The 108,896-nt window shown below is 32.5% G+C and overlaps 2 protein-coding genes across 2 annotated transcripts; both read left to right on the top strand.

Annotated features, from left to right (window-relative positions):
- Positions 1-22,720: 22,720 nt before the first annotated feature.
- On the top strand, positions 22,721-57,794 carry LOC114344824 (2-Hydroxyacid oxidase 1). Its single transcript, XM_050649846.1, has 7 exons — positions 22,721-22,935; positions 36,510-36,661; positions 44,816-44,936; positions 50,112-50,246; positions 52,314-52,548; positions 52,616-52,844; positions 57,524-57,794. The coding sequence occupies exons 1-7, from the start codon at positions 22,790-22,792 to the stop codon at positions 57,589-57,591; spliced, it is 1,086 nt and encodes a 361-aa protein (XP_050505803.1). The 5' UTR covers positions 22,721-22,789; the 3' UTR covers positions 57,592-57,794.
- A 9,102-nt stretch (positions 57,795-66,896) lies between these two features.
- Positions 66,897-95,498, top strand: LOC114344833 (2-Hydroxyacid oxidase 1-like). The gene is made up of 7 exons (XM_028295669.2): positions 66,897-67,062; positions 72,322-72,473; positions 76,174-76,294; positions 81,113-81,247; positions 93,138-93,372; positions 93,428-93,656; positions 95,357-95,498. The coding sequence occupies exons 1-7, from the start codon at positions 66,914-66,916 to the stop codon at positions 95,422-95,424; spliced, it is 1,089 nt and encodes a 362-aa protein (XP_028151470.1). The 5' UTR covers positions 66,897-66,913; the 3' UTR covers positions 95,425-95,498.
- Positions 95,499-108,896: the final 13,398 nt, after the last annotated feature.

Raw genomic sequence — 108,896 nt, 5'->3', positions numbered from 1 at the left:
TGCCAATTCTCGAGATAATGAATTTATGCAAACTCAAACGTCCTCACTTATACTACAGTGTCGCGCCCGCTTGATTAGCAATTAAAAAAACAAAGGGGTTTTCGATATTTTATTGCAAAAACTCCTCGGGATTTCATTAATCAATGTTTAAAGAATATCTACGTACCTTGGCAACGTTGAAATTTTTAGATAAATGTCCGATTTAGGGTTAAAAATGACCGATTTCGCAATTTTCAAATTTTCAATCGCTTATATAACAAAAACAATTAACTTAAGAGAAAAATCACTAAAGACGTTTTCTGTTTGGAATGATTCAAGAAACCTAAAAAAAAATTGTTCGATGCAAAAAGAATAATTTTAGGAAAAACCCCTAATCTTTCCCCTCACCTGGCAAAGTCTTATGCTTTTCAGAATCGCCTGTCATTGTACACATTTCTTCTAAATGACTTACTCAAACACATACTTAAAATTAAACCTTACAGGAGAAAGTTTATTTTACCCCCTAAATTTGCACTTTTGCCAGCCACATTGTTTGATTTGCTTGTCTAGATAATGTTTAGAAGAAATGCGTTCAATGTGCTTCCCCGTTTAGGATTTTGTCCTCTTCAGCACTTTTCGATTCATCTGGTAGATATACGTGCACCGCTGATGCCTGCCAGGTCATGGTTTTTAGCCTTGGTGTGCTATGAATTATCACTAGAAAAATTTCTAGCCTTACAGGACGACCGTTAGTTGAAGGGTTCACTAGCTCTTAGACTAATAGGGGAAGGTGGTACACAATAAAACGCGGTACACAGTAAGACAATCAATTTAAATTCTAAAGTTTACTTGCTTTTACTTCGCCAATCTACTTAAGGAGGAATATTACATCCCAGATGTCGCTACTATTGTTATTTTTGCCATATGGCGTATAGTGTAAATGTGTTTAACTAAAACGTGTTTTCTATAGTATAAAGTTATCTACATTTAAACATTTAAATCAATATTCAGAGGAATATTTTGCTGAAACTATAAGCAATTATTGAGTGATCCCAGCTAAATATTGGCTCATCAGGTGTTGTGAACAAGGTACGTTGTTGTTTAGAACATATCAGTTGTTGTACTTTTTCAAAATGGTAAATTTCAAAATAACGTCCAACAGTACACAGTGAGACAAGCATTACTGGTACACAGTGGGACTGTCTCACTGTGTACCACAAATGAGTACTAACACAATTACCTGAATATAATGATACCGTTTTTGTTGCAGATGCCTAGAAAACATAATGTTCCACGCAAAATTGGCAAGGCTTCTGCCGAACAGATGTCCAATGCTGTCATTGATGGAATATGTTCATTAAGACAAGCCGCACAACAATTTGATGTCAAATTTCAAACCCTTCAGAGATATGTGCAGAAGAACAGAAATAATCCTGAAAATTTACCAATCATTATGCAACCAAATTATTCGGTGAACAAAGTTTTTACAGATGAACAGGAAGATATTCTGTTTAACTACAGTACAATCTGCCACATCCGTACCTGTCATATCCGGACCTCCCCATAACCGGACGGTTCTGCCGTCCGCATCTACCGAGAAAGGCAGTCCTTCTGTTGGACAACACATCCTCTCATCTCGACCCAAAAGAACTAAAATATGGCGAAATAAAATGTCTTTTTTGCCCCCAACATGTGACATCCCTCTGTCAGCCTATGGATCAAGGTACTGATCCAAGATAGTGGAATGTATGAAGGAGAAAACGTTTCAGAGACTATAAAAGAAGTGCTCTTGATATCCGGATTTTTTCATATCCGGATCGGTCTGTCGCCACATTGATCCGGATATGGCAGGTTTTACTGTACATTAAAACCTGCAGTAATATGGCGTACGGTCTAACCATCATAGCTGTAAGACGCATCGCATTTGATGTAGCTAAAGTAAACAAATTGAAGATACCAAAATCATGAACAGAACGTAGAATGGCCGGTATCGACTGGCTTCGTGCATTTATGAAAAAAAAAGAGTTGAGCTTACGACAACCTGAGGCATGTAGCTTGTCACGCTTAACTTCTTTCAATCGACACAACGTTCAGCTGTGTTTTGATAATCTTCAAAACATCCTAAACAAATATCCTATTTTAATTGAGAGTTCACGTATTTGTAATCTTGATGAGTCTAGCACAAAAACTGTCCACGACCCCAAAAAAGTTGTGACTGAAAAAGGGATGAAGCAAGTAAATAGCTGCACTAGTGTGAACATGGTGTGCTCGTTACCACATGTATAATATCCGCCCTTGGCACATACTGTCCACCAGTGATGGTGCTTCCACGTAAATTCTTTAAAGAGGATATGCTAAATGGAGCACCTTGTGGTACATTGGGACTAGCTAACCCTTCAGGTTGGATGACAGCAGAACTTTTTTTACAAGTATTAGAACATTTTATCAAATACAGCAGCAGTTCCAAAGAAAATCCGTCGCTGCTAATATTTGATAACCACGAAAGCCACGTCACAGTGGAAGTAATCATGAAGGCTCGAGAAGCAGGTGTCCATATTTTGACGTTGCCCCCACGTTGTAGTAACAAACTCCAGCCCTTAGATGTGGCTGTCTTTGGGCCTTTCAAGGCATATTATAATGCTGCATGTGAGGCTTGGCTACTGAATCATCCAGGAACGCCTATCACAATATACAATATCGCTGAGTTGATTGGTACAGCACACGATAAAGTTCTCGTACCTCAAAATATTCGGTCAGGCTTTGAAAAAACAGGAATATGTCCCTTCAATCCAAATATTTTTAGAGAAAGCGACTTTTTGGATCGGCAGTGACAGCTCGTCCTATGGAAATTGTAGAAGAGGAGTCCTTCAATATTGTCCTTCCGGGATCATCGGCTGTAAACTCTGTTCCTCTAGACCCAAGTCCTGAAACACCCTCTAGAAATACCAAAGAAAATAAAAATTTCATTTCACCAGAGATATTGCAACGATATCCTAAGGCCAAGGCAAGAAAAGTTAATAGGAAGCCGAGAGAGAAGAAGAAAAGTAGTATCCTCACAAGCACTCCTGAGAAAGATGCGCTAGAGCAAAACGGAACCAGTTAGTTTCTTCGACAATGAAACAGAAAGTTACCCGTGTTGTGAACATTGAGAGTTCTTCGGATGAAAATGAACTAGCTTTTAATTCGGGAGATAGTGATAATAACGATGATTCTTGGATAGGACCAGTGGATGATGAAGCATTTGACTGAAATCGTGACCCTGTAGAGGGTGATTATGTTTTAGTGAAATTCAAAGAAAAGTCCAAAAGTATATTTTACGTGCAAAACCAACAAAATAGTCTTGGATAGGACCAGTGGATGATGAAGCATTTGACTGAAATCGTGACCCTGTAGAGGGTGATTATGTTTTAGTGAAATTCAAAGAAAAGTCCAAAAGTATATTTTACGTGCAAAACCAACAAAATAGGTGCGTCGTGTTCCCACGAGTGGGAACATCATGTGTCTCACTGTGTACTAGTCTCAATGTGTACTGGGGGTGGTACACATTGAGACATGTGCAAGGTTATTTTTAAAGAACTTCAGGCCTTTATGTTTGTGGAAGTGATACACAGAATACCAAAAATCATTATGGCTGAATCTGTCAGTTCTTATCGATGATTAAAAAAATTAAATCGCCAATAATTCATTTTTTATCTCACTGTGTACCACCTTCCTCTACATATATGTAAGTAGTAAAATACAGCACTTGAGAAGGAACTCTGCCGAAACAGCTGAAATTAAAATTAGACGTGGGGTGAGACAGGGATGCGTAATGGTTGCCAGTTCTTTTTAATGCCTACTCCGAAGAGATCCTCTTGAGGGTGAAACAGCTGGAATAAATGTGAACTTCACTGTCATCTTAGCCGAAAATATTGAAGATCTTCAGAGACTGTTGAACATAATAGCGATGTATAGCTAAAAATACGGTCTAAAAATGAACATCAAGGAGACAAAATTTATTAGAATATCTAAAACGCAAAGAAATAACTAGAATCTACTCATAAACGGAACCAATGTCGAACGAGTAGACCAATATCGTCCCTTAGCTTACAACACCGCTCAAGTCGAAAATTAACGGTTTTGACATGTCTATGTTGGATAGGTCTGGTCATTGCGCATCTAACCATTTGTCACACGATTTATATTTCAGTCAATCAGATGCCGTAATTCAAAAAATAGTGACACCGCCCAAGTCGTCAACACCTGTATCATGGTCAACACCGCACAAGTCGCTCTGTGATTTTTACTCTGTGACAAGTTTTACTGCTGAAAAGTCTAGTATCCAAGAAGTTTTTATAGAAGATTAAGAGGTAAGCTATATAATAAAGTAATGTTTATTCATTTACGCGTATTAATATAGAAAGAAATGATGTTCATTTACTTAAGCGGTGTTTACTAACGGTATTTTTTTTAACTTAGGCGGTGTTTCAAAATGTAGTTTTTTTCGTCTCAGTTGGTAAAAATGACTTATGCGGTGTTGTAAGCTAAGGGACGATATGCATATCTTGAAACAATGATCAACTCCGCAAATGATTACTTCCAGGTGATTAAAATTAAAATAGAAAAGGCTAGAGCGAATTTTAACAAAATGATAAAAGTGCTCTGCATAAGAGATTTAGAATTAGAGCTAAGAGTAAGGTTGGCTATAGGTGCTACGTTTTCTCGACTTTGTTTTACGGATTGGAAGCAAGATTGGACCTTGAATGTGGTATCAATGGAAAAACTGGATTCGTTAGAGTTGTGGGTGTATAGAAGAATTCTGAAAATATCATCGACATAACACGTCACAAAGAGGTTCTGAGAAAGATGAATAAAGAAATGCAAGTTTTAAATACAATCAAAATCAGAAAATTGGAATATCTAGGATATATTACACGTGGAGAGCACAGGATACAACTTGCTCCCAATCCATTATGCAGGGAATGATTCAAGGAAAAAGAAGCATAGGGAGACGCAGAATATCGTGGCTGCGCAACCTGAGATAATGGTACGGATGTACATCAAATGAACTTTTCAGAGCAGCCGTCTCCAAATTCCGAAAGCTACGATGGTTGCCACTTAAATAGGAAGACTTAATAGCCCAAACGATAATTTTTATTCAAAATAAATCGCCTTATCAAACCTAGAACCACATAATGCATCATTCATATTATACAATACCTATCTATATATTTTGATCTAATAGTTGCACTTGAAATGTGTTATCTTTTAATAACAATTAAATAACCCTTGATTTGTACGTAAACACTTAAAAAATTAACATATATTGTCACGAAGTTAGGTGTTGAAATAAATACATTACACGTAAAAAATACCTACATAATTTCAAAATATACTTGAGCAGTGCCGGTTTAACACAGTCTGCCGCCCGGTGCTGATACGGAGCCTGCGCCGAAGCTCAAAAATATTTCTTAACTTTATTTCAATTCAACAAAACATATTTTGAATACAAGTTTATTAGAATAAAGAAAACAATTACAACTTTTTTGTTACAAGCTTAAATGAATACTAACAAAATACAAGAAAAAATTAAGGGCGAACTTCAAAAAGTAAAATAAAAAAATGTACCTATAATTCAAACATGTAACATGAGGTAGGTAATCAAATACCTTTACTACTGAAAAGTTTCTTTTCTTGCTTTTACTGAAGCGAACTTTTTGATGATATCACTTATATTTAATTTATTTAGCAGGTCCTCGTTAGGCCCGGCGCAAATTGAACCTAAGCGAGACACAACCTGCACCGGCTAAAATGGATAAAACTGCTAAGGAGTTCAAATTTTCTTGGGAAATTGCATTTCTTAAGTAGGTCTTTACCCTTTTTAGTATCGAATTAGAGCGTTCGCCACTTGCATTTGCGACTATTATGGAGAAACAAATACGCAGGCAAATATTAACGTTTGGAAATGAAGATATTAATTTATTTTCCTATAAATCCTGTACCAATTCTAAAGGAGTGTCTATTTTTAATTGGAGAAGAGATGGTAACAAATGCTTTAAATGAACACATCCTTGGGGAAAATACTCGTCCAAATCCTCCTTATATTTTTGCTGTAATTCGGTTGCCGATATGAAAATATCTCCATCTCCCGTAGTTCTTAGTTTACAAAAATTCAAATGCTCTTGAACAAGATTTATAACTATCAGACCGGCGAATAATCTCCGACTTAAGATTGTCTATTATAAAAACGAATGTGTTCGAATTTTTTCTTTTTCGCTTAAACTTGCCTCCGAATTATTTCTCTTAATTGCATTTTTTTTATTATTTCATTCATAGGAGATTCTGACCAATAGAAAGCTACAGACATGCAAATTGATAATCAAATTGATAATCTCCTGTCGTTAAGCATATTACGTCAGGTGCCCTTCGTTGCTACGAAAAAATACATTAAGTGACATTAATGACAAATGTTTTAAAAATTATAAAAGTGATGACTTTCAACCGTCAAATACATATTTATAACAACTGTGTGTTTAATTTCACTAATTGGTACTTACATATATAAATTACAATAAAATTTTGGTTTTGAACAGTTTTATTCATGAAATAATCGCAACAAATTGCACTCGAACTCTAAAATTAATATAGAATTTTTGCCCTCGTGACACTTTGACATAATTTCACGAGCCGAAGGCTCGTGAAATTAAAACTGCCAAAGTGACACTCGGGAAAAATTCAATAATTTTAGAGCTCTTGTGCAATTACTACTGATTATTTCATTCATAGGAGATTCTGACCAATAGAAAGCTACAGAAATCTGAATTAAATCGATAATTTTTGATAATCTCCCGTCGTTAAGTATATTACGTCAGATGCCCTTCGTTGCTACGAAAAAATACATTCAGTGACATTAATGACAATTAATGTTTTAAAAATTATAAAAGTGATGACTTTCAATCGTCAAATATTTATAAAAACTGTGTGTTTAATGGTACTTACATAAATAAATTACAATAAAATTTTGGTTTTGAACAGTTTTATTCATGAAATAATCGCAACAAATTGCACTCGACCTCTGAAATTAATATAGAATTTTTGCTCTCGTGACACTTTGACATAATTAAAACTGTCAAAGTGTCACTCGGGAAAAATTCAATAATTTCAGAGCTCTTGTGCAATTACTACTGATAATCCTCATCTCAGCATAATTTTCGTTCCATGTTAACAACATCCCTAAGGCCTCGTAGTGATCAAAACGATTAGGTAAGAAATCAAAGTAAATCTGCTAAAGATAATAACTAGAGTCTGGATTATACGCAAAATGCATGTGCATATTACATGCAGCATAATTCTGGGTTTCTTTATAAATTCAATATGCTATTCATATTTACATACTTGATTAAGAGCATATTGCGGCATATTTTGATGTTTTTGAAATATCACATTAATAAAATAGTTCCCTATACACATTTAAATAAAGGTTCTTGGAATTACTTATCAGAAGAATAGGACCAACAGGTAGCTAAGTACAGTAAATTCGTTTTGAAATACTCTTTACCAGTTAGCAAAGCAACAAAGCACAATTTGTGAATACTGTGCGTATAAAATAAAAATAATTTTAAAAATATGCCGAAATAGCGAAACAAAAATCAAGTCTTTTATGGAGCTGGATTGGTGATAACATTGGAATGAAGATTATCGACAATGAAAGTGCTTTCTGTAATTCACATATTTTTTTCTTCGCGAGAAATATGTTACAATGACGTTATGAAAGATATTAAAAGTAGGAATAAGAGATGAATACCTGTAGATATCTATCGACGAGGCTACTGACGCAATGGGTTGGCAAATCTCGAATTTAATTTAATCGGAGTTTTAAACTGTTTAGCCGATGACTGTAAGTGCCATATTTCTTGCAAATAATTATATTGGTATAAAAAATGTTATATAAAATTTTGAGTCTTCTTGTTGTATTGCTGTTCAGAAATTAAAAAAAAAAATAGTAATAATTCTGTTCAGAACAAACTGACCTATATAAAATCAAATTTTGACATTTGAAAACCGCTTCGCGCGTACCGCCCCGGAATCTTCAATCGTCCGGTGCTACAGCCCCGAAAAGACCCCTGGTTAAACCGGCGCTGCACTTGAGAGCAAAATAATTGACTCACTTGCTAGATTGTACAAGTCTCGAATTTCCTAAATCTGTTGTCCGATTCGAGTGATTTTTGTAGTTATACTTCTTTACGCGCGATATGAGGGTGAATTTTTATATGTTAAAACCTACGATCCGGGCGCATGCGCATTATAACTTTGTTCTGATTGGATGTTCAAATGACATGTCAAAAATTATCCAATACGGCAGCTGTAGCACAGCTGTAGTTCGGACGTTTGACGGTTTGGTTATGTATGGTTGTTGCGTTTTAAAATTTGTGGGAAGAGAAACAACAAAAAAAGAATAGTTAATAGTTATAGAGCCTTTTTAAATAGTTTTTATATTATATTTTTGAAGTTATACTTCTTTAGGCGCGATGTCATTGAGGGTGAAATTTTAGTAATCTGCGAGCAAGCGCACACAGGCAGTATGGAGTTCGTTACTAAATGTTTTAATTTATGTATTTATCAGTCCAGAAAAGGTGTGGAAAGAATATATTAGTGTTTTTAAATATATTTTTCTACAAACGTGTTAAAAATGCAATTTATAGCACTCCATAGGAGCGTTAAAAATGCTACTTTAAAGCACAGGTGCTTTAAAAATTTTAAGACACTGCAGTTAAAAGTGAATTGTCAAATTGTGAAACGTCAAAATATTTATACAGTAAAACCTGCCATATCCGGATCAATGTGGCGACAGACCGATCCGGATATGAAAAAATCCGGATATCAAGACCGCTTCTGAGACCACTTCTTTTATAGTCTCTGAAGCGTTTTCTCCTTCGTACATTCCAGTAATCAACGCCGTCAATAACTACTTTCGTCGATAGACACGTTTTATAGATTCTATAATACATTAATTAGCCATCTTTTAGTTCTTTTAGGTCGGGATGAGAGGGTGTTTTGTCCAACAGCAGGACTGCCTTTCTCGGTAGATCCGGACGGCAGAACCGTCCGGATATGGGGAGGTCCGGATATGACAGGTCCAGATATGGCAGGTTCTACTGTATTTCATTTATTAACATTAATTGATATTAATAACACCTATTTACGAATGTTTCTTCTAAAATTTAGGGATATATTAATTTTATAATACATTTAAGTATGTACTAATTTTCTTTACAATTTTTACTTACCTATTTGTTTTTATTTATACCTAATATCGCCCTTGTCAATCAAGTGTCTGCATAGTCTAGCGGTATGTGTATCTAGTTACGGACCTGATAGTACTTGGTTCAATTCCCCCATAAGGAAAATTTTTTTGTTTATTATTAATGGTTATTTTCATCTTAGACTATTATTATATGAACTTAAAAATGATTAAAAATAATTAAAAATAATTAAAATAATTAATCGGGATGTTGCCCAACTATTTACCGAGTTGCAAATTTATAATAATTACTTATTTCAATCATTTCAAAATGCACTTTTGAAATGAATTTTTCTTATGCACAAATGCAATTTCAGATTTCTTATTCATTACAATAGTTCACAAAATTTCCTGACATTCTCACGAATCCAACGCACCAAACTGTATTAAAATCGGTCTTACTGCGCCAAAAATCGACAGTAATGCCTTTTTTTGTGCTTCAATGTCTCGACTAATTCGGCCAGAGATCGAGAGGTCATGAGTTCGAATCCAGTGCAATCCTATACTTTTTTTTTTATTTTTTTGAAAGCGGTAAGCACAAAATTAGTTTGGTGTTTAAAAAAAATTAAAACAAACTGTTTAAAGTATACCTATTTAATTTTAAGAAATCATATAATAGAAGTATAACTTCTTACGTGCGTACAAAGTACACACACATTCTTTTTTTTAGTATAGTACAGCCTTATTATTTAAGAAAATCGATGTAATATTATTGTTGTTAGACAGGTAAAGGTCATTTTATACCGGGTGTAACAATCATACGGTGTTTTTTTCTTACAGTTCGGAACACCCTGTGTAATATTCTAGCATATATAAAATATTTAAATTATAACTCAATTGTAGCCCTAGGCTTTCTTAATATCATGTTTTTGATTCATTCGCTTTTCTTCGATAATACAAGAGATATGTACTTTTAAATTACAAATGAGGTATACTATTTGGTCTTGATCAATATCATTCCAAATCTCGAGAGCTACTATTTCTACCTCTTGTAAGGTTCTAGGAGGTGGCAAACGCTGTCGTAGTCTTCTGCTAATTATGTCCCACAGATTTTCGATCAGGTTAAGATCTGGACTATGCGAAGGCCAATGCAAAGTCCGAAGATTTACCTGTTGTAAATATTCGGTTACAGTTCGTGAACGTGGTCTGGCATTATCGTGCATTAGCAAAAAATTGTTACCAACATAAGGAGTTGATAGCATGGTAGCTAAGTCCTTCGCTATGTAAGATCACTGCTTGAAAACACTCATCGCGGGTCAAATTCCGTGTAGCGCGTTCCATTTCCACCAAATAACAAAAAAAACTACGGACTTAATTGAAACTTTTTTGAACACTTAATTGAACACTTTTTGAATGTCAACTATTTTACATCCATTAAATTGTTAATTTATCATAACCTACTTTAGACTTCTTTATTAAACTAATCAGAAAATGAGGATTTATTGATGAAAAACATCGCTAGTTGTTAACGTACCCAACTTTTTTATTATCCAAGATAAGCAAATGAATCAAAAAAGAAAAAAAAAGTTAATAAAGCCTAAGGGTACAATTGAATTTTAATTTAAATATTTTTGTATGCTAGAATATTCCACAGGGCGTTCCGAACTTAAAAAAATGTATAGCAACAATAATATTACATCGATTTTCTTAAATAATAAGGCTATAATATGCTAAAAAAATCACACAAATCGAACAACAGGTTTAGGAAATTCGAGACTGCTCATAACGTGTAGGGGAGAGTTGGACAAAACGGGATACCATTCTTGTTTACTTTTACTACGGAAAATATGTTAAAGAAATTATCATAATATTATTATTTATAGGCATAACATTAATTGCAGCACACAAAACACATATCTTCAGCTATTTTTAATAACTGGAAAATAGCAAAAAAAAATATTTATTAAAGTCGTACACATCCCGTTTTATCCAACCACGGTTGGATAAAACGGGATAGGTTTATAATATTTAATTTTTTGTATAAAATTATCTTAAACTTAATTTATGTCTAAATTAAGTAGACATTAAACTGTATAGTAAAATTTACTCGTGAAAAAATAATATCTTCAGTAGTCAAAAATTTAAAAATAGGCATTTTTTATGTTTTATGACAAAATGGGAAATAAGACCTTTTATTTTTGGACTAGGTACGTGTATATCAGAACAAAAGTCACATAAAAATATGTTGTTCTTCTCTGCGGTATGAGAAAACGCTTCATATCTCTATTTAAAAAATTAATAGGCCAACAAATAAATAGGTAGATAAAACGGGACATAAGAAACTGTATCCCATTTTATCCAACTTCTAACGGTCGGTTTCACAAGGTAAAGTTAACTTGTGGTTAAGAGATAACCAGAAGTTACGTCAAAATATGAGTTTTAGTTTCAGGTCAACGGCAAAGTATGGTTAACTCACAGAATTTTTAACCAGAGGTTGGAGTGGGTTACCTTTATGGGTATACCCAGAAGGGTAACAATTATGAAACTGAAACGCATATTTTGGGGTAATTTTGAGGTTATCTCTTAACCACAAGTTAACTTTACCTTGTGAAACCGGCCGTAAGTGTCCCGTTTTGTCAAACTCAGACATTTTTCAAAACAAAAATGGCTGCTGCCTAAATGTGAAAGTAAAATTAGGTAAGTAGGCAGTATAATGTAGAAAACAACGCACTTAAAAGTACAAAGTATTAAAAAAATAGAGTCAAACAATTCTAAACACAACAACTTTTCATCAAATAGTGGCATCGAGGTAAAACGAACTGAGAATGTTAAAATGACGAATGATAACAAGTTTCCGTCGTTGTCCGATTGATAGCACCACTAGTTGAGTCTCTAGGCAAGGTATCCCGTTTTATCCGACTATCCCGTTTTATCCAACTCTCCCCTACAATTCAGCAAGTGAGTCTATTATTTTGCTCTCAAGTGTTTTTAATCACGTACTGAATTAAAACTTAAGGAATGACTGCACGATTGATAAAAATGTACTTGACTGGTGAATGCATTTTTGTTTTCTCAAAATTTCTATACGTAACAGAAACCTGAACATTTCGCTCACAAGAACGCCAAAAAATTGATGCCTTTGAGATGCGGTGTTGGAGAAGAATGCTGCACATACCTGCTTTTCCATTCTTAACCAACTTGACATTAAAAAAAGGCAGTCCACAACATGTCTGCAGCGAATTCTACAATTCTGTGGTCATATGATTCGCAATGGTGACGATAATTTAGAGATATTGTTTCTGGAAACGTTCCAGGGAAAAGACCAAGAGGACGGTCACCAACCAGATGGTCCGTCAACCCAAATTTAGAATTCAGCGGGCCACTCATTCTACAACACTCCTTATGGAATGTAATTATATCTATGGTAGAAACTCATCACATCAACATATTTTTATTCATGTGAAATGTAGTATAAATTTATACATTATGCTCATACTCATGAGAACGTAGTTTATGCTCCCGCTTTTAATTGAAAATGGGTTTTTTTGGTTGATTTTTAAAATTTTGTTGGTGTATTTTTTGAAGAAGATAGATTTTTTGTTTTTTCAGTATTTGTTATTATTTGAATATATGACTATATGAAAATATGACCATTTTCAAAATGCGGGATCCCGCAAATACCGAGATCCCGCAGGATTGAAAATTCGTAGTCCCGCAAATACCGAGATTGAACTCAGGCTGCGGGATTGGAAGCCATAATCCATTCACAATGAGTATAAAATTATACAAATGAGTACTTTCAGAGTACAGAATATGAAAAGAGTACAGTTAACGAAAAAAGTGTACAAAACTCAGTAAATGAGTACAGTTGGCCACCTTACTTAAAGATTAATACATTCAATGTTGTAATTGACAGGCTTTATTCAGAATTGAATGAAAGGTCCAAAGTTTATTTCAGTCTTAATGAAGAATTTGGATTTTTAAACAACTTATCGTCAATTTTCAATGAAGAAATCAGGGAAAAGGCTTCTATTTTGGCTAAAAAGTATCGAATAGACATAGATGGTAACTTTGGTAAAGAAAGAGAACCTCATGATAACAAGGCTAGCGCGCCTCCGAGGAATATACTTTTGGAGTATCTGAAACTAATTCGTGAAAAACAGTTAACAACATTATTTCCAAATATGGACACGGCTTTGCGAATTCTACCATGCATGATGACATCTAATGCATCTGGAGAAAGATCATTCAGCGTATTGAAAAGGATAAAAAACTACTTAAGGAACTCGACTTCTGACGAAGATTCTAGATTGTCTAGTTTATCTAGTTTTGTTTCAAATGCTGAGCTTTTTCAAGCCTTAGACTTTAACGATTTGATTAAAGATTTTGCAGCCAAAAAAGCTAGAAAAGTGAGTGTTTAGAGATTAGACGTGAGATTTATTATGGGTCTGGAGTCTGGAGTAGAATGAGTGTCAATGTTAATCACTAATCCTTTACAATAATAGTAAAATATTATTGTAATTTTGTAATAACAAAACAAAAAAAAAATACAAAAAAAGAATGCAATTATTTTAAATATTAACATTAATATTTTTATTTGTAAAATGTATACACTATGTGTTCTTGATAACCATTAAGTATAATATAGGTATAGTAATGATTAACATAGTATGTACATTAGCTGTAATGAGTAGGTAGAATAAGAAGTAACAAATTTTGGCGGGTAGGGGTGTCCTAATGCGGCCAAAATTATAGTAGTAATTACATTGTTGTCAAATCTTCCGTTTTTCTGTAAATCTAATGAACTTTCTTATTTTCAATGGAACACCCTGTATATTTTTTACGTTTTAAAGTTTTTAAGAAATACTGATTATTTCTTATGTTATATTCCCTATACCTAAATGCCATAATTTCGAAGTTATTGCTACATTTATTAAAAAAAATTAACAATTTATCAAAATCAATTTTTTCGACCCAAGTAGACATTATTTTAGGTTCTTTGGATCATTGGGAACAAAAATGGTCTTTTGTAATTTTCCTCAAAAGTTAATCGTTTCCAAGTTATAAACAATTTAAAACTGAAAAAAATCGAAAAATTACGATTTTCAAGGCTCAAAAACACAAGTAAAAAATCATTTTTAAAATTACGAAGTACCTAAATTCAAGCTCATACGAAGTACCTAAATTTTTGGCATATTTTATTCTAAAACATTGTTTTTTTAATTGTTAATAAAGCTCATATGAGAGGACGGGCTATCGCTCATCATTAACAACTAAAAAATAATGTTTTAGAATGAAATAAGACCAAATCACTTACCGGCATCTGATAAAATAAGGTTTGAACTTGGATTTAGACAATTCATAGTTTCAAAAATAATACTTTTTACTTATGTTTTTGAACCCAGAAAATCGTCATTTTTCGATTTTTTTTTCAGTTTTAAATTGTTTATAACTCGGAAAGGATTAACTTTTGAGGAAAATTACAAAAGACCTTTTTTGTGTCCAATATATCAAAGAACCGAAAATAATATCTACCCGGTTTAAAAAATAAATATTTTATAATTTGTTAATTTTTTTTTTAAATAAATGTAGCAATAACTTTGAAATTGTGGCATTTAGGTATAGGAACATAACATAAAAAATAATCAGTATTTCTTAAGCATTTCAAAACGCAAAAAATATACAGGGTGTTCTATTTGAAATAAGAAAGTTCATTAGATTTCCAGAAAAACGGAAGATTTGACAACAATGTAATTACCACTCACTATAATATCGGCCCCATTAGGACACCCCTACCCACCAAAATTTAAAAAAAAAACCACTATAATCGGCCCCCAAAATTTACCCCACCCCAACCCACCAACATTTATAAAAATCGTTCGAGCGGTTTCCGAGAAATCACCGTGTTTCCATACTTTCTCGCTATCCTGAATAATTACCATGTTTCACTAAGTGACCATTTTTTAAAGTAATTTACTTTTGATTGAGCCTGGCTGAATGACTATACTCCAAGCAAAAAAAATCGCTAATCCAAATTTATCCAAATTAACAACATGATATTGACGTTTTCCAGTATAAGAGAATAATGTAAGAATTGAATGATATCGAAGTTTATTTGTTGAATTCTTATTTTTATATTCCAGTACCGTAGGCTATTACTATTACAGTTCATATTATTTTGCTTGTTCTTTTACTTATAATTAGACTTAGGCAAATATGCAAATAAAAAGTATGAAATATGCGCATAAATATGCAGTATTTTATGCAAAAATATGCAGTATTTAATGCAAAATATGCATATTTATCTAGAAAATATGCATCTAATAAAAAATATTTACAATAATACAATATTATAAATACTTAACATATACAATTATTTTAACATATAAATATTATTTTGAATTGTGGTAACAATAGATTATCAAATGATGTTCAAAATTTTCTAATACAAACTTATGGCTCCTATCTGAATACATATATTTGTAAATAGAAAAACTTCTTTCGACATCAACTGATGTAACTGGGGCATTTTTCAAATTTATTATAATAGATGGTTCTAAATTAAGTGCTTCGGAAAATGTCCCAGCTAGTACTTGAACCACTTCAGAAAGAACCTAGTTATCACTATTTTTTCCATGGTCACTTTAAATTTTTGAAAAATTTCCTTTCCAATAGTACCTTTAACGTTTTGACACAATGAATCAAATTCTTTTATTAAAACTGTACTCTCTAACAATGATAATTTTTAAAGAGGATTGTAATTGAGTTATAGTTTTCTGGACAAAACTATAATTTGATTTTATGAATGACAGTTGCTGTTGGGGGATGTTATTTTGGAAGGCTTGCTTAGCTTCCAATAAAGATTGGCAACTATCATCCGTTAAAAGGTTAATTTTTTTTTAATCAACAAAATGATCAGCATAGAAATTAGCTGCTTCTAACCATGTTCCCAACGTGTTAAAATGGGTTGCGGTGGCAGTGGAACAGCAGGAAGCATATCTCTGTAACATTTTATTCTTACAGGTGATTTCAGGAATACATTTTTGACGCTCGCTATTAAACTGTTAACTAGTGGAGATTTTTTTCTTGCTTCCTCCGCAACTCTGTTTATTCCATGTGCCATGCGCTAAACAAGTGACATGTATTAAGTTTGGATAAAATATTTTTAAATTTTGTCCTGCTTTCACCATATTATATGGTGCGGCATCAGATAAAATAAGCAATAATTTATCATTAGGCACAGCAGCAGGAAGAAAAAAGTTTGCTAATGCTTCTTGTAAAAACCGTGATATTGTTAGATTGGTTTTTGGTTGGTTTTTTCCACTTGCTTACAGGAAATTAAATACGATTTTGGAAGTGTTTCATCGCTAAGTACACGAATCAATAAGTGCACAATGTATCTTCCTGACGAGTCAGTGGTCTCGTCCACACATAAAATATGTAAAAGTAATTATTACCTATTTCGGCTTTTATGTTGTGGATAACTGAGTATAACAAATTGACATTATTTCTCTTTATAGTTCGTTCACTGGGAATGTTTTGTTTGCAATATTTTTTTAAAAAAGAACTAAAGTTTTTATTAGATAAATTTGAAAGCGGTATATTAGAAGATACTAATGCACGACACAAGTCTTCGTTAAAAGTTTCTTGTTCGGTTTGTTTTTTGGAACTTGACTGAAAGCATTTGGACACTGAAGGTTGATATTTTTCACCGGATGTGGTTTTTACTTTTTTAGCTAAATGTTTCGCGGTTCTGACATGCTGATCTATTTGAATTTTTTTTTTCAGATGAAATCTAAAAAAGAATATAAATATTCTATAGCTGTACCTATTTTTAAAATCTAAGATTGTATAAATAAACTAAAAATGAACCGTTTTTGAATAACAATTAAAATATTTAAATTAAATCAAATAAAAATCGGTGCAGTAATCTTGAAAATGTCAAGAAATGACTGTGCAAGAAGGAAGAACCCCCAAATATTTACAAGAGGCTCTTGGTCTTTTCTGTTTACATTTAAAGAAAAAATACTGTGAGCATAATTTAAAAGCACTTAATTAATTAATTAAGTCCAATATATGATATGTTTTTGTTTTTAGCAAAATTAAAGCAAACTATGCTATTGTCAGAAAAAAAATGTTGGCGACCTTTCAGTAGACTATTGAATGATTTGAATTTTAAATAGGTATCCTATTTTTTATCGTAAGGAGTTTAAAAAATGCTTGAAAAAAGAAAAAATACATCGATTTATTGCAAACTAGCCTTGTGTCGGTACATTTCTTACACATAATCTCCAATTTTAAAATCTTTGTTTGTACCACCGTGTAAGTTTTTAAAATAAAATAAAAAATAATACGGATGTACTTACGGTTTTGCCACAACATGAGCAATAAACTTTATCCATATCCATAGATAGCTCATTGTAAGGTTTTATCCAAAAGTTGAAACGTTGCTTATTTTTGGCATTTTCAAAGCACAATAATTATTCACAATTAGAAATACACGTTGTTTACGCCTCCAATTTTACAACAATAGTGAAACCAAAAACCAAGTGAAACTGACCGTCAAAATAAAAATTTTTACCTAGAGACATAAACTGGCAAACACAAACTCTTAATTCCATGACAAAACGTGACAAAACTATAAGCCGCTGTCTTTTATTAGTTACTATACCAAGAATTTGAATACCAAGTGATTATAAAACAAAATTAAATATTAGTTCAGAGAAATAAGGAAAAAAAATATCGTGTTGGTGACACATCCCCCTCCAGGCTGAAACCAAATTTTTCGAGTAATATGGTCATCTATAATAATAACCTATATGTTTCCTGCAGCCGATTTTGATGATATACATAGTTATAAACAAATGAAGATCAAAAAACGGTAAATTTTCGCTTTTTTCGTCTCTTACTAAAAAATTGGGCATTTTAAACAAATTTGAGAATAATAAACTCATAAACCGTATAAAAAACTTCAATATGGCGTTCGCTGAATATGTCTATCCTTATTGGTTACTTAGAAAATTGCCAAATAAATCATAAATTTTGAGTTTTTATAAATATTCATAACATATGTAAAAATTAACTTAGAACCTTCTTATTACATGGAATGCTGAGACTTATGGTGCTTAAATTATACCCTAAATTCCAAAGCAATTGGTCAAATAATTTAAAAGTTATTTAATTTGTTTTTCCAAAATTAATTTTTTTTGCAACACTGTAAGTCAGAAAATGATGAAGTTACAGTAATATTTTGGATAGTTTATGAAAGAAGAAAATTTACAGTATTAATTTAATTTAAAAAAAATGACAAAAAATAATTATAGATATTGCAAAATAATTTTGCAAAAACATGTGAATTAAAAAAATGGGGGGGCTAACTTTGTCCCTAAATGTCCTAGAACAGTTGTTTTTCTTTCTAAATGTGTATAAAAATTCAGTCTTTCTAAATATGAAAAAATAATTTTTCTACGGGTAACAGTTAAAAAGTTATTCTAATTGTTTATAAGTAAGCAAAAAATGGACATGTTTTTGCAAAATAATTTTACACTGTTTAAAATTATTTTTTGTCATTTATTTTTAATTAAGGTAATAGTATAAATGTTCTTCTTTCATAAACTGTCCGAAGTATTATTGTAACCTCATAATTTTCTGACTTATAGTGTTGCAAAAAAAATGAATTTGGGAAAAATAAATTAAATAAATTTTATACTATTTGACCAATTGCTTTGAAATTTAAAATATAATTTTAGTACAAGAAGTCTCGGCATTCCGTGTAATAAGAAGTTTCTAAGTTAATTTTTACCTAAGTTACGAATATTTATAAAAACTCAATATTTATTATTTATTTTGCAATTTTCTAAGCAACCAATAAGGTTGGACATATTCAGCGAATGCCATATTGAAGTTTTTTATACGATTTATGAGTTTCTTACTCTCAAATTTGTTTAAAGTGCTTAACTTTTTGGTAATAGACGAAAAAAGCGATAATTTACCGTTTTTCGATCTTCATTTGTTTATAACTATGTATATCATCAAAATCGGCTGCAGGAAACATATAGGTTAATAATATAGATGTCCATACTACTCAAAAAATTTGGTTTCGGCCTGGAGGGGGATGTGTCACGAGAAAAACCTTATTTCTCTGGACTATATTGGCATTTTCATGCTATCTGTAAGTTTGAGTATAAAAATATATAGTTAACACCAAATTTTCAAATTACATGCACTTTATGCTCATTTTTATAAAAATATGCAAAATTTGACATTTTTGCATTTTTTATGCATTATATGCAAAATATGCAATTTGCATATTTGCCTAAGTCTACTTATAATATCTTTTCAACTGGGCTTTTTTTAGTTTTTTGTTGTCACCTGTACTTTTCACCCAGATTGAAACACATGGTATTAGTTTTAAGAAACTGCAGTACTAATTTATAATAATAGTTATTATAAGTTAGTATTGCAGTTATTATTATATTATAAATAATGTTAGCAATATTAATAATTTTACAAACAACTGCTGTTTGCTAACTTTTTAAATTATGTATTTTCTTTAAATATAGAAATTGTTGTTAGAGCTGTTTTGGGGTTTTAGCTAAATTTGTAAACCAAGAATATTTAATTAGCGAATACAACATTCCAACCTACATATTTATGTACCGTATTCAAATAGAACATTAGTGTCAATTCTATTCATTTATGTTATGCTTTTTATATTCTACCAAATTTAAAGAGTAAAATTAAAATAAACCTTATGTATTAATATAAAATGTGCTTTATGCTTTAACTATATAATCGTGAAGTTAGGGAGGTTATAATCAAGTATTACGTAACGCGATTTTTGAAGATTTTTGACCCCTCCCTCCCCCCTATGTAACGCACCGTAATGGGGCGTTCAAGTATTACGTAACGCAATTTTTGAAGATTTTTGACCCCCTCCCCCCAACCTGCGTTACGTAATACTTGAACGGCTCCTTATCGGGGGCCGCTCGGGGTAATTTGGCATAGGGCCGCAAGTACCCTAAATCCGGCACTGTAGGTACCTACCTCAAAACAACCCAAAATGAACTCCTTCAGTGCATGTTAGATGTTTATCGCGAGGAAATAAGGAAATAAATGAAAAATTATCTTTGTGTTGCAGTGATTACCGATGAAACGACAGACGTCTCCGATATTTGTGTAAAGGGCGATAATAGCCCAGTAAATGAACGGGATATTCGGCGATACCGTGAAATTTTCAGGGGCAACTCCGAATTGCATGAAAATTTGGATTTAGGTTCTACTTACCCTCCACTTTAAAGTTGAAATTGTGCCGTTGGTTGCTTTTACTTGGGGGGTGACAGTCACCCCTTCTCGGGGGTGGAAAAACATGCGTTCAAGATAAGACCGGAAATGGATAAATTGACTGATTTTAAGCAACTTTTGTTCTATAGAGTTTTTTACGTAAGTCAATACTTTTCGAGTTATTTCCCATTGAAAATGTTGATTTTTCGACAAAAAAACTACGTTTTCAGACGGTTTTTCGCAAATAACTCAAAAAGTAAATATTTTATCGAAAAAAATACCCTTAGCAAAAGTGTAGCTTATAAAAAACTCAAAAAAATGATGTATCAGTAAAGTCTATCAATCAAATAAAAACAAAGTTGTAGCTCATGAAAAATACTTTCTTATTCGTCTAATTCCAAATCAAATATTTCAAGGTGAAATTACCGAAAAATTAGGCACTTTTCGGGAAAAACCTCATTTAAACTTTTTTAAAGTGTTTATAAAAAGCTTTGTTTTAATTGTTAACAAAAGTTTTAACATTAAAAATAAGCGAGTTACGCTCAAAATAAAGTTGGCCCTCTTTTTTTTTGTAAGGAATCATGAAAATCTCGCCGTGTTTAGCTACCCAAATAAAATTAATCGCTACCGCTTTACAAACAATTTACTTACCTATCTACTTTTTATACGATCTGTCAGTCTGACCGGTTTAAAGTGTTTATTTTTGAAAGGGTTGTAATTGGGAAAGCTTGAATACGTCACTAATCACGAGTGTATGCAAATTTTGAACAGCCATATCTTAACCAATTTTTCTCCTGCGGAGAAATAAAATAAACTAGCATATTTATAATAGCAAAACCTACATTTTTTTACTCTTTAAGATTTTTCTTATCACTAATACTTTTTAAGTTATTTTGAAAAAATGAAATTTTTCAAAAATTTTTAGAAAAATATTTTTTTTTATAAAACCAAATGTTTTAAAAAATAATAACTTCAAACCAATCAAACTTACAGATCATATAAACAATTCACATACAATTAAAATAGATGGTAAATCCAAACGACTAATTTCATTTAGGGTGCTAAATAAAGGGAGGTTTTCACGATTTTTTTTACCAAAAAAAAGGGGCCAAATTTTTTATCAGTGTAACTCGTTTATTTTTGATGCTGTAAACTTTTGTAGAAAACAAATAATAATCTTTTTTCGATACTTTAAAAATGTTAATAAGGTTTTCCCGTAAAACACTTCTTTCTTCGGTGATTTCGCGTTGAATTATTCGATTTGGAATTAGACGAATAAGAACGTATTTTTCAGGAGCTACAACTTTGCTTCTACTTAATTTGTAGACTTTACAAATACACCATTTTTTTCGTTTTTTTATAGGCTACACTTTTACTAAAAATAATTTTTTCGGTAAAATATTTACTTTTTGAGTTATTTGGGAAAAACAGTCTGAAAACGTAGTTTTTTTGTCGAAAAATCAATATTTTAAATCGCGAATAACTCGAAAAGTATTGACTTACGTAAAAAACTTTATAGAACAAAAGATACTTAAAATAAGTCAATTTATCCATTTCCGGACTTATTTTAAACGGGGGTTTTTACCCCCCGAGAAGAGGTAAATGTCACCCCCGAGTAAAACCAACCAAAGGCACAAATTCAACTTTGAAGTGGAGGGTAAGTAGAACCTAAATCCAAATTTTCATGCAATTCGGAGTTGCCCCTGGAAATTACACTCCAAAACGGTCATTTATTGGGCTATAAGTTGAGAGATTTTGGAGATTTTACTTGCTGGACGGGCATGATGTCAAATCAATCACTGAATGCACTTTAAATGTTTAAATTTCTTGACACCACAAAAATGGTATATACCTATATAATTTAAAGTATCCGTACCTATATTTTTAAATTTCTATTTTATACCTTTTTTGACAATATCGTGAACGCGTCACTAAAAATTTAGACAGCTGCCCGAATTCTGGCCCTACCTACTTAAAGTGATACGAGCCGCCACTGTTCTCAGTATAATTTTAATCTGATTGGACAGAATTAAACACGTGACCAAATATCTTACTATACGATTGGAAGTTAAAATCATTAAAAAATAATCAGTTTAATTTTTATTTCTGTAGCTTTCTATTGGTCAGAATCTCCTATGAATGAAATAATCTCTAAAACAGTAATTATCACAAAAATCTAATAAAATAAACATTTCTTCAGATAAGATTCCTATCAAATCCTAGAAATAATTATTAATATTGCACTTTTTGATAGTTTGGTTGATGATTTAGTGTCAGTTTACATAATATGTAATATATATCATAAAAATGTCTAAATCTGCAACTAAGCTTGCCTGTGTTAACGATTATGAAGATTACGCCAGGAAGCATTTATCAACTATGTATTTTGATTACTTTTATGATGGAGCAGGCCAAGGGAAGACTTTGGAATGGAACAAAACAGGTTTTAACATGTAAGAAATTTAATCAGAATAATATTTTCATTTTAATAATAAATTAAAATACAGTAAAGCCTCGATATAACGGACTAATTGGGGGGACGGATTGTCCGTTATATAAAAATAGGTTTAAAATAAATAAAAAAACTTCTTTTTTGAAAATATGTACACTGTATTTAAATATAAATAAAAAACACCAACAAAATTCTATTGAAATTATCTTCAGAAATTAGTCTTGAAGTGACGTTGTTTGATATCGACACGCTTGCTTTTGGTAATCCTGCTTTGAAAAAGGAATCAAATTTTGTTTGCACTTTTGAAGTTTGCTGTTTCTTTATAATCAACTCTCTAAAATTACGAAATTGCGTATAATACAGAACTTCGTTGTCTGAATAATCAATAAATGTTATTAGATCGTTAAGATGCGATCTTACTTCTGAGAACTTCATTTTTTGCAGTGCTGTTTTACCTTCTTTGCTATCTTCACTTCCATCTTCATGTTTTAGGTTCATAACTTCATCTGCTATTTCACTTTCAGTCGTGATATTATACCCAGGGACACCTTCATCTACTTCTAGCCATTGTAAAATAAAACATCTCAGCTACCTACTTCTTCTCCGGCATTATTAGTATGTATTGTCTTACAGAAATCAGCAATTTCCAACCCTTCTAATCTTATGTCTGCATCTTGGCCAACAGACAACTTTTTTTACTAGATATTCGTTTGGTTTCCAAAATTATTCCCTGATCCATGGGTTGAATATGCGATGTTGTATTTTTGGCAAAAACATACAACTAAAGTTTCTAGGTAGGTGTAGCATTTGGGGTTCACGGGGACCCCGTTGGTATTCAATGTATCTTGGTATGTGACAGGTTAAGCATGTGTCATTTATCAACAGGACGTTTTTAATTTTTTTACATTTGACCGGATTTTTCGTCCGTTATATAGAGGTCCGTTATATCGAGGTTTTACTGTACATCCCTATATATACCTACATAAGCGTTCCTCTTCTACTATTAAGTGCTGAAGGAGGTACTTCTAGCCTTTGATGAATTTTCTTCATTCTTTCCTGTTCTTCCACGTTGTTCAATCTTGTTCTTGAAGTAATAATGACGAATTGCAGCATAAAAATGGAAGAAACCATATTAAAAAATGAACATCAATGTATTGCTTTCGCCGATGATCTAATAGTCCAGAAAGCCACTGCGCATCCGCTAGGAAATATATTCCGATTCCGATTTTTTGCACAATCTTACTCAAAGAGGACCCCTTTTAACAAATTTGCATGTTGCCAGATCCAAAAGTGGGTCAAAATTTTTTTAAACGTTTTTTTTTTGTTTTTTTCCTAAAATTATTTTCTTTTGCATCGAACAAAGTTTTTTTAGGTTTTTTGGATCATTTCAAACAGAAAAGGTCTTTAGTGACTTTTCTCTAAAGTTGATAGTTTTTGACATAATATAAGCGATTAAAAATTTAAAAATTGCGAAATCAGCCATTTTTAACCCTCAGAAACTATGTGAAAATCTGAAAATTTCGATGTTGCCAAGGTAAGAGGATATTCTTTGAACATAGATTGATGAAATCCCGAAGAGTTTTTTGCAATACAGTATCGAAAACCCCTTTGTTCTTTAATTGCCAATCAAGCGGGCGCTTGATTGGCAACCGTTGCATGTATATGTAACATGCGTAAATATATGTGCGGAAAAATATTTCGATTCAATTTTTTTCACCATCTTGCTTGAAAATATCCCCTCTTAACAAATTTGTATGTTGCCAGGATCAAAAAGTAAAAAAATTTATTAAACGTTTGTTTTTTTTTCCTAAAACTAATTTTTTTGCATCGGACAAATTTTTTTAGGTTTTTTGGATCATTCTAAATAGAATAGACCTTAAGTGACTTTTCTGTAAATGTGATAGTTTTCGAGATATAAGAATATGAATTAAGTGAACCTTCTTGAAATTGTTATAGCTGAATACAACTGAATAAAGTTTTTTGTGAAATTATACAGAGTGAGTTTTATGTATGTAGAGACTTAATTATCTCAAAAACGGCTAGGACGATTTTTACAGATTTTGGTAGGTAGGGGTTTTCTAATGCGACCGATATTATAGTGCTAATTACATTGTTGTCATATTTTCCGTTTTTCTTGAAATCTAATGAACTGTCTTATTTCAAATAGATCACCCTGTATATTTTTTGCGTTTTGTAGTCCTTAATGAATACTGATTATTTTTCATGTTATATTGTCTATACCTAAATGCCATAATTTCGGAGTTATTGCTTCATTTATTTTCAAAATAAAATTTAAATAAATTATAAAAATCAATTTTTTTGGCCCGTGTAAACACTATTTTAGATTGTTTGGATCATTGGGAACAAAAAAGATCTTTTGTAACTTTTCTCTAAAATTAATCGTTTCCGAGTTATAAACAATTTAAAATTGAAAAAAATCAAATAATGACGATTTTTAAGGTTCAAGAACCAGGGCTGCTTTATCCATTACGCAATATAGGCAGCTGCCTAGGGCGGCAAATTGTGAGAGGGCGGCACAGGGGCGTCATTTGAAATTTTGATTGGGGGGGCAAGCATTATATAATATACAATACATTATAATATATGATGTAATGATGAAAACTGAAAGCATTTCAGTCATTTTTTGTAAATTTCAGTCATTTTCAGTTTCAGGGGGGGCAACTGCCTCCCCTAACCCTACCAAATGACGCCCCTGGGGCGGCAAAAATACTGTACAAAAAGTATTTGTATTTAAAAATTAAAATCGAATAACAAATATGTAATATTAATCATTCATTCATCAATGAAATAGAAGTGGGCATTCGTTTCTAAATAAAAGAAATTGAATTCATATCAAAAATAAAACAAATAGAGCATTCTGTTATCTTAAACCTAACACTATTCATCCAAAAAGAACGGAAGTCATAAATTTAGTGATTATTGGGCCGCCAGAAGCTCGGCAAAGACGGTGAATTGACTGAACACAGCAATATTGCACATATAGCAGAAACTAAAGATTACAGTAGGAAATCGAGTTAGAGTTGGGCTTTTCAAACTGTATTATTACAAGTAGATAACATTCGTGTCGTCGCACTGATATAATACTCCAGCCAGGGAAATAGGCAAGAAATAGACCATGTTCGGGAAAATGAAATATCAAGGTAGCTGACTTCTTTAGTTATTGTTGACTTGACCTATAGGATGAAAACCTACATGTTTCCTGCCTAGAGTTCGTGTTTTTTAGTTATTAACAATTTAATGCAATCAACGCGATTTTTTCCATTTTTTGCACTCAATTAAAAAGCTAAATAGTTGACATAAAATTACAAAATTTATTTTTTTAGAACATTGAAAAACCTTCAAAACGACGATTTTTGAAAGTCAAAAAGTTAATTTGTTGCGTAGTAAATTGCAAAATAACTGAAAATCGTTATTTATTAATAACTTTTACTAAAACTAACTTAGAACTGTAGTGTTTCATTTTACTCAAAGTTGGGTATTGGGGTACATAACAAACTCCCAAAATTTGAGACCGATCCATTAATTAGTTTGAAAGTTAGGTATTATATTTGTTTATCCCAGATACCTTTGTTTTGCAATAACAAATGACAGAAAATAATGAAGATAGGACAATTCTGCGTATGCCAAATGAAAGTAGAAAAGTGATACTATCAAAATGTATTAAGAAAAGATAAAAAATTATCTAATATAATAAAAAATATTAGTTTATAAACATTTACAATAACTTTAAAAATTTTGTCCGTAGAAAACATCTTCTTACATAGGTATTCGGAAAGATGATATTTTACTCGAATTTTTAAAAATGTAGTTCAAATGATGAATGGTCATAGTAAGTGAAGGGGGAGCTTCTGCGTTGATTGCACTAAATTGTTAATAATTAAAAAACGAACGCGAACTCTAGGCAGGAAACATGTAGGTTCTCATCCTATAGGTCAACAATTAAAACAGTTGTCAGCTACCTGGCGCGAGCCGAAAAATGCACGAGTTCAAAAACTAAAAAAGCAACTTAAAACTACTACTTACTATTTTCTATATCTTGGAATCTGCTCAATGGATTTTGATATTTCTTCTTTTAATTTGTATGTACTTTTGTGTACATTACAAATATGCAATTTGTCTAGACATTTATTAATTAATAAACAGTCTAATTTTTGAAGATATTCTTCTTTAGCGACGAATCTATTGAGGGTAAAACTTGATTTACCACGCGCATGCGCACACCGACAGTATGGTATTAGTGGTTATACGGGCTCTGATTGGGTGTTGAAATTTTGAAATGATCTGTCAATAATTGTTCAATAGGGCTTTTCATCGATTGTCATTTGTTTCGAGCTTCTGTCAAATGTCGTATAATCCGTGTATAATATTAATATACACGGATTATACAACATTATGACAGAAGCTCGAAACAAATGACTGTGAATGAAAAGCCCTATATGGAGATTATGGTAAACAAAAATATTGTATAATATTAGTTTTTATTGATGTGTAGACAGAAATAAAATAAAATTTATAATTATAGTGAGTTTTTAAATAGTTTTGAAAAGCCGCAGGTACGTAATTTTAAATGTTTCAGTTGGAAATACCTAATAGTTTCAATACCTATATATTAGGAAAATGTAAACAAAATAATGTACTTACCTATTAGTAGGCAATGCTTTAATTTACATAATCTGATTACGAACAAACTTTCTAAAAATCTTCATCTCATATATTGTTTTCTTACACTATACTTTGTTGTATTTTATTTCGACAAAAATCAAACTAATGATTTTATTAAATTCATATAAATTTATGGTGTAAACGTTTAGTTTGAGTATATTCCCATATGACGTACACGCGGGTGTGGTCTAGTTTGAAATGCCGCGGCATGCCGTCAGCTTTCGTACAGCTCGGTAGAAGTGAAGTGAGTTCGAGCCCCAAACAAGTTGTTACTTTTTTATTTTTTTTATAGATTTTATGATTGTAAGTACTATATTATTATATAATTTTTGAAGATATTCTTCTTTTTTGAAAGTGGTAGATAAGAAAGTTAGTTTGATTTTTAAATAAAATAAGTACAAATAACCTTTTAAGTATATTTACTTCGTTTAAATTACCTATAATAGAAGAATATCTTCTTTTGTGCGTACAAAGTACACACACATTCTTTTTTTTAAACAATTTTTGAAAAAATAATCTTTTCTCAAAAATCCATTTTTTGTAATGATACAAAGATCACTATTAATCATAGAAAAAGTTAAGGTATATTTTAATGAATAAATTATGTTCAATAATTTATTATTTAATAAAAATAATTTATTTATTAAAATATACTTTAACTTTTTCTATAATCATTAATGATATGATTAAAAAAATAGATATTTGGAAAAAAATAATTTTTTTAAGGAATGTTTAAACAAAATAGACCCTTTATTAATTAATACATTTATAATAAAATTGCATGTAATGTATGTAGAAATTACCTACAAATTAAATTGTTAATAATTAAAAAATAAACGGAGGTGAACTCTAGACAGGACACGGGTAGGTTTTCTTCCTATAGGTCTACAATAACTAAAAAAGTAGTCAGCTACCTGAATAACTCAGTTATTATGAAAATGATGTAACAGTGTGAAACAGCTTCAGTGAAATAACAGTTAAAAAATAACGGCTACTGCTATCGCAATACATTCCTTTCTTATACTAGTGCAAATTGCAAATTATATATAATCATAATTTTTCATTATTATGTAAAACGTTATGTGTTTGTTTTCACCGGTCAAAAGTGAATTCATACCAGACTGTGATTTTTGTTCTTCTCACTTGTGTAAAATATTATTTTTTATAAATTCTACGTTCCACTCTCGGCTCGGTAAGTAAGAAATATTCAGATTTTCAGTCGGAAAAATGAAAGAATACCCATGAACGAACATATAAAACACGCTGTATTTTCCTGTCACCGTGTCACAAAGAAAATTGTCCAGTGCAAGTACATGAAACAATAATTATTACATATACTTGCGCTGGCCAATTTTTTGTGTGACACGGTGAACGGAAAATACAGCGTGTTTTATATGTTCGTTCATGGGTATTCTAGTATTTTTCCTACTGTATGTATTATATTTACCTATGTTTATTATAACTACTGGACCAAGAGCTAGCAACGTCGGAAAAAAAAGTATTTTGACAACTAGTGCTTTAATGCATTAGCTTATTCCCTATGCTTCTTCGAACACCGTACCGGCCATCTGGCTACTGATACAGGTTGCGTTCATTACTGCGCAGCACACCTGTACAGGTAAATATTTCGAATTTATAATTATTTTTTCTACAACCGTGTTAAAAATGCAATTTTTAGCATTCCATTGGAGCGTTAAAAATGCTACTTTAAAGCACTAGCAAATACATTAGATGGTATTTGGTATTATTCTACAACCGTGTTAAAAATGCAATTTTTAGCATTCCATTGGAGCGTTAAAAATGCTAATTTAAAGCACTAGCAAATACATTAGATGGTATTATACCGTCTAATGTATTTGGCACTAGTGCTTTAAAATTTTTAAGGCACTGCAGTTGCAGTTAAATGTGAATTCTCAAATTGTTAAACGTCAAAATATTTATATTTCATTTAATAACATTAATATTAATAGTACAATGTTGTTCTGAAGCTATTTTCTTGTGGAATTTTTATAATCAAGTATATTCAAATGGGAAATAAGCCACAATTTTACCTAAAAATGATTTTATTAATGATTAATTTTATTAAAATAATCACATGCTATGATTTTTTGTGGCGGATATTCTTGAGTTGGGATTGATTTCATGTAATCGAATGAACTATCTTTTAGTAAAGTCGTCCCAGGAACGCAACTCATCAATATTGGCAATATCATTTTAAAGTCGTCTACTTTAAAATTTATAATACGTGTCTGAATTGCCGATATAAATGAGTCAGATTAAATAAATTATTAGAAGAATTTTTTACTAAGCAACAACATTTTTGTTTATTTAGTATTATTTTGTATTTTGACAACGACACCCGACTTGGGCGTCGAAACGTTAATAAAATCATTTTTAGGTAAAATTGTGGCTTATTTCCCATTTTAATATACTTGATTAATAGTACAACTTGCGCAATTTGAAAAAGGTGGTTTAAAAGTTTTTTTAAAATGTAATTTAAACTGTATTATTGCATTTTTAACACGTTTGTAGAAAAAACAAGTTTGTGTAACGGTATAATATGTTCGCTAAGAATTTTTAGACATTCCCCTCGAGTGTAGACGACCAGTTCTACCTTTTACGGGTCATAGGTTTTATGGTTTCAGTAATTAACAAAAATATTGTATTTTATAAATTTATAACGTTTGTAGAAAAAAATATTGTATGATATACGTGTTAAAAAGTACATTTTTATGGCACTCATGTGAATTGCAGAATTCGCTTCGCTCATTCTGCAAACTTTCACATGCGTGCCTTAAAATTGTACTTTTAACACTTATATCATAAATAACTATTTGGGCGAAAAACTTTTTTGTCATTACTTTTTAAACATTATTAGAAATATGAATTATAATTGCCAGACATTTCTGTGGTTTAAAAAGTAATGACAAAAAAATTTTCGCCTTAAAATAATTTTAAAATCAATATACAAGTTGTTTGATTAGTGTGATAATGCTCAGTAGATCCGCTATAGTAATAGATAGCAATAAAAATTAGTAACAAAAATTGTAGCCAACTTTGATCTTCATATTACGAAATTAGTTAGAATGTTACAGGGTGTTCGACAACATAGTGGCAGACCAAACTTATGTTTTTTTTTAAGGGAACACCCTATATTTTATTTTATATTCGAAATCCTCGTAACTTATCCATCACAAAAATATAAAGGTTTGTTATGTTATAAATATAGGGCTTTTACAAAGGTACATATAACCAATTTTCTATGAAAATCGTAACAAGTTCAGTTCGCTGTATAAATAAAAATAAGCACTGGTTTATTGGTGCCATATATTTTTTTGTTGGTTGTGAAAATTTTTAAGAATTGTTGATATTGCTAATTTTCTTTATATCGAATACAGCGTGAGTTAAATCGCAAGTACATTCTTTTCCCAGAAATTTTAAATGGAACACCCTATATTTTATATATTCGAGATATTTTCATTTTTTAGCCCAAGATATTAATTAGGATGTTCGAATTAAAATTAATGCAAAAATAATGTACACCTGGTTCCAAAAAAAACTGATACGACTCTTGAAGCGTATTTTGTAGAAAATTGAGCAGTGTATTTTGAAGGATAAATACTTAATATTTACATACTGTCAATGTCACTGCCAAATCTTAAAATTTGTCAGATAGCTTATTCTGTTCCACGGTTATTAGACTTTATTATTAATACTTTCTCCGCAACGGAGAGTATCTTATCAACTGGGTTTTTTTTAAACAATAGATGATAAAATAAAAATATTGACAGTTCAAAAATGTGAACATTATTGCATTGTGTGTGGCCTAAGTTTGGGCTGAAAACTGAAATGTATTACATTTTTACAAAATTTTGGAATATGTTTAATTACGTAGACCAATTTTAACAGTTGTTTTCAATACAGATTTCAATCCTCTACAAATAGTTTCTAATGTCTTTTGATGTCAAATAATTAGGGAAGCTGGAATTTAACAGTTTAGAATTTTACATTGAGTTAATGCAAAATTGTGACGCATGTCAAAATTCTCAATGTATTTTAATTGTATTCATTTTCTTCGAATCCTGAGAAAACTAATAAATATTTTTGAAAAACTTAAACTCAGAATGAAGGACTACATTATTACCGAGGGCTGAAAGTCCCTGAAAACTTCTATAATATTTATTTTAATAAGTTACAGGGCTGAATTGAATATTAATTTGTTTTGTTGTATAATCCACGTTTACAATAATTATGTGATCTATTTGATGTAAAAACTATCATTTAGATAGTTAATATAAAAGTTTAGATAGATTTAAAATAATATAAACATTTAGACCTTAATAATTAGTACAATTTATGAATTAACATAATATGTAATCAGTTGTTTGTTGTTTGTTTATTTTATTATTTGTATGTCATAATAAATATAATGTCAGATCAATCAAATACACTGCTCAACATGATCAAATCTTACTAAGAGTCGTATCAGTTTTTTTAGGAACCGGCTGTACATACTTGCGTTTTGAATCAGCCTGTGTTCGATATGAAGAAAATTAGCAATATCAACCATTTTTATAAATTTTGACAATCAACAAAAAAATATGGCACCAATAAGCCATTGCTGTGGTGCTTATTTTTATTTATACAGGGAGCTGAACTTATTACGATTTTCATAGAACATTGGTATAACTTTGTAAATACCTTGAATAACACAACAAACCTTTATATTTTTGTGATGGGGAAGTTAAGAAGATTTTGAATATAAAATAAAATATAGGGTAATCAAACAAGCTTACATTTTAGAAATATATAAGCTTGTTTGATTTTTTCCGAAATAATGCAAGTTTTCGATCTGCATTGACTCCCCTATGAAATAAATTTAGTTATCCTTATTGTTAAAGTATCACTTATAGTAATATTGTCAAAAAAAATGCATGGCGTTTTTTTATAATAGTAATATGTAACATTACGCTTGATGTAAAATAAAGAATATTTTTAATACATTTCTTATTTAAGGGACCGTTCAAGTATTACGTAACGCAGGTTGGGGGGGGGTCAAAAATCTTAAAAAATTGCGTTACATAGGGGGGTGGAGGGGTCAAAAATCTTCAAAAATCGCGTTACGTAATACTTGCACGATTTTTGAAGGGCGGCTACTAGATAATTGCCTAGGGCGGCAATTGACCTAAACGCGGCCCTGTCAAGAACACAAGTAAAAAATATAATTTTTGAAATTACAAAGTACCTTAATTCAAGACCAACTCTTCTTCTAATAGCTTGTCATAATATTTTTTGCCTCGCTTTATTCTATAATATTGCTTTTTAATTTTTAATGAAGTGCATAATATGGGAAGACGGGAGATCGGGCTTCATTAACAACTAAAAAACAATGTTTTAAAATGAAACAATCTCAAACTACTTATCGATAACTGATAAAATAAGGCTTGAACTTGAATATATTGTTAATTTTTGGTCTTGAACCTTGAAAATCGTCATTATTCGATTTTTTTTAAGTTTTAAATTGATTATAACTCGGAAAAGATTATTTTAGAGAAAAATTATTATAAAATATCTTTTTTGTTCCCAATGATCCAAATAACCTAAAATAGTGTTTACCTAGGCCAAAAAATTGATTTTTATAATTTGTTTAATTTTTTTTTAAATAAGTGTAGCAATAACTCCGAGATTATGGCATTTAGGTATAGGGAATATAACATGAAAAATAATAGATATTTTCAGTAAAACGGAAAATATGACAACAATGTAATTAGCACGATAATATCGGCCGCATTAGCAAACCCCTACCTACCAAAATCAATAAAAATCGTGAAAGCTGTTTTCGAGATAATTGAGTGTTTCCATACATAAAACTCACTCTGTATATATTATATGTTATATACAGGGTGTCCCAGACTAATTTAGCCACGCTATGTCTCTTAAACGAATAGAGATTTTCGAATGGGACAAAAAGTGGTATATTCTACTTGTAATACACTTTAATATGGCGTACAAAAAATCATCCCTTAAATATTCATCCCTTAATTACAACCCCTAACTTTAATTTTTTTAATAGCACCCTGTATATTTTTTATAGTTTTGGATGTGGTCTTTTATCGTCTATTCAACACATTTTTTTTTAAATAAAATCGGTTCGTAAATAACCAAGAAACTATCAGTTTATGTTTGTTAATTGTGTGTCCCAGACTAATTTATCCAGGCTATATTTCTTAAACGAATAGAGATTTTCGAATGGGACAAAAACTGATCTATTTCATTTGTAATACACTTTAATATGGCGCAGAAAAAATTCATTCCCTAAATATTCATCCCTAACTTACAGGGTGCTATTTAAATAAAATAAAGTTAGGGGTTGTAACTAAGGGATGAATATTTAGAGGATAATTTTTTTTCTACGCCATATTAAAGTGTATTACAAATGTAATAGATCAGTTTTTGTCCCATTCGAAAATCTCTATTCGTTTAAGAAATATAGCCTGGATAAATTAGTATGGGACACATAATTAACAAAACTTAACTGATATTTTCTTGGTTATTTACGAACCGATTTTATTTTCAAAAAATGTGTTGAATAGACGATAGAAGACCACATCCAAAACTATAAAGAATATACAGGGTGCTATTAAAAAAATTAAAGTTAGGGGTTGTAACTAAGGGATAAATATTTAGGGGATGATTTTTTCTACTCCATATTAAAGTGAATTACAAGTAGAATAGACCACTGTTTGTCCCATTCGAAAATATTTATTCGTTTAAGAGATATAGCGTGGCTAAATTAGTCTGGGACACCCTGTATATCGTGAAACTAAATATCAACAATTGGACTTTCGTAAAAGTTTGATTTTTAAGAAAATATTTTATAGCCAAGTGATTTATTAGCCTGTATAGCTGTCCAAATGTTAGAAATAAAATTAATTTAATATTTAATAATATATAGAAAATAAGTAGGTGTATACCTACATCTTATAAATGCGTTACACTTTACATAAATATACGGTGTGTCGATTTGAAAAGGTGTTACCCACTATAATTCGGTCCCTATATGTAGAAAATATAAAAATATGCAAAACATGTCAAATTTATTTGTGAATGGGACATTTTGTAGACAAATTTTCACTAGTAATACCACTAGAGGTCAAATTATTTCCGGAAATTTTTTTGAGATTATGAATATTTTGAAAATTTCCCGAGTCGCAGACGAAATTTTCTAAAAATATTCATGATCAAAAAAAAATTTCCAGATATTAATTTGACTTCGCGTGGTATTCGGTAAGAAAATTCCACACCAAATTTGCATTTGAAAATCCAAAGCTGCATGAACAGATTAATAGCGCGCCATAGCTTTGTCAGCAATTATTTAGGCTTTCAAATTCGTAATTTCTACTCATTGTAGTTGCATGGGAATACCATTTCAAGATAGAAAATAGTATATTCTTCAATTTTACATAAGTTTTGAGTAACTACAAGTGATAGAAAATGAATCAAAACTAAATTATGTAAACAAATAAAAACCAGTCTGTCAAAAATGTTCTGTTATTGTAAACGTCAAAAAATTTCCACTATAATTCGCTGTTGGGTACCCCACGAGCAAAAAATTTCCGATAAAATACCTCCGTTGCCATGGTGATCTGTCAAAATAACGTATTTTGATTGGTTCAAAATTACAGGTGTGGAATTTTCACTAGTAATACCACTAGAGGTCAAATTGTTTCCGGAAATTTTTTTGAGATCATGAATATTTTGAAAATTTTCTAAAAATATTCATGATCAAAAAAAAATTTCCGGATATTAATTTGACTTCGCGTGGTATTCGGTAAGAAAATTCCACACCAAATTTGCATTTGAAAATCCAAAGCTGCATGAACAGATTAATAGCGAGCCATAGCTTTGTCAGCAATTATTTAGGCTTTCAAATTCGTAATTTCTACTCATTGTAGTTGCATGGGAATACCATTTCAAGATAGAAAATAGTATATTCTTCAATTTTACATAAGTTTTGAGTAACTACAAGTGATAGAAAATGAATCAAAACTAAATTATGTAAACAAATAAAAACCAGTCTGTCAAAAATGTTCTGTTATTGTAAACGTCAAAAAATTTCCACTATAATTCGCTGTTGGGTACCCCACGAGCAAAAAATTTCCGATAAAATACCTCCGTTGCCATGGTGATCTGTCAAAATAACGTATTTTGATTGGTTCAAAATTACAGGTGTGGAATTTTCAAGTAAATTACATCAACCCTCTAGCGGGGGCGGACACAGCCACCAAAATCTTTAATGTAACGGGGGGTTGACCTCATTTTAAAGGTCATTCAACCACCACCTTTTCAAAAGTACCACATACATTATATTTATTTTCAGTACTTTTGGAAAAATCAAGTGAAACCGTACATAATTAAGCATCGAGTTCACAACTCCAAATTTTTTTTGTAGTATTGAACTCGAAATTCATTTATTTTTTAGAATTTGATTATTTTAAGTATTTTTTGAGTATTTTCGGTAAAATCAAGAAAATCTGTTAATATATTAAGTATCGAGTTCAGAACTCCAAAATTTTTTTGGAGTATTGAGTCCAACATTTTTCCAAAAGTATTGAAAAGAATATATTGTATGTGGTATTTTTAAAAAGGTAGTTGAACTACCCTTTAAAATGGGGTATCACTTAACCCCCTTTCCATTAAAGATTATGGTGGTTGTGTCCGCCCCCGCTAGAGGGTTGATCTAATTTAGTTGAAATTGGCCTACGAAATATTCTCCTCATAAATGAGTTTGACGTGTTTTTGCATATTTTTAGATTTTCTGTATGGACCAAATTATAGAGAGTGACACCTTTTCAAATTGACACACTGTATTATGTATCTCTACATTTTTAGATACCGGATCAGACCGAAATATATGCGACCAGTAATTAACAGAAATTTATCCACAACTATCTTGGGCAAGCCTGTGTCATTTCCCATAGGAATATCTCCTACAGCTTATCATAAATTAGCACATCGAGATGGGGAGCCTGCTACCGCTAAAGGTAAAAGTACCTAGGTACTACTTATTCGTCCTGTTTTCGGAATTAAATATGTTGCATATAAAAGGTGATTCATTTAGGGCCAATTTCTCATATTGAGTTCAACTCCAGTTTAACCTGAACTTCTAGTAAACGTCAGTTTAAAGTCAAAATCGTCTTTCTCAATTCACGTTCAACCGATTGCAGTTTAAACTTGAACGATGCTTGAACGGTGGAATTCGGCCGTTCAAAGATTTCAGAACTCAGTTCAGATGATTCCATGGACTACGCATGCGTTGTATTAACACGAAACGCTGTCATATAATAAATATATCCTATTTTATTATATTAAGCCCAACGATAAATGATAACATTATTTTTGTTTTTATAATATTTATTTATAATTATTAAAATTACTATTTGACTATAAATATTTAAATTTAACTTTATTCAAAAACAGCATAAAAATTGTAGTTCAAAATGGCGACAGTTTTTTACCTTTTGCCATCTATTGGCATTTCTCGAAAGCTGTAGAACGAGCGCTGACATGAACCCACAATGAGAAATGCATTTCAAACAAAACCACAGATCACGGGTGAACCTGGTTCAACTGAACCATAGATTAACGCAGGTATGAGAAATCGACCCTTAGAGGTACTTTTTTTAAAAAGAAAGCAATGAAAAAAAGAATTTTATTTGAAAATTTTTATTGTCATAAAAAAGAACCATTCTTTACAATTACTTCTTAGAGATAATTTTTTCAAATGTTGACCATGACTGCGGTTAAGTTGGTCCATTGTAAAGTTCTAATTCTCGATGAGGCATTCGAGCTTTTCGATTGGTATTTGACCAGTGACTCGTGTAATATTGTTCTCCAATGCTTCAATTGTAGCCGATTTATTCATGTAGACTTTGGACTTTAGGTAGCCTCAAAAGGAAAACGACTAGACATGTGATGTCACAGGATATAGGCGACCAATGCACTGGTTCGAAGCGTGAAATGAATTGCTCACCGAACCGTTTTCGCAGTAAAGCCATGCTTTCACGCGATATATGACATTTGGCGCCATATTTTTGGAGGCAAATGTCATTAAAACTACGAACTTCATTGTCAAAAAAATTCAAATTGAACTGCCAAGTTTTCATTATCGGAAGAAAGTTTTTATACTTTTTCAGTAATATTAACACTTCTGGAGTTATTTGGAGGTCAGTTTTGGAGTTGTTCAACGTCCATCTACCAGAGAAAGGAAAAAAAAGGTTGGTGGAGGGTTAAGTGATTACAGAGTGTGTAAACGGTAAATATTCAGTATTAATACATCCTAAATTTAACTTATTCTTTCTCTTAAATAAATTATAAATTATAAATTACTTAATTGAATTTGAAGTACGTAAAAGTAAAAGTTTCTACTAACTAAGGGGTTTAAGGGGGTTTCCATTATGGCAGAAACTAGCGGGGGACCTCCCCCGTTAGACAAACTTGAAAATCAAATTAAAAAAATATCTTATAATCTAGGCGAAAAGATGGAATCTGAAAATTTAACCTCACGTGGTGAGATAAATACTGAAAAACCACTTAAAAAACCTTTACAAAAGCTTTCTGAATATAGTTATAAAGATAAAGGTCCGTATGAAGTATACATTTCCAGCAATACTGACAAAAATATAGGAAACTATAACTATTTGGCTATTGCACGTGAAATTTTTTATCTTCAATTAAATTCTATTAAAAAAATTAATAAAAAAGGTAAAAATCGAATTAGTGTGGAATTTATAACTAGTTCAGAAGCCAATAAATTTTTAAAGAATGAAGCGGTTATAAAGAAGGGTTATGATTTATTTATTCCATATAAAAATGTTACCTGTAAGGGGGTAGTAAGATTTATCGATAAGAGTTTTACAGATGAAATGATTGTCAAATATTCTGAAACAAAAATTGATAATTGTAAAATTATTGAAGCTAGAAGATTAAGTACGAAAAAAAAGAATTCCAATAGAATCACCACATTTAACCAGGAAAGTTCATTAGAAAATAATGCGATCACTACTAAAAATATGGAGGCTGAATATATACCTACAGGTACCATAAGTATCACCTTCTCGGGAACTACTTTACCAAAAAGTATATATATTTGTGGCATAGAACATAGGGTTCTTCCTTATATATTACCGGTTGTTCAATGTTATAATTGTTTAAATTATGGTCACGTAAAAAAAATCTGTAAAAGTAACAAAAGTAAATGCTTAAATTGCGGTTCTTCAGAACATGAGAGGGGGTCCATAATTTGTTTCACTAAATGTATACATTGTGATAGTAATGAGCATAATAGCACAAACAGGAGCTGTCCAGAGTATAAAAGACAAAAAAATATTAGGGAATATATGTCACTAGATAATTTATCATTTTATGAAGCATCAGAATTCTTTCCTAAAATAAATAAAAACCAAGAATTTGTAAAATACAAACAGGATTTTCCTGCATTAAAAAATATTAGATCTGAAGATAATGAGGTAACTATTAATCAGAGAAGGGGCATACATAACATTGACGTGAGTCATAAGAAAAGTACATACAGGGAGACAGTAAGTAATAACAAAAAAAGAAAAAATACAGATATAAAACAAACATATGATAAAAAATCCTATCAAGAATGTTTAATAAGTCCAAACGGCAGATTATATAATACATCTCCAATAATAGGAACAAGTACAAATAATACATATCACGTTTCTGATTCTATAGAAGGATCTAGTAGGGGAATTACTTCTCAGCGACTGGACTCATATCGGATTGATAGGGACCACTCTAATATGTTAGACGATATAATAAATCTAGCAAGAAAGCTAGAAGATTCTGATAGATCTCATGTTTTAAGTTTTATGACCCGCCTAAATAATGTTACAAATTTAAATACCTTAAATAAAATAAATGATGACGATGACTCAGAATATTAGTAACTGTAAATTATCAATTTTACAATGGAATTTGCACAGTGTTAATATTAATAGAGATAGCTTGTTAATTTTTATCAAAGAAATTGACCCGGACATAATTATATTAAATGAAACCTGGCTGAAACCAGATTTTTATTTTACCATTAATAACTATATAATACATAGAGATGATCGTAATGATAATTATGGGGGAATTGCAACTTTAATAAAATCAAAAATTATACATAGCAGAACTAACATAGATAATTTAAGGTCTCATAAAAATTTTCAAGCCATTGGTATTCTCTTAGAAGAATATGATATACAGATTCTGAATGTATATAACCCATCTGGCATTAAGATACAGGAAAATGGTTTTAAAGAGGTACTACATTCTCTTCACCATACATTCATAATCATGGGAGATCTGAATGGCCATCATCCACTGTGGGGAAGTAATCATTCTGATATAAATGGTAAAATTTTAATAAAAATTATTGAAGAGGAAAATTTAGTAGTGCTTAATGATGGTACACCTACAAGATTGGGTCAACCAGGTCAAAATCCATCCGCAGTGGATCTGACCATTTCGTCTGCTGTATTGGCTATGAATAGTGTATGGGAAGTATATGAGGATACTGGAGGTAGCGATCATTTTCCAACGATTTGCAAAATTAATATAAATCAACAAAATTTAAATAATGTTAGCCAACTAAAAATCTCTAATGAAAGAAATTACAAAAGGGCTAACTGGGCTCAATATTATCAGTATATAGAAAACTCATTAGTAAATAATTGTAGGGATGAGGTAGATTATAAAGAGTTAATTAATATTATTAATGATGCGGCTTCTAAAACTATTCCTTTTTATAAAACTAGAACATCTACTACAAAAAGTAATCCCTGGTGGGATGCAGAGTGTGATGAATTAATATGCTTAAGAAGGAATGCTATCAAGAATTATCAAAGTAATTCAACCATAGAGAATTATATAGAGTATAAAAAAATAAAAGCATATGTCAAAAGGAATTTAAAACGCAAGAAAAAGGATAGTTTTAGAGAATTCTGCTCTTCTATTAACAGGGATACTCCTACTAGTAAAGTTTGGAAAACCGTTAAAAAATTTAAAAATAATCAAAATTCGAGTAATACAAATAAATTACCAAATCCAACTGTAGCATTACAAATATTAGATAATATGTCAATCTCTAATATAGATCCTAGCTTTAATATTCTCCCTTCAACAGTAATTACTGAACCATTCTCTATGGCAGAGATACAAAACATTTTAAACATAAAAAAGGATAAAGCCTCTGGTTTAGATAAAATTTCCTACTCAATGATCAAAAATCTTCCTAATATTGCTTTGTCATTACTTTTAAAGTTTTATAATAAACTTTTATTAACAGCGACTATTCCATATCAGTGGAAACAAATATTAATAATACCTATATTAAAACCACTGAAAAATATAGGATTGTGGGAGAATTATAGACCTATTGCATTGTCATCATGTGTGGGAAAAATAATAGAAAATCTTATAAAAAATAGGTTAGAGTGGTTTATAGAGGGCAATAGATTACTGCCTAAATTACAGATAGGTTTTAGAAGAGGAAAAGGAAGTATGGAGGCAGTAAATCTACTAACACATAAAGTATTGGAAGCCTTTAGTAAGAATAAAAAGTTAATTGCAGTATTTTTGGATATCAAAGCAGCTTATGATAATGTTAATATATATTTGATGTATGAAAAACTAATAGAGATGAATATTCCGATCGATTTAGTAAATCTTATTTTTGCATTTTTAAATAATAGGGAAATTTTTATTAAAGATTGTAAGAATAATATAATTGGCCCAAAGGTATCCAATTTAGGTTTAGCGCAGGGATCCCCACTAAGCCCCACATTATTTAACATCTATACCAAAAATATTCACCAAATTCCATTAGGTAGGGCTCAATTAATTCAATATGCAGATGATATAGTTATGACAATAGTAGGTGACAATAGTAGGATAATTTAAAAAAGATTCATGCTTGGGTAACTGAGCATAATTTACAAATTTCTATTAATAAATCATCAGCTGTATTGTTCAGAAAAAGGAAAAGTTACAAATATATTCCTTATATTATGTATAATAATAATATAATTCACTGGTCGGAATCAGTTAAATACTTAGGGGCTAATTTAACTGGGTCTTTAAACTGGTCAGAGTTCATTCAGAATACTTGCAATAAATCGGAGAAGGGGCTTAATATAATGAGAGCATTATGTGGAACCTGGTGGGGATCGGATCCTAAGACCCTAATAACCATTTATAAAGGTTTAGTGAGATCACATCTAGACTATGCTGGTAGTATCTTAACACCTGGAAACAAAACGGTTTTAAAAAAATTGGATTCCATACAATTTCAAGCTTTAAGAATTGTTACTGGTTGTATGCGTTCAACTCCTACAAATGCATTATTATCTGAATGTGGTGAAATGTCTCTAGAATATAGAAGAAAAATTCTTTCTATGAAAATGTTACTTAAAATTAAAGAACTAAAGGGTAATCCATTGGAGGAAATAATTAATAATATTACAAATTATTGTAAATCAAATATTGGCTATTGGAAATATAGACAATATCCATATTTAATAGAAGCAAACATTAATTCCCAAAATGAAATTATAAATATTAAACAATCAGAAATAAATCCTATTTATGAAATAGAATTAAAATATCTTGTAGAACCAGTCAATATTATATCATCTAAAGTTACCAAAACAGAAATTTATAGTCAACAAAAGTTTTATAATGAATTTTGTGAAAAATATCATACATATACATGGATTTACACTGATGGTTCAGTGGATCCCATATTAAATACTTCAGGTATGGGTGTACATATCCCATCCTTAGAGTATAATTTTTTTGCCAAGTTATTTAGCCATATTCAAATTTGTAATGCTGAAATAATCGCAATAAATAAAGCAGTATCAATTTGCATAGAAAAAAATATTAACAAAGCTATCATTTTTACAGATTCTCAAAGTGCTATCCAGAAAATTAATAACAAAACTTTAAAGGTAGTAAATGGTTGTTCAGGAATGACAAAAAGACTTATATTAGAAGCAAAAAATATTAATTTAGATATTATCATTGCATGGATCCCAGGGCATTCCGGAGTATTAGGAAATATTAAAGCTGATTCACTTGCTAATGTAGGTCGTTGTCTCAATTGTCCAGTAAACATAAAGGTGGAGAAAGATGACTATTTTCCCTTTTTTTAAAAAATGTACTGGGATGAATTTAAAAAAGAGTGGAAGGAATCTTTTAAATATAAAGGTATTTGGTATCAACAGCTACAACCAGTTTTCAAAAATAGTCCTTGGTATCTTAATGTTCCTTACATAGATAGAAGACATATAACAACTATTATCAGAATGCGTACAGGTCACTGTTTGGTTCCAAATCACCTATTTAAAATGGGGATATTAGAACATCCTTATTGTGAATGTGGTCAATTAGCAGATTTACAACATGTGATTCTTGAATGCCCTATTAATACTGTGCAAAATTTTGATTTATATAATGAATTAGCTAAAAATGGGTGCCCAACACCTATATCCCTTACAACCCTTCTTTATAAACCGCAGTTGGTTCTTATTAAACTTTTAATACATTTTTTGAATATACACAAAATTAAGTTATGAGGAAAGTAAAATATTGAAAATAAATTAATAACATAAATGAATATATTATAAATAATTTGAAAAATATGTCAAAAGTACACGTGAAAATATAATTCGTATATCCGAATAATATAATCTTTTGTTTCTATATAAACATTCTGTAATCACCTGGGTCTTTCACTATACCTATCTGAGGCAACAACATGGGATTGTGTAATGGTCAGGTGTTGCCCTGTATAAGACAAGTTTGTGCCTTTGTTGTATTTATTCCATGCCAACTCAAAATTGCCTGTAAATAAGATATAGAAGAATAAGATTGTGTAATGATCGGCAGTTACCCCTGAGAGAAAAAAGTTTGTGTCTTGTTATATTTGTCCCATGCCAACTCAAAATTGCCAGTAAACTCAAATAAAAAGTAGAAGAATAAGATTGTGTAATGGTCGGCAGTTGCTCCTGAGAGCAAAGTTTGTGTCTTTGTTGAATTTGTCCCATGCCAACTCAAAATTGCCAGTAAACTAAAAAAGAAGTAGAAGAATAAGATTGTGTAATGGTCGGCAGTTGCTCCTGAGAGCAAAGTTTGTGTCTTTGTTGAATTTGTCCCATGCCAACTCAAAATTGCCAGTAAACTAAAAAAGAAGTAGAAGAATAAGATTGTGTAGTAGTCGGCAGTTGCCCTTGAGAGAGTAAAGTTTAATGTCGTTGGAAAAAAAAAAGTTAAGTTTTTGTATTTGTCCCATGCCAACTCAAAATTTCTCCTAAATCAAAGAAGAAAAAGAACATTGTGTATTGATAGACAGTTGCCCCCTTAGACAAGGAAAGAGAGGTTGCAGCGTGAAATTTTTTTATCTTGTCATGTTTGTCCCACACCAACCAAAATTTCTAGTTAACTAAAGAAGAAGAAGAAAAAGATGAAGAAGAAGAAGAAACAAATTGTACAATGTACTAACTCCAAATTGTAAGTGAATAAGGGATTTTTCCCTTGTTCCGAGACGATGAGCTGGCCAAATACCCAAGTAGGTGGAGGCCAATAAACTGAAGAAGAAGAAGAAGAAGAAGAACTACGAACTTCAATTTCTGGTACCAAATAGTCAGTTATCATGGCGCAATAATGGTCTCCATTCATTGTCTCCATTCTGACCGGCCTCTGTTTTAAAGACATGGACCGACAATGCCACCGACCCATAAACTACACCAAACAGTGATTCTCTTTGAATGTAATGGCAACTCTTTAATCTCTTTGAGCTGCTCATCAATTCAAATGCGGGCATTTTGTCTATTCACGTCCTCATTAAGCCAAAAATGGGCCTAATCGAAAAACAATTTTTTTGCTCCAAGCGCACGAAACACATTCCTCATTGAACGCCTGTTTTCGTAATACAGCTAAATAATTTCTAGACGTTGTGCCGAGTTAAGTGTTTCCAGGATGAAATGTCGAACAATACTGAATAAGAAAGCAACTTTATGTGATACCATTCATGCACGATCTCCCAACAAATCTTCACCAAAAAAAGTACCTCTAAATGAATCACTCTTTATAAATGCTGATGCGAATCTTCCTATTATTTCCAGCTGCTCAAGATTTAGAAACAATCTTCATATTGAGTTCTCATTCTAATTCTACCTTTGAAGAGGTGTCAAATGCTGCACCCCACGGAAGAAAGTGGTTACAACTGTACATATTTCACAGCAGGTATACAAATAAAATAGTAAAATTATTTTTCTAGATCTTACAAACATAGAACTTTCGAAATACGGTCCTGATAAGCAAATAGTGGTTTTAAGAGCGTATGAAAAAAATTTCGGGCCAATGCTTTTAAATGCATTCAATTTTTTTTTAATTCTGAAAAAACTTATAAATATTCTTAAACACAGAATGAAAGATTACATTATTACCGAGGGTCTAAAGTCCCTTAGAATAAACAAAAAGTTTCTTTTTAATGAAATATTTGTAATTAAAAATCGCCTCAATTTTATCTTCTTTTTCTCCCCTGTAACTTCTTTAAAATTGGAAGCCCTTGAAATCTGGGTTGGGGATGGGAAAAACCTACCGGTTATAACCTAAAACCGGTTTTTTTACTTTGCAATAACCGGTTTTATCGGTTGTTTCTTTGTCCCGGTTAAAACCGGTTTTTTCTTTTTAAAGTCATAACTGGTGCAATCACAAGGGTTATTAGCAACCTAAAAACATAAAACAAGTAATGTTAGTAAAGTTACAATAGCTGATATAAGCCAGTGTCTTTTAGACAACTTATTGTATTCATTCATGTTTACTCCTTCCGTTATAAGAAAAAATATTGTTTGTATAAATTCATCAATGATTTGTTTAAATTTGGGATCAAGATTTATTGAATGTTTATATTCGTTAATGGCTCTCACACTCATTGAAATATGTTTAAGAAATGTGATAAGCTGAATTGGCTATTTTGATGAACTTGAGAATAAGCACGTCTTGTCTGTTGAATTGGGGAATCCTAGTAAAAATAGATATAATAATAGTCTCCCGTTTTATACCGCTCACGGGCTTTGGGAGTATAGCAGGGTAGTCTGCTATATCTAGGGCCTACGGTATACAAGGAAGGTAACAGGGCCAGTGCTACGCTTCAACCGCCTATTATTACCCCTGGTTTTACCCAAGTTACTCATTTTATTCAGGCTGAGTCGAACTGGGGCCTATAAACATTTTAAAAATGTCTAGTTTCTTGCCGGCGGTAGGATTTGAACTCCGGACCACCGGCACGCTAGCCTAGCACACTACCATTCGGCTACGCCGGCCCCCCGTAAAAATAGATATTAGTATTAATAGATATTAGTAAAAATAGATATTAGTATTAATCATCATCTGTGTAGTCATGGTGGTTTTATAATACATAATATTGTATAGATGCTGTACCTACACAAACGACAATAAACGTATTTTATCATTAATAAATCCAGGAGAAAAAAATTATTCCTGTGGAATCACTTTAAAAAAATAAAATAGTTTTGTGTGTCTTGTGTAAAAGGACTTTTTTTTAAGAAATACAAGAGATTTGCAAAAACATTTAGGACAATAATACATCCTATTCGGAATTTTAACAATGATTCATTATTTGTTTTTATAAATTTTACTATTTTTATTTTTTTCCAATATATCAAAAACTGTTAGAGATTTTATTAGTCCTGTCGCCAGGGGGAGTACAACGGCCTCCTGTATTCAGATGGACTTACTCAAGTTTTTGTTATGTATTTTGGCCCGTAGAACACGAATTTTTTGGGTAACAGTTGATCCGGATGTCGATAAGATTGTTATAAACAAAGAAGTTGAGGAATTACGTAACAGCGATTTCTCGCAAAACAAAACATGTTTTTGGATTTTTTGGGCCATTCTAACCAAAAAATGTTCCTACAAGTTTTTTCGTAGGATGCATAGTTTTCGAGATAAACGCGGTTGAACTTGCAAAAAATCGAAAAATTGCAATTTTTGAACCTGAATAACTTTTGATTAAAAAATAAAATAGCAATTCTGTTTACCGCATTTGAAAGTTCAAGTCAAATTCTATCGGTTTCGAATATATACATTGCTAAAAATTTATGTGTTTATTGCTAAAAAAAAGCTATAAGCACATAGTGTTTCCCGTGCCTAATACATGCGTTTACATGCATGCTACGTAGAAATAGCCTCGCTTGCACTTGTACCTACTCTACCTACTCGTTCGATTTTAAATGAGAAATCATTGAAAACATCACTCCAGCACTAGGTGTTTATACTTTTGTTTAACAATAAAATAATAAATTTTTAGCAATGCAAATAACTAAAACCGATATACTTTGACTTGAACTTTCAAATGCGGTAAGCAGAATTGCTATTTTATTTTTTAATCAAAAGTTATTCGGGTACAAAAATTGCAATTTTTCGACTTTTTGAAAGTTCCACCGCGTTTATCTCGAAAACTATGCATTCTACGAAAAAATTTGTAGGAACACTTTTTGGTTAGAATGGCCCAAAAAATACAAAAACATGTTTTGTTTTGCGAGAAATCGCTGTTATGTAATTCCTCAACTTCTTTGTTTATAACAAACTTATCGACGTCCGGATCAACTGTTACCCAAAAAATTCGTGTTCTACGGGTCAAAACACATAAAAAAACTTAAGTCCATCTGAATACAGGAGGCCGTTGTACCCCCCTTGGCGACAGGACTATATATTGAAAATGGAGTTTCATAATGAATGTGGAGTATCACAAACTAAAGTGCAATGTAAATGTAACGTTGTAACCTATTGGTTATTGAATATTGATTCAAAAAATCGAAAACCGGTTTTTTGAATACCCGTATTATTAAACCGTAAGTAAAAAACCGGTTTAACCGAAAACCGATGTTTTCGTCAACAACCGCCATCCCTACTGGGTATATCTGAGAATTCTACGAATAAGTTGGGTGGATAGAGTTCGTAACGAAGCTGTTTTGCACCGGATGGGAAAAGTCACGGAAGTCGTCAGAACAGTTGAAAATCGAAAACTTAAATATTTTGGCCATGTTATGCGACACTCAGAGAGATATAATATACTCCATTTAATAATACAAGGCAAGGTAGACGAAAGAAGGGGGCCAGGTCGAAGAAGAACGTCATGGCTTAAAAACCTGAGAGAATTTTTTTAACAGATCCTCTGCATCCCTTTTCCGAACTGTCGTCAACAAAGTTACTATAGCCAATTTTATAGCCAACGCTCGATAATCGAGCAGGGCACATGAAGAAGAAGAAGTAACTTATTAAAATAAACGTTATAGAAGTTTTCAGGGACTTTCGGCCCTCGGTAATAATGTAGTCTTTCATTCTGCGTTTAAATTTTTTAACAATACTTTTTAGTTTTCTCATGATTTGAAAAAAATGAATGCATTTAAAAAGCATTGGCCCGAAATTTTTTGCCTACACTCTTAAGTTAATTAGTTTTTGCTTATCTGAGGAATTATGAACAAAAATATGACCAGATTTAGAGAGTAATTTTTTTCCTTTGTATTTTCTCTTTCGTAAAGATATAGTAGCGTCACGTAATTTGTTTAACTATTTTGGTCCAGTTATCTCTCTTCTCTAGACAGTTGTTTACACCAGGGCAAAGTCCCTAAGAGCTGGAACAACTCTAAAGTAATCTTATTACACAAGAAAGGTGATAATCGAAAGTTGGAAAACTACAGGCCCATCAGTTTACTGTCACACCTGTTTAAAATACTCACCAAAGTCATAACTACCCGACTAACAAGGAAAATAGATGAGTACCAACCATATGAACAGGGAGGTTTTAGAAAAGGCTATTCAACTTCCGATCACCTGTTAACCACAAAAATATTAATAGAAAAATGTAACGAATACAATTTTCCAGTTTTTATAGCATTTGTAGACTACGAAAAAGCTTTCGACACTATAGAACCATATAGAACACACGACACACGGCCGTAATAAACGCAATGCAAAATTGTAGAGTAGACAGCAGATATATTAACTTAATAAAAGAAACTATGAACCAAGCTACAGCTACATACTACCTAAATGAAAATGAATACACGAATCCTGTACCATTAAACAAGGGAGTCAAACAGGGAGACACTCTATCACCCAAACTGTTCACCTTATTTTTGGAGGACGTGTTTAAAAATCTAAATTGGAAATATAAGGGAATAAACATCAATGGCCGCTACCTCAGTAATCTACGATTTGCGGATGACATAATCCAGATAGCTACTGACCTACACGAACTGCAAACTATGCTTTCAGAACTACACACAGAATCTTCTAAAATAGGACTGAAAATGAATTTAAACAAAACAAAAGTCATGCACTCCGAAGAAACCGTGACAATAATAAAAGACAAAGTTATAGGAAAAGCGAAGAATATAATATATATGATACATAGGAAAAAAATAATACTAAATAGGGAAATTCAAACGGAAGAAATAAAAAGAAGAAGAAAGTTAGCATGGGCAGCGTTCGGCAAACTGAACTATATACTCAAAAATCAGCAAATTCAACTACATCTTAGATCTAAAGTTTTTGATGCATGCATTATTCCGATATTAACATATGGGGCACAAACATGGACAATTACAAAAAATAATATAAACATACTCAGAGCCACTCAACACGCGATGGAAAGAGCAATGCTTGGCATATCACTTAAGAACAGGAAAATAAAACACATGGATAAGACAGAAAACCAAAGTCACCGATGTGGTACAAAAATCATTAAAATTGAAATGGGAATACGCTGGGCATGTAGCTAGGAGCGATCTAAACAAATGGCACAGAACAATTCTAAACTGGAGACCATACCAACACAAAAGACCCAGAGGCAGACCTTCTCTTCTATGAGATGGACAGATGATCTGAAACGAACTGCCGGGAAAAATTAGCTACAAGTAGCGTACAGCAAAAAACAATGGGAAGGAAGACTTAAAGAGGCTTATGTTCAGATGTGGACGTGAATGGCTAGACGAAGAAGAAGAAGATCTCTCTTCCAAAAGCCCAAAATTAATTAATCAAGATTTGTGTAGGTGCTTTTCTAGCTCTACTTCTTCTGTGAAAACTGTCGACATATGTGTATTTTCAAATAGAGGGTGATTCGGTAATGACGGAGATAGGATCACTTGCATCTCATGAATCTGACTCATGTGCAGACCTCTTTTTTTTTACATGGAACATTCTTGATTATATTGAACATTGCTGTTGCATTCCGAATTTTTGCCCTTGGACTAGGTTTTAGGCCCCATTTTTTGCGCAAAACCTCCATAGAACCGTTTTTTTGAGATGATAAGGATAGAATAGAGAGAAAAAAAGAAAAAGCTTCACTCAATGATCATACAATAAAACTAAAATATATTTTATATATTTCAGGGAAATGACCAAAGACTTGGTCAAATCAGCAGAAGAAAACGGATTCGAAGCGTTGGTTCTAACCGTTGATTTTACACTGTTTGGCATACGTCGACATCTCATAAGGACTGAATTTATAATGCCACCTTATTCGCAGTAAGTGAAAATATCCTCTATTTAATTCGTTAATCTTAAAATTGTTCGAATTATTTGCTTAAAACTTTTTAACAGAATAGTAAATAATTTTGTAAAGTCTATACATTTCTAGTCCATTGTCCTTTTAGCCCAATAAATGACCGTTTTGGAGTGTAATTTCCAGGGGCAACTCCGAATTGCATGAAAATTTGGATTTAGGTTTTACTTACACTCCACTTCAAAGTTGAATTTGTGCCGTTGGTTGCTTTTACTTGGGGGGTGACATTTACGCCTTCTCGGGGAGTGAAAAACGCGTGTTTAAAGTAAGGCCGGAAGTGGATAAATTGACTTATTTTAAGCACCTTTTGTTCCATAAAGTTTTTTACGTAAGTCAATGCTTTTCGAGTTATTCGCGATTTAAAATGTTGATTTTTTGACAAAAAAAAACTACGTTTTCAGACGGTTTTTCCCAAATAACTTAAAAAGTAAATATTTTATCGAAAAAAATATTTTTAGCAAATGTGTAGCCTATAAAAAACGAAAAAAATGGTGCTCCAGTAAAGTCTACAAATTGAGTAAAAGCAAAGTTGTAGCTCATGAAAAAAACCTTCTTATTCGTCTAATTCCAAATCGAATAATTCAACGCGAAATCACCGAAGAAAGAAGCGTTTTTCGGGAAAACCCTATTAACATTAACATTTGTATCGAAAAAAAGCTTATTATTTGTTTTTTACAAAAGTTTACAGCATCAAAAATAAACGAGTTACACTGAAAAAAAAGTTGGCCCCCTTTTTTTGGTAAAAAAAATCGTGAACACCTCCCTCTATTTAGCATCCTAAATGAAATTTATCGTTTGGCTTTGCCATCTATTTTAACTCTATGTGTATTGTTTATATCATCTGCAAGTTTGATTAGTTTGAAGTGTTTATTTTTGAGAACATTTGGTTTTATAGTAAAAAAAAAATTCTAAAAACTTTACGAAAAATTTTATTTTTTCAAAGTAACTTAAAAAGTGTTAGTGATAAGAAAAATCTTAAAGAGTGAAAAAATGTAGGTTTTGCTATTATAAATATGCTAGTTTCATTTCGTTTCTCCGTAAGACAAAAATTGGTTAAGATATGGCTGTTCAAAATTTGCATACACTCGTGGTTAGTGACACATTCACTTTAAACCGGTGAGACTGACAGATCATATAAAAAATAGATAGCGATAGCGAATAGATAGTAAATTGTTTGTAAAGCGGTAGCGATTAATTTCATTTGGGGAGCTAAACACGGCGAGATTTTCATGATTTTTTACAAAAAAAGAGGGCCAACTTTATTTTGAGCGTAACTCGCTTATTTTTAATGCTAAAAAATTGTTAGCAATTAAAACAAAGCTTTTTATAAACACTTTAAAAAAGTTTAAATGGGTTTTTCCCGAAAAGTGCTTAATTTTTCGGTGATTTCACCTTGAAGTATTGGATTTGGAATTAGACGAATAAGAACGTATTTTCATGAGCTACAACTTTGTTTTTATTTGATTGATAGACTTAACTGATATACCATTTTTTTGGGTTTTTTATAGGATACACTTTTGCTAAGGATATTTTTTCGATAAATTATTTAGTTTTTGAGTTATTTGCGAAAAACCGTCTGAAAACGTAGTTTTTTTGTCGAAAAATCAACATTTTCAATGGCAAATAACTCGAAAAGTATTGACTAACATAAAAAACTCTATAGAACAAAAGTTGCTTAAAATCAGTCAATTTATCTATTTGCGGTCTTATCTTGAATGTGTGTTTTTTCACCCCCGAGAAGGGGTGATTGTCACCCCCCAAGTAAAAGCAACTAACGGCACAATTTCAACTTTGAAGTGGAGGGTAAGTAGAACCTAAATCCAAATTTTCATGCAATTCGGAGTTGCCCTTTAGAATTACACGGTATCGCCGAATTTCCCGTTCATTTACTGGGCTATTTGTAAAGTCTATGGATATGATTTGTATTCTGTAGGTACATTGTTAATAAATTAACAGATTTTAGCTAAGTTAGTGGCGTATATTTAAAATGGATAACATATTACTTTCTGTATGATTTACTGTTGTTTCAGGTCTATACTTCTTAAAAAGTATATTGATAACAATATCATATCAAACTATGTTGACCTTGGTGATCTACAAGCCGACTGGAGTTATATTACGTGGTTAAAAACTGTTACCAAACTACCAATCGTAGTAAAAGGTGTATTAACAGCAGAGGATGCTATCGCAGCAGTAGATGCTGGAGCTTCTGCCATTTTCGTATCTAACCACGGTGCCAGACAACTAGATTCTGTTCCCTCAACGGTATGTTACGATTACGATAATAACAAAAAAAATTATATTCTTAATGTTTAAATATAAAATACTTCAGATAGAAGCATTACCTGAGGTAGTAAAAGCAGTTGGGCATATAACTGAAGTATACATGGACGGTGGAATCAGAGATGGCACTGATGTATATAAAGCTTTAGCTCTGGGAGCTAGAATGGTATTTGTTGGCAGACCAGTAGTATGGGGTTTATTTCATGATGGAGAACAGGGCGTCAAGAACATTTTGAAAATGCTTAAGGAAGAACTAGATAATGCAATGGGTATTTCAGGTACTTTTTCTTTATATTTTACTTCAAAAAGTTTTAACTTTTATAGTAAAAATTGTCCAATAAATAGAATTTATTGGACGGATTTATTAACCATACCTACCATAGAGAAATTTCAGTTGAAATTTCTTCAAGGGCTGTTTTATGTCACAATTATATAAACAATTATTGGTCTAGCTAAATTTTTGGAAACACATAATAAAAAAACATGAGAAACAATTTTTTTCTCCCTACTAACCTTTGAACTTCTCTGGAAAACTCAACGACAGTCAGTAATAATTGAGTTCGTCGTAATTTTTAAGTCACCACACTATACACAGTGGCGTAGCTGAAGATTGGGAGGCCCCCCGCGGCAATTTTTGTGGGGCCCCGTATTATAAACAAAACAACTACTAATAACAGTGTAATTACCAAAATATGTGAAAATGGCATTATTTGGCCTTTCTTTAACAAGTCTTCATCAATTAGTGTTAATAGATTTTTTGGGAATATACATGAGAACCTATTATACATGTGTCTTAATCCGACAAACCTATTAGTAAGTTGTTGAAATTATATCTAAATTTACAGTGAAAACATTAAGAGGATGAGTACGTATTTTCGGCTGCAATGCTATTCAAATGGGGATTCATTTTTTTCGAATTCTGAGAAAACTTATAAGTATTTTTAAAAAATTTAAACGAAGAATGAAAGATTACGTTATTAGTAAGGGCTGAAAGTCCCTGAGAACTTCTATAATGTTTATTTTAATAAGTTACAGAAGTGAAAAACTAAGAGAAAATTTAGTGTGATTTTTAATTTCAAATATCTCATTCAAAATAAACTTTTTATTTATTCTAAGGGACTTTCGGCCCTCGGTAATAATTTAGTCTTTCATTCTGCGTTTAAATGTTTCAAAAGTATTTATTAGTTTTTTCAGGATTCGAAAAAAATGGACACCATGTCCGTGGTGATATTTTCCAAATCTATCTTTGTCTTACAACGCACTCAGTCGAACAGAATATTGTCAGCATATTGTCAGTCAGGCAGTGACGATCAGTGACAATTTTAAATATTTGACATTACATCGGGAATATTTTGAGTTGTTGATTAAATAATATTGATATATAGTGTATTTGGTAAATAAATGATTTAAGACGTGAACTTAATAAAAAGTTATTTATTGTGTATTATTTGTGGAAGATCCAAGCAGAGAATACATCAGGATAATATATTCTGTGATCCAAGTATTTTGTTGTTAAAGATGTTCAAAATTGTAAGCGTTCCATAGTAACAATATATTATTAAAAAATCACTTTAACACTTTTCCTCATATAAATTATTACAATCACTGAATACATAGTTAGTGAAAAAATTATCACATTTATTAACTGAATTAATAATTTGCAATTATACAAATAACACTTATCCAAGAACATTCAAAAGCCATCTCTTTAAGTTAATGATGACATTTTCAAGTAGAATGACATTCTAGTAATGTTTACATATCCATACCAGTGTAAATTTTACTACACGTAATTTGCCGTGTAAGACAGAAAAAGTAGGGATAGCTGTAAAATATTTGCGAATTATGTACCCATGGCCTTAACTTTAAAACTTCTCTAACGTTATTTTTTCGTCGCAACTGAGCTCATCGTAAAATTTTTTTAGACTTACGTTTTATCCGTTTATTTTTAAATTCTAGTATAATACCCCACTATGCTGCTATTCCTGCTGATTCTGCTAAAGTTTCGGAAAATAAATATCTAATTTCTCGAAGATTATCACGAGTTTTTTCAAAAAGTTGAAGAGCGAGCGTTAACTCTGTCGTTTCAGATTACAAATGTTTTGATGTTAGATTAATAAAGTTAAGTATTTTAGATTGAATACTATTGAATAGTAATGTTAACGACAAATTCAAAATTATTCATATGATCTAATAATGCATAAGCTTCTAAATTTTCATCGTTTTTTAGATAGCAATGAAAAGCTCGATGCAAAGTCATAATAGCTTCATGTGTGGATGACCACTGGGTTTCACATATCGTTGGCAAACGCGATAAATTCAAAGTCATAATAGTACATAGTACCTATATCCCATCTTTTAATACTTGCACTAAAAAAACATATAAGCTCTTAATTATATCGTAAAAAAACAACTCCTTTAGGGACCGTTTTAAGTATCACGTAACGCAGGTTGTGGGGGGGGTCAAAAATCTTCAAAAATTGCGTTACGCAATAGTTAAACTCTCATAAGATTGCGTTACGTAGGGGGGGGTTAAAAATGAACATAGGAAGCTCTTTTTTCAATGTCAGTTATGCGTCTTTGTACGCCTGAATATACACCACTCATAATGCTTGTCCCTTCATATTCCTTTCTTCTGCAGTTGTGTACGGAAAGGTGCTTTGATTGTATAAATTTTAAAATTTCATATACAAGACCTTCTGCACTTTGGTCTAATATGTGAATAAATCCCAATAAACTTTCAACAACTTCTGCTTTGGAAGGTGAATTAGTTTTATCGCACGTTATTTTTACATACATACCGGAAAATAAAACTAAGCTGATCGTGTTTTGAAATATCTTGAGTAGTATCAAGAATTATTATTGAATATAACGTTGTGTATTTGGGGGCTCAAGTAATTTGTTTTTAAGTTAGGTACTGTTTTTATCGGTTAATTTGACTAGTAAATGAACCGCCGCCAAAAAATTACCTTTTTTATATTCACTTTCATCCAAACTATCATCACGCCCCGGAAAGAATAAGAGTTATGGCAATTACCCACTTCATTACTTCCTTCCAAATTCCCTATTTTGATGCTTATTAGGAAAATATGTTTTGGTCCCCAATTTAAAGAACGTAGAAGTATTGAGCTTGAAGGTTTTAAGGGGCCCCTTCTAACGTCGCCCCCCTCCCCACCTTGCGGGCCCTAATATGTTTTGGTTCCCAATTTAAAGAACGTAGAAGTATTAAGCTTGAAGGCTTTAAGGGGCCCCTCCTAACGTCGGGGCCCCCCCGCCTTGCAGGCCCTGCGGGCCTGTCAGCTACACCACTGACTATACATTAATACGTTGTAGTTTAAATAACTTTTATTGAGATTGATTACGTAAATATGACAAGAAGTAGTACTCATGAGGGGAGTTAGTGGGGTAGAATGCGCCTCAAACAGCCTCCTCTACTTAAAAATCAACCTCAGCTTCACGAGTGGTAACTTGTTACTGGTCACTCCCTATTAGATAAGAGACGTGGCTCTGATGACCCAATATAAGTGGATTAACTGTAAACTCTAACCATACAGAAGAAAGAGGGATCCCTCTGCGATCCACTACTGACGTAAAGTCCCAAGAATCAACTGAGATTCACATTTCAAGACGATTCATTTCATCCTATTCTAAATCCTAACCCAACTCAAAACAAACAGGGAAGCACAAGGTAACTTGTAGCTGTCTGCGGTACAATCCTGACAGTGTTTTTGTTCTCTCTGTATCAGGTCATTTTTCTGCCGCGTTTGTCATTATTAGTCTGATGACTGTTTTGTACATTCTCATTTCTTTTCCGATATTTTTATTTCTCAATATCGTTTCATTCAGACAACAAGCGCGCAGCGGCTCTATTCACTTGATCTTCCACTTCTGTAGCTAGATAGTGTAAAGCCTAGATATTTAAACTCAATCACTTGTTCTATTATATGATCCTCCAGTCGTCCAGCCCTAATTTAGATTTTAATAGATTTGCTGTTGTTATAACCATGCATTTTGTCTTTTGGGGGGAAATCACCTTCACTTTGAGAGATTAGTATTGCATTGTCTGCATATCCGATTTTTTAAAATTGTTTTTCTCCCATTCGTATTCTTTTTCAGTTCTTACTTATTTAGTATTTCATCCATGATCAGGTTGGACAATAGAGGACTCAGGGCACCCTCCTGTCTTATCAAATTGCCAGCTTTAATTGGTCCAGTTTTTTCTTCTTTGAAGTAATGTAAAAGTGTATAAGGATAAAGCTTTGGGCAAGCGGAAATATGTGTTCTCAAATCTCCTCATTGAAGCAAATTAAAAATGACGTTGCAGCTTAAAAACCTTCAACTTAGAACAATTAATTGTTGATAACTCGGTTACAAATTGGATACAATTAGATACTCAGTTATATTTTTTAAAAGTGACCTAGATATTTGCGATACCTGTAATGTACAAGTTATTATTAATCATTTTTTAACTGTATGTCCTTGTTTTCCTAATAATTGTATCGCAATGAACATACTTAACAGTATAATCACTTTATTGCATTTTTCGACTCAGAATTGAAATTTTCGAAAATCTACCTATATACTAATATTTTTTATATTGTAGTCCCCGCACCGTTAATAACCATTATAGTAGATGAGGTTATTTTTTTTTTCTAAAGTTAAAGTTACGAATAATAACCATTAACTAGTTTAACACGTGTTAGTAATTGAACTACTCTAATCTAATCTATTCACTAAGTAGTGTTATAAAATTATCACTCAACTCTGTAGAGTAATTAAACTGTTCTCAAAGTAAATCTTAGTTTTTATCTAATGTTAGCTAATAACTGTATAAATAATAATTACAGTTTAATAACCAAATACAAACTTTTGCTAAATTAACTAAATTACTAGTTTGATTCATTTGTTTTGCTAATTTTGAATCAGTAACACTTGATTTAATTGCTATTTGTTTTAGGGTGTTCAAAACTAACCGATGTAAATCAGGATAGAGTGGTCCACAAAAACTACTACGCAAAATTATGAGAATATTCGGCGTTTTTGAAAAAATATTTAATATCTGCATTATAGTACACATACAAACCTTATCAATCTTGAGTGGATCTTGAATGTATCTTAAAAAATATTATCTGAATTTTATGAAAAAATATTTTATTAAGTTTTAAACTTCATTTTATAATTATACTACGTTTATATTTTTTACATATTAAACTATATTTTGTTATAAACATTAGTTTTATTCGTTACCATCAGTATTTTTTGCCTAATCAGATTTGTAATACACCCCAGAATAAGGTTCAAGAAGTCGCCCACACGAAAAGTGGTCCAAAATTTTTTAAACATTTTTCTTTTAAACAAATTGTAAAAATAAATATTTTTGGCCCGAACAATTTTTTTTTAGGTTTTTTTGCACCATTCTGGATAAAAAAGGTCTCTTGTAATTTTTATCTAAAGTTTTTTTATGAAAGTCAGAAAGTGACTAAATCAAAGTTTAAAGCCCCCTCTATATGCTTCTTAAGAAATTTGTGTCAGTAATTTATTACTAAGCTGTTATTTTTAATTATTAACAATGAGCGGTAAGATCGTATTGACGCGGCTGTAAATGCGAGTGCGAGTAAGATGCACCATTGACTGACGGAATGGCATCTCTCTCTTACTCACCATTAATATCCGCCTAATACGTGCATGGCGCTCATTGTTATTACTTAAAAATAACAGCTTAGTACTTTGATTTAGTCACTTTCTGACTTTCGTAATAATAACTTTTAACCGAGTTATTAAGCATTAAAAATCGCCATTTTTCGTTTTTTTCAATTTTAAATTACTTATAACTCGAAAACGATCAATTTTCGAGGAAAATTGTAAGAGACCTTTTCTATCCAGAATGGTCCAAAAAATCTAAAAAAATGTTAAAAAAAAATTGGAATACTTTTCACGTGGGCGACTTCTTGAACCTTATTGTGGGATCTCACGAATGTGATTATGCAAAAAAATCTCATGGGAATATTTTTTCCACCTACCCCTACTGAAAGTATACTTTTCCTGGCCTGATTTGTAAGGAGCAAAGTCGTACTTTTCCTCCCTAGGGAGGAAAAGTAAAAGTGACGTCATGGTATGTCATTGATGAAATAACTTATTGACGCCCTATACAATATCCTATTATTTATTACGTAAGTATCTATACATTTTAACGTTTATTTATAGAGCACCCTGTATTTTGCAGAATGGTAAAAACAGTAAATTGTTATTTTGATTTAACAATGTTTACATTAATAATTTGACTTATATTTGACAGTTGTCAGTTATACTGTACCTACTTGTTAGTCTTAGTGCTCTAATAGATTTTGTCAGTTAGTTACATAAATAAATTATTTAAAAATGAAAAATTACTTGAAATTTGAGTAAGGTGGAAAAATCATATGTATAACATGGGAGTAGTAAAGTGCCTTTTCCTCCCTCGAATGAAACTTCATTCTCGGGAGGAAAAGTAGCACTTTCCTCCCTTGTTATACAAATTGCTATTCCAAAAAACCCGCCGTTTTCGCCTTGACTACTATAATATCGTAGTACTCATCAGAAAGTTCGTTACTGGCCAATTGTAGAAGATTGTCTGGAGGGAATGGAACTTCATTTTTGGGTGTCCTGGTGAGTATGTGCCCATTGCAAGGGATTTTCAAGGCATTTTTATCTCTGTTGTTGGAGCCATTAATCGTACGTAGTATGTATTTTCTACTGAGACAACGAATTCCATCCTGTATGAAAGGGATTTTTGCGAGTGGGTATACCAATGCCGATGGATATCTCCAATGCTTCCTGAGGCACGTTCTGAGTATTCTACGTTAGCAACCAAGGATGGTTTGGTTGTGTTTGGGGTTGAGCGAAGCATAAAGACAAGCCCTGTAATCGATGATTGGCCCTATGTACGTTTTGTAGGTACAGTCTAGGATCTCAATCCTAGGCTGAGTTTTCCGTTTTCAATATGGTGATAGTGTGCTCACACACATAAACGGCGGTATCTGAGAGAGGGCATTTTGATGGTTATATTTTTTTTCTGTGACCCGACGATACGCGCAACAGGCAACAATTCTACATTTTCTAGTAGTTGCAGTGGCGGATCTACAGAAAGGGAAAATGGGGAAATACTTCCTTACAAGTTCCAAAATTAAAGAAAAAAAATTGTTCTTCTTCTTCTTCTTCCTCTTTATAAGCAATTCTGCTTGTTCATTTGCGGATTGATACCTCTATGGAAAGTTGTCACTCCATCTTTTGCGCGGTCGGCCGATACTTCTTCTACCGATTGGTGATTTATCTCGTGCTATTTTGACCACACGTGTCTCCCCCATTCTAGTTATGTGGTTGTTCCATTCTTTTTTTCTATTTAGTGTCCATTCGTTTATACACCATACGTTACATTGTCTTCTAATATCTTCGCTCCTCTTTGGATCTCTCAGTGTATTTCCTGTAATTCTTCTCAGTACTCTCATCTCTGCCGTTTCCAGTAGTCTTTGTGTTGTGGCTGTATCGGGTCTTGTTTCTGATGCATATATCGTTATTGGTCTTACACTGGCTTTATAAATTCTTGACTTCATCTCAGTGTTAATATGTCGGTTTCGCCATATAGTGTTATTAAGGCATCATGCCAATATATTTGCTTTTTGTACTGGATTTCTCACTTCTTTGTCTAGGTCTCCGTAACTTGACAATGTATTTCCAAGGTATTTTACTTCCATTACTTGTTCCATACTGATACCATCAATTTCTATTTTGCATCTGATTGGCTATTAACTGATTACTATTGTTTTGGTTTTCTGAGATGAAATTGTCATATTGAATTCTTTTGCTCATATGTTAAATCTGTGGACTAATCTTTGTAGACTATCTTCATCTTGGACTATCAATATTGTGTTGTCTGCGTAGCAGAGGATATTTACTTCTTTGTTTCCCATTCTATATCCTCTTCCTTTGTTGACCTTTTTTGATGATTTCATCCATGATTAAATTGAAAAGCATAGGACTCAATAAGTCTCCCTGTCTTATTCTGCTGCCTATATCTATAGGTTCTGTAAGTTGTCCATCTATTCTGACTTCCATTTTGTTTTTTTGGTAGATGTTCTCAATAGTTTTTATGATATCTAGAGGAACTTCTCTATTATACAGAAGATGGATTACATCTTTGAGTTTTACTCTGTCAAATGCTTTCTTTAAGTCAATGAGACTTAGAAATACTGGTCTATTATACTCTAGTGATTTCTCAGTAATTTGCTTTATGACGAATATTGCATCCGTACACGATCTTCCAGTACGAAAACCCTGTTGTTCATCTGCTAAACTTATTCTCTGATTCATTTCGTCTTGTAAGATTTTAACTGTAAGTTTAAGGGTAGTATTTAACAAGTTGATACCTCTGTAGTTCTCTGGCTGCTTTCTATCTCCTTTTTTGAATAGTAGAATTAGTTCGCTCGTTCTCCATTCTTCCGGTAAAACGGATGGTAAAAAAAATTGTTGAAACAAAAATATATTAGCTGTCATGAAACCCAATAAAGACGCTAGTTAGGAAAATTAAGGGCACTTAATGCATATAAGCAAGTTATTATTTATGTGTGTTTTATGCAATTTGGAACTTTATTTATTTGTTTATTTATTTATTTATAGTAAATACAAATGACCTGGCCTCTTAAGACTAATCCAGGTCGTTTCCTGATGGGATTACAATAGTTGATACATATAATTTTTATTTGAACAATTTTTTAATTTAATTTAACTAATTAATAATGGCCTTAATCTACGACTAACTCTGAAAATTATAAATTATAAATAATTCTAATAAACAATTTTAATAATAAAAATATCATTTTTAATTTATTTATTTTTTTGTTACTTTAAGTTTTATTTATTTTTTTTGTGAAAATAATTTTTATAGTGCTTCCAGTTCTCATTCTCAGATGAGAAATGCCAGCACTATTAATCTAAAAATAGTCAGAAATAATTGTAAGTGTAGATCTACTTGACTTGTATAATATTCCCAATGGTATTTCGGTGACCCTTAGCCCAAAATATCCATTCAATTTTTTATTTTTTATTTATTTTATTTTATTTTATATTTAATATTAATTTTTAATTTTTAATTTTTTATTATGTGAATATTTATTTAGTTAGGTTAAATATTTATTTTAATCCCTATTTTTATATATAATTTTAATTTTTCTATTTTATAGTTTCTTATTCAATTTCAAATAGGTTGGATATTTACTTGATTTCTTCTTCGTCTGATATTATATAATTCTAATTGTTTCTTTGATATTATGTCTGCTAAATTATTTAATGTATTATATAATTCTTCATTTTGTATTATGTTTTCTATATTTATGCCAACAAGGTCTCTTCTCATTCTTTGTAATTCTTGTGTATTTGTTTGGCTTTCGCAATTAAATAATATGTGTTCTGGTGTGCCTATTTCTCCACAATCGCAGTATTCATCATCTTTTAAATTAAATCTATGCAGGTATGTAGGGTACGGACCGTGCCCTGTAAGGAAATGTATTAATCCTTTTTTGGGTTAAAATAATTTGGTATATTACTTAAATTTGGAATAAAATGATAGAGACGTCTTGCTTTAGGGGAATTATCCCATTCGTTTTGCCATTTTCTATTTACTATTATTTCTTCTAATTCTCTTTTTGTTCTTATTTCCATTCCCATTAATTGGTTTATTTTTTCATAATTTTCTTTTCTTTGCCAATATCTACATGCACGTTTTTGTGCTTCCAAGTGCATAGGCATTACACCTGTCAAGACTGTTAAAGCTGTTGTTGCTGTAGTACTGAAGGCTCCTGTAATTCTGACAAGGAAATCTCTTTGTGCTTTATTTAGTTTTTCAATATTTTTATTATTTGTTAGTCTGTGTGCCCACACACTTGCACCGTACCCTACAATTGAGGCAAGTATCGTACTCAGGTATACGCGCATATGCTGGAACGGAATTCTATACTCCTTTTGTGCTAGGCTTTTAATGCAATGCATGACTTTCGCTGCCTTCTCACAGACGCTATTTATATGGTTTGTAAAGAGTCTTGGTTCATCGATTATGATACCAAGATATCTAGTTGTTTTCAGGGGCGTCAGTTGATAGGGTCAGGGGGGCATTTGCCCCCCCCCCCCCGACCCTGAAAATGACTGAAATTTACAAAAAATAGATCAATTTTGTATTATGTTTGCATATAGAATGTATTGTATATATAATGTTTGCCCCCCCCCCCTTAGCAAAATTTCAAATGACGCTCCTGGTTGTTTTTGTTCTTTTTATTGCTTTTCCCTTTATTTGTATACTTGGATTTCTTTCAAGTTTTCCTTTTATAAGGCTATATGTTGTTTTTGTTTCTGATATAGTTAGTTTAACTTTTTTCATCTATTCATCTATATTTTCAAGTACTCCATTTGATATTATTTCTAGTTCTCTTCGTGAATTAGCATCTATGATAAGCAGCAAATCATCCGCATACGCTATGCTCCCCAGAACTTCAGGATCCACAGCTAACCGTTCCAGCAGTTCTTCTAACATTATGTCCCAAAAAATAGGTCCACACACTGAACCTTGTGGACAACCTTTAGTTATATGTCTCGTATTTTTATCCATTGGACAACTTAAGCTGGCATATCGGTCTTGACAATAGTTTCTGAAACTTCCGTACAAGTTTCTGGAGCAATGCATCTGTCGAAGTCTTTCGAATAATGCCGGCCACCATAAATTGTCAAAAGCTCCAGAAACATCTATAAAGATCATCAAAACATACTTCTTTGTGCTCTCTTCAATTATATTAAAAACTTTATTAATAGCATCTTCTGTTGATTTTCCTTCCCTAAAGCCATATTGATTTTGATGAAGTCCAGTTTCGTGTCTTATTTGATTTAGTCTTTTACAAAGTAATTTTTCATATAATTTCCCCATTGTGTTTAGTAAGCATATTGGTCTATAAGATTTAGGTAAAGTTGGATCTTTATCTTCTCCTTTACTTATAATTATAACTTCAGCTTGTTTAAAGTTGTTGGGAAACTTTTGTTGTCTTAGACATTCATTAAATAGAGAAGTGAGTATTGGTATTAAGTACTCTGAAAGTGCTTGAAGAATTTCTACATGAATGTTATCTGGCCCAGGACCCTTTTTTCTTTTCATGTTTTTCATACATTCATATATTTCTTCTTCAGTAAATTCTTCTAACTCTCTTTCTTCTGGTATCTTATACTCTTGAATCTATTTTTATATAATAAATATCTCTTACTCTTGTATAATGCAATTTGGAACTTTATTTATTTATTATTTTTATTTATTTATTATTTATACATATGACCTGGCCTCTAGTGACTAATCCAGGTCGTTTTTTCCTGATGGGATTACAGATATTTTTTTTTTATATTTTTACATTTTTTACTCAACTATTAAATCTATTTTTACAATAACAATTTGCCATAATCTCTTAATTACGTATAACAAACAAATTTAAATAAACAATTTAAAATATTTTTGGTACTCTCAACTCCCTTCTAAGTTATAAAGACAGTCCCTCTATTTTCAGAAGAGAGTTGGTAGTTTTTTTTTTTTTTATTTATTTTTTTTTATGAATTATGTATTGAATTATTATTTTTATTTATTTATTTTATATTGAATTATTATTATTATAATTGTAAATATCTATTTTTGAATTTATATTTTATTTTATTTATTTAACTTTATCTTACTCAACTTCATCAGGGTTGGATTATTGGTTGTCTTCTTCTATTATTATAGATTTCTTGTTGTTTTTTAGATATTATTTGTGTGAGATTGTTTAATATTTCAAAATATTCTTCATTTTGTAATATATCTCTTATTTCAATTCTTTCTAATCTTCTTCTCATTTCTCTGTGTTCTTCATTTTCTATAGTATTTTCACAATGTAACACTATATGTTCTGGTGTACCTAGTTCTCCACATTCACAATATGCATCATCTTTTAAGTTAAATCTTTCCAAATATGTTGGGTACGGTCCATGTCCTGTTAAAAAGTGTATTAAACCTTGTTTTGGATTAAAATAATTTGGAATGTTTTCTAATATTGGTATAAAATTGCATAAACGTCTAGATTTTGTTGAATTTTCCCATTCATTTTGTCTTTTTCTATTTATTATTTCTTTTAATTCTCTTTTATTTCTTATATCTAATCCTATTATTTGTATTATTTTTTCATATTTTTCTTTTTTTAGCCAATAATTACATGCTCTTTTTTGTGTTCCTAAATGCATTGGCATTACTCCAGTTAAAACTGTGAGTGCCTGTGTTGCAGTTGTTCCAAATGCTCCCGTCATTCTTACAAGAAATCCTCTCTGAGCTCTATTTAATTTTTCTGCGTTTTTTTTATTTATTAATCTATGTGCCCATACACTTGAACCGTACCCTACAATTGATGCAAGTATTGTACTTAGGTATATTCTCATCTGTCGGAACGAAATTCTATATTCCTTCTGTGCTAGACTAGCAATGCTATGCATGATCTTTGTTGCCTTTTCACAGACACAATTCATGTGTTTTGTAAATAATTTTTGTTCGTCTATTATAATACCTAAATATCTTGTTTCATTTTTCTTTTTATTGTTTTCCCTCTAATTTTTATAATTGGATCTCTTTCTAAATTTCCTTTTATTAAACTATATGTTGTTTTTGAATCTGATATTGTTAATTTTACTTTATTCATCCAATCATTTACTCTTATTAATACTTCATTTGATTTATTTTCTAATTCTCTTCTTGAGTTTGCATCTATGATCAACAACAAATCATCTGCATATGCTATGCTTCCAAGCACTTCAGGATCTATAGTCAATTGTTCCAACAGTTTCTCTAGCATTACATCCCAGAACATAGGTCCACAAACTGATCCTTGTGGACATCCTTTTGTGTAATGATTTGTCTTTTTTCCTGTTGGACAGCTTAGGCTTGCATATCGGTCTTGACAGTAGTTTCTGAGACTTCCGTACAGATTCTTTGGACATCTCATTCTTCGAAGTCTTTCAAAGAATGACGGCCACCAAAGATTGTCAAAAGCCCCAGACACGTCTATAAAGATCATTAAAACATACTTTTTTATGCTTTCGTTTACTATTTCAAATACTTTATTTATTGCATCTTCTGTTGATCTACCTTTCCTAAAACCATACTGACCAGGATGTAATCCAATTTCTGTTCTTATTTGATTTAATTTTTTACATAGTAATTTTTCTTGTAATTTTCCCATTGTATTCAATAAACATACCGGTCTATATGATTTCGGTAAGGCAGGATCTTTATCTTCCCCTTTATGTATTATTATAACTTCTGCTTGTTTAAAATTATTGGGAAACCTTCTTTGTCTAAGACATTCATTATATAATGATGTTAGTACTGGAATTATTTGTTCCGACAATGCTTGCAGTATTTCAACATGCAATTTGGAACTATCTTTTTTATGTCTTTTGGTTGGCGTTTTATTGGAAGTTTTCCCTAATGCAAATTTCTCCTCCCAAGGCAAATGTCTAGATCCGCCATTGCTTCTGTCTAGAAATTAACTATTTACGAAATTCTTTTTGTCCAATTTCCCCTACACAATTAATAAATAAATTATATTCCACCATGAACGTGACAATTGCAATGAAAAATAAATAATCATAAAGGTAACTACTAATAGACTGGGAGATATTAGATAGAAGTTCATCCACGATTTTCTGAGTCCTGTCCTTTGTAATTCTTGAAGGTTAGAGTAGGTACTTACAATTTGTGTGAAAATTCACGTATTTCCTATGACATTTCCCTGTGAAAATTAGATTTTCCATTAAGAAAAGGGGGTGCAATGAATTTTTAAGTCCTACCATATCTATAGAATAACAGGATACTATTGATTTTATGAAGAAAATTTTTGGGCAGGAGGGTTGCAAAAGGGCTAAAGGAGTATACATATACAAACACGTAATGAAAATAATGAAATTTTTATGTAATTTAAAAAAATTTCTTCATAAAATCGGTAGTATCTTGTCATTCTATGGCAGAACTTAGGAACTCATTGCAACACTGCATTTTTTTTCATGGAAAATCTAATTTTCACAGGAAAATGTCACAGGAAACCCCTGTATTTTTCCACAAATTGTAATTATCTCCTCTAACCTTCCAGTATTGCAAACGACAGGACCCAAAAAATCGTGGCTGAACTTCATCTAATATCTCTCGGTCTATAATGTACAGCCATTTTTAGGATAAGGCAACAACAAGCAGTATAAAACCTAACGTAAAAATTCCAAATTTAGCTGTTGAGAAAATTAATTGCTGCTTTGTGATAAATTAAAAATGTCTAACTCTGTTGTATCAAATCTTGTGTGTGTCAACGATTATAAAGAACATGCCAAGAAGAAATTACCAAAAATGTACTTTGAGTTCTATTACAGCGGAGCTGGACAACAAAAAACTTTGAAATGGAATAAAATTGATTTTAACAAGTAAGTGATTTACTTCTTTTTAAAATAAAATATCATCAACATCAAGAGTATTGGCGTATTGGTTTACTTTTCTTAATAATATAATAGAAATGTACAAGTATTTTAACAGATTTTACTTATTTTGTGCGTGTACCTCTATATCAATTATGGATTTTCCTTTAATTTTTTAGTATTTAATCAAAAGCTTTCTACCATGATTCTGAATCTGAAACTGTATAGCTTTTATAACAAATATTTCAAGAATAAAAACATTTAAAATATTTATTTTTTCTCTTTCTTCGTGTCATTATCATTCCCTCTGTCTTTATCCTTACTGCAGCCTTCGGGGACGAAAATACCACTGAATATCTAAAAATCATACAATCAAGCTCAATAATTTTGCTGGGAATGTAAATTTTGGGGCCCCAAAAAATTCAAAAACGTTTGCCACTCCTACCGCCGGGCTTTCCCATAACACCCCTCGCTCGTAGGGTGGAAAACGAAAAACATCGATTTACCAATCATCTGTTTGCCGTAGAAAAAAGTATTTCAAAGAAAAAATGTAGCCGAGATCATTTTCAACAAAAATGTTTATTAGCCCTTTTTGTAAAGAATGAACCGTTCTCTCAGAAATAACGCTTGAAGCAACCGACGATTTTGAACGTCAATTATGCGCGAGAATACAATTTTTTAACTAAAATTTTTATCAAATCGACGGTAAAAATTCAATATCTTTTGATCCAAGTGTCCTATCGACAAAAATTAAAATTAGTGCAGTCACTAAATATGGATATGAGCTATTACCTCAAATTTCGTTGAACGTCTATCGATTTCCATAAAAAGTGTACATCAATGTGATTGTAATATGTTGTGTGTCAACCATTACTATTCTATGAGACATTTACGCTCTGATGATGGAATGTGCTATGCCGAACGTACTTAGCTGATATTAATAAACATTTTTACTTTTTACACACTATCAGTTTTTTGAGAACAAACACCTGTTTTCCGGTTTGAATTATTTCATTTTTGTCTGCAATGATGCTATGTTTGTTAGTAGAAGAAAAGGAAGAAGATGAGATTTTGAACTATGTACTATCGACTTTAGATGAGGGAGGTGATGTTAGTAGTATATTTAAAAGGAGAAGAACTGAAGGAACCTATTAAGTTTAATTGAAAACCATTTAAAAGATAACGAACAAAAGTTTAAGGAGAGTTCGGCCAAGAACGACCTACCGAATGGCGTGTTTATTTCTGGTCTCAACAAAATTGAAAATTTTGTGTAGAAAAAGTTATAGTTCATTTATAAATAGTTAAGTGACAGTTTTAGTAGATACTATTAAGTGAATTCATCGTATTATTTTTGTTTAATATAACATGGTAAACCAGTTTTGGTTAATTTTAATTAAATAACATCAATAAAGAACGATTAAGGGCCGGTTGTTCGAACGCTAATCAACAATGATCACTATCAAATATTTAATTACTGTCACCAACTGTCAATATCAACTTTAGTTGGGTTGCTGAAAACATAATTGATTATAATTATGAGATTAGTTAATCAATTAATATAACAAGTATTAACATAATTGATTAACTAATTTCATAATTGTAATCAATAATTATGTTTTCAGCAACCCAATCAAAGTTGACATTGACAGTTGTGACAGTAATTGAATATTTGATAATGATCATTTTTTATTAGCGTTCGAACAACCGGCCCCTAAGGTACAAATTTCCAGTTTCGTTACTTGTTTAATTACCTGCTTAATTACTATTCAGGTCCGTATTATTTTTGAATACATGTCTCGTGTTAAAATTAAAAATGAAACCTAACATTCAGAGTTTCTCCGACACACAACATGTACAAAAATTGCAGATAAATACTAATAAAACCTATTCATCAGCAACTTCTACTACACCTTTTCCATCCAAACTTCAAGCGATTGTCTTCAGCGCCTTAGAAAATACGAAGCTGCAAGATTATTTAATTCCTTTGGGCAATCTAATTCAACCAAAAAATATTATATTTTCGTCTCGATTATCGAACAACCGGATATGTATGTACCTTGCAAGCAAACAACTGCTGGAAGAATTCATGCAAAAGCACGGACAAATAAAAATCGAGGACAATATTGTACAAGCTAGAAGGCTGATTTCTCCAGCCGAACGTATCGTTTTATCAAACGTATGTCCCACAATACCACACAGTTTGTTAATTGATTATTTACAAAAATGGGACTTAATCTTCTCTCTCTAGTCACTTTTCTAAAAATCAGTTCCAATATTCCTGAATACAATCATATATTGAGCTTCAGAAGACAAATATACGTTAGTCCTCACAATATCTCCTTACCCGACTCATTTACTTTAGACTTCGATAATACAACATATAGAATTTTCTTATCTCAAGAAATTATGGCCTGTTATACCTGCAAAAAGTCTGGACATATCGCCACAAATTGTCCCGATAAAATGGTATCAATAGCAAATTCAAGTAACAGTCAACCTATCTCTTCTTCCTCACCTGAAACTATGCCTCAACCTACAGCTACATTCCTATCTAACGAAAAAATTCCTATCGAAGAAAGCTCAGAAAATAATCTGAATAATCCTAATATGGAAGAAATTCAAGAAGATAGCAACATGGACAGCTCCATAGCCATTAATGTCGACCTTCAGCCGAAACGTAGTGTCAATGAGGTTCTCACTTCTCCAGAAACAAGTCAAACAGAAAACCCTTTACTGTATCTTCATCTAAACCTAAAGCCAAGAAGATTAAAAGCAACGAGGAGCATGTAGCAACGAAATCATCAAAATCGTATGATCTTGAACCTGCCAAAAATTTTATCGAAAATCATTCACTCGCATTTGTCCTCAATTTTGACCAACTGAATCTTCTTATAAGCAATATTATTGGCACGCAGAATCCTATTGATATAATTATTCAAGATTTTACTTCCGACCTAATGCGATTACACGATATGTTAACTGAAATTTATACACAATTGAAAGACAGATCATCCAAATCTTTTATCACCACTCTCAGAAAGAAAATCCTATGGCACTTGGGTAACGAGTTCTCTGAATCCGAGGGCGAGTAATCTCAGGTTAACCAGTAAACTTATATTTCCATATAATATTTATATGGATACGATCCCACAGTGGCATTGCAGGCAACGAAAAAGCTGACCAGTGCGCGAATGAAATTGCCGTATATACCGACATAGAAAAAGATGAGTGTCGAAATACCGAGAGTGATATAAAAGCATACATTAGGAACCGTGTTTTGTGCAAGTGTAAAAACGAATGGCAACCGTCTCAAACGTTACTGAAACTAATTAAAAATGACATTACAGCCTGGGAACCCTCAACTCGTAACAGAAGAGAACAGTTGGTGATAACTCTATTGAGAATTGGACACACGAGACTTATTCACTCATATGTATTGTTATGTATTGTCTAAAAGCGATCCACCTGTATGTGAAATATGTAATGTATAAGTTACTGTTAACCATTTGACAATATTGTAAAATTTCTAAAATCCATAGGAATATTTTATAGAAATTAACTTTGTATTCTGTAGCCGCCGCTAATCACCATTAAGGTGGATGCGGCCGTATTTTCTAAATAAAAAAAAGTTTAAGGAATATTTTTGATTAAGTAAAATGCACAAAACAAGGAAGTTTTCGATATCATAGCGCCTCTAATAGAAAAGCAGCCAACTAGTTTTGTTCGACAACCAATTTGTAATGATCAAAAAGTTGCTAGATAGACCCAGGGCCGGCGATAACGGGCCTGCAGGGAATGCACTGCAGGCGGGCGCCCCTGTTTGGGGGGCGCCAAAATGAGCTTTTTTTCGGCTGGTGTTATGCAAAATACTAAGATAAAAAATATCATTTTTTAAATGTGGTTTAAATTCGTCATTATACCCTAATCTGTGTTTGTAAATTGTGCATATCACTATCACACATGTAAAATATACAAAAATATGCAATGCCGCATAGAAATAGTCTTTCCATGTAGTAGGTAATATAATTTATTGGTCAAAGATATCATATTTCAACCAAACAACTTTGCTCTTAATGGGAATGCTTTGTTTATTTTCTCCAAATTTCTTGCAAGTTGTTAGCTTTGTATCAGCAGTTATGAGAGAAAGTGAATGATTTCTAGTAAAACAAACAAGATTGTGATACTGCGTTCTTGCGGTTTGTCTAATTTAAGTATTATGTATTTTACCTATTAATTTAGGTATCAAGTTAAGGATTAATTCCATAAAAACATATTTAACATAAACATTTTAGTATTATTTCATGTGAATATAATACAGAATAGTTTGGCAGTTGTATACTCTGCATCTGCAGTTAAAGAATCAAGTGTTGCATTCAATTAATATAAAATTATATTTGTTAAGTACTCATTACTATTATTAAATTACAGTTTCACATTACTATTTTCATAATCTTAAGGTTTTAAAGTTATTATTTTTATGTAGGTAAATAAAAATGGATTCAAAAAAAATTATCAAAAAAGCCGAAAAAGAAGAAATGACAAAAAAACCATCTTAGTTCTCTTAGCCAATTTCTTAAAAGAGTTGAAGTGATGTTGTTTTGTCAGATGATGGGTCCAATAAAACTGTACCGAAATTTATTTACCGGGGACATTTGCGGATAGCAAGACACCGACTTAGTCGGTGCCCGGAACACAAATTTTTAGGACATAATTCTAAAATCAAGCATTAATAAGGCGAAAAGCTCTTCCAGCTACCTACCCCTAAAATTAGGTGGTTTAACCATATAAAGTAAACCGAGGTAAACAGAGGCCCAGGGCATCCAAGGTAATGTTTAGTACAAAGCCTCCGCATTCGTTATATACTGCGACCGCGACGGGAGGGGGATGGTGGTATAGCTTGGGGGTCAGATAGATATCACTCCAGGTTATGGGCCGTCAGATAGGTACAACTCCAGGTTACGCAGTGTGACCGGTTTGATCTTCGGACATGTGGGTCTCACTGTTCCATTAGAACCCACATACCCACATAATGTCCCCGAGGCTGGGGCTGTACGAGTATCTGTGTGTATGTGGGGGGGCGCCTTTGCTAGTTTTGCAGGCGGGCACCCTATACCCTAGCGCCGGCACTGGATAGACCATACCTTTAATTCTTATTACCCATGTTATTTACATAGTCATTAGTACTTTAGATTAGTCTTTTCGTCATATCTCGTACTGTAGTAATATTTCTATTCGCCATTCCAATTCATGTACATATATCATTTTTAGATATCGCATTAGACCAAAATATATGCGCAAAGTAAGCAACAGAAATTTATCAACAACTATATTGGGCAAGCCTGTGGCATTTCCCATAGGGATATCTCCCTCTGCTCACCATAAAATAGCACACGTGGATGGAGAATGCGCTACTGCGAAAGGTAAGTTTTTATATATACTTTATTAATTGGTACATAATAACATTTTTAACATACCTATATACAGGGTGCACCAAACCTTTGACTTTCTTTTATTACTGCTAAACTATGGGGTATACAAAAAATAATTATAATAAAATTAATATGTATCAAATACGTCAATATTTAAAATTATATTCGATTATGCAGGGTCAGTGGGAACAAGGGAAAGAACCAAAGTTCTGTTTTTTTAATGGCACACCCTATGTATGTAAAACACTTCTTAATTCTTAATAAAAACGGACACTCTTTACACAAATAGATTCGTTTATTTTAATGACAAAGTATGTATAAAATTTGAATTTTTTTTCTTTGAATTTCGATATCTGATTAAGCCCGTGGGTACATAATTCGCAAATATTTTACGACTATCCCTACCTTTTCTGTCTTTATGCTTCTTTTCATGAGCATTTTTCAGTGCGTCACAAATGATAGAGAAAGAGGTAAGTCCGTGATAATATACATTTTAGTGACATGACATTTTAGTTAAATCTGACAGTTATCACATTTTATTTGCAATTTGGCAAAAAAACAAATTAATTTTGTTTACTGCATTTATAAAATGGTATTTTCTTTGATTTGTATAGTCTTATAAATTGTTCAGATTATATTCGTTATATAATTCGCAAATTATTTTATTTTCGATTATGGCGCCATCTATTGACAACTAGAATAAATGTTATAAATGTCACCGACGAAATGTAATCACCGACACGGACGTGCGTTTTTTTCTGTCACATACAATTTAATGCGTTAGAAAGAAATCGAAAAACTGTGACGCACTGAAAGATCCTCATGAGAAAAAGCATACATGGCAAATTATTTGTAGTAAAATTCACACTGGTATGGATATGTAAATATAACTGTTTTTTGTATAATTGCAAATTATTAATTCAGTTAATAAATGTGATAATTTTTTCACTAACTATGTATTCAGTGATTGTAATAAATAGCCGTTGTTTACTGCTATTTGTGTAATGATGTTTAGTTCTATCTCGAAGTTATTTTTTGTCATGGGAATTTCTGTCCCACTCCTCAAAGTCTATGTATCATGCTATGGTAGGCTGCTAATTTGTGTTGTGTAGGAACGTATGATGAATTGTGTATAGTTGTGTCAGTATGGGTAGGTTTATGATATAAGGAGAACTCATGTTTGTTGTGTAGTCTGGTAATCGTTACATCTAGAAAGTTTATGGAATTATTCTGTTCTGTTTCTATTATAAACTCAATATTACTATGAAGTGAATTAATGTATGATAGAAATTGGTCAAGTTGTCTGTTAGTTCCTGTAAAGCATACTAGTATATCATCCACGTATCCAACTTTTGACAAACGGATAGCAGAACACAAAAGGGCTTTCAACAATAGAAAAAGAGACACCAATATATTGGTGGAGATACGTGGATGATATACTAGTATGCTTTACAGGAACTAACAGACAACTTGACCAATTTCTATCATACATTAATTCACTTCATAGTAATATTGAGTTTACAATAGAAACAGAACAGAATAATTCCATAAACTTTCTAGATGTAACGATTACCAGACTACACAACAAACATGAGTTCTCCGTATATCATAAACCTACCCATACTGACACAACTATACACAATTCATCATCCCATCCTACACAACACAAATTAGCAGCCTACCATAGCATGATACATAGACTGACAGAAATTCCCATGACAAAAAATAACTTCGAGATAGAACTAAACATCATTAAACAAATAGCAGTAAACAACGGCTATAACGAACAAACAGTTAACAAAATTTTAAATCAAAAACTCCATAAGAAAGCCCTGAAATTAGTGTATCTACCACCGCAGAAAGAACCCAGTATCTTCTGCTCTCTCACATATACTGGCAAAGTAACAACAAAAATAGCCAGATACATAAAAAAGAAAGGAATAATACCAGCTTTCAGAACTAACAACAACTTAAGCAAATATATTAAGAACAATAAAAGCCGAAAGAGAAAGCAACTACAGAGTGGTGTGTACAAACTAACTTGTGGTGACTGTCCGAAAACGTACATCTGTCAAACTGGCAGAACTTTTGATAAACGGATAGCAGAACACAAAAGGGCTTTCAACAATAGAAAAACAGACATTTCTACATACGCACTTCACCTTCTAGATCATAATCATTCTTTCAATGGAGAGTTTTAAATTCTGCATATTCAAAATAAAGGCCTTACCTAAGCTATTTTTTTTAGAATCTATGGAAATTAATCAACTGAAAAATACAGATATAATTCTGAATGACCAACTCGAGACAAACAGTTCCCCACTCCTTAACCTCTTCAGTTAGAGACTTAAAAAGGCAAACACATTGTAAATTATATCACTTGAGAAAGGCACTCTGCCGAAACAGCTGTAGTCACATAGTTGTAATAAATTTTGTGGAAGTATAGAAAACAAAGGTTTTCAGTGTTTTATTGTTAGATAAAATGAACTTCCATCAAGTAACGGTCGAATCCATCAATTATTTTGATTAATGCTTATAAAACAAGAATATAATATTTAGAACAACTATTGTTCTTTGTTATATACTATCACTAGATACACAAAATTTATTAATAAAAAAAACTACAAAAACAAACTCTGTGGTTCTTGTCTAAAAATATACCAAAACAATAGTCCAAAACGAAAGACTCTATAGATATGTCCAACGGTAACAAAATGAAATTTGTAATATTTTCTGCAAAAAACAATACTAATATACTAATAAACATACAGGATGTTATATTCTATAATTAAGAAAATGTATTTGACAGCAGTGATCATGATCACACTGCATATTATATGGCGAGATGTAAGAGATATTAAATTAGATTAAGATAAAGATAAAGGCAGTTTTGTTTTTATTTAATTCAGAGTTGGACCACCATCTCCATATAGCCTATTTCAGCATCCCATGCATCCTCAGTGAAGCTATGTAGTCACAACTCTGAAAGAAATATCAACAATCCTGCCTATTTAAGGGAAACCATCGCGATGCAATGATTACACCTTTTGAGACGCAATCCAGCGACATCTCCCGCAATGCAAGATATTAAATTATTTAAAAATGACACTATACCAAAAACCTTTAACTTTAGTTAAATTTTTATTACCTTGGATATCTATTCTAGAGTCCTTTAAAGATTATCATTTTTCTCAATAAAAGTTTTATGCCTGGTTGCACCAACAAATATTAAGCTCCAGCTTAGCTAACCTCAGCTTATAGATAGGGACGTTTTAAGTTTTACTTAGGTTGCACGATAATTTTCGATTCTTATTTATGCAATCCACATGGCTGTCCATTGTGTCATGTTGAAAATTGATCTAAGACTCCATTGTACAACGCGTATGTTTCGTAAGATGAGCTTAAGGCACGTCGTAAGCTTAAGATGTGTTGGTGCAACCAGGCATTAATCATTATTACCTTTACACCTATAAAACCTGACATAAATCCTTCATGTCTTTATAAAATATTTAAAAAAACTGTAAAATCTAAAATAATTTTAAATTACAGACGTCTTTGATACACCTCTTTGATAAACCTTTGAGTTTTATTAGAATCATTTTTTATATAGGTACTCCATAATTTAATAATAACAAAAGAAAACCAGAGGTTTGACATGTAACACATGCATTATATATTCCGTTTCTTTAAGCTGCTCAAGATTTAAAAACCATCTTCATATTAAGTTCACACTCTAATTCTACCTTTGAAGAGGTCTCGAAGGCGGCACCACAAGGAAGAAAATGGCTGCAACTGTATATTTTCCAAAGCAGGTAAATATTCAGCGGATTTTAATTTAGAATAAAAGTAACATATTATTTGGGGATTATTGGAAACAAGGGCGCAAAGTACGGATTACCAAAATGATTTTTGGAGATTGTCAAAGCATTTTCTTATCTGTTTTCTTGTGGCGTATTAATTTAAGTATTACTAATATAGTACTTACATAATATATGTTTATAGGGGATTGAGTCACAATTATTAGGCCCGGATCCCGCGTATCAATTAATAGTTCATTAATAGCAAGCTGAAAATTTGTTAATAGCTTACCGGTGTCTCGTCGGAATAACTTTGATGTATGGGAACACTGGAACAGGGGAAGTTTTAATTATTGTAGAACAGGTTAGAGGTTTCGAACGTCAGACCACGAAAACGCACTCAAAAAAATTTAGTTCGTAATATTGATTAACAGTGATTATTGAATAGTATTTCGTTGTAACAACAATTTAATTTTTTGTTTCAACGAGCTTTTAGACATTGATCAATGTATTTGGTTATTGTCACAATGATTTAATAAGAATAGGGAACTTGCACATTTTTTTTTATTAGATAATAGTGTTCAGTTTTGTTTAAAAATGAGATTTCCAAAATTTCACGCTTCAAAAACTCGTAATAACTTAGAAATACATATTTAAAGTCTTCAGCGGTATAAAATAGTTCAAACGGCACGTGACGTCACATAGTTTTGCATTAGTTTTTATTATGGTTATATTTCGCTGTGTCTAGGTACACGCTAACGTGTACGCAAATAAAAAAGTTAGGTAGACGCGAATTAAACTTCATCAAGCCAGTGACGTCATTATTTAGCTTGCGCAGTGACTATATATTTTGATACATGCTATTTTGATATGCTTAGTGTTCGTTTGATGGAAACATATTTGTTAAGGGAAGGGAAGCAGAACTATTCAGATGTTTCAAACTTAATTGTAATAAATCAATGTGTATATATAAAAGTATATATTTAGGTTAGCAAAATAATTATATGTATTTAGTTGACATGACATGTAGGTACAAAATATTGTTAAAATAATTTTTATACGTAAGTGAATTATTATAATCAACTATTCTAAATGCAAAATAAGCCACAATTTAATTAAAAAAATTATTTTATTAACGTTTAGACGTCCAAATCGGATGTCATTGTCAAAATACAAAAATTAGTCAGATTAAATAAATTATTAGAAAAAATTTTTTACTAAGCAACAACATTTTTGTTAAATTTAATAATATTTTGTATTTTGACAACGACATCCGGTTTAGAAGTCGAAACGTTAATAAAATCAATTTTTTAGTTAAATTGTGGCTTAGTTCCCATTTAGAATAGTTGATTACAAAAATGCCACAAGGATAATAGCTTCAAAACAAGTTAATTATTATTGTGAAAGCTTTAGGTCTTCCTTCTATTTTAATCTTTTACGGTAATACTATTTCATTTATAACTAAAAAAAATATATATTAATTTATAGTCTCTTATCTTTTGAGTATTGTTTTAAAATGTTCTTAAACTCATTAAAAGAACTAAATAATTGTCCGCACTCCGTAGTTAATTTAAAAACAAACACTAAACCAATAAAAAATAAGAAATCACTGACACTCTAACTTTTTTATTTGCGTACACGTTAGCGTATACCTAGACACAACCTTATATTTAGGTATATTCTTCTTCTCATTCTTTAGTTTATTGGCCTCCACCTACTTGGGTATTTGGCAAGCTCATCGTCGTGGAATAAGTCAAAAATATTTATATTCTAATGACATTTATCGTATGTCATTGTAATAATATATACCAGTTGGTTAAAATTGTAGTTTTATACTGTTTTTGAAGGAAAGAAACGAAGGTTTACTATTGAAAATAAAACCATTTTGTAAAAGTACAAATTTTCTATGAATAGGTCAAACGATCAAAAACACTTGTAACGTCACATACATGTATTTTCTACTGACGTTTATAACGTCTAATTTAAAATTCTGTTTACTTTATTGGAAAAATGTAAATGTAAAACCAAGTGACGTCACGATGCGTTTTGGACCACCTGTTTTAATTTGAAATTTTAATCGTCTTTAGGGGCCAAACGAAAGACAAACAAAACTTTTTTATCTTTGATACATGTTTTAAATTATGTTCGGTTGTGATTTATAACATTTTTTTCGAATTTAAAAATTTATGCAAGTTCCCTATTGTGAAAATACCTTAAATTAGTAACATTCAATTTATTCAGCCAATAAGTTAGTTTCGTATATTTAATAAATAATGCTAATTCTGGCAGCAACTCACTTTCTTGATTTCGTAGATGATAAGCAATTATTGTTAATGTTGTTAATACTCAAACTATGTTGTATCAATAAACGGAGTTGTTGAAACAATAAAGGTTTTGCTTGACTAATTGAAATGTAACGGCTTTTCCTTATTGTGATACCCCCAGCTTCTCTGTGTTACCATTGTTTAAGAAAGAATTCACTGTTAAACAATGCTGTTACCTCTGCTGGAGTGCCGAATAATTTCATGTCGTTTCCAAGTGTAGTCCGTACTGGAAGGAAGTTTTCGTGTGTCTATTATCGTATTCATTTTTGTCGAATCCTGAAAAAACTAATTAGTATTTTTGAAAAATTTAAACACAGAATAAAATATTACAGTATTATCGAGGGTCTGAAGTCCCTGAGAACTTCTATAATGATTATTTTAATAAGCCACAGGGGTGAAAATTAGAAAATTTCGTATGATTTTTAATTTCAAATATGTATACCATTCAAAAGAAACTTTCTGTTTATTCTAAAGGGCTTTCAGCCCTCGGTAATAATGTAATCTTTTATTCTGCGTCTAAATTTTTCAAAAATACTTATTAGTTTTCTCAGGATTCCAAAAAAAAAATGAATGCGTTTAAAAAGAATTCGATCGAAATTTTGCACCTGCGCTCTCAAAAAGGATTAAAGTGTTATACAATTTTGGAATCACTATTTCAAACGCTTCTAAATGAGCTGTCACATAATGTATTTTCCCATTTAAAAAAATCAAAGTTGTGCCTGTCACCTGAAGAAATCTCGCGTAAAGTTCGAAACATTGATGTTATAATATACTTTGATTATTTTTAAAATCGACCTGTCCGAGAGTTTTGCTTGTGTGCTAAAAATAAATAAGGTAATAAGGGGGTAACACTTATTCCAGCGCAGTGTATAAGTGAAATCATATGAGAAATCACACAGTGTAATCACACAGACAAAAAAGGGGGTTTTGCAAAATTATTAATAATCAATTAATATCACACATTGAGCTAATGCATTCAAGTAATTATTAATATAAAATACGTTCATAGTAGGAATGAACGAAACTGATTGTAGGAATGAATAGAATTGCTTGTAAGAATAACCGTATTTATTTTGGGAATGAACGGAATTAATTGTAAGAATAAACGGAAGTAATTGTAGAAATAAACGAAAATTATTGGATACATGAAGCAGTATACGTTAGGAGAAATAACACTGTTATTGACACAACGAATAGTCTTCGTCGATCAATTAACGACGTTATTGTTTCAATGAATAGTGTTCGTTGACTCAGTGAACAGTGTTCGTAATATCAATAAACGTAATACATTGGATCAACTAACGAAAATAATGAATTGATGAACATCGCTTTGTTGTTCCAATAAAACCAAGAATTGGACAAATTTTTAGTATTGCTTTTGTTGTCTGAATTAACATTTTTATTAATATTACGTACCTTTTTCGTTGAGTGCGTCCCATGTATTTTGTCGGACAGAACTTCCAATTCATTTGCTACCCTTTCATTAAACTCTCATGAAAAAATCAGACTGCTATTTACCACCAATATAATTCCTGTCATTTGACATGTTTTATGTGTCGGACTTATTAAAGCGCTCAACATATTTGTCGGAAAACAGTTTTTCATATATCACATAAAGTTTGCTATTAAATAAACTTAAAAACAACCTGATACTTTTCAGTCATAAACTTGTCAGGATGACACGTTCCACAATTAAAACTTCACCTGTTCCAGTTTTCCCATACATCAAAGTTTTGTCCCACTAGACACCGTTAAGCTATTAACAAATTTTCAGCTTGCTATTAATCTACTTTTTTTTGGTAAGCGGGATCCAGGTCTATATTGGTTAAATGGAAAATACATTTTTAGTTAACTAATATTTGGCGTTTGGATTTCAACTCCGGTGTATTTTTGGTAAATCAACATTTTTCCGTTCCCTTTCTAATGCTGGGGCCACAGTAACGTCTAATGCCGTTCATTAACGCATTATTTGCATTACAGAGATGCCAAATAATGCGTTAATTCACGGCATTAGACGTTACTGTGGCCCCAGCATAAGAGTTGAGGGTTAAGCCCCGGGATAGGAGTGGCAAACTTTTTTGCATCACTTTTGGGGTATAAAATTGATATTCTTAGCAAAATTTTATGACTGGAATATTTTAGTACAATCAATTGTGGTTTAATCTCGTATAAAATAATATATAAAATTAATGTAAATTTTTAACTATGTGTTACTTGTTAAAACTTGTTAAACTTGTTAAAATGTTTGTTTTGAAAAACTTCAAAAAAATTAAATAAACCAATAAATAAATCTTAAAAAACACGTATTTCCATAAAACATAAGAATGATTCTTTATATTACAATCAGTCTTGTATTATAATCGTTATAAATAAGTTAAAAGATACCTAAGTACCTACTGTTGAGTAAGAAATGTTTATGCGCTCTTTGCACACTCTTTGCACCATTTAATGGTTTCAATATATTAGTTTTATTTCTGTATTTTTTTATAAATAATTTTATCTGTTTTAGGGAAATTACGAAAGATTTTGTAAAAGAAGCAGAAAATAACGGATTTGAAGCATTGGTACTTACCGTTGATTTTACTCTATTTGGTATCCGACTGGTAAATTTAAGAAACCAGTTTAGGAAACCACCTAATGTAACGTAAGTAATAATATACGTAGGTATTTAGCTAAAGCTTGGGAGAAGATATAGATATATACCAAATCTTTGTTGATTTTCGACAAGCCTATAATAACATACACATATATATATATATATATATATATATATATATATATATATATATATATATATATATATATATATATATATATATATATATATGAGTTAGTTAGAAGCAACCTACCTTGCTCGTTTCGGTACGAAACCGATCTGTGCCTCTACTTTGAGGCCACGAGATGTCACCTGGTATTTATTGAAAAATACCTACGGCGTCAAACAAGCAGGAAAATATTATACGTATAATATTTTACATATTATTTTCATACTTTTTAAAAAGTAGAAAGTTGCGATTATTTCCTGCTTGTTTGACGCCGTAGGTATTTTTCAATAAATACCAGGTGACATCTCGTGGCCTCAAAGTAGAGGCACAGATCGGTTTCGTACCGAAACGAGCAAGGTAGGTTGCTTCTAACTAACTCAGATTGCGCTAGTCCCATAAGGACTGCATGGCTGTCTTACGGCCTCGGGTATACGGAGGAAATATTCTACATCTTCGTCTGTTCTGAGAGCTTGGCTGATGAGCTGTAGACAGCAAAAACGTTCCCAAGATGGCAGCACAGACGAAGGTAGAATATTTATTTCCCGTATAATATTTTACATATATATATATATATATATATATATATATATATATATATATATATATATATATATATATATATATATATAAAATATATTTAATTCTGTGAGAATTTGGTATACGAAAGAAATTGGTAAAATTAGTTCAAGCCTCCAGAAAATTGGTTCAGAAAACTAATTGACAGGCGCCCAAGAGAAGGCCCAAAAAGAGAAGAATGGAGGAATCCAGTATGCCAAGGCTAATGAATGCTGAGTGTCGTTCAACCAGTTTAACATGGTAGCTTTCATGTGATCGCGCAACACATAATATAATAAAATTAGAGACCACTATCAGACTTCTTCCCCAACATGACAAGATCTCACGGCTCTTGAAGGAGAGGAACTATTTTACATAATGTTGAATGGGTTGAATATGTGAGTTCATTTTAAATGAAGTAAAGAAAGACAGACGTACTCACAATCTTTTAATTTCACTACGACGACCGGTTTCGATATCTACAATATACAGATCATCTTCAGGTCAGCGTTACAAGGGAATTAAATGCTACAATTAAAGAAATCCAGAGTTAGAACAGTGTCTGGTTGTACTAAAAGGCTAATAGAAAGCCAAAATTTTGAAAAGTACCTATGTAAATGTTGACATTTAAGAACAATAAACAAATACGTACGTATGCACACAAATGAGCAAACACGTACCCATAAGCCCGCACACGCACGCAGATGCATGAGGTTTATGACTATTTGTTAAAATTTTTGATCTACTTGCATGCCGTTGCAAGGGAGGATTTGTAAGTTCATCAGTAACATGTTTTCACGTCCAGATTATGCTAGTTAATAAGCTAGTATAATAAACTAGCATAATCTGGACGTGAAAAAATGTTACTGATGAACTTACAAATCATCCCTTGCAACGGCATGTACGTAGATCAAAAATTTTAACAAATAGTCATAAACCTCATGCATTAACATACGTGTGCGGGCTTATGAGTACTTGTTTGCTCATGGGTGTGCATACGTACGTATTTGTTTGTTGTTCTTAAATGTCAACATTTACATACTTTTCAAAATTTTGGCTTTCTATTAGCCTTTTAGTACAACCAGACACTGTTCTAACTCTGGCTTTCTTTAATTGTAGCATTTAATTCACTTTTGTAACGCTGACCTGAAGATGATCTGTATATTGTATAGATCGAAACCAGTCGTCGTAGTGAAATTAAAAGATTGTGAGTACGTCTGTCTTTCTTTACTTCATTTATTTTACATAACTTCCAAACTAGATATAGTTAAAAATCATTAAGATTTTAGAAATCTGCTTAATTTGGAACAAATAATATTCTATAAAATATCATTACTCTGGGCTAATTAGCAAAATACAAGGAAAAGTTATTTATCAGCAATTTTATTGCTGGAATCGAATCTTATTATTGTATGTATTAATAATATAGATATGCAAAGTCCACAGATAGTGTGCTACTTTTTTATAAACAAAATGGCGCCCGAAAATCGTGTTTTTTTCAATTTTTGCTCTATAACTCCAAAGATTTTAACTTTAGACCAAAAACACTCAAATAAAAATTCACCGCAATTAAATTCTGCATAGAGACGTGTTTTTCCGATATACTTCGACGAAAACTTTCCCCGGAAAGAGCGGGTTTTTCCAACAAAATCTTTAATATTCAACTAAACTTTTAGATAAGTAGTTGTTAATCAATAATTAAATAACTTGGTAACGTAAAAGCCCTTTCCGTATATATTATAATTCCAGAAGCCTATGGAAATTGAATGAACAGTTTAGCACCAATTAAAATGTTAATTAAAAATTTACGGTAGCTATAATAACGACAATAATTATGATGCATAAGAATAACTATGATTTTTTCATAAAAAAATACTATACCTATCTAATGTACTATACAGAATTGAAATTGGACTATTTAAGCGGCCTCAGGAATATTTTAAAATTATAAACAATTTTTTGGCTTATAAACAAATAGAATATCTCGGGAAATATTAAACTAAATTAAATTGTGAAAACGGTATTCGAAAGACACCGGCAGGACGCTTCTTTTAAAAGAAAAAATGTTTGTCCTCTTTCTCCACACCAATTTTCATATCTTTAAAATGCTCATAACATATATTATTATAATAAAAACTATCGATAATACGTGTGAAAATTGCCAAAAATAGCAAAATTCCAATCAAAAATTAGGTTGGAGAAAATGTAACCCTCAAAGTTCAAAATCGGTATACGTTAACAAAATGCATTTTCTCGGCTTCCCATGGAGCAATTTCCTTCATTCTTTTTTTGTTCCCTAATAACTCGAGTAGAGCCATCGAACTAACGCATTATTAAATGTCAAGCTTGCTTTTGTTTTGTTATATTGGATTAATTTATTTATAAGAACAGAAAATTACATATTTTTTCCAGTTGTAGGCTTTTTTTTAGATAAACTTACTACAAGTGTACCTTTTAAAGTTAAAAACATAAATATTCTCATTTGAAAGCTGTATAATTATTTAAACAATTTTTATTTAAACAAATTTAAATATTGTGTTATAATAAATAAATCAATTTATTATATAAAAAAACAAAAGCAAGTTTGACATTTATTAATGCGTTAGTTCGACGGCTCTACTCTAGTTACTTGGGAACAAAAAAAGAGTGAAGGAAATTGCTCCATGGGAAGCCGAGAAAATGCATTTTTTTTAACGTATACCGATTTTGAACTTTGAGGGTTACATTTTCTCCAACCTAATTTTTGATCGGAATTTTGCTATTTTTGGCAATTTTCACACGTATTATCGATAGTTTTTATTACAATATATGTTATGAGGATTTTAAAGATATGAAGATTGGTGTGGAGAAAGAGGACAAAAATAAAAAGGTGATGGTTTGAAAATTATGATCCTATTGTTTATATCTTTGCCGTAAATTTCGGTCAATTTTAATCGGTTGTATCTCAGGAATTACTCGTCATAATTAAACGTTTTTTCTTTTGAAAGAAGCGTCGTGTCGCTGTCTTTCGAATACCGTTTTCATAATTTAATTTAGATTATTTCTATAGATATAGATATTTCCCGAGATATTCTATTTGTTTATAAGCCAAAAAATTGTTTATAATTTTAAAATATTCCTGAGGCCGCTTAAATAGTCCAATTTCAATTCTGTAAAGTACATTAGATAGGTACAGTGTATTTTTATGAAAAAATCATAGTTATTCTTATGCATCATAATTACTGTCGTTATTATAGCGACCGTAAATTTTTAATTAACATTTTAATTGTTGCTAAACTCTTCATTCAATTTCCATCGGCTTCTGGAATTATAATATATACGGAAAGGGCTTTTAAGTTACTAAGTTATTTAATTATTGATTAACAACTAGTTATCTAAAAGTTTAGTTGAAAATTAAAGATTTTGTTGGAAAAACCCGCTTTTCCGGGGAAAGTTTTCGTCGAAGTAAATCGAAAAAAACACGTCTCTATGTAGAATTGAATTTCGGTGAATTTTTATTTGGGTGTTTTTGGTCTAAAGTTAAAATCTTTGGAGTTATAGAGCAAAAATTGAAAAAACACGATTTTCGGGCGCCATTTTGTTTATAAAAAAGTAGCACACTATCGGCGGACTTTGCATATCTATATTATTAATATATACAATCATAAGATTCGATTCCAGCAATAAAATTGCTGGTAAATAACTTTTTCCAAAAATGGCCTATTCTCCGATAATCAGCCCAGACTACATATAGACGTCTCCTGGATGAACGATAGAAAATTATATAGAAATAATAAATTTATTCAATTCCGAAAAAGTAGTTAGTTGCAAAATTTATTAGCAATCGCAATAATTAAATCTACAAATTATAATTCTCAAAGTAATTAAATATCTACAGTACGTATGTATTATTATACAAAATGGGACATCTCGAATTTCCTAAACCTGTTGCCCGATTTGAGTGTTTGTTTAGTATGTTATAGCTTTAGTATTTAAAAAAATCGATGTAATAATAATTTTGCTAGACAGGTAAATGTCATTTTATACCGGGTGTAAAAATCATACTGTAATTTTTAAAGTTCTGAACACCCCTGTGGAATATTCTAGCATATATAAAATATTGAAATTAAAACTTAATTGTAGCCTTGAGCTTTCTTAACATCTTTTTTGATTCATTTGCTTATGTTGGATAATAAAAAAGTTAGGTACGTTCACAACCTGCCAAGTTCACAAACTAATAACCATAATTTTCAACAACTACACAAATGGAGAAAACATACCAAAAAATTGGAAAACAGGATGGATAGCCAAAATACACAAAAAGGGTAACAAGGAAGACTGCCAGAACTATCGCTGTATTACTGTGACCAGCACCTTTAGCAGATTATATGGGAAAACTCTAAAAACTCTAATAGAAAATGAATATGCACCTTTAGAGATCGAACAAGCAGGATTCCGAGGAGGAAGATCCCGTATCGACCACATCTTCACGATCAACCAACTCAACGAAAAAAAAAGTAGCCAGAGACAGAGAAATACGTCTACTATTCGTTGATCTAACTAAGGCATATGATACCGTACCACTTTGTAAATTATGGCAAGTCCTGGAAAAATCCTATATTAATATAACTTTAATAAAAGCAGTGCAACAATTCTATAACAATATCCAAGCAAACATAAAAATCAACAGCAGATGATCCAATAGCTTCATGGTGAATAAGGGACTACGACAGGGATGCAGCTTATCGCCAACACTGTTTAAAATCTATATAAATGAGGACTTGAATAAATGGCGGAAATTGCGTTCTGGAATGGGGATACAGCTAAACGACGACTCAACACTATACACACTACATTTTGCTGACGATCAGGTGGTGATTGCCCAGGATAAACATGATTTAATATTTATGACAAACCGGCTGTTTCGAGAATACAAAAAATGGGGTCTATACGTTAATATAAAGAAAACCATTTATATGTGTATAGGAGGACAGAAAAGTGAGTTACAACTAGAGGATGATATGGTTATCGAGCCAAGCTCTGGTTATGTATACCTTGGAACGAGAATCCAACAAAGTGGAAGGCCAGAATTCGAAATACAGGAAAGAATTATGAAATGAAAGAGAGTAATAGGAGCTTTGAACTCACTACTTTGGTAAAAACCATATCAAAAGAAAAGAAAACACAGCTTTATAATAGCATCTTTAAAAGCGTGGTACTGTATGGATGTGAAATCTGGCAACTGAATAAGCAAACAGAACAGAAGTTGCTCGCACTGGAAATGGACTTCTGGCGAACATCGGCCTTCATCTCCAGACTCTCACATATAACGAATGAACGGGTGCGAGATATTATGAATAGAAAAACAAACATAATTGAAGAAGTTCAACAAAAACAACTTTGTTGGTATGGCCATGTACAAAGAATGGAGGAATGGAAACCCCCGGAAAGAAGGAAAAGGGGCAGACCGAAAACAACCTGGATAAGTAGAATCCAGAAAGCCATGTCTGAGAGAGATCTCCGACCAGGAGATTGGACAGATCGACGCGGCTGGAGAATAGGAACCGGAAGGCGCAGGACGCTATAAACCGGTGTTATAAATCTTCATCATCATCATCATGGTGCTACAGCCCTTAGAGGGCCTCGACCTTCTCAAGCGTTCTACGCCATTCTGTTCTGTCCCTTGCCTGCACTTTCCAGTTGCCGACTCCGATCTTCTCGGCATCTTGTGTTACCCCGTCCATTTACCTCAACTTTGGTCTACCCCGTCTTCTTATTCCCACGGGTTGAGCTGTTAGAATCCTTTTTATCATGTTCGATTCAGGGACTCGGGCTACATGTCCTGCCCACTGCAGGCGATTTCGCTTAATTATAGTGATAATATCTTTTCCACCAAACGTTTGCTTGTAGATATTCTGCAGTTCAAAGTTATATCTACGCCTCCATATTCCGTTCTCACAAACCGCTCCGAATATCTTGCGTAGTACCTTTCTTTCAAAAATTGATAGAGCGGATTCATCTATTTTAGTTAGCGTCCATGCCTCTGAACCATATGTGAGAACGGGGACTATCAATGTTCTATACAGCCTTACACGAGTTTTTTGAGACAGACGTTTGTTAGATAAGTACTTTGATAGACCATGATAACACCTGTTTGCAATTATTATTCGCCTTTTTATTTCCTCAGATGTGTCATTATTGGGGTTAACCGATGTCCCTAGATATATGAACTCTTTGACCGCTTCGAAGTTTTGGTCATTGATGATTAGATCTGCATCAACATTTCCAGCTCTTGTGTTTGTGTTGGTCGCCATGAATTTTGTTTTATTTTGATTTATATGTAACCCCATTAGTTCTGCTGCTGCTACTAGATCGGTTAGGATTTCCGCAGTTCTCGCCCTGGTTCTTGTTATAATGTCCACGTCATCTGCATATGCAAGAATTTGGACTGATCTATTAAATATTGTTCCTCTGCTATCTAAATTAGCGTCTCGTACAACTTTTTCTAAGACTACATTAAAAAGCTGACACGCCAGCGCATCTCCCTGCCTTAACCCCTTATGTATTTCGAATGGGGTTGACGAGTCGTTTTGAATTTTTACTGCTGATAGCATCTTCGCCATTGTCACTTTTATCATAGATATGAGTTTTTTGGAATTCCCAACTCATTCATAGCATTGTAAAGACTTGGTCTTAAGACACTGTCATATGCCGCCTTAAAATCGACAAAAGTATGGTACATATCTATGTTAAACTCTTGCGCTTTTTCGAGGATCTGTCGTAGTGTAAAGATCTGGTTAATGGTTGAACGTCCGCGCCTGAATCCTGCCTGATATTCTCCTAGAAACGTTTCGGTATAGGGCTTCAATCTCTCGTGTAAAATGTTTGACAATATCTTGTATGCTGTATTTAGGAGAGTTATTCAGCGGTAATTATTGCATTCCAGTTGGTTTCCCTTTTTGTGTAACGGGCATATTAAGCCTAAACTCCATTCTTCAGGCATTTGCTCCTCAGACCAAATTTTACAAACAATTTCTCGCATCACCTTGGTGATCTGCTCTCCATCGTGCTTAAATAACTCTGCTGGGATGCCATCGCTGCCTGGAGATTTGTGGTTCCTTAGTTTTTCAATAGATATTTTCACTTCTTCTACCGAGGGGGGTTCCACGAGCTCCTCATTTCGGTATTCCAGCTCTATGTTGTTAGTAGGTTCCCCTTCCAGCAACTCTTGAAAGTGCCCTACCCATCGTAACAGGATATCATCTTTGTTGGTAAGTAAGTTACCTTCCTTATCATTGCAATAATTGATTCTCGGTTTGAATCCTTTTCTAATAGTATTTATTTGATGGTAGAACTTTCTTGTTTCTCCGTGACTCATATGGCTTTCAAGCCGTTCTAATATGTCATTTTCTGAGTCTCGTTTCTTTTTTCGGTGTATGCGTTTTTCCTCTCTTCTTAAGTTTTTGTATCTATCTATTGTTGTCCTAGTTTTCCGTTGTTGCATGGTCCTAAATGCCTCGTTCTTCCCATCTGTTATTTTTTTGCAGTCTTGGTCGAACCAGTCGTTTCTTTCTTGGGTTCGGGATATTCCCAAGGTGCTTTCGGCTGCTAACTTCAGACCCTCCTTGCAGTTGTTCCACATTTCCGTGCTTGACTGGTCGACTTCCCAGGTGTGTTCTAGGATTTCTTTTATATTTGACTGGAACTGTTCCTCTATGTTTTCATTTTTTAGCATATGTAAATTATATTTTACTTGTCTAGTGCCCCTTTCTTTCTTGGCATTGGAAATTCTTTGTCGTAACTTAGCTTCTACCATGAAATGGTCTGAGTCAATATTTGTGCCTCTGTAACTTCTCACGTCCATTAGGTTTGTAAAGTGCCTTCTGTCAATTATAACATGGTCAATTTGATTTGTGGTATTTCCATTTGGTGATATCCAAGTTGCTTTATGGATATTTTTATGATTAAAACATGTACTTCCCACAATTAAATCTTTGGAAGCTGCCATACTAATAATTCTTAAACCATTGTCATTAGTAACGTCATGAAGGCTGTGTTTACCAATATAATCTTGGTAGCAAATCTCTTTTCCTATCTGAGCGTTCATGTCTCCAATGATTATTTTAATATCGTTTTTGTTATCATATGCTCTTTCAAGGTCTTCGTAGAATTGATCTTTAATTTCTTCGTCTTTTTCCTCGGTTGGCGCGTGCACGTTGATCAGGCATATGTTGAAGAATTTTCCTTTTATTCGAAGAAGGTGTTATAAATCTTCGGACTTTAAATTGGCCATCGCATAGTCTAGATTCTAACCCGATCGAGCACTTGTGGGACATAATTGGCAGAAGACTCCGACAGGGTTTGCCACTTCCTAGAACCTTACAGGAGGTAGAAACAATAGCCCTCGAGATTTGAATTGATATTGATCAAGACCAAATAGCATACCTCAGTTATAATACAGGGTGAGTCATGAGGAACTCTACATACTTCTACCTCGTATGGAGGCCTCTATGGGGACTAACAAATGACCACTAAAAAGTGTCTGCTCCCATTGTTTATTAATATACAGGGCGAGTTTCGCATTTTGAAAGAAAATTTGTACTCGTCATAAATTTTGAACGGTCAGATCGATGTGTCTCTTATTTTGGTCAACCGTTACACTATTACCACCCAATCAACTGATTTATTCAAACTAGGAAAAAATCAGGTCCCGCTTTAAAAAATTAGTTCGTTTTGGTCTTAGAAAAAATTTCACCCTGTATACGGTTTTTGAAAACTCTAATTAGAATTTTACAAATTTAACAAATAGACAATTAAAATTTTATATTTATTTTTCTCCCCACACGATTACTTAATTTTTTATGAAAAATATCACAGTCCCCATAGGGGCCTCCATACGAGGTAGGAGTATGTACAGTTCCTCATGAGTCACCCTGTATAATGGTACATATTTCTTTTATTATTTAACATAAGCGAATGAATCACAAAAACAAAATATTAAGAAAGCCTAAAGCTACAATTGAGTTTTAATTTCAATATTTTATATATGCTAGAATATTCCACAGGGTGTTCCGAACTTTAAGGAAAAAACACAGTATGATTGTTACACCCGGTATAAAATGGCGTTTACCTGTCTAGCAACAATATTATTATAGCGATATTCTTAAATAATAAGGATATAACATATTAAAAAATCACTCAATTCGGACAACAGGTTTAGGAAATTCAAGACATCTAACATGTCTCATTTTTAAGGTGTTCCGTTAATTTTGCTGCTTAGTGTTTCTCCGTGTTGATGGTACCTACTGTGTAGGATCATTGATTACACAGGCCTACAGTGTTTTTGGTGCCCAAGTTTTTAGAGCTGATTTTAGGTATATTTGGGGTGCTGATTCCGAATACGGCTTTAGTTTTGCCCTATCAGCTCTAGTTTTCAAGATAACGTAGGTCATGCCAGCTTTTATGCATTAAAATACGAATATGCTAATATGGATATACTAAATTGAAATAAAAATCACACAATTAGAAAATACGTATATTTTAAGCCATTTAACTATTAGGTACAATAAAACTCTTTGTACAATGAATCAGATATACAATTAGTTTTTAAGAAAAAACTGACAAAATAGAAAAAAAAAAAGAATGTGTGTGTACTTTGGACGCACGTAAGAAGTTATACTTCTATTATAATATAATATAACTTCATATTATGATTTCAACGAAATCAATATACCTATCTATTTTAAACAGTTTTTTTGTATTGTATTTAAATATTAAACTAATTTTAGAAAGAACAAAAAGAATACCAAAAATTAAAAAAAAAAAAAAAACGTTATGACTTTGTCCGGATTCGAACAGGGGACCTCTCGATCCCAAGGCGAATGCTCTACCGATCAGCTATCACCGCTTTTGTATTCAGTCGATCATTTCTAGGACATAATTACAATCACGATGACAGATACATTAATTGAAAATAAATATTTTCAATAATACTTATTAGGAGAAAGACAAATCCACAGACATAAAAATTATAATAAATATATTTACTAAAAACACTAATAATATATTCTTTTCACGCACACCTTATTTGCGCTACATAAAGATGTAGCGACTAATACCATACTGTCGGTGTGCGCATGCGCCAGGGAATGTAAAAATTCACCCTCGTGCCTAAAGAAGTATAACTTCAAAAACTTGACGTAACGAAAGCTTCGCTTGCGTGATTTCCTGGATTGAACTTTTAAACAGTCTCTCTTCAAACTTTAGCAAAAATCTGCCATCATATGGGTGTCCCATCTTCCTTGGGAGCGGTCCTCCATGGTTTTTATGTCTTGGTGAAATCTCTCACGTTGTTCCTCACTTGTGTCACCTAAGTTTTCAGGGAAACGGCCCAGGTGGCTGTGAAGAAAGTGAACTTTGATGCTCATATTACATCCAAATGATTGGAAGTTATTCAGCAAACGGTTTACCAGCTCAACATAGTTTTTACTTTTGTGATTTCCCAGAAAATTTTTCATAATGTCCACAAATGAAAGCCAAGCTTTTTTCTCTACCTCATTCATTGACCCCACAAAAGCCGTATCCTTTGTAAGAAGTCTGATCTGTGGTATATCAAAGATTCCAGCTTTAAGTTTATCCGTACTTATCTGGGGCAGCTTCTTTCCTACGTAGGACAAGCATTAGAATCAAGTGCCTTAACAAATTGCTTCATTAGGCCTAGCTTAATATGGAAAAGTTTTAAAAGTTTAAAAATACTTTCCAAGCTGTTTGATTTCCTTATAAAATAGTAATGTAACGACATTAAAGTATTATTTCTTGCATAAATTAGGCATAATACAGTGAGAACAACAAATATACTGAGGAAGAAGTTTAATTAACAATGTATATTCCTTTGAATAGCATATTCTTCATTATCTCAAATATTAAAACTACTAATTTCGGAATGTGTCATATCCATAAACTAGAGCGGATACAAAAAAACGGAATCCATATTTCCATTTATCGTCCCCAATATAGTAAAAATCAGCTTAAATATTCACGGCACCAAAAAAATTTTTTTTTCTGTAGGCCTGTGTTATAGATACGGATCTATAATCCGTGTCTATAATCAATGGTAGGATCTATCGACACGTGTAATACCTACTCCTTATTTCTAGAAGTATTTTTACGTGATAGTAGATACTGTGTCGTTTATTAGATAACTTTTTTATGAAATATGATTTATTACCCTTTTAGGTCGATCCTTCTTGACAAATATAGAGAAAACAAGACTATATCAAACTTCGTTGATTTTTCTGATCCAGAAGCTGACTGGAGCTACATTACTTGGTTAAAAACTATTAGTAAGTTGCCAATCGTAGTCAAAGGAGTATTGACAGCTGAAGACGCTATTGCAGCAACAGATGCAGGAGCTTCTGCCATTCTCGTATCGAACCATGGTGCCAGACAATTAGATAGTCTTCCCTCAACGGTATGTTATAATACTAATAGCAAGAAAACCATAGCTTAAGTATACAATATTTCAGATAGAAGCATTACCAGAGGTAGCAAAGGCAGTCGGACATAGAATTGAAGTGTACATGGACGGAGGAATCAGAGATGGCACTGATGTATATAAAGCTCTAGGGTTGGGAGCTAGAATGGTGTTTATTGGGAGACCTGCATTGTGGGGTTTGACTCACGATGGAGAAAAAGGTGTCAAGAAAATTTTAGAGATCCTTAAAACGGAACTAGACAATGCAATGGGAATCACAGGTAATATAACTTTTTATTTTTGTATTCAAAACTGTTTTAATATATTTCCCTTTTTATTTTTTTCACGTATTAATTACTTTCTCTTCTTTCCCGTATTATTTTTCACGGTAGTGAAAATGTTTGGAGCCAGTTATCTCAGACGGTTAAATATCTGACTATGACGTAGAAGGCCGAGGTTCCATTCCCAGGGCCGACGAAACCTTTCAATATATTTAAAATATCTGAAGGCCCCAGGTATCCTGAATAAAATGAGTACCTTAACTAAAAATAGCAGTAATAATAGGCGGCTGAAGTTTAGCACTGGCCCAGTTACCTTCCTCGTATACCGTAGGTCCAAGAAATAGCATACTATCCCGCTATATTCTCAAACTGCACTAGCGGTATAAAGGCAGACTATTATTATTGAAAACATTGTCCGTGTTAATAGATGAAACCATCTTTCATCTATATATTTTTGTGTCTACTACTTATTTTACGGCTTTAAATATTGTATTTCCTAAAGCTATCTTGCTCAAAGTTTTACTTTCAATACTGCTAATATATAGTGTAATTAATAAAATAAGTGTTTTCTGGGTTTATCAATATTTTAACATTCCCTTTCATAAAATTTTTACTCAATTGTCATTTATACTTCTGCGCTGCAAGCTCTTTTAGGATTTTTTCCTGTAGCTCTCTCCGTTTTTGTCTTAGATCTGTCTGTTTTTGTCTTACTTTATTAGATAAGAGAATATTACACTAATTTTTGATTCAGTTGTTTTGAGCATTCGTTTAATCAAAATATCTTTCCTCCTGAAAAAGCAAAATTTATCTCTCAGGATGAAATTAAAATATACTGACCTATGTAGCAAATGTTACACATTCCAATTTTTTTGGAAAACAAAGTCTTAAAATTCTTCATAGCTGGTAAACTTTTTAAGAAATGTGATAAGATTATCTTTGAATTCAGCTAAATAAGGCAGGGAGGAATTATGGGGAGTTGACCAAGCCAAAGTATTCCCAAGTGTTGTCTGTAGAACATTATTATTTAAAATTGATCGTAATTGGTCACTATTGAGTCCTTTATCATATACCCGTAGATAAATTATCATAGCTCTTATAAAAACGGTATTTATTAATTAATGGAGGTGAGTAGAAGTTTTTAAGAAGAATACTTTTTAACAAAAGAAGATGACAAGAATGGTAATTAAGAAACTTGTTGGAAGCTATTGGTTTCCTACACCAAGTTGTAACTAAAATGTTGTTGGCCCTCTTGATGACTCACATGTCCAAGAAAAGAATGCTATTAGTTGTAGAGTCCTCTAGTGCATAGTGAACTGTAAATGAGGATCAAAACCATTGAATACTGACAGGGTACCCGATGGTCCAGTGCTAGCTAATGCTAGAATTAGGTTAGAGAGAAGCAAATGCTTTAATAATACAAAAAACTGTAAGAATCATTTGGTTGAACCTTATACGAGTACAGAATATAAAAGACACTGGCAAAAAATAATGAAATTGAGGTAGATTTAAAACCAGATGGAAAATTAATGTTGAAAAAGATTACAGATCTTAAAATTTCAAATTGGAAAATAATATATTTGATTTATGAGGTTTTGAGGTATTCTGTTATAGTTCTGTTATAGTCAAAACAATTTCCAAATATTAAAAAAGTGGTGTTTTCTGTTTTAAAATTGTTTGTGTTAATTTTTTTTTTGTTTTAGGATGCTCAAAACTGACCGATATAAATCAACATCGAGTGGTTCATGAAAACTACTACGCAAAATTATGATGAAATTTGCTTTAAATGCTTTTTATAAAAAAAATTCAAATTTTAATTTAATTTATTAAATTTAAAAAAGCCAATTTTGTTTTAATCCAGTCCTGTTAACATTTAAGCATCATTGTCTATCCTTAAAACTCAGTTGTAATACCGGATTTATACTCAGCCCTGTTCGGCAGGGAATTGGACAGGGAAGTGGGCAGCGTGAATGTGTAAATAGCTCACTCGCGCTGCTGCTCGTCATGCTATTGCTATTGCACCTACATACCCTTGTACCGGATTTATACTCAGCCCTGTTCGGCAGGGAATTGGACAGGGAAGTGGGCAGCGTAAATGTGTAAATAGCTAACTCGCGCTGTTGCTCGTCATGCTATTGCTATTGCACCTACATACCCCAAGAGTCGGTTTTCTGTGGCAGAAGTCAAAGGGAGGCAGCGCGAGGACGAGTGGGTATTCACATTCAACTACTCTCTCTCTCTCACTTGCCGCCGGCAAAGCGTCAAGTGAGTAAGGGAGCAAGACGATGCTGTCATCACATTCCTTTCTTGTGAGTCATTCGGTAATGAGTTGTGAGGGCATTGGCGAGGAACTGATGTAAACACCTCACTCGCATCGATATCGTATTTCGGGCAATATTTCCGTCAACGACAGCAGCAGTGGCAATAGCTGAGTATAAATCCGGCATTATACCGCATTTATACTCAGTCCTCTTGGACAGGGAATTGGGCAGGGAAGTGGGCAGCGTGAATGTGTAAATAGCTCACTCGCGCTGCTGCTCGTCATGCTATTGCCATTGCACCTACATACCCAAAGAGTCGGTTTTTGTGGCGGAAGTCAAAAGAGAGGCAGCGCGAATACGAGTGGGTATTTACATTTAGTTACTCCCTCTCTCACTTGCCGCCGGCAAAGCGGCAAGTGAGTAAGGGAGCAAGACGATGCTGTTGTCACATTCCTTTCTTGTGAGTCGTTCGGTAATGAGTTGTGAGGACATTGGCGAGGAACTGATGTGAACACTTCACTCGCGTCGATATCATATTTCGGGCAATATTTCCGTCAACGACAGCAGCAATGGCAATAGCTGAGTATAAATCCGGCACAAGAGTCGGTTTTCTGTGGCGGAAGTCAAAGGGAGGCAGCGCGAGAACGAGTGGGTATTCACATTCAACTACTCTCTCTCTCAGAGTAAGGGAGCAAGACGATGCTGTCATCACATTCCTGTCAACGACAGCAGCAGTGGCAATAGCTGAGTATAAATCCGGCATAATAATAAAAACTGTAATTTCATGTACTAATGTGGGCAGGACCGCATTTAGGTCAATTGACGTCCTAGGCAATTGTCTAGTAGCCGCCCTTTAAACATGTACCATTTTTATTGTACAGTATTTTTGCCGCCCTCTCATAATTTTCGGCCCTCTCATAATTTGCCGCTCTAGGCAACTGTCTACAGTGCCTAATGCATAGAGCGGCCCTGAATGTGGGTAGTAATATCAATAGTTTTAGCATACTCTTCTTCTTCTTCTTCTTCTTCTTCTTCTTCTTCTTCTTCTTCTTCTTCTTCTTCTTCTTCTTCTTCTTCTTCTTCTTCTTCTTCTTCTTCTTCTTCTTCTTCTTAACTCAGGCGAGACTCGTTAGTCTCTGACACTTGGTCATAAGACCTTTGTACCAAACCCTGTTCTTCTCCTTAAACTTTAATATCCTGTAGCCTCAACGAAGGCCAACAGTTTTCTTATTGGTAGTTTTAGGATCTCTTCTGGTTCAAACCTCATTTGACCAGTGAAGTCCAGCCTTACATCACCTAGCACACTGCAATGGCATAGTATGTGTATGGCAGTTTCTTCTTCCATTTCGCACTTTCTGCATCATGGTTCATTCATCTTACCTAGTTTGTATAGGTGATTTCTTAAACGGCAATGTCCAGTCACCATTTCAGTGACCGTTTTGATCTCTCATTTATTGACGTTCAACAAACTGTTCGAGAGTTTTTTATCAATATTCTTGATTATTTTTTTAGTCTGGATTTGCACTTGAGTGGTTCTCCATTTATTTTGATGATTATTTATCAGCCATTTCTAAACCTCGATTTTCATAGCATCTTTAGTGATGCCACAGAAAAGTTCTGGGCCTTCAAAAGTTTCTCTCGAGCCTTGTTTTGCTAACATATCTGCTCGTTCATTCCCATGCACGCCTTCATGACCCGGCACCCTTATTAAAGACACTTTATTGTCTTTTGCCAGGTTATTGAGAAGATCTTTGCAGTTTCTCAGCAGTTTTGATTTGGTGAGAGGGTTCTTTACAGCCAGAATAGCCGATTGGCTATCTGTGTAAATGTTGATTCTCTTAGCTTTAGGGTCTTCATCAATGATTTCATCAATGTAGGTCACCAAAGCAAAAACTTCAGCCTGGAACACCGTTGTATGTTGACCTAGGCTGTAAGATTTATTATATTTACATGTTTGCCCAAAGACTCCTGATCCAGTACCATGGGCAGTAGGGCAGTTTTAGATCCTTTAGTGAACCATATTAGGTCCCCATTATTATTTGGGACTTTTTGTTCTCTAGATGGTATAATTGTGTTAATCTTCTCAGTGAAGATTAGTTCTGGTGTCATCATATCTGAATTCATCATAAAGATGGATGACTCAAGTATAGTCCCAGTAATGTTTGTGTGGCTATTCAATACATAATTTGGCCTCCAAGTATTGTTTGCTTTGAGTCTCAGGATGGTCATAAAGGCTACCGCTGAAATATATAATTCCAGCGGAGGGAGACCTGTGATAGCCTCTAATGAAGCCGTTCCTGTACTATTCAAGGCTCCTGTTATATTTAGAAGCGCTTGTCTTTGTAGGGTGGTGAGTGAGAGTGGTCACACAATATTGCAAAGCCGTCTTTCTCCACCAGAGTACTGACCCATAAGTGACTGTTGGTCGTATCACTGATGTGTACAACCAACACATCACCTTTGGTTTCAATCCCCAGGTTTTACCTACAACTCGTCTGCAGTTCCAGAAGAGTCGCTTAGCGCTATTGGTTATATTGGTAATATGAGTATTCCAATTGAGTTTCGAATCCAGGGTTACCCCTAGATACTTAACCTCATTGGTTCTTTCCAGTGCCTCTCCAAATAATTTCAGCTCACTATGTCCAGTAAGCTTCCTCTTATGTGTAAAGGCTACCAGTTTAGTTTTAGAAGGGTTCACGGAGAGGTTCTCTTTCAGACACCAGTTCTCTATGTAGTGAAGGGCATATCGCATCTGATACGCAACAGTGCTGGAAAATTTTCCCCTATTACGATATCATTTGCGAAACCCTGGACCCAGATTCCTGGCCCATGAATCAGATCATCGACAACTATGTTCCATAATGACGGTGACAATACACCGTCTTGAGAGCATCCCTTAATGGCCCTCAGATTAATGGTATCTTCATGCGTATCTGTGGATATTATTCTGCTACTCTTACTCTTGCCTAGCATACTCTTATGCAGAAGCTAGTATCTTGAGCGACCTAGCAAAAAAGTCGTAAAAGTCTATTAGCTCAATCCCATTGATTCTAAATAATATGAAAAAAAAAATAATAAACACTTCCATAAGAAGTGAATACTTACCAAGTATAATACTTTTTGTTCTTCTTTTTCTTTTCGTAGCACTACAACCCAGGATGGGTCTTGGCTGACTACACAACTCGCTTCCATCTTGAACGGTCGTCCATGATAGTTGGGTCAGTGGGTAGCCCCATTGTTCTTAAATCTGGACGTCTTAAATCGACGGCTTAGCGTACCCTACGAAGCACGGTGAACGTCTCTTATCATTTTTAGAAATGAAAATAGATTGTTTTTGCCGAGAATCCAACTCGTACGCTCTTGCTTATGAAGCCAGTATCATGCCGCTGAGCTATGGCCGTCCACAGATGCGTGAGATCCATGAGATTTGGATGCGCACTGGTGGTGACGTTCCATTTTTCCAATTTTTTTGAATTGTATTTTGGTAACGTCTCTTTACGCCAAGTAAAATATCTACACAGTACCAAAATAAGATTCAGAAAATGTGGAAAAACCGAACTTCAAAAACGGTTCGCATCCAGATCTCAAATACAATGTGAATTTGGTCGTGCTGTATTGAAAGTAAATAGATTAAGTCTGGGAAATGACCACAACTTAATAAAAGCAAAAACAATTATCAAATTAAATCAGATTATTAAATCAAATACTACAATAATACTACAAAGAAAGAAAAAACCATGAAAATGTTAAAACCTCTAAATAACAATGGCCGATAACAAATAAGTAGTACATCAAATTAAAAATGAACCTAAAATAAAATAAAAAATATAAAACAAAACAAAAAATTAAAAGACTCAAGGAGTCAGGTCAACAACTAACACATCCATAGGAGGAAGCTAGGAAGTGTTAGTTGTTGCCCTGAACCCTTTGGGTCTTCTAACATTATTGTTACAAACTGGTCGCATTGATTTTGTAGTGATCCTTTCCCAACTTAACATGATCCTTTTCTAACTTGGCTATACCATACTTATGACGATCAAATAGTCAGAAATATGTATTTACTGTTACCTTCCGTCTACATATTGTTTAAAACGTTCAGTTACCCTATTTTTCCACATGACGAATAATGTGGAATTGGACGAGTGAGTCTAGGCTTCGTTTACGAATCAAAGTGCCACGAAATTCACGGGTTCGATTCCCAATGCAAGTTTTTATTTTTTTTTTATTTTTTTATGCATTTTATGATTGTAAGTATATTTGTTATATAATTTTTTTTTCAGAAAATGCGTATTTAAAATTTTTGCCAACAATTATTATCGTTCAGAAATCATTTTTTCTTTGTGACATTTCTCAATGTGTTTGTGTGCGTTTTATTCTTTTATTTTTTAAAATTTTTGATATTGTCTTAAAAATCACATAATATGTAGTAGAAGTATAACTTCTTACGTGCGTACAAAGTACACACACATTCTTTTTTTTTTTGTTGCGAGATATGCTGTAAAGGCACGTATCCCTTACATTGGTGTTCCGTGCTCCATGTAACTGCTCTACATAGTGGATACTTTGGTGCTCCTGCTCGGCGCTCACCCTTGGTGATTCAATCGGTGGCGGTTTATATGTAGAGGAGCGCATGCCGTATCCATTGGAGCAGTTACATGGAGCACCTACGTAATGGATACGTGCCTTAACATTTTACCTACATTGTTTACTCACTTTACACTAAATATATCGTTCTATTAATAATAGTATTGTAGAGTTTTCAATAAAAAAAAATCGACAGCGCAAATTTCCCCTATCTAAAAAAAATCATAAACAACTTATAGAATTAGGAATGCCATGCATTAATTACCATGGCATTCCATACCATAATAAAATAATTTTTAAACCCGTCTTTATAAGAAAGTAGATACCGTGAGACATAGAAATTAAAGTTTGTTGAATTTTTGTATTATTTTAAAGTTGCATGTTTGTGGCATTGTAGTTCTGAGCTGTATGAGTACCTACAAGAGAGAAAGATCCTGATCTCTGAAAAATGTTTATTTACAAACTGTTTTACTTTTTTGAAAAATTTGTGATGTAAAAATTTTTTTTATTATTGTTTATTTTTTTTAATGTTTATTAGGCAATCTGTTATAACATATAACAATAGTCACATTTTATCTGAGAAATAATGACATGAAGAGATTGTGACCAGCGCCACACATCTCTATAGAGATGATATTAAATTACTGTATTACATATATTAACTTAGCTACTGTAACAATATTAATGTCTGTGCGGTAAATCTAATGGTGTATGTCTTTTTAACCGTTTTGTTTCCTGACTGCTGTCTAACAAATTAATTGCAAGCACATTCGCGTGGCTTTCAAGACGTACGATGTATTTTGCACTTAACTCCACTATCACGTCACTGACGGTTTTGGTTTCCAGATCATTGTAAATATCCCAGTTAGTAACAAACCACGGAGCATCGATTATTGAACGTAACACCTTGGACTGGAATCTCTCAATTATGGGTACATTCGACTTGGATGCTGTTCCCCAGAGCTGCAGACCATATGCCCAGACTGATTTGAATATTGTGTTGTAGACTAGCAGTTTATTTCTTGCCGTGAGCTTAGACTTACGCCCTAGAAGCCAATAATGCTTACTAAATTTTATGCCCAGTTGTTTCCGTTTGTTCCATATATGGGTTCTCCAAGTTAATCCCCTGTCCAAGTGCATGCCCAGATATTTTACAGAGGTAACTGAGGGAATTACCTTTTCATTTATTGTTACTGTAGGTGATTCGCCGTGACATTTTGTAAAAACAATATGGTTTGATTTTTGTTCATTCAATTTAATTCTCCAATTTTGTGCCCATGTATTTATTTGATTTAATACTCTCTGGAGTTTTGCAGCAGCTTCGACGGGATTTTTGTGTACTGCTAGGATTGCAGTATCGTCTGCAAAGGTGGTGGTCGTTATATCACGATTTGTGGGTAAGTCGGCTGTGTAAATCAGATACAGTTGTGGTCCCAGAACACTTCCTTGCGGTACCCCTGATCTGATGGGATATAGTTTTGTATAGGCTGACTCAAACTTCACTCGAAAGTATCTTTCTGATAAATACGACTTAAGGAGTGTATATAGTTCTTCTGGTAAATTCTTTTTCAGTTTATACAACAGTCCTTGATGCCAAACTTTATCAAAAGCCTGGCTAACATCGAGGAATGCTGCTGAACAATAACTTTTTTCTTCAAATGTTTTATTTATAACGTTGACCACTCTGTGAACTTGTTCAACGGTGCCATGCTCTTTCCTAAAGCCAAATTGGTGGTCGGGTATCATATTTCTGTCTGTTAGTATTTGTGGAAGTCCTTTTTCTATTATTTTTTCCATGATCTTAGACATTACTGGCATTAAACTAATTGGTCGATATGAAGTGGGCTCATTTGGAGGTTTTCCTGATTTTTGTATAAGGATAATTTCCACAATTTTCCATTGCATTGGGAAGTGTTTTAGCCTTAGTACCGCATTACACAATTGAGTTAGCATTTTAATTGCTTTGGTAGGTAGATTTTTAATTACCGCACCTGCGATTAAGTCATAGCCAGGTGCTTTCTTTTTTATTAGATTATTGTTGATTATGTTTTGAACTTCTTTGGGTGAAGCGTGTAGTGTGTTTTCTCCTGTCGGGGTTTGGTTCTGTAGGAAATTGTAGATTTCTTGATCGTTATTTGTTGCAGCAGCTGGTATAGGTTTGAAAACTTCTTCTAGGTATTCGCCGAAAATTTCTGCCTTTTCATTGTTTGTTCTGGCCCATGTTCCGTTGGATTTTCTAATTGGTGGGATATGACGATGTTGCTGTTTTAATTTTTTTGTAGCCTTCCATAGCGCATAATCGCTGTCATCTGACGGCGTTAAATTTTCTAGGTATTCTTGAACGCTGTTATTTTTTAGTTGTTTTAGTAGTTCCTTCAATTTTCGTGCTGCTCTATTGAGCCTTAACTTGTCATCTGGATGTCTAGTTTGCTTCCAAGTTCTACTCAAATACCTTTTTTCAATTATTTTTTCTCTGACATTTATTGGACAATTAATTTTTTGTTTTGCTTTTGTTGGTGGAGGTGTTGATTTCCATGCAGCTTCCTGAATCGTTGTTGTGTAATTTTGGATTTCTTTTTCTAGTTCTTCTGGTGACTTTAGTGATACGTTTAGTTCAATATTTGCTTCGACCCTTTCTCTGAAAGCTTGAGAGTTGGTTTTGTAATTGTGCAACTTGGGCAGAGGCTCTTTTTCTTTAATTCCTGAATGTACAGTTGCTACTACAGGAGTATGATCAGACTCTATATCAAAATTTGTTTCGATACTTATATATCCCCTTGAGAACCCTTTTGTAACAAAGAAATCTAAACAGTCGGGAACTTTCTGCGGGTCTGATGGCCAGTATGTAGGCTGATACGTAGACAAATGGTCCAAGTGTTGTTCTGATATGATTTGATGTAGTATCCTGCCTCTTCCAGGAGCGCACAATCTTGAACCCCAACTAGTATGTTTGGCGTTATAGACTCCACCTGCCAGGAAACGGTTACCAAGTTGGTTAAAGAGATTACTTAAAGAATTCTTGTTAGCTCTATAATTTGGTGGGCAGTATACAGCAGCTATCGAGATTGGTCCGATCCAATCTTCTATTTCAATGGAGACTGCTTGTAGATCTGGTTGTTCAATCTTGTGTAAAATATGGTGTTTTATACCCTTTCTAATTATTATAGCTGCTCCATCACTGGCTCTTCTTGCTGCGTCTGGATGGGCAGCATTGTACATTAAATAGTTGGATATTTTAAAACTATTTTCTGATGTTAAGTGAGATTCAGATATTAGAATTATATCTAGATTGTGAAATTTTAAAAATGCCTCAATTTCATTCTTCCGATTTATGACCCCATTGGCGTTCCATAAAGCTATTTTAAATATTTGAGCCATTAATGGTTGGATTTAGTGTTTTGCTGTACTAGATCTCTCAAATGTCTTATTTCCTTGGTTAGTTCAAGGATTGCTTGCTGTTGCTTTTCTATTTGTTGTTGAACTTGAACGTTTTGTTGCAGGAGATAATTATTTTGCTGTTGAAGGAACGTGGTGAATTGATTGTTTGTTGACTGCGGTAATAATTCTACCCTGTTTATATTTTGAACTTGATTTTGATTTGAAGCTGCTTGTGCATATGTTTTTACCTCTGCTGGAGCGTGTGAGCTGCTTATAGCGTTTTGTGATTCTTTTTCTTGTACTTTTGGTCTTGTCACTTGATTTTGTACAGCCACACCATTAGTGGAGGGATATCTTCTATTTAAAATTTCAAGGTATACCTGACAACCTTTATAATTTGCAGGATGTGCTCCTCCACTTTACGCTAAATATATCGTTCTATTAATAATAGTATTGTAGAGTTTTCAATAAAAAAAAATCAACAGCGCAAATTTCCCATCTAAAAAAAATCATAAACAACTTATAGAATTAGGAATGCCATGCATTAAATTATCATGGCATTCCATACCATAATAAAATAATTTTTAAACCCGTCTTTATAAGAAAGTAGATACCGTGAGACATAAAAATTAAAGTTTGTTGAATTTTTGTATTATTTTAAAGTTGCATGTTTGTGGCATTGTAGTTCTGAGCTGTATGAGTACCTACAAGAAAGAAAGATCCTAATCTCTGAAAAATGTTTATTTACAAACTGTTTTACTTTTTTGAAAAATTTGTGATGTAAAAATGAATGACTACTTAACAGTTATCTTGATCAGATTACAAATTAAGGTAAATACTTTTGCTTATAGCTTCTTTTTAATCCTTTATTTTTTATCAGTACCTATTTAAAATTTATCATGCTCTTTCGCCTCTATTCGTAAGATCTCGACACGCTTAATTTTTACTTTAAAATAGCTTCATGTTTTTGTTTTTTTTGTGAATAACGTTAAATATGTCACGTAAAAAAACGATTCGTGGTTGTTTAAAACCCTTAACTAGTCATGTCACAAAAAATTATCTACATTATAGTATATGTTTAAAATTTTATTTCTTCTTCTTAGCCTATAACGGTCCGAAATTCGTTGTATTTTTTTGTTCAACTCTATATGCTCAATCCGTTAAAATTCATATTGTATCGAAGAGTCGTAGTTCCTAACAGATCTTTCGCATGATGTGTGTTTTGTCGATTCTACGTTCCCACAATGTTATGACGTGATTACCTTTGAGTGTCTCATTGATGTTTTATCGGAGCTCGCCGTCAAAGAATTTTAATGGTTTTTCCAGACCGAAGTCTGAATTTTGTTTATACTATCTCACAAATGTTTGGCGATAATAGCTCAGTAAAGCACACCTGCAGAAATGCTGAGTGCGTGAGAAACCAAAGACTTGCTTACGGAAAGTCGGTACGGAAAGTATGATTTAGGTTTTCTGATTGGTGAAGATCTGATTAATTAGGAATTAGAATCTGTAATTGGTCGATGGGATGGATCCTGTGATGATTTTGAGAGGGCGTTGATTTTTAGAGATTATAGCTGAGGGGATCAAGTAAAGCGGTTCCATTTGAAGGTGCGAGAGTAGAGTTCCATCTGAGAGTTCAGTGGTAGAATTTATCGAGCGGTTGCCTCGGACCGCGAGATGTGGTTACCGGCAAATAGTTAGCACCTAGGGCAGTTTTGTTGGGTCCGTTGCTTGCAGCGGCACCTGAAAGGTGGAAGTTCCAGTTTAGTTTGAGTATTATTGTGCAATTTTATTGCAGAAGTCTTAGTATTGGAGTAAAGTGTTCGTTCCAGTATGGTCTAGCAAGCCGCAGGCCACCGCGTTCTTCGCTGTTTTTAGGCGAACGCGGCCATTTTATACCAATGTTGGTATAATAATCTTTTCTTACATGCAAGCAGGAGTTAGAAGTTTCCTTTTGTGTTACTAAGTTTAACATTACAGTTAAATTATGAAGTTTGCTTATATATTTCATTTTGATCCCGTTTAATAAACTTTTAATATTTTTGTTCGAGTAGAGCTAATTAGTGTTTTTGAGAATGCAGAATGCATACAAAGCTGAATTTTTCTATAAACTATGGATAACCTTAAAGTCGGAAAAATGAAAGAATACCCATAAACGAACATATAAAACACGCTGTATTTTCCTATCACCGTGTTACAAAGAAAATTGTCCAGTGCAAGTACATATAACAATAATTATTACATGTACTTGCGCTGGCCAATTTTTGTGTGACACGGTGACAGGAAAATACAGCGTGTTTTATGTTCGTTCATGGGTATTCTTTCATTTTTCCTACTGTATGTACTGTTGCTGTAGCTATTAACATTGTGAAGTGACTTTCGCGTAGTGAAATAGCGTCTTGGACTTACAAACCAACCAACCAAGAAGAAACCTGGACAATGATACGTAAAGGTATTATTTTTATGTATGTACTTTTCTTTCATTTTTTTTTTATTTGGTAATCTCGACCTCAATCTGTAATACCGAGAGATCAGAAATTCATTTTTTTTTTCGTTTTTAATAAATAATGTGTGATTTGCAAAATATAAATTTATTATTTCTTTCCTTCTCTCTTGAATCGTAAGAACAATAAAGAATTGGATGAGTATAGAATATTGAGTATAGAGTAAATAAGGTAAGTTACATTATAATATTTTTTATGTTATGTATATTTTCTGTGAGACTATTTATTTTGTTTTATTTTGATTTAGCGATCTATCTATTTTTCTTTCATATTTCTGTTTTGTGTAAAGTTTGGTTTCCTTTAGGTAACCAGTGGCGCCCAATATTTTATTTTTTTTTGTTTTACATCCTTGTTTCGATTTTTCTATCTTTTTAAATTTTTCTAAGCTAATAAGAGTATACTATTAACACCCCTTAAGAATCCACCCCTTAAATCTCTGAGACTGAGCGACCGTGTCCTTGAATTTTATTGTGTAACATCCCCTTATAGGACATATCAACATCTTGTCAAATTTCAATTCCCTTTTCATGTTATGCAAATAACACCCTTTTTTGGGGCACGTTACAAGCCTTCAATCGTGTATGTTTGGACGTAATGACTCTTCCAACTCCTTACATATGTCTTTATCCTGTGCAACATACTTTCAATCTGTTCGGGCTATTCTTTTAATATCATCAACCCATCTCAGCTGTGGTCTTCCTCTTCCTCTTCCTCTTCATCGTTTACCTTCGTAACGTCTCCAATGTTGTATTGTGTCGTTCCGACGTTGGTATTTTTGTCTAGCAATATGGCCTGCAAAGTTCCATTTGAGTTTGGCAATTTTTGTTGTTATGTCGTCGATTTTTTATCTTAGCCAGTCGTTCTTCTTTTTATCTGACAGTCGTATACCTAACATGGTTCTTTCCATTGCTCTTTCTGTTGTGACTACATAGTTCATTCACATTTGCCTTGGTTAGTGCCCTGATTTGACATTCATATATCACGATACGATAGATACACTGGTTGAACATTTTGTCCTCAAATATTAGGGTATTTTGCGGTTCTTAAGAAGTATCCAACTTAGTTTTCCAAATCCTGCCCATGCTAGTCTTGCTCTTCTAGTGATTTTCATACTTTGGTCCTCTTTGTGAAATTTCAGAATTTGACTTATAGTAAAATCACAATAAAGATGCACTAGAAATAAACAATCCAAGACCAGGGCCTTAACTACGATGTTTGGGGCCCCGGGGCAAACGTGATCTACCAGGGTCCTACCGGTGACTTTGGGGTTTACCCCCTAGCGGAATGAGGGGTCCGGAAAAATGTTTAATATTTAACCCCTTGAAATTCATTTAATGCATTCCATGACTGAAGTTTCTTGTACCTACATATTGCTATTTTAGTTGACCTACACAAAAAATTTTGAAAACACCTTATTTTAAGCTAAATAATTTTGCAAGTAAATAGTACCATCAATATAACATCTTTTCTGTTTTCATAAAAAATATACTATAATTTTCATTTAATTATTCGACTACAATGTGGTTCCTTTCACGTACCAAGATGTAGTATGTGGTAAATTGGTTAATACAAAGTAGCTGGGACCGGGGGCCCCTATTCCGGGTGCATTTTAGTTTTTATTTCGCCAAAATGACTAATTTCGTCAGTAACAATTTATATCTTTACGCAAGATCTCGGGGGACCCAGCCAGAGCCGTGCGGTACATCTTTTAAACATGATGCAAGTCTTCGAAATGCCGCCCCTTAGTATTATTGAAACTTAACTTTTATTTTAAAAACAAAACATACTTTAAATTAAATGAAATATGTATAAACATTACATAACATTTACAAAAATTATAATTTTGCCCTTCTTTACTGACTTTAATTTTGGCAAACTCGTCAATCAGATTGGTTAAAGTAGCAGTTAGTGAGAAATCTATTGAAATGAGCACTATATTTTTTAGTTTTGTTTGTCTTACGGAGTTTAGTAAATAGTTTTAAATAATTTTTAATTTTGAAAACTTCTTTACCCACTAACTACCGAGACAGGGGTGTTAATAAAATTCTATACCTAATTCTACAATTATAGTGGTACAACTATTTGGGTATAAAGAAATTAGGATATTTTGGCACAAACAGTTCAAAGTCTCAAAACCTTAAAAAAAGGTTTCATGGAGTATGGTATCATTTGAGATATATCACGCCATTTTTCTAGAAGATCATTTGACTCTATTTCCGATTCTTATTCTTTTTTTATTGAAAATATTGAATGCAGATTCTTACAATATTTTTCTAGTGTTTTACCATATATTTTGCCTCCATTAAAAATATCATATCAAAATTTAAAATATTTATTATGAGTTTCTAGAAGCGAAAATCGGCCAATCAAAGAATTAATGGCAATGTCTAAAATATATATGTAAGTAGATGAAACATTATTTATTTAAATTTATCTTCCTCTGTTAAGAACTCATCCACAGATTTTTCGTAATCAAATTGGCGATTTTTTCTTCTGGCTAGAATTTCATTTTCAGC

Source organism: Diabrotica virgifera, chromosome 1 (assembly GCF_917563875.1).
Source record: "Diabrotica virgifera virgifera chromosome 1, PGI_DIABVI_V3a".
NCBI lineage: Eukaryota > Metazoa > Arthropoda > Insecta > Coleoptera > Chrysomelidae > Diabrotica > Diabrotica virgifera.
This window is presented reverse-complemented; position numbering and strand designations above follow the sequence as displayed.

Excerpts from the sequence above, each read along its gene's own strand:
- LOC114344824 (XM_050649846.1), top strand. The coding sequence starts at position 22,790 with ATGTCTAAATCTGCAACTAAGCTTGCCTGTGTTAACGATTATGAAGAT. Across the intron at positions 22,936-36,509 it reads AACAAAACAGGTTTTAACAT|ATACCGGATCAGACCGAAAT; the intron begins GTAAGAAATTTA and ends CTACATTTTTAG. Across the intron at positions 36,662-44,815 it reads GGAGCCTGCTACCGCTAAAG|CTGCTCAAGATTTAGAAACA; the intron begins GTAAAAGTACCT and ends TATTATTTCCAG.
- LOC114344833 (XM_028295669.2), top strand. The coding sequence starts at position 66,914 with ATGTCTAACTCTGTTGTATCAAATCTTGTGTGTGTCAACGATTATAAA. Across the intron at positions 67,063-72,321 it reads AATAAAATTGATTTTAACAA|ATATCGCATTAGACCAAAAT; the intron begins GTAAGTGATTTA and ends TATCATTTTTAG. Across the intron at positions 93,657-95,356 it reads CAATGCAATGGGAATCACAG|GATGCTCAAAACTGACCGAT; the intron begins GTAATATAACTT and ends TTTTTGTTTTAG.